The sequence below is a fragment of the Apium graveolens genome, chromosome 4 (genome assembly GCF_009905375.1).
Source record: "Apium graveolens cultivar Ventura chromosome 4, ASM990537v1, whole genome shotgun sequence".
Lineage (NCBI taxonomy): Eukaryota > Viridiplantae > Streptophyta > Magnoliopsida > Apiales > Apiaceae > Apium > Apium graveolens.
Genome location: NC_133650.1, coordinates 300,463,111 through 300,607,289, shown reverse-complemented (window position 1 = coordinate 300,607,289; position 144,179 = coordinate 300,463,111). Strand labels below are relative to the sequence as shown.

Below are 144,179 nucleotides of genomic sequence, written 5' to 3'. Positions count from 1 at the left end.
TTCTTTGGAAAAATCTTTGAAAAATTATTTTGGAAGAAGAGAAAGACAAGCATCATGTACATTTTTTTTCCAGAAGAGACATTTAAAAGGGGACAGTGGGAGTAATTTTTAAATTACATCAATTTAAAGCAGGTCTAGTTCTTTAACTCGGGTCAATTTCACCTCAAACCATCCAAATCTTAGAACCCAACCAAACAAAACCAAACATAGGCAGTATGTATGACCCACTTGGAAGAGGGTCCTGAGAGGGTAAGATGTAAGCATACGTTACCCTTACCCTTAGTCTTATTAAATAGGCTGCTTCTGTGAAAACCCATGCACAGTTGTTAATAGATGTTTACATAAAGAAATAAGAAGTGAGACATTGGTAGGATATTTAAAATGGCGCCAGGTAAGAGATTTGAGTGGAAATAGATTGAGATGGCTCGAACACATTAGCTGTGCATCATCTGTGATGAAAAGTAACTGTCTCAATTCAATACGGTAAACAGAAGGAATAGTGAGACTTGCACTCTCTTTGGTTGATGTGGGTAAAGATGATGTATCCAGAACAGATACCAGGAGATGTGACTAGTATGGTATAGTTGCAAATCTTATTTTCGTGCAAGGTAATTATATGTGAGTGATTTAAATTTCGTCACCTCTACTGTCCGTGTAAGGGTAGAAGGCTCAACAACAACAGCCTCTCTGGGGTGATTCCAATGTCATTGACGAATATCGGGACCCTTCAAGTTTTGTAAGTTCCTGGATATGATCCGTACATGCAAAAATTCTCATTACTTTTTTTTTTATTCCAGAATACCAGTTCAATATTTTTAACTAAAATAATTTGTTATCAGGGATCTATCAAACAATCATTTATCAGGACTAGTACCAGACAATGGCTCGTTTTCCTTGTTCACTCCCATCAGGTATACTATAGGTCTGTTGCATTCACTAAGTTGGACTTGATGAGAAACACAATAAATAAAGTGCTAATTTGTATATCTACTTTTTGACTTCTCCCTGCAGTTTTGCTAATAATCTAAATTTATGTGGACCGGTTACTGGGAAACCCTGCCCTGGAACTCCACCATTTTCTCCACCACGTTCCTTCGTTCCAACTTCGATAGTACCTTCTCCAGGTGATTTATATGTTTATGAATGTTATTTAAATTTGTATCAATATTTACATGGTACCTTGACTTGGTTGACTGTGGTCTTAACTTGCACCACAATCCAATATAAGCTCTAGAATGAGTCTCATAAATTATAAAGTTGCATGGAGAATGTGTTGTTTGTGTATTTCAAATTATGTAATATCAGTTCTCTACTTTTCTTTGTATATCACTTTGCAGGCAGAAAAGATGCTACTGGATCAATTGCAGGAGTAGCTGCTGGTGCTGCTTTACTCTTTGCAGCCCCTGCAATGGCATTTGCATGGTGGCAAAGAAGAAAACCGCGTGAACATTTCTCTGATGTACCACTACCAGGTTATTCTCGAAACTCGAATATGTTTTAAAATTAGTGGAACACTAATAGTGTTGCATGGGTAACTTTTTAACTGTTCACCTCAGCTGAGGAGGATCCAGAAGTGCACCTAGGTCTACTGAAAAGGTATTCATTGCGAGAATTACAAGTTGCCACAGATAGTTTTAGCAACAAAAACATATTAGGTAGAGGTGGATTCGGTAAGGTATACAAAGGGCGACTTGTTGATGGAACACTTGTGGCAGTCAAAAGGCTAAAAGAAGAACGAACACCTGGCGGAGAGATGCAGTTTCAAACAGAAGTAGAGATGATCAGTATGGCTGTGCATAGAAATCTTTTGCGGCTACTTGGATTTTGCATGACGCCAACTGAACGCCTACTTGTCTATCCATACATGGCTAATGGAAGTGTTGCATCATGTTTAAGAGGTATGCTTGTGTAGTAACAAATAATAAAAATATGCAATGGTCCCCATAATTAAAACCTGGATATAATGAACCTCAGTTTTTGGGGTCAGACGTTAGTTTTTTGTTTTCAAGTTATGGTAGAAGAATCGGTTTTTAGAATTTTATATCATGTACACTCGATATATCACACTTTTTAATACATGGTGAGAGCCGCACTTATACTGCTATCTATAGTCTATACATATACTCTTCTTTGCTACTGTGATTATTTTTTCCGAATGGAGTATTACTGTAATTTTGGTTGCTCTATTAATGGCGCCTTTAAGCGGTCAAGTTTTTTCATTCTGGGATTTACTCGATGTAATATTTGCTGTGCAAACTAATGACAAATAATCCTGGAATTTTTTTTTTTGTAGAGCGTCTACCATCAGAACCACCTCTTGATTGGCCTACTAGAAAGAGGATTGCATTGGGTTCTGCCAGAGCGCTTTCTTATTTGCATGATAATTGTGATCCCAGGATTATCCATCGTGATGTGAAAGCAGCCAATATATTGTTGGATGAAGAGTTTGAGCCTGTTGTCGGTGACTTTGGGTTGGCGAAGTTTATGGATTACAAGGATACCCATGTTACAACTGTTGTGAGGGGTACCATTGGGCACATAGCTCCAGAGTATCTCTCCACAGGAAAGACATCAGAGAAAACTGATGTCTTTGGTTATGGGATTATGCTCTTAGAGCTGATAACTGGCCAGAGAGCATCTGACCTTGCTCGGCTTCCAAATGATGATGATGTTATATTGTTGGATTGGGTATGCATCATTATTCTTTTATACTCTTGCACCTCAAATGCTTTTGGAAATTAGCACATCTTTTTGCATAATACTATAATAGAATCCGTTCTCAAGATTCTTGTTTTCAAGCAATGTGCAGACTCTGTTGTGACCTCTATTTCTTTTTGCCTTGGACTTTGTCACATACAGTTGGAAGTTATTGTGTACAAAATTTAGTCATTATTTGGTTATGTCTATTAGGTCAAAAGCCTTGTGAAAGAGAAGAAGTTGGAGATGCTAGTTGATCCTGATATGCGAAACAATTACATTGAACCTGAGGCAGAGCAACATACTCAAGTTGCATTACTCTGTACCCAAGGCTGGCCTATGGATCGTCCTAAGATGTCAGAGGTAATCAGAATGCTTGAAGGTGATGGCCTTGCAGAAAAGTGGGAGGAGTTGCAAAAGGTAGAGGTCACTAATCAAGAGGTTGAATTAGCCCCGTACCGAACTTCTCAATGGATCCTCAACTCCACAGATAACCTACATGCTTGTGAATTGTCTGGTCCAAGATAAAGCTGTAATATTCTGATTGAAAAAATTATGGGTTTTTGGTTGTTTAGAATTTTGTGTTCATGAACAAATTCAATAATTTGATTTATAAATACATTTAGTTGTATATAATATTCCTTCTGCTTACTAGTTTTACTACATTTTGCAGAAATATATTAGATGTTATAATTCGTCATGTAACTATATATTATATAGTTTTAGCGGTAAGTTCTGTTACTAAATAATATAAATATGTATATAAAAAGTCATAATAATAGACTTCGGCATTGTAATTAACTTAATTAGTAATTTTTGATTTATTCGTGAGCACCAATACATTAAGAAGCTTGTAATTTTAGGTTAATAATTTGTTAGCAAGTACAAACTCATAGAAAAAAAAATTGAATTATATTTCCGAGTTAGATAATCGTTGATAAACAACATTATTTTAACAATATATTTTTCTTGCAAGGAGTTCAAACATTTTGGCTGAACTTAAGTTCGAACTCGAATAATTCGAGCTCGATACTCTTTTCAGCAAAACGATACATCATCATTTTAGAGGACAACTTAATTGAATTTAAACGGCCGTAATCCAAATGTTCCTAATTTTACATTTTACATTTTACATTTTAGATACTTATTTATGTATACTGAAGCTGCCCCTGTATTTTTTTAACTATTTAGTTGCATATTGTGCTTAAATATGCATGTTAAAAAAAACAGTAATAATGATATAGCGTTTTATTGATGGTGTTTAGCTTTATAAAAGAGGCAAGCCAAATAGCCTCACGCCCCGGGCAATGATTCATTCCACTCTCTAATGATGTATGAACAAACTTTTATTCTTCATAACTTTTTTATGGTTTGACTATGAAGAATAACTTTTATTGTTAATAACTTTTTTCATTTCAACATTTGACGCTTCACAAAATGATAAATTGAAACTTCGTTGAACATACATTTGGCTTTGTTCATTTGATAACTAGTTTTAGCCTTCGATGAGAATTGACAAGTCTTGTAAACTCCATTTTAAAATAATAAATCCATCAATCTTTTTAGTTATAATTAAAGTGGACTCGCTATTGTGCTGCTTAATATCGGCTGACTCATACTGTATTGAGGGCATATTTACTTGTCAGAAAAAAAATTCACATTTCTATTTTCTGTTTTTTTTTAAAATTTCTAAAAATTTTATTTCTTAGAAAATAGTTAAAATTTAAAAAAATGTATTTCAAATATCAAAATTATATATGGTCAGTTTTCTGTTTTCTTAAAAATATTAAATAAATGACGATATAATTTGAGTAAATATAAAAAAGCAACTAGTAAAATAATTTTAACGTTTCACAATTCTTTTGTATCTACGTGTTTTTTTAACATTTTTAAAATAATTTTTTTAGATAAAATATAGTTAAAGATTACAAACAAAATATAAAAATCGTCGGGTAGGATAAGTTGAATAATGAAATTTTCTAATTAGATGACTCTAAATATATATACGATTTTGTAGTTTTTATGAAATAATTCAATTAATAATTATATATAAACATGTTGAATAATTTTCTATGAAATAACTAATAACTAAATTCTAGTTAGCAGTCTCTTCTTTATTCATCTTACATATTAATTATTATATTATTAAGTTCTCTCTTATAATGTAAATATTAATATTGGAAAAATATTATATAATTATTATTTTAATCAAAAAATTATTTTTCACTTTTTTAGGTTTAGAAAATATCAAAAAATTATTGTTCACACTTTTCATGATTGTAGTTATAATTTGGAAAATACAAAAAACCGTATTTTTCATTTTTCCAGTTATTTTTTTCAAAACATGTTTTTAATTTTTCCAATTTTCTTTAAAAAAAAAATTGAAAAACAGTTGAAGTAATTCGGTGCCAAGTTTTCTTATATTTTCGTTTTTCCTGTCAGGATCTTGTGCTCTTGTTTTAGCTTTTTTTTTCAAAACCCGTTCATTTGTTTATGCCAAAATGGTTAATAAATATACCTCCGCTCAGAGCTGCAAACGAACAGAAACGAGCCGAGTTTTGTCTGAGTCGAGCATATTTTTTTTTAAAACGAGCAGAGCCGAGTCTAAAAACCGAGCCAAAATAAAATGTTCACGATAGACTCGTTTATAAATGAGTCGAGCCGAGTCGAACACGAGTTTGCTCACGAACAACCGAGCCGAACTCGAGCCGAGTCGAGTTGTTCACTGATAGTTCGCATATATTTTTAATCGACCAAGCTTAAGGTATAATTTATAATTTTATAAGTTATATAAATATCAAATACTAATTTTATCTTACAATTATATACGCATACTCACACTCTACACTTGTCTCTTAATCTATATAATTTTATCATTTATTTCACAAGTCGAGTTTTAAGAACAAAATCATTTTTATTTTAAATTATTAAAACATTCATAACTTTAGAAATCGTACATTACTTTTAAATTGTTGATGTCGATTGTCAAAGATTTAGTAGTTTTTGATATTTCAGTTAAATTTGTTTAGATTAGAAAAGACATATAAAATAAAATAAAGGAAGCAAGCCCCTTTAAGTGGTTGAAAAATATAATTATTAAAATTATTTTATGTTTTTTAAAAATATTATAATGTTATAATTTATTTTAACAACTCACTATTTTAATTTATTCAAAATCGTAATTTTTGTCGATTTTATCATATACATCTCTAATAAAAGTGTGAGGTGAAATTTAGGCTTAAGTTTAATTAGAAATTGTTTGTTAAAGTAATCAAGCTCTAGTGATATGTATGAAATTAATTAAATTATTTATTGTTAAAATATGTAATAAATTTTTATTAAATTAATCATTTTACTTTAAAATTAGTATTAAAATTTAATTAAAAAAATTAAAATTTTAATACAAGTGATTAGTAAATATTTATTATATGTTATATATAAAAAATTTATCCGAGCCGAGCCGACTTACTGAGTTTGAGCCGAGTCTGAGCCGAGTCCGAATTAGTCGAGGGAATTAGCTCAAACACAATAGGATGTTTTGCAGAGTTACAATATGTGCACGATGCAGTTTCACGTGGTTCTGGAAATTAAGGAAATTAATTGTTAAGTGCTTGTTTGGTTATACTCTACAACTTATTTATCTATGAAGTTATACTTCCCTTCTATATAAATTTACCGAGAAATGTTATAAACTTGTTTGGTTAACATTACTTAGTAACTTCCTGGCCATTCATTTGATTTACTAGTTTCAGTTTTTTTCATAACAAATTTTATATTTTAATAATTATTATATCTTATTATAATTATCTTGTTGTTTATCATTGTTATGCAAGACATGTCTGTACAATAACAAGACTAAGTCAAATTGACAATCATATGATTAATTTTTATGATAATCTAAATCTCTATTATGTATTATATTTCTTAAGTCTGTAAAAATGGTTAGAAGATTAGACTGGGGATTTTTCTGTGCACAGATTCAAGCTAAGAAATAAACTTTGGAAGAAGATCAATCCATGATCATGCCTTTGAGAAAATATGTAGAAGTTTAGAATTAAATAAAATTGTTCTATGAAAAATGTTCTAAGCTAAGATATCGACAAATCACATATCAAGTTATATCGAGAAGTCATTCGAGAGGTTCCGAATGACTTGTAGAGAAGTCCAAAATGGCTTATAGAGAAGTAGCAGAGATATCGACAAGTCAAATGAAGATGTAGAGAACTGAAGATATCGACAAGTCATTTCTACACGTAGAGAACTCGGAGATATCAACAAGTCAAATGAAGATGTGAAGAATTGGAGAAATCGACAAGTCAATTTCTCGTATAGAGATCTCAAAAATATTGATAAGTCAAAATGTGTATATAGAGATCTCAGAGATATCGACAAGTCATTTCTACATGTAGAGATCTCAAACATATCGACAAGTCATTTCACGTGCAAGGATCTAGAGACCTCGACAAGTCAAGTATACCTATTGGAAAACTCATAAATCTCGAAAAGTCATTTCTTTATAGAGCAAACTGAAGATCTCGACTTACTTCTCAAATTCAGAATGCAGACAAGTTCAAGATTCAAGATTATCAGTCAACAAATGATCTATTCACTGGATTGAAAAGTCTATAAAGTAGCTGGAAGAATAGAAGATCAAGGGTCAAGATTAACTGGACAAAGGGTGGTCACAAACCTGCAAGATTCTGCACACATTTGCTAAGCTAGAAATGGATATAGAAAAAGGTTGTTGAGAAAAATTATCTTTTATTTTTAATGTTGTAATTATAGAAATTAACTTATTGTGTAAATGCGTGTTTCAGTTATGCTATATGTTAGAATAAGTTTAGAATCTAAACTAGCATGTAGCCCCTGCAAAGCACGGGACACATTTGATTTCGTGAATTTATATTTCATATTACGATCATCGGTTCATTTTTTGAAATAATCTCCGCATGTCGATTAATTTAAATTTTAGTAGTTGGTAATAAATTATTTTTTTGGAAAAAGTAGTTGGTAATAGTTCCTTTTGACTTCAGAGTATGAATTAGAGTTTAGCAAAATGTTACATATTTGAAATTCTAAAACATCAAATGGTTTTTATTATAATAATTATATTGTCATTTCTTTATTTTCTTTATAGAAGATTATAATAAAAATGAAAAAGTCTTGCAAAGCACAATGTGCTATGCATTCTATTTTCTATCATTCATCATTCATATATATTATAAGAACTTATCGATATTGTCAGCACACGGTAAAAATGCAAAACACAAGGTACTGTTTATTTCAGTCGCACCGCATAATAAATGAAAACTTATAATGTCAACATATTTTTTATATGTTTATTAAAAGTAAAATTAAGTCTAATTGTTTACTTACATGTAAGATTTGCAAACTAAATACTTTTTTATGTCCGGTTTACCGCAAAAGTTGTGATTATAAATTTTAATTAAATATATTAATGACAATCTTGTGCACTCAAGGAGAATCAATCTAAAACCCACATTTTCAATTTAAATTTTCGTCACAACATTTTTAATGCACTGATTATCACTTTTACGCATATTCATACTTCATACTATTCCTATAACTTATTTCAAAGAATTCCTACCTACTCATTTATGTCACCCTCCGACTACACTCTGTCCACCTTCCTTACTCCCGGGTTTTAAAAAAGAAGGAAACAAGTGTAAGGTAAGTAAAGTAGTTTCACTTTCCTTCGTAATTGTGCTCCCGAGTTTTAAAAAGGAACGAAAGTAAGTGGTGATAAATGCAAATTTAACACACTTCCATTTTAAAAGTTTTCACTCAAAAAATGAGATGAAAGTACTTTACCTCTCAATCACTTGCTTCCTTCCCATTAAAAAACTCGGAGCAAGGACTTAATCTTTCAAATCAACTTCTTCATAGATCATATTGTATATGTACATTTATCTTTCTCTTGACCACCTATCTTTCATCTTTAACGGCTTCAAATTCGTTCGATCAATCCTCACTCCGACCATATCTCATTTATCTATGATAATCTTTGATCAGGTTATATTATTTTCAAAGTATTGTGATTATGAAGACGATGGTGGATATAATAATCACATGTTGATAATTAATGAGAAGTGATGATTTATGAGAAGATTCACATTTAAATTCGTGATATTCCCACCTATTTTAATTTTGTCTGAATCGTGTGATCAAAAAATTTTGCATTTGAGCTAAAATTTAATAATTTGTATAAAAAATTTGTTATTGGTTTGGGATGAAAATTAGTGGCTTAAAAACGTTGTTCATATAAATGATTTTTTGTACAAATGAATTTTAATCATTACACATATTTTTATTATTTGTATAATACATATTTTTTATTCTAAAAAAATAAATATTTGAATATTTATAACTCCCATCTATTAAATGATTATAATAGACGTGAATAATAATTTCATGGTGTAGTGGTATGAAAATATAAAAGGGTTGTAAGAGTTTAAAAGATGTCCATGTTTTATAAAAAGCGAACAGTGGAGCCCCGAGGTTAAAATAACTATTCTAAAAATATATTGATAAAAAAATGTTATTTCAGAGTAAATATTTTATTTTCAAGTGAAGTATAAAAAGACAAAATGTCCTTGCATATCCAATAAAAACAACAAAATATAAAAAAGAATTTGAGAATAATTTTGGCTTTCATACTTTTTTTACTCTGAAAATAAAATACTTGCTTTAAAATAACATTTTTCTATTAATATTAAGTGAACCAATTTACATGCTTTTTCACGTAAATAATTACACTTCTGACAAATTATTTTGTTTAAAATATATTTAAAATAAAATTATATATATAATGCACATCTTTATTTGCGTGATTAGTGTATTTGCATATTATGTTACAGTTGAAATCACGTGCGATGCACGAGTTGCCGTTAATATATATATTTTTTATTTATCCGGTTATATTATAATTTTAAAATTATTTATATAAATATATAATGATAATAAATTTATAAAAAAATAATAGGATAACATATGGCCGTAGTTTAGTATAATAAATATACTATATCTAGAAGTTTAACAATTTAGTAGTTTAGCGGATATATAACACTATTTTTTTATTTTTTTAATAATAGGATAAGCTCTGGTTGTAGTTTAGTAGATAAGTAGACTGTGTGCGTAGTAGTTTAATAATTTAGTTTAGTGAATATATATCACTATTTATTTATTTTTTTAATAACCAAAATTAGGAATAATTCTTGAATCAAATTATATCACAAGCCAGTTATTAAAGTATAGTATAGATTACATAGAGGAGAGGAATAATTTTGATCTATAACAGCCATTTGCAAATATGTATTTACCTATTCAAAGTCAGTTTTTCTAAAATTAATAAAAATATTGTGATTGGGCAAAATAAACAATAAAATTACACAAATTTATTTTTACCTAGTAAAGTGTTTTTTTTAAATGATAATTTTTTTTATCAATCTGGAAAATTTTAAACTAAATGTAATAAAAGGAAAATTAATGAAAATTAAAGAATAATATAAGAGTATTGAAATAAATAAAATGGTCGAGAGCACCTTCAAATTATTATATTTTGTTTCTTTATCTATAATTTAGGTGAAAATAGTCAAGGTATTTCAAGAGACTCTCACTCAATATTTTATATTATTTTTACGAAACTTAAAATACTCCGAAAATATTAAAGAACAAATATTTTGAGAAAAATAAGATTAACTATTAATGATGTAACGGTCAAAAGGCCGATCAAGCTCAGTCCGGACAGTCCAGGCCAGACTTAAGGCCTTGAACATGCCATATAGTTTTAGCCAAAACTCGGCCTGACTCGACCCAGTCTCTTCAAAAGCCCGGATTTCAACCCGGTCTCGTTAAAAGTCTAATTTAAACATGATATTTTTTTTTAATATATGAATATATATATAGACATATATATATATATAAGTTTATCATTTAAATATTAACTTATATATTTGAATTTATCGTACATGAATAAAATGTAGACGAAACACAAAATAGGCTACTAATTTATTGTTAAATTAATAAACAAATGAACCACTGTTGGCATTTAATTTGGTAGATCGTAAAACATGTAAAATATATATTTTCTATTTGATTTATAATAATAATAATAATAACAAACAAAAAATTATCGAATTTAAATAAATCGGGTCGCGATAGTTCAGGCTTTGGAAGAAGCCCGACTTAGGAATGAGTGTCGGGTCATTTCGGGACCGAATAGTGTCGTGCCCCGGTCGCCGACTTCAAACCTAATTCCCGTCCCCGACCCATTTCCCATCCCTGGTCCAAAGGGGGAACGAGGATCACAGTGGGGAATCAGGGACATTTTATTTAAACTAAAATTTTTATTAAACTTTTTTTTTTCATGTAAGATGTTGAAAAAAAAAGTAACAAAAATTAAATATTACACTCCTAATTAAATTTTTTTATCTCTTGACCACATGAAATCTTTATGTAAAATCAAAGTAAATTTGAAATACTCTACTCATGCTCTATACTTAGAGAGGAATAATATTTAAAAAAAATATCTCTAATAACATATAAAATGCAAATTGTCCCCTCACACTTACATATCTTTTGAACATAAATAAGAATATATAAGTATTTTGTAAAACGGAGAAAATTTTGGTCGGGAACGGAGATTGGAACGGAGATCGGTCGGGTGAACATAAAAAAACCGTCTCTGTCCGTTTCCGAATTTTTTTTTTGAAATTTTCCCCGTTTCCTGACCCGTACCAGAAATAATTTCGGAATTCCCATCATTTTCGGTGCGAGGATACGCGGCCCGCATCGGGAACCTAAAATGCTTAAATGTTTTATAAAAAGTACGGTCCGGTCAAAGTCAAAATAAAGTTCATTTTTTGGCTGAAAAGCCCGTATATTTCAGGCCCCGGCCGAAACTCGCCCGTCGGGCCTTGTGCGCGTATAAGAACAAGTCTCTTGCATAGTCATATTTAGTCTTATACCTATAATATAGTAATAAAATCATAAAACTCAACTCCAATACATATATATACATTGATGGATAAATGCATAAATGAATATTTGGTCTTAGAGTAAGTCCAATCTTAGATGTAAAATGACTATATTATAGTAATGAATATAACAATTTTTTGGTATTATATTATAGCAATGAATATAACAATTTCACTTATAGTATCCCAATATCGGACAACATGGAGTTGAAATATGAAAAGGACTTAACATGTGACCCAAAAGGTCTAGAAAAGAAGAAAAAAAGGGAACAAAATGTAACTGAGCATGCCAATGTCACATGAGATCTTTAACATTTTTATAAAGCCGTTTTTTATTCCTGGAAAAAGCTATTTTCCTTTGTTGATTTGGGACGACATGCTCATTGTGTTCTTTTTTATCATCTCCAATTGTGTCATTATATTATCCATTCAAACTATTTACCTTTAACTCTACAGTTAAGAACATGTTCAGTGGTATTGTAAAATAAATGTACTTATTACTATAATTAATAACAAAAAATAGTTCTTATGAAATGATAGCATTACAGCCTTCAATTATTGATTTTATATTTTATTTCAAATTTTATCAACTCTATAAGTACTCCATTATTTATAAAATTATATTAAGTACTCCATTATTTTCAATTTCTGTTGAATACCAACAAATTTTATTTTATTTTAAAAATCCAAACCGAATAACTCTTAATTTCAAGAATTCAAAAATATAATATGAAATCTTGGCTGAGTACACACCTCTTAACTTTACAGTAATTTTCCTTTTTAGTCTTTTTTCAATGTAATATCTTATTTAAATTTGAGTGATACCTGAGATTTATTCGTTAACTTTTATAGTTTGTTATAGAAATTGACATGATGAATTCGAATTTAGACGCTCTTATTTTAAATGTCAGAAGTTTTTTTTTTCAAATACTTGAAAATGGCAAATATATATATCATTTATATGAAAAAATGATTTTTTAGGGCCACTTTTCGAGATAAAAAACATATTTTTAAATATATTTTCCCCGTAAATCGTGATAAAGTCATAAAATTAAAAAGTAAAATCAAATTAAGAAAAGTACATTCATAAAAATAAGTGTTTAAACCAGCTCATATCTAATATAAAAGTATCCAAATTCGATTGTGTCATCTAAATTTAACAAAAAAATTATAAGAAGTTAACGAATAAATCTTATGTATTACAAAAATGATATTGAATTAAAAAATGGACTGAAATGACAAATCATGAAAAAGTTAAATATAAAATATAATATATTTACCAGTTTGGGTACTACCAAATACTAGCATATAACCCGTGCCATGCACGAGCTAATTATAATATTTGCAATTTTATATTTTTTTTATTTTATATAAATTATAAAAAATAATAAGCGCATAGGTGCACTATTACGCGACAGATGTATTTCCACTTATTCGAGATTGAGATTAATGAAGTTCAAATATTTACATATTATTTTCTATACATCATATTATTGAAGGATTCAAATTTTAGATAATTAAAATCTTAAAATGTCCTCTTACTACGATCTATAGGTCGCTTTCGTGTCGGTGCAGAGCCTATAGTAAATTGGGAGTCTTGAATAGAAGTGGTATATGTGGATGACTTGGTATTATAATTTTTAAATATTATTTTTCAAATTTTTCAAATTTTTCTTGAATTATTAATTATTTTGTTATATTATAATTTGAATTACTAAAATTAATTTTGAAAGTATTTGATTTCCTACAAAAGTGGTAAGAAAGAAGTAGAGCGCAATTAGAAATTAAGTTGGATAATATTCATAGAGTTTGTAGTTATATTATATACATGATATAATATTTTTAATAAAATTATATTTGTCTAAACTTTATTTTGGAAGGTGTTAACATAATTTCCAGGAATGTGTTAGCCAACCGACCAAACGAATGCATGTTTCGCGTACAGTATAGATAAGTGGCTTATTGACTTATAAATGAGTGTTTGTCGACCCAATTTATAAGTTGGATTTACAATTTATAAGCTGATAAGTTGAATGTTAGTAACGACGTACTTTTTTTTTAACATTTTTTGATTTTTTGATTTTTTTATTAATTTTAATTTTAAAATATATATTTATAAATGTTATTTAAATTTAAAATTCACAAATTAAGATAGTTGCATTTAAAAATTATTTATTTTAGTGAAAAGAAATCCGACATATAAATCAATTATTTAAACACTTATAAAATTTATAAATTTTCATTTATTTATCACTTATAAATCAGTTGTTAATTATTTTAAGATTTCTCAAATGGTCCGGTAAAAGCAAGAAAATTTTCAAAACTAATCACGCTATCCCCTGCCACAAAACAGCAGAAAACGACGTCGCACCATTGACCAAAACGGTCCAAATGTAAGACGTAATAACTCAAACACACTCTCTCCTCAATCTCTCTCTGCACAAACAGAAAGTGTAGAGATAGAAACTAAACAAAAAAGCAAAACACACACTTAAACACTTTAAGTTCTAGAGAGAGAAACTACACTACACCACCTCCAATCACCCCCATTTTCAGTTATGTTCTAGAGAGAGAAACAAAACAAAACAAACTAAAGTACTTAACCCTAGTACCTTAATTATTACAGTACATGTCTTAATACTCTCCTCTAATCTTACACAGATCTTCCTTCACATCGAACCCTCTAGATTTGTACATATGTAAAACTATTGCACACAAAATCATTGCTTATATTAACTGCATTCTAGGGTTTTGTATGAGAGTAAAGTTTAGATATGGCGCAACAGATCGCTGTTTCGCTTTTCGTGTTTTTAATTTTAATGTTTGGTTATGTTCTCATGATCTCTGCAAATATGGAAGGTACTTTTGTCTGAACTTATGTTTGTTTTTGTTGTTTTGGTTGGTGTTGGTTGTGAATGATGTAATGAATTGTTTGTTTTTGTTGTGTTTAATTGATGGATTTAGTTTGGTTATGTCTTGTTTGGATGTTAATTAATGTGTTTTATTGGAATGTAATTAAGTTTTTAATGAGTTAGTTGAATGGAATGTCTGAGGTGGTTGTTGATTATATTTGTGTTTGATGATGGTGACCTTAGTGAAAATGACTAATGAATTAATTGTTCGTTTTTCTGGAAATTTATATGACTAAATTATTTGGGATTTTTGTTTTATTTCTTTAGGGGAACGGAATCTGGTTGATAGTAGAAGAAGCTTATTTCCTAAATCATATGATAGTGACATGCTTAATAGGTGTATATGAACTTTGGTATTGTTAGAGAAGAGTTAGAATTAGGTAAAACCAGTGTTTTCTCAAAGTAGCAGCTAGTGTGCCGAGAATCTTCTTTGACCGAGTTGGAGTTTGTTTTTTAGGGAAATTTGATGTATTACTTGTTGCTTCACCTGAGCACCAATTTTTAAACTGCTTCAATAAAGGATATTGATTACTTGTTGAAATACCATATGTGTCCCGAGTAAAAGCTTTAGGAGGTATGCACAGAATCTTCAATATGGTGCATGTAATTAAATTAGAGCATTTCACCCAAGTACGTAGTGTGTTTAATTATGCACGTGCAAGTGCGAGGCATGTTATGCTCCACATGGGATGCCATACTTGCAAATATATGGGGAAAGGGAAACTAATCTGTTATGTAGGATGTTATATTACGCACACATGATGGCATATCTTTAACGATATGTAGGAAAACAATTCCTCGTGTCTCTCATATTTGTCGTGACTATAATCAACACCTTTTTGTCGCTTGTGGCCTATATATCTGGATATCTGTTGTTGCGTAAGTGTATTTTCGGGATTAACTCTTCTGTTACTATTTATCTGTTAAGAATAGAAAGTTGCCTTTCTCTCTCTCACTTTGTATTGTTTTACCTGCTAGAAGGCGCGTGAAGTTCACCTATACATTAATAAGTTATACATTCTCTCTTATAAATTAATAAATTACAAATTTAATCCCTGGACCGGCCGCCAGCCTGACCCTAGTTAGAGGGAGAAAGCAATCATAGTAACTGTTTAAATCACTTCATTATTATAAAATTTCTCATTGATGCTTCGTGGAACTAGTTTTTACTGATAATGTCCCAACTCTCATATGTAGATAATCATACTGTTCCCTGATAGTGGCTACCCCTTATATAATAAGCCATCATAGGTACCTATTAAATGCACTATCCTTGACAAGTGACGTCTTCAATCTGTCGTGATCTGCAAAAAAAAACTGTGTTAAATTTATTTATTTTTATTATGACATGCGATTAACGGAAGCACTATCTCGACAGGTGATGCATTACACAGCTTACGGACTAGTTTACAAGACCCTAACAATGTCCTGCAGAGCTGGGATCCGACGCTTGTAAACCCTTGCACATGGTTTCATGTCACATGTAACAATGAAAACAGTGTTATAAGAGTGTAGGTCACTTACTCTATTAACTTATGAGCACATGATAATGAGTAAATTGTAAAGGAGAATATATTGTGTTTAAGGTGTTCTATTCAAATACGAAGTACAGACTACAGAGAATCCTTATCCAAAAGGGGCAGTTACCATGTCTCCAGTTTTCTTCTCAATTTAGTTTTTTTGAAAAGATCATTTATTTCGGATGGTTAAATGAAAATCTGTTACTATATAAATATTTATTTATAGAAATCCTCATCTTTATGCTGTTAGAAAGGTTTCTGGTGATCTCTTGTGAAAATTACACGTGTGGTTAACTGGATTATGTTTGCATATATATATATATATATATTGTAGTTGTATAGATTTTAGAAATATATAATTGTGTTGAACTGGTGCTGATAATTATGGTTGTCTTCATGCAGCGATCTTGGGAATGCAGCATTGTCTGGTCAGTTGGTTCCTCTCGGTCAGTTGAAAAATTTACAGTACCTGTAAGTTGAACCTTAAAATGCTCTGCTTACTGCTATTTTGTGAAGAATTATTGTCTCTATACCTGTCATTTGGGTGGCAACTTGGCTATCTTGTAACAAACGTTATTCTGACAATAACTATGGGGCACATTAAACTGTGGAGCAAGTTAGTTTCTGTTAATGACCTAAATCCTTCGGTGTTTATATGCTTTATTTTGTTAATTTTTAAATTTTAGTTGATACATGGTATGAGAAACCGATAACACTTTTCTTGTTATTGTCTGCAGTTACTGTACACTCATTTAGTCCTAAAATATAGTTTTATGATGACTTATATAAGCCAACTAACTGTTTTTTCGGTCCCAAAACAGCTATATATCACCTTATTTAAGACAACTTCCTGGTGTTTCAGTTCACTGGGTGTGCATAAATTGGTGCAGGCATTGATGCCTTAAAAGCGAGACTCGTTACAGAGCATCTCAGTCTCGTTTAATCTGTTTCTTTCAGCATCTAAATAGTGTGGTCTGTCCCAGAATTTTCTATCAGTCTCGTGCTACATAATAGATAAATTTTTTGGGCAAGGTCAATTACAAGAAATTTATATACTCATGCACACATTGCCTCCACGGAGGCTCAATTGCTTGAACCCTCGACCTTCAGTAATTATGGACGAGGGATATATAGACCAGGAGTGGAAGTGATTGCTTTATCTTTCTTGGGCTAATAGGTTAAAAGCTTTTTCATTTTCTGTTTTTAGAAGTATAAATGCTTGGCTTCTCTCTATGTACGTTCTTTCTGATTATATTTTAAGTTCTATTTTTTCTCTCGTATCAAACAAGTCATGAAATTGAACATGAAATGGTTCAGCTTGGCCAATATGAGGTCGTAAGTCAATCCATGAATACGAACCGCAAATATAAAAGTGTGTACTAGGTTTGGAGAGTCCGTGCTTTGGTTGTACAAAATAGTAACCAGTAGCAGTTTTTCTCTCTTTTTGTCCTTTTTTACAGTAAGTGGTAGCAATTTTTCGCTCTCTTTGTCCGATAAAGGCGCTTCATTTTGCATGTAACCCCCAAGGAGGTTTTGTGTATTGATGTGCCTTATGCAATATATAGTTTTAATGGTCATGGCTGAGCTACATCTGGGATTCTGGTTTCATACACTATTTGATATGAATTGACATGCAGCTTATAGTTGATAGGTGTGCGCTTGACACAATTGTCTACCAGATTCCAGTCTTACTTTCTTGAATAAAGGAAGGATACTGTAGACTTAAAATTGAATGGTTATTTCTATATATGGTGGTGTTACATTATAGGTGGTATCACCGGATTCCTAGATTGCTAACCAAACTGTTTTATTTTATTATTGATTAAATACTTCTATATAATACTAAACTGATTTTTTGTCTTTTTGTTGATTTATGATTTCTTTTTTGATATATGCTGTAGCAATTTTTAAACTCCAGTTTAATCATGACAGGGAGCTTTATAGTAATAATATAAGTGGACCGATCCCTAATGATCTTGGGAATTTGACAAATTTGGTGAGCTTGGACCTCTACATGAATAGCTTCACTGGACCCATACCAGATACACTAGGAAAGCTTACAAGGCTAAGATTCTTGTATACAATTTCTTCACTTCCTGAATCATTTTTTATTTACTTTTCACATTTCTATTATTTTTTTAAGTAATGTTGATTCTATCACCTGTGTGTGTGGATAGGCGTCTCAATAACAACAGCCTCTCTGGTCCAATTCCAATGTCACTGACTAATGTCACAACTCTTCAAGTTCTGTAAGTTCTTATTGTGATTTTTTTCTTGCAAAATTGTGTCTCCAATTTACCAAGTACAGTTATTCCAAAAAAATTCATTGTTGTGTGTGTTTGAGTTGTACCTCTAACTATGGTCATCAGGGATTTATCAAACAATCGGTTATCAGGACCAGTACCGGACAATGGCTCATTTTCTCTGTTCACTCCCATCAGGTTTCGTGCTAGTAGATATTTTTATGTTCAGGTTCTTATTTCTGTAATGTAATCTAAGCTAATATTTTCCTCTACGTCCTATATTTGGATTATAACTTGCAGTTTTGCCAATAATCTGAATTTATGTGGACCCGTTACTGGGAGACCCTGCCCTGGATCTCCACCATTTTCTCCACCTCCTCCGTTTATCCCACCGTCAACCGTACCGCCTCCAGGTGATTTGGTTCTTAACTTTTTGCTTATGTTACCATATTATTTAATATAACTTGTTCTATTGCACTACATATATATATGTGTGTGTGTGTGTGTGTGTGTGTGTGTGTGTGTGTCACCAGATGCTAAACACGTAGAATTTTTTCTTTAAATGTTAATGACATGGAAAAACTTGCTGTTTCTGGATCTGCAATCTAGTTGTAATTTTTTTGTCTGTATGTACTACTGCAGGAGAAAATGGTCCAACTGGAGCTATTGCTGGAGGAGTGGCTGCAGGTGCTGCTTTACTGTTTGCTGCACCTGCAATGGCATTCGCTTGGTGGCGACGAAGGAAACCTCGAGAACATTTCTTTGATGTCCCAGGTCAGTCATGCAACTTACAATTTATTCAAGCGCATTTTGTATTTAGAATCTGTCTTTACCTCTATCATTTTGCCTCAGCTGAAGAGGACCCAGAAGTGCACCTGGGTCAGCTGAAGAGGTTTTCTTTGCGAGAATTACAAGTTGCAACCGATACTTTCAGTAACATCCTTGGAAGAGGTGGATTTGGTAAGGTATACAAGGGACGCCTTGCAGATGGCTCACTTGTGGCAGTTAAAAGGCTAAAAGAAGAACGAACGCCAGGTGGTGAGCTGCAGTTTCAAACAGAGGTGGAAATGATTAGCATGGCTGTGCATCGAAATCTTCTGCGGCTACGTGGTTTTTGCATGACACCTACAGAGCGGCTGCTTGTATATCCATACATGGCCAATGGAAGTGTTGCATCATGTTTAAGAGGTATCTCAGTTATGACATGCCAGAACTAACAAAGTGTTTGTCTTATTAAAAACACAAATTTAAAAGTTACTCTATACGGTGATGTGGATCTGTGTTATTAGCCTAAGCAGAATATCCTTGTTTCCAGAATGGATGCCCGTCTAGTTTCACTCTTGTATATTTCTCTCTGCTTTTTTGACATATTTTCTTGCTTTATGTGCTACAGCTAGTTAAAAATAACTATAATAGATGGGTCCGGGTCCCTAGCAATTGATTGCTGAAACCATCTATCCGTTATAAATTTCCGTGGATAGGTTTAACACTGAAAAATGATGTAAATGCAGTGGGCCATGTCACTCTATCTAGCCTTAATTTTTTTTAGGGTTTCACCTAGCCGCTGAAAATTTCCGCGGGCAGATATTTTGCAACCATCGCATGTTATGGACCGGCGGCCATAATAGATATGATAGAATTAGCATCCATGTAATCAATGTTTCAAATTGTCTAGATTAGTTGTAGTGACATCTGGTACAATCTTTCTTCACCATCTTTTAATGAATTGGTTGAGCTATGTTAGTCGTTGATTTTTATATGAATCTCTTGACTGGTAAGTTACAAATTTACATACATTATTTTTGGCAAATGTAGAGCGTCCACCATCGGAACCACCCCTTGATTGGCCAACTAGGAAGAGGATTGCATTAGGATCTGCAAGAGGACTTTCTTATCTGCATGATCATTGTGATCCCAAAATTATACATCGCGATGTGAAGGCAGCAAATATATTATTGGATGAAGAATTTGAGGCTGTTGTTGGTGACTTTGGGTTAGCTAAGCTTATGGATTACAAGGATACCCATGTTACGACTGCTGTAAGAGGCACCATTGGGCACATAGCTCCAGAGTACCTCTCCACAGGAAAGTCATCAGAGAAGACTGATGTCTTCGGTTACGGGATTATGCTCTTAGAGCTGATAACCGGACAGAGGGCATTTGATCTCGCTCGACTTGCCAACGATGATGATGTTATGCTTTTGGATTGGGTATGTTTGGTTTACTTTATATTTCACCCTTTGCATTTATGATGATGATTCTAGTAACTGACGCTCCTTTCCAGTAAATTGCTCCTAAAGAAGTGCTCAGTGTTATTTGGAGTTTCTTTTTTCCTTGAACTTTGTTCTATCTATTTGGTATTTGCGGTCATTTTCTTTATTATTTAGCTTTTGCTTGGCAATCTCTTCCAGGTTAAAAGCCTTTTAAAAGAGAAGAAGTTGGAAATGCTGGTTGATCCTGACCTGAAAAACAATTACGTTGACACTGAGGTGGAACAGCTTATTCAAGTAGCATTGCTGTGTACCCAAGGCTCACCAATGGAAAGGCCCAAGATGTCAGAGGTAGTCAGAATGCTTGAAGGTGACGGCCTTGCAGAGAAGTGGGAGGAGTGGCAAAAGGTGGAGGTCATCCATCAAGACGTCGAATTAGCTCCTCATCGGACCTCTGAATGGATTCTAGACTCAACCGACAACCTACATGCTTTTGAATTATCTGGTCCAAGATAATAAGCCGGGGCATACATTTTGAATTATTTTTTATATAATTTTCTATAACCCTCTTTGTCTCTTTGTTACTTCTTTTCCTACATCCATGTAATCTCATTATGTATTATTGTTTTTAGAAGGTTTATCATCCTATCTATTGTAATTTAGTTGCCTCAGGGCTCTGTCTAGGCGGTCTTTTTGTTTGTTGTATAAGAACATTGGATGTTAGATTTTAGGGTTGCTGAAGAATGAAATTTGCGTACTAGAATAAGTTCTTTCCTTTTATTGTTGCTGCTAGAATCTATGGAAGATGTGATATGAGAGAATGTCTTTACTTCCATAATTTTGGGGCAAAAGTTGAAAAAATCACTACTAAAAAAAGGCACTTTTAAGCACAGTTTTATTATATGACGTTTGAATTTTGTGCACATATTTATATTTTTAAGTGCTTTGACCGCATCGTTAGAATAATATTTTTCAATTTTTTCTTTTTGTCAATAAAAATATATAATTAAAACTTTAGTTTAGAAAAAGAAAATTTTTAAAAATATTATTTTATATATGCGGTCAAAAAACTTAAAATTATGTGCAAAAAACTCAAACGACATATAAAAGAAAACATATGGAGTATATTTTATTGTGGTAATTATCGTGATATTCATGAAGAACATACTATCACGATAATTTACTACGACCGGACCATTTTAGTAATAGTGGACCAGAAATCTAATTGATTTATGGGTATTTCATGACCAGATAATAAACATTCCACTTCATTGAAAAATGTGAAATTTAGTGCCGTTTATCAGGGGCTTATAAGAGCATGCCCAGTGGTGGGGTCACTTTCCCCCTTTCCACTTACACATTTTTGTCATCTCACACCCAAATGATTTTATAAAAAAAGTGACCCCGTTCATATAATGCTAGAAGCCCACTTCCCATATTTTGTAGGACCCATTATATTATTATTATAATATATATTTTATATAATGAATTTATTAGTATATACATCTTTTTTTTTTAATTTTATATCAATATGATTTTTCTTATTTCATTATTTACATAATAGATTGAATTCAATCTACTGCCTCAGTGATATTAAGTTGCATTATTTACACGGTAGATTGAACTCAATCTACCGCATTGTTGATACTCCCTCCGTCCCTCCCAAATGTTTACATTTGGGTGGGGCGCGGAGTTTAAGAAAAATGATAAAATAGTGGAGGAAAGTTAAAAAAGTGAGTAAGTAGTGGGACCGATTAATATTATATGTATAAAGTGGGTATAGTGGAGAGAAGTAGTGGATGTAGTTATTTTAAAAATTATAAAAACCTTACTATTTTTGGAAAGTTTTGAAATGTAAACAATTGGATGGGACATCCAAAAAAAGAAAGTGTAAACAAATGGGAGGGACAGAGGGAGTATTAATTAGTTTGAATTCTGTGAAAATGGAAATTGGTATTGAGAATTCGGATTTTGAGAATTAAAATTAAAATTTTGTGGGTTTGAGAAATAGGAATTTGGATATGGGTATGAAAATTGGGGGTTTGAATTTTGAGAATTTGAAGATGGAGGATTGTTGGAATTGTTTGGATTCATATTTTTTCAAAGAATTGTTTGAATTGAGAGTATTTATCGAAAAAAATATTACCGTTTTTTAAGTTTACGTTAGAAATATATACGTTATATTCAGAAAAGTAGTGTGTAGAAATCTGTAAACTGAAAAAGTAAAGTAATGTATTAATGGGTGATGGTTTGCTGCTACAAGAAGGAAGTTGATTTTGAATATACAGTAAAATAATCAAATGGGACAGTTCCGGTAAGGAGGGACTGTCCATTTTTATCTCCATTCATCCAATGCAAATACAGTCCCATTTTCCACAACCCAGCCATTTCACGTGGCCCAATGCGGCAAGTGACCCCCCACTGGAGGTGCTCTAAATGTGCGTGTGACTTGTAAGAACTTACTCCCTCTGTCCCATTTGAATTCTTTACATCACTTTTTGGCACGCTTTTCAATACTCATTTAAAGTATAACTCCAATATATTTTTTTAAATTTTTTTTTCTGTATAAAAGTTTTATGTTTAAACTTTAATGCGTGCAAATAGTAACCGTAGTGAAATTAATGGGACGGAGGAAGTAATAGTTTATCGGTGATTAATTGTCGATCCAAATTATAAGTTGAATTTATAAATTGATATATTGAATGTTAGAGCATATGCACCCGTTGATAGCATCAATTCATCAATTCAATCAATGGAGTTGGTTACTATTCACGCTAAATCCACTTTTTTCCTTAGTTTTTATACATCCATGTAGCTCCATCAATTCATCAATTACTATTCATTGAATAAATAATTATATTATATGTCATAAATTTAATTTCATCTCTATTATTTAATAGTCCTACAAATAGTATCCAATTGTATATTGTTGGATAATTTTAGATTTTGGATAAGATTGTGGATAAATTTATATTTTTGCTAAGATTTTCGTTGAATCACGTTATGACACGTGTCTTGATCTAGATTGAAAATTGAAAATTGTCTATAAATAATATCATGATCTTCATGTTATAGTCATCTCAAATACTACAAATCTTTGCATAATGAATTCATTAAAAAAATTACCGAGTCAGAGACAAAAACACAGTTAAGAAGAGACTGAAATTATGAATACCATGGTGAATGAAGCAGCGATGATGATGGAGTTCATCGATACTCTAGATGAAGCACAAGGACGGGCTCACGACCTGAAAAATCTTCTAATCATCCTAGAGAAAGGCTATCGAGAGGGAAAAATCTCATGAAAGATTATTTCGTTGATCGTCAAATATTCAATGAAAATGATTTTCGACGGAGGTATAGAATGCGGCATCATGTTTTCAATCGCATCATGACAGCTCTTTGCACTCAAAATTCCTATTGGCATCAAAAAACAAATGCAATTGAATTAATGGGGTTGTTACCACAACAAAAAATGACTGTCGCACTACGAATGCTAGCTTACGGTGCAGCTGCTGATCAGTGTGCTGAAATATGTCGAATGGGAGAATTAACCACACTTGAGTGTATGAAAAATTTTTGTCAACAAGTGGAAGGGCTCTTTGGGGATTTCCAGGTATGATTGGAAGTATTGATTGTATGCATTGGAAGTGGAAGAATTGTCCAAGCGGGTGGGGAGGGGCTTATTGTGGTCGAAAAGGACGACATACTATTATTCTAGAGACAACCTCTTCCTATGACACTTGGATCTGACACACTTTTTTTGGTGTGCCTGGAGCTCAAAATGATATTAATGTTCCAGGCCGGTCTCCTGTATTTGATAAAGTCATCGCAGGAAATAGTCCAACGGTAGTGTTTCACGTTAGTGGGAAAAGATACAATAATGTGTATTATCTCGTATTATCTTGCTGATGGAATTTATCCGAGGTATTCAGCATTTGGAAAGACACTTAATTGATGTGTGTTTTACGTGACCTGATAGTAAACTTTCACTTTCCCCAGTCAATCTGGTATCAGAGCTAGAAAATAGGCCGAGAAGATGAACAATAAATCACTGTAGCAAATAGTAGTAAAATTCAAAATTTCGGAATGAATAGTAACCAATGAATAATAACCGATGAATAGTGAAAATTGAATAGTAATTATAAATATGAATAGTAAAAAATGAAATATCAATATTAAAATATAAAAATTAAATGAGACCTCCAGCAAAAATACTAAGAGATAATAATAAAAGTTATGAGTCTAAAATAATAGCAAATCTATTAATTTATTTTATAGTAGAAAATAAAGAAACAAAACAAATGTGTAAGAAAAATCTATATAGACAGTTAATATATTTATATAAATAAAATAAATAAATATTTGATTTATGGAAGATTATAAGTTAGAAAGTATTAAAATGATAGCAAATAAAAACTTTGCTTTCAATAAAGATATAAATCAACATATTGAAAGTTGTAAAATAAGTATGCAAATAATAAATGAAAAATTAGATATTATAGCTAGGTTACGAACAATGTTGGAAGAGAGAGATGAAAAAATTAGAAGACTGGAAAAAGAATTTTTTTTAATAAAACGAGAAAAAATTATTAAAGAAATTAATTTAGAAATTCAAATAAAAGACTTAAAAGAAGTATTAACTGAACAATATAAATTAATAAATGATTTAAGGCAAAAAATTAAAAAATGAATTGGATAGATCCAAATGCAATAACTAGAAATAATAGAAAAATAAAAGAATTAATAAAAAATCAAGAAAAACTAAAAATAGAACTAGATAAATTGCAAGAAAGAAAAAATGAAATTGAATGGACAAGAGAAAATAGGGATGAAATAATAAGATGTTATCAACAACTTGGAAATATGATAATAACATTTAGAAATAATAAACTAAGAATACAAGGACTTAAAAGAATAATTTTATCATGTAATATAACTGGATAATAATACAGTTTGAAAAAATGTCATTAGAAAAATCAAGTGAAAAACAAGATGTATATTATCAAATGGATGAATACGAAGAAGGAACATCACAAACTCTAAGTTTTAAACTGGATATATATAATCAAATCCAAAGTGAAACAGAAGAACTAACAATAAAAAAAGATATTCAAAACATCATATTTTGAAAGAAATAAAGAAGTTAGATATATAGCTCAAAAACATGAAAATGTAATAGACATAGATACGATAAATGGAAAAACAAAAATAAATTTAATAACAGATGGTTTGATAAAAAGAGAACTATCTAAATTAAAACAAAAAGAAGCAAATAAACTAAAAAATATTTATTTTGGAGCAATAGAATTTACAATAAAAGCATATTTTCAGAAAAATATTGATACTCCTATACAGATATATGTACTAGACGATAGAATAAGAGGAAATATACAAGATTCATTAATAGCAGTAGTAAAAGGAAACTTAATATATCAGAAATTAAAATTTATAATACAACCTGATTTTAGCATATTATTAAGAGATGAAAATAAAGAAAGATCTTTAACATTATATTATAAATTAGATGGAATAAAAATGCAAAAGGGAAGTAAAGTAATTAGTATAGAAACTAAAATAGTATATGCTATGACTGGAAACCATCATTTAAAGAAACAAACGGAATTAGAAATAATAGTACCAAAATTATATAATAATATTTTGGAAAAAATTGAACATAAAGAAGAATCTCAAATAACAATCCCAGAAGAATTTACAATAGACTTTAGTAATAGACAAATAATTCCAACACAAAGAATTAAACCAATATTGGAAGGATCTAGATTAAGTTTTAGAAGAGAACAAAACCCTATAAAATTAGTTAGATCAATGAGTATGACCAGTAGAAAATTAGATTTAATAAAATTAACGTGTTATGAATCAGATAAATTAAGAATAAAAACAATAATATTTAATGGAATATTTGTCAAAGAAGTCATAACAGAAATAAACACTGGAGCAACAAAAAGTCAAATAGATATAACTGAAGTTGACTCAAACAAATGTGAGAAAATAGAATCTCAAATAATAACTGAACCAAATAGTTCGAGAGAAACAATAATAACAAAAGGTGTAAAATTAAGATTAAAAATTTTAGACTTAGAATATAATATAAGTCTAGGAGTGATAGAAAATGACGTTAGTTATCAACTATTATTAGGAATGGATTTCTTAAATGAAATAAAATATAATATAACGAATGAAGGAATAGAAATAAATGATCAGAATAAATTAAGATTTATAGACAGAATATAAACCCTGAAAAAGAGATAAACGAGAAGAAAGATGAAATAGAAACTATTAATAAGATAATAAAAGAAACATTAATTATGTCTCAAGAAAAATAACTACAATACTTAAAAGAACAAGAAAAACTAGAGGAAGAAGTAAAAGAATTAGAGAAAATAAAAGGTAAGAAAAGAAAAACATGGATAATTGGAGAATGGAGAAAACGAGTTTATAAATATGAATAATACTGAAAACCAAATAAAAGATATTTGGAACGAAATATTTATAAAAGAAAGTTTAAACGCTATATTAAAAAAGATGGAAGAAAATCAAGAAATTAATAGAAAAATAATTAAGGAAGAAATAACAGCGTTATGGAATATGTCAGAAATCTTAATCTTTAAACAAATATTAGATAAGTTAACCATTATACAAAATAGTTTAGAACAAAATAAAGAAAAGAAAATAATTAAAGACGAAACAGAAGAACCAGAAATAGTACCTATAACAGTAATAGGAAGAACTAAAGAGCCTATATTAATGGATATAAGCAAATCGAAACCGAAAATGACTATAGGGGTTAAAAGAGCAATAAATGGTTTAGCAGAACTTCATAAATCAGGAAAATTCTAGAAAAATGTCTATAATAGAACATAGTGCTATAACATTTCTTAAAAACATGGAAAATAGTTAATGGAAAAAGAAAGACAAAAATATGAACCTATAAAACAAGAAATAAGAAAAGATTAATTCGAAGAATTAAGAAAATAAAATGCTAAATTAAAAACTAAAACCAATATAGAATGGTTAAATAAATATAAATTATATAAAAAAAATATAAAACCCAAAAGAAAGAATTAAAAGAAACAAAGTTAGAAGTAATAAATGTATTAAAAGAAATAGATAATTTAAAAAATGAGATTAATCAATTAAAGATAGAATTACAAGGAAAGGAAATTATTAAGTCTGACGATAGTGATCCAGAAACGAATAAAGAACAAGGTGAGAGTAGTAATACAAGTGAATCAGATAGTAATCTAGGAGAAGAATGATTAAATTACTTAGAAGAATCAGATAATGAGGAAAAGGAAATAATAATAAAAGAAAATAAAGAAATATTAGAAGCCCTTGGAAGAATCGTAAATGCAATTATAACAAATGAAGAAAAAAGCGATGAAAGTGATATAGAAGAAAGAGAAATTTCGCATAAACAAACAAATTATGAAATCGAATCAGATAATATAATGGATGAAGATGCATACCCAGAAGAAGAAATAGAAGATTATATAATAACTAAAAATAATATTAAAATGCCAGGAAATATACCTATAGGACAACAAAATGAAGTACAAGATTTCATAGGATCAATAAACCAAGGAATAAATATAAATGGATATTTTCTAGATTTAGATAATGTCTACGACGATCAAGAAATAAGTAGAAGAATAAAAGATGGGAATTTAGGGATGTATATAGCTTTAATGAATTCAAAAAATATAGAAGATCTGGATTATGTTTTTGAACTAATATAAAAAACAATTGTAGGAAAAGCAACATTTTGGTTAGAAAATATTATTTATGAATTAAAAGGACAAGTAAGAACGTATGCTAGAAGCTGGAAAGATACGTTAAACGCATTTGATATATTATTAAAAAGAGAATTTCTAGGAGAAAGATGGTTTGTAGCTCAAGAAAATATAATAGTAGAAAGAAAATTAGAGATAACAATGTATCTAAATAATATGAAATGTTGTAGGATTAGTAAATTACCAGAATATACTATAAGTTTTACTAAATTCTTTTATGAAGCTAAGTTTTTACCTAATGAAAGTTTAGTATATCAACAACTGTATTATGATCATTTACCTTCACCTTATAATACCGAAATAACTAAAGAATATAATAATCTAGAATCTAAGGAAAATACATTAGGAGAAAGAATTAGATTATTAAGAGCATATTTAACTCGAAAATGTGAGGAATATAGAATTCAACAGAGAATTAAAAAGGATAAAAAACAAGGATTAAGAGAAATCTGTAATTTCACAGAGAAAAATTAATATTTGGATGTGATAATAAAAATTATAAAACTAGAAAGAAATATAGGAAATATAGAAAAACAGATTATAATAATTAAAATGAATATTATAAAAAACAAAATAAAACCTATAGACCTTATAAACCATTTAATCGAAGATTTAAAAGAAGAAAATTTAAAAAATATAGAAATACTCCTGAAAATAGAAAGAGATTTAGATATAAGAGAAAGTTTAGAAAAAGAAATAAAACAAAAATAGCAGATTGTAAATGTTGGAATTGTAATGAAAAAAGAAATTATGCAAATAAGTGTCCTAAATTACAACAAAAAGGAGTAAAATACATAGATACTACCGAATTAATAATGAAATTAGAATAAATAAGAGAAGATAATAATAACTGGTATGATGAAGAATTATTCTATATAAGTGAAACAGAACCAGAAGAAATAAATTATATAAATGAAAATGATAGTAATGATGAAAGTTTAACTACTGAATAGAATAAAATGGTAGCTATATATATTGAAGCACAGGTAGAATATAAACCTACTAAATATATAAAACAAAATATATTTATAGATAGCGGAGCAAATATTTGTTTAGCTAAAGAAGAAGTATTTACTCAACACAAATGGAAACATACTAAAAATAGAATAATAGTAACATGATTCAATAACCATAAAAAAAGATAGATATAATAGCAGAAAATGTAAGATTTATATTAGGAAAAACAAGGTTTAGGTTACCTATAATATACCAAGAAAATAATATGAAACAACAAATGTTACTAGGAAATAACTTTTTAGATTCTTTTAAAACTCAAATAATAAAACAAGATAGGATAAGTTTGTTAATACCTTGCGAAAAATGGATAGTATTAAAAAGAATGGTACCTGTAAAATCAATAGAAATAAGTAATATTAAAGCAGAAAGAAAAACTAATTTAGAACTATTAAAACAAAAATATTTAAAAGCCTTAGAAATAAATTTTGGAGAACATCCAATGAAGCTATGGGAAAAAGAAAAAATACACGCCGAAATAAAACTGATAAATCCTAATGATATAATTAGAAACAGACCAATAAGATATAGTCCAACAGATCAAAATGAGTTGGAAGTTCAAATAAAAGAACTATTAAACTTAGGACTAATACAAGAAAGTAAAAGTCCGCATAGTAGCCCAACGTTTTTAGTAAGAAATCATAATGAAGTAAAAAGAGGAAAAGCTAGAATGGTAATAGATTATCGAGAACTAAATAAAAAGACTATATTTGATGGATATTTTTTACCATATAAAAGAAATTTAATAAACCAAACAAGTAATAAAAAATGGTTTAGTAAATTTGATTGTAAAAGCGGATACTGGCAAATAAAATTAACAAAGAAATCTAGATGTTTAACAGCATTTAGCGTTCCACAATGACATTATGAATGGATAGTACTACCATTTGGATTAAGAACAGCCCCACAAATATTCCAAAGAAGAATGGATAAAATATTTAGAGAAATGAATGATTTTATTCTAGTATATATAGATGATATATTAATATTTAGTGACAATTTAATAGATCATTCAAAACATCTAGATATATTTATTCAGACTATTAGAAATCATGGAATCCTATTATCAGAAAAGTGATCAGAAATATTTAAACACAAAATAGAATATTTAGGATATATTATAGATTCTGAAGGAATTCAGTTACAAGAACATATATCAACAAAAATAAAGAATTTTAAAGAAACTTTAGAAAATAAAAAAGAAGTACAACAATTCTTAGGAATAGTAAATTACGCTTCAGATTATATAAAAGACTTACCAAAATTAAGAAAACCTTTACAAGACTTAATAAAGAAAAATAAAACTTTTGAGTGGAAAGAAGATCATACAAATGCAATAAGAGTACTAAAAATAAAGGTAGAAAATTTACCTAAACTACGATTACCCAAAGATACTGATCAATTAGAATTATTTACAGATGCTAGTGATATAGGATGGGGAGCAGTATTAGTAGCTTTTGAAAAAGATGATATTGATAAAGAAAACCCTTTAATATGTGGATATGCAGCTGGAACTTGGAAACCCAATGAAAAGAATTATCATATTAATGAAAAGAAATTATTAGCGGTAAAATTATGAATTAAAAGATTTCATTATCATTTACTACCTGCAAAATTTGTTGTAAGAACAGATAACACTCAAGTAAGATCATTTATATTCAATAAAATTGACCCTTTACCAGAATTAAATAAGAGAAGAAATTGGCAAGCATTCTTTACTTGTTATGATTTTATTATTAAAAATATATCAGGTATCAAAAATATTCTTGCAGAAATATCCAAACCAGAACAACCAAAACCTCAAGTTTCTATATCAGACAGAATTAAATATCCGAAAGAGTATATAGAAGCCTTTGAAAAGATAACAAAATTTTATGACTACAAGTCCAATAATACCATCCTCAGAACTGGAAAGTTTAGTAAATATCCAAGGTATATCTGCAAAGAAGACGCTGATCCTAAAATGGTAGAAAGCTTATTAATGTTGGGATTTATTGATAAAATCATGGTTGATGAAACGTTAAGAAGTATATCAAAACTTCCACCACTAATAGTTGAAAGCGTTAGTGCAATGATGCAATCATACGGACCAGGAGGAATATATGGAGTGCAGGTATTCGATGCTTGTACCGACTTTATAGGAAAACCAATAATAATATGTCAGATATTCAAGTATGGAAGGAATACCACTATAGAAGGCGATAATACTAGTCTCAAGTCCCCTATGCCATGCACAATAGAAGGATTTCAAGAATGGATGTCAAATAAAAGAGCAATTGGATTATCAGTTCTAAAATCCAAACTTCAAGATCTTATAAAAGGAAGGAAGGCATGCGTATTAGGAACAAGCACGAAGGGAGACGTAGAAGAAATACTAACATTATATTATAATAATGATGTTTTGAAAACAGATACAAGTGATTTAGCAGGTATGCATAACAGGATAACAGGTGGAAGTTACAATCATGCACCAAAAACCAAGGAGTTTTTCAAGGATATTATTACAGGACAAAGAAAGAAGATTGTAGTAGTTTTAAAACCCTTAGTAAAGGAAGAAGCATGTTCTAATCCTTTCGAGTAAGATTGTAATAACTCCTGTTATTTCAACATGTAATATTATAGTAATCTTATGGCCCAAACGAAGTTTGGTGACCATAACATATTAGAAAATGTTTTTACGGCCCAATGAAAATTGGTGACTGTAATATATGATTCTACGGCCCAATGAAAATTAGTGACTGTAATATATGATTCTACGGCCCAATGAAAATTGGTGACTGTAATATATGATTCTACAGCCCAATAAAAATTGGTGACTGTTATAAAACTAGCCAAAAAATTATGGAATCCTAGACAAAGACAAAAGAAAGCTGATATCAAAAGGAGTGGACGAAATAAAAAGAGAAAGCAGAAAGAAAAAGAAGACGGAAGAAAAAGTGGCAAACGTTGAAAAAGAAGGCAGAAGAAGACAGAAGAAAAAGTGGCAAACGTTGAAAAAGAAGGCAGAAGAAAAGAAAAAGAAGACAGAAGACAAAAGAAGACAGAAAAAAAGAAAAAGAAGACAAAAGAAAATGTGGCAAACGTCGAAAAAAAGGGCAAACGTTGAAAAAGAAGGTAGAAGAAAAGAAAAAGAAGGGATGAAAAGAAAGAAAAAGGAATATTATGTCGGGAAAGCATATGATGTAAGAGAAATCTTTCCCTCTATAAAAGAGGAGAATTATAACAAAAAGATCATCAATATTTTTATGAGTTTAAAAAATCCATCACTTGCTTAAGTTGTTTCCTCTCTGAGTTTTCTTATACAAATTTATTTTCTATATACATTAATGGCAAGCTAAAAACCTCACCTCTGCAATCTATAACAAGATAATATACAATTTATATATATATATATATTTAAGCTGAAATTCATATAGATCAAGTACCTAATAAACATCTACTATTATAATAATTATAAAGATGAAGAAACAAGGAACAGTAGATAGTCCGTTGTGACGCCAGGAGTTGCAGAGCCCAAGATGACGGGGAAGTCGAAATAGGGCATAACATTCACCAGGGACTCCGGTGAGCTATTCTTGATTCATCAACTTTATAATCGTTTAAATGATTTGATTATTTGGTATGCGATTAATATGATAGGATACTTAAATATATATAAATAACTGTTATGTGTAAATTGTTATGGATCGTAAAGAAATTATAAAATCATGTTTTATGATTGATATATCTGTATACATTCCCTCTTTAGACCTTCCCTCTTTAGGGTTATGAGATATAGAAAACGATCACCAATCAATCTGTCTTCGTTGAAAAATGTGCTTCTTTGCTTACTGGTAATTGGTAAACCACTAAATTCAAAAATTTCAGGTGAATATTTAAAAAAGAGAAAGGGTTTTAAAATTGACCCAAATTGTGTGTCCTGGCGCCCATGTAAAAATGTCCTAATCCCATTCAATTAAATTCTCTGTTCTCTTAAGCCCTACCCCTCTTCTCCCATTCCAATCCGATCTCAATAATATTTCGAAAAGCTCACTTTGATTACACTACATTTTAATACTACTTGAAAAATGAAGAAGAATGGTACAAAGAGAAAGGCGATTGAGAAACAACAACCACAAGAAGAAGAAGAAGAAGAAGAAGAAGAAGCAGCCAAGAAAGTTGTGACTAAACCTAAAGCAGCTAAGCCAGTTCGCGTTCCCAAGCCTGTTGTTCAGCCCGATTATTTCCCCGATAAGCGCAATTTGGTATTCTCCCATCCCTCAACTTTTACATTTCATGTTGTATTTGCCTGCAATTTATTCGCATTATTGTGTAATTCTGCAATTGAGCTGTATTGTATTGTTGTATGATAAGTTGGTTATGGACTTGTTTACGTTTATGACCAAGTCGGAATTTTCTCGAGCATTGTTAGGAATATACAACCCTCAAATGCTTCCTATTCCCCCAATTTGTGTGTGGACTACTGACACTGTGTTTCTTAGAACGAAAGCTAGACATATTTGGGGCTATTATATCCTTTGGCTTTTGTTTGTTTTGCGATGGTTTTGTGAGACAATGTGTTTAATCTTCTTTCCTGCATATCCTGCGCCGAGTAAATATCACATTATTTACTAGATTTTTTATTTTTAATAATGAAACAAATTTTGCGTCATTTTTTTTTCTAATTGTCAACTGTACAATGTTTTGTAGGAGGACTTGTGGCAACAAGTTTTCCCTGTTGGAACTGAGGTTTGTCTTTCCATTTCAACTGTTCATGTTATTGACGGTGTTGCTATAAATGTTTATTTACCGGATTTTACATCCTCTTATTTATCAGTGGGATCAACTGGACCTTGTTTATCAGTACAAGTGGAATTTTTCAAATCTTGAGGTGAGTTGTATGTCACTTGTAACCTAACATTATTGGAACCTTTTCTAGCCCTTTTCCTTACTAGCAAGATTCTAAGAATGTTTTCTTTTTGACTGTGTCCAGAGTGCATTCGAACAAGGTGGAGAATTATACGGGAAAAAAGTCTACCTCTTTGGATGTACAGAACGTGAGTTAGTAATACATGTATTACATTTTCGTGGCATGTAGAACACGTTACACCCCACGCTTCAGTCAGGGTGGACCTGGATTGCTTCACTTTCCTACCTACCGACGTAAGTAGAAATTTAGCTAGTTTTCTCTTGTTGTTGCAGCTCAATTGGTCTTTCTAAATGGTCAAGGAAAAGTGACAGTCATACCTGTAGTGGTTGCTGTAAGTTACCTATCTTTTGCTTGTTTTTAATCAATTTTTCCCAGGATCATATGATACTTGTATAACACAATTCTGGGATAGGAAATTATAGTTATTCTGTTTGATTTCTTTCATGTTTTGCTCAATTTTTTGGTGAGAAAAGAAGAAGAAAATAAATGAACATAAAACTTGCAAGATAAGTGTAGATTTACAACACTTACTCAAAAACTAAATGTTTGGGAACCAATGTAGATTAGTTGTGCCGATGTTAAAGTGTAATTCATTTTTAAACCAACTACATTATGGGACTGGGATTCTGCCAACAGCGATACCGCTCTCACTTAGGTTTCACTGGATTTACAACAGTTGTCTCCAGTCTGCCGCACAAACATAAATATCTTTCTCTAGATTATGTAGAATAAGAACTTCTTTACTGTAGCTAATGCCTCTGAACAAATTATTTAAAAATTTATTTGCTGCAGCAGACATATTTCCTCTTTTGTCACACTGGCATGTTTCAAAACCAGTGTTTTCCTCTATTGTCACTGTCACTTATCCTGTTATCAAACTCGAATTGTATATCACTACCTATCATCAAATTCATTTTTCGATAATATATTATATTGTTGAGTGTAGCACTGATTCTTTTCTCTTTTTTCTTTTAACTAAGAAATCTTTAACATTCAGTCACCCACCTTTTCATCTCAAGCTTCAGGCCTTTAGGATTTTTGAGTAAATAGTGTTAGTTGGTTTTCATTAATCCATAATCCCCGGTTGCTTTTTTTGTTATCCTACAGGTTGAATCACCGTTTCCTCCTTCTGATAAGATAGGTGTCAACTCGGTACAGAGGGAGGTTGAAGAAATTTTGCCAATGAAGCAAATGAAAATGGATTGGGTTCCATACATACCATTGGAAAATAGGTCTTGAACACTGTACCGTTATTACTTTGTACTTCTGTACATGTTATATCGATCATTCTTTCACTATACTTCTGTGGTTAATGGTTACCTCCTTTTCTGCTCTTATTGTTTAATAAAAACCTTTCACGCAGAGACTCCCGAGTCGAACGACTGAAGTCCCAAATATTCATTTTGAGCTGTACACAGAGAAGGTATTATTCCTTTTAAGTTCTGCTGTGAGTGTCTTACTAATTTGTGGAGTTAAACTTGGCTAGTTTCGGTGATAATTTTAAATAGCTTTTATAGTCAGATAAAAAGCAGATAGCCAGACCAAAGAGAAGCATATCTCCATTTTTCTGCCTCTGATTTCTGAACAGATATATTAGGAGTGTACAGTCCTATAAGTTTTGTATGTATACTACTGTTCCCATTTAAAAATCTGACTGATTGATACACTGATGAACAAGGAAAATAAACCTTATCTTTAGCCAATTTTCTTCTACTCGTTGTGTGTTTGAGTTGATTTTTGCTAGTGTTTAGCCACATAAAAGAATGACAGTTTTGTTTTGTGCATCTAAGAACTTGAGATATTACAGTTTAGCATGTTTTAACTTTCTTTGTTCAGGTTTTGTTTCGGGGTCTGCCTAAGAATTTTATCTAAACTACGTATTCATATTGAAATGTTGTTTTTTTATCATTAATGATCTTCTCCCCTTAGTTTGTATTAGTGATCAATTTTTATATACCTTTTGATTACTAATGAAATTTGCTTTTGTGATTTATTGTTAATCACTTTGCACTGGATACGCAGGGCTGGCTTAAAGCAGATGAAGTTAGATCGTTTGAAGAAATTTGAGTACTGCTTACCGTGTAAGTCCATTTATACGTTCCAGTGTTAAGATTCAAGAACAGAGTCATTGAAAGTTCATTATAAGTCCTATTGTTTTCTGATACAGAGTCGCTGAACTGTGATAATAGTATTTCGCATCAACTTTGTGATGCTACAATATCATTATTTCTTTGCAGACTTACTGAACTCGATTGTATTAAATGTACCTGAACTTCAAGGTGCAGGTGGATTGATTTTCTGCACAAGTTTACTATGGTTCAAGATCAGTATTTAGGCTATGTTAATTGAGTGATTTGGAGCCTTTTGTTGATACAAAATCACTATTATTTCATAGCATCTGGAAGTTGCTGCTAAGTAATGATATTATGATTTTGAGCGGAAAGTGTTTTCCCAGTTACAGTTACTAATCATTATTTTGGAAATATTTAATCCTGAAACTTTCTATAACATTAATTTGGTACCATCAAGTCCTTGTTTAAAGAGTAAGAGTGTAGTTCCTTTTAAAAATAAAAATACTAAGGTTGTTTAGTTTTTATAGATCTCAAATTAGTAAGAGTCAAGACATATACTGCGATAAAATCTTCATTATTCCGTGAAGTTTCGTTTAAGAATATGTAAGTATTGATTAAAGTGAGGTGAATGGTAACTTGGTGATAATAAGTAGAGGCAACTGGGACATTACCGTGTTCCTTGTTTGTAGCTACTTTTCTCTTTTCCCCATTACTTTGCTAACTACAAACCCTATACTTGTTATCTATTTTCAATTTCTCATATCACTATAGTCTAGGTGTCTCTTTATCCTAAATCAATATTTTGGTCTCCTTTTGTAAAACGCAACTTCCGAAAACATTGTTTTCTTTATGTGCAGATTTCTATCAGCCATTCAAGGAAGATGAGCTTGATCAGAGTACCATTGTATCAATCATATTTCCTGCAGAACCAAAGCCGGTACCTTTTCTTTTCCTTTGTGAAATGCTTCAATTCAACCTTTAGAAAAATTGCATATCCTCGAAACAGTGTACACATGCACACTAGGTTTTTAAGTAAATTTTATTTGATTGATAATAGTAATATCTATCTCAAAGATAATCAAGCATATATTCCATATTTCTAGTTAGAAATCCTCGACATGTATCTTAATGGGCGTAATATTAGGCTGTTCATTGGCATTGCTTAAATTACAACTATCTGACTTCTCCATTTCCTTTAGGTTTTCACCGAGTTTGATTGGGAATTTGATGAAGTTGAGGTGGGTAAATACATTTGTTTCTTTTTCTTATTTATTTTGCCATGCAGCTTAAATGTGAAGGCTAATTGTTGAGTTGTCACTCATGCATGAGCCATGTTCAAAAGATCTGTTCGTAAAAGATGGGATTTTTGTTCCTTGAAATTCTAGTATATATTACACTACAATTTAATTCTCCAGGAATTTACTGATAAACTTATTGAAGAGGAAGAGTTATCTACTGATCAGAAGGAGGCCTTCAAGGTAAGCCTGTTTGATAAAAATATAACCAGCCTTTTTCCTCAAGACGTGACAAGTAGCCCTTGATTTAAATTATTTGCTTGCTTTCCTAGAATTTTCTTAAGGAGAAGGTACGAGAAGCGAGAAAGGCAAACCGAGAGGTACAAATTATATTTTTCATGTTAATTTTGTCATTTTTGCTTTACTATTGTGATCACTGTTGTGGAATATTTGTTGTCTTAGGCAAGGGAAGCCCGGAAAAAAGCTATAGAAGAAATGAGCGAGGAGACAAAGGCCGCTTTTGAGAATATGAAGTTTTACAAATTCTACCCTGTGCCTTCACCTGACACTCCTGATGTATCCGATGTAAAAGTAAGATGCTAATCACCATTTCAATATTTTACATGAACCAATCGCCCTAATTTGCAGTGTTGATATTTGCTAATAGAATATTTTGTATTAAATGCTTCCACATTGTTACTGGTCCCTGTTTTAATAGTTACTGATAGGTGTTTGCTTAGATTTTGTACCCAAGCGGCTACATAATGCAAAATTATCTTTTGTGTTAGGAGTAGTAATTTACACGAGTAAGTGAGGCAGGAGCTTGTGATATTGACAATCTTTAATTTACTATGTTTGATCTTGCAGTCTCCATTCATAAACAGATATTACGGCAAGGCCCACAAAGTTCTGTGACTCACAGCCGAGGATAAACGTTCCTCTGCTCAGGGACATTCTCAATTTTACTTGTTAGAAACAAAATACAGAGTTGCTGACTATGCTTGCACCGAGATTTCTACCAGTTACTAAGTTCTGGTCTTGACCAAAAAACTAAACAGCAGGCTTCACAGCTATTTCTGAAACATGTAAAACTAGGTGAAGTAGGATCCCTAGGCAGGAGGAGAGCAATATGCTTTGTCCTCTAGACAAATTGGATGTATAAACAACAAACTTTGAGTTTATTATATTTAAAGATGCTCAATAGGCTTTTGTAGTTCTTATAATCTCATATGCACTCATGAATCAGGATACCCAAAATTTGCATTAAATTTTTTTGTTAACCGGATTCTGTAACATATTCCTTCAAATTCTTCAACACCGCTGGTGCAGTCATTACCTGATTTGAATAATTGTTCGAATATTAGACACGCTTCTGTTTCTGAAACTTGGTTGCGTTACGGGGAAGCCTTCTTCCGTCAAGCCTTGTCCTATATAGTACATGGAGGTGCGGATTTTTTCATTTTCCTGCTAAATAACTATTATAATACAATGTAAGGGAAGTGTCAATTTTATATATAATAAAACTGTTCTAAAGTGATATCCTTTGGAGCGGAAAATATTACTCTCTATTCCTCTGTCCCAACCCTTTATCCCAACCGTTTCTTTACATTTTCTTTTTTGGATGTCCAAAAATAGTCAATGTGTCCAACCACTTCCCCACTTTTCATCCCTTTTCACACTACTTTTACTCCATTATCTCCCTTTTATACATTAAAAATCAATGGGTTCCAACACTTCATCCACTTTTCTTTCACTTTTTCACTACTTTATACATATTTTTATAGAGCATCTCCAATTATTGGAGGTTGCTAATAAAGTTGCCATGACAAATCATTACATATATTATTTTTTAATTGTCTCTCACATTCATGTCACTCTTGGCAACATTTATTAAAATTTTGCTACAATAGTTAAGCAACTTTAACCCCTTGCTCCCGAGTTTTAAAAGGGAACGAAAGCAAGTGAAAGGTAAATAAATTAGTTTCACTTCCTTCATAATCATGCTCCCGAGTTTTTAAAAGGAGCGAAAACAAGTATTTATAAATGTAAATTTAACAATCTTTCACTCCAAAAATGGGATGAAAGTACTTTACCTCCTAAACACTTCCTTCCTTCCTATTAAAAAACTCGGGAGCAAGACTTAAAAGTTGCCCGTGTGGTCCCTCTATATTAATTTTATATTTAGTTCAATATAAAAGTGGGTTGAGTAATTTACACTTTAGATGTTTTTTTATGACTTTTTGCTAATTTAGGAAGTTGCCAAGGAATTGCCAAGTTTTTGCAACTTTGGTAGGCAATCTTGTGACAAACTCCCAACTCCAATAGGTAGGCAACCAAGGGTGTCAAGTCACGTGAACAACCTCCTTGGCAACCCCTATTGAAGATGCTCTTAACCTCCGTGCCCAAACCAAACGTAAAAAATTGGCTGGGACGGAGGGAGTATTAATTTTGAAAGGTTATCACATTAAAAATATTAATAAAAAAATACTTATTATTGATAGTTTTAATATAAAGAGATTTTGATGTATCGTTGTTTTAAAAATCTCCGATTTTTTAAAAAATTCCCGATTAATTCTTAAAAAAGATTTGGCCGATCTATTTTTTAAAATTAGATTAATTTTATAATTTATTTTATAATAAATAAGGTAAATATATTAAATATTAAACCATGTGCCGTATACATAATTCTCAGTGTAGGCAATTATTGTGCTATTATAAAAAATATCGGTGAAAAATATTTTAAAAATTAGCTAACTATTTGATTATATTTTTTCTTTGGACGTTTTGATATTAAAATAAAAAAAATAATTTTTTTTGCTGAAATTTTATGGTAAAATAAACAATTGAGTCCGCATAAGATTAAAAGGGGCTTTCAGAAGTATTTTTCATAAAAACAGGTTTCAAATTTTACCGAACGTATGCCAAGTGCGAGTTTGATAATATAGTGGTTTCAGGACCGTAAAATACGACGTCTCTAGTTCTCGTGCTCCGGGAAAAGACCGTGGCCCGTCTTGAGTCCAGTGTTCCATCGATCCTACATCTTATCCATGTTCCTACCATTTCTCATCCACGCATTTCAACTCTTTATCTTTTTACCCCCTTCCGATTTTCAACATTAATAACCTTTATTAATAAGCGAAAACTTTAATTATATTATTATTATTCTATTCTTTTTATTCCTATATGACACATAATTATATATATATATATATATTATTTTTACCCGTTTTCTTTATTAATAATTTTTTTAAATGATACTTTATTTTCACTTATTTTTTGGTTCTATCACCTTTTGTTTTTTTGTTTTTATGATTCATGGTGTAACTAGGTGTAATATTTTTATCATTTTTGATTCTTATATGACTTATAATTCTATATGTATTATTTTTACCCATTTTTCTTTATTAATAAACGAAATATATTCACTTATTTTTTAGTTCCACCACCTTTTGGTTTCACCTTTTATAACTCCAAGTATATTATTTTTATTCCCTTTTATTCCTATATGACTTATAATTGTATATGTATTATTTTTACTCATTTTTAGATTTTTTATAAGCCATAACTTTTTATTATTTTTATAGGTTTGAATCCTATTTTTAATTATATTTTAAAATAAATAAGTTCATAAATTGGCTCAACTAAATAGGTTCCGAGAAATATAAACCACGACCAAGTAAATAGGCCATGTGTTTAAATTGAAATTTTTTAATTTAGAATTTTTTAATTTGTTGGTAGAATTCCATTTTAATAAAATGGTATGAATATTATAAAAAATTGTATTTTGGTTTCACCACTATAAAATAATAAAATAGTTCAAACCGTAATATGATTACAATTCTATTTTCGTAAAACTCCAAATTATTTTTTGATAGGGTACTTGGTTTCATCTTAGTACGGTTACGCCATATTTTGGTTTCACCTATATAGTTCTCTTTCATGTAGAGTTCTATGTTGTTTTTTAACAAAATATAGATTTAATTCATATTATAATTACGATATTTCTATTTTTCGTAGAATTCTTTTTTTATTTTTTATTAAAATAATAAAATGGAATCCTTTAAACAGTGTTATTATTAATTAAAAAGGAAATCATCTTTTAAGAGATACTTTGGTTTCACCTTTTTTCGGTTTTATGAACTTTTGGTTTCACCCTTTTTTAAATTTTGCTATAGCTCTAAATATACCATTTTTATTCTTTTTTATTCATATATGACTTATAATTCTATATGTAATATTTTACCCGTTTTTTGATTCTTATATACCACATATTTATATTATTTTTATATAAACAAAATCGTATATACATTGTAATTTATAGATTCATACCTACAGAATGCTATTTTAGCACAAATTGCATATTTATACATATATAATGAATATTTTATCAAAAAAAATTATGCAATCACAAACTATATAAAAACATGTAATATATAATAGATGATGTCAAAGATTACTGATGCTGATAAATCTAAATGCAACTCAACAAAAGAAGACCTGATGGGAAAATTGGTTTTGGTTTCTGCATTTAGTTAAAGTTTTGACATCATCAATCAGAACTTGTTCATAATTTCATAATGAACAAGTTGGGGAAGATTGTAATATATAATAGATGATGTCAAAGATTACTGATGCTGACAATGTCATTAGCAATCAGTTAAGCTTGGGGCCAACCCTAATATTAATTATATTGTAACCTTAATCTGTAATTCATACTTGTAACACTTAATGTCTGTAAAATATAAATGGAGCAGACTGGAGCATTTTTTCCTAAATAGTGTCAAACCTAATAATTCTATCTGGAAGAAGATCAAGAAGGTCATGCCTCAGAAGAATTATGAAGAAGCTTGGAGTTGAATAATTCTGTTTGGTGAAAAACATTCTAAGTCAAGATCTTTACAAGTCACAGAATTAGTGTTATAGAGAAGTCATTCGAGAACTCAGAAAGACCTATCGAGAACTCAGGAATTGCCTATCGAGAACTCAGGAATTGTCTATCGAGAACTCAGGAAATGCTATTGGAGATATCGATAAGTCAGATACCCATTCGAGAACTCAGAGATATCGACAAGTATACATTCATTAGAGAACTCTGAGTTATCGATAAGCCAAAGTCCATTAGAGAACTATGAGTTATCGATAAACCAAAATTCACTAGAGAACTCAGAGTTGTCGATAAGTCAAGTCAACAATGAAGTTTCAGAGATATCGACAAGCCAACATGCCTATCGAAATGTCGAGTTCTCTAAAGCTTAATTGGAGATCTCGAAGTGAAGAAATTTCTCTAAGTACAGAATTGCAGAACAATTCAATATTCAAGGTTACAAATCAACAAACAATTCACACAGCTGGATTGACAAGTCTACAAAAAACAGCTTGAGAGATGTGCAAGATCAATGACAAAGATTAACTAATAGAGGAGATTAAAGTAAACACGGGATGCTAAAGATATGCTAAGCCAGAAATGGAAGATTTGCTTTTCTATAAATAGAAATGACAAGTGACAGTTTAGAAAAGCTAATAGCATGTTTATTATCCTCTGTGTAAACCAGCAGTTAACTGAGTTATAAAGTTAACTGAGTTATAAGCTGATAAATGACTTGCAGTTTCATGATAAATTTTATGATGTTGAAGAAGTGAATTTGAAGTTCTTGCTTACTCTCCCTGATCATTTGGAACAAAAGATCTCTGCAATTAGAGAAGGAAGGGATTTGAGTAGAATCACACTGGAAGTGCTCTATGGGGTTCTGAAAACTTATGAACTTGAAATGATTCAAAAGAAATCATTAAGGGCTGGTCAAGGATATGTACTGGACGGCTCAAGTGCACTGATTGTGAATGATGGCCAGACCTCTAATGATGAGTAAAGATCCCAAACTCCAGAAATTTGTACAAGTGAGAAAAGAGTCAATGACACTAAAGAGCAAGTCATACTGGAATTGGATGAAGAAGATGAGTTCTACACTCTTGATGAGCTTGATGAGCTAGACAAATCAATGGCTTACTTGGCTAGAAAATTCTCTAACATTAGAGTGAAGAAACCAAGATTTTTCAAGAGCAAAGGACAGTCCTTCAACAAAGACAACAGCTGGAAAGGAAAAGGGAAGTACACTCCTGATAGCAAAACTGGCTACAAAACTGGATCTGTTGATAGATTAAACATAAGGTACTTTAACTGTGATGAGTTGGACCATTTTGCTACAGAATGTAGGAAACCCAAGAAGGAAAAGAAAGACAAAGCCTATCTTGAATTGGAAGCAAAGTATGATGCTCTTCTAAAGAAGCAACAAGGGAAAGCTTATATTGCTGAGGGCAAGAGCTGGGATGATTCAGATAATGATGAGGATGAAGAAGTTGGAAACTATGCACTCATGGCCTTGGAGCAAGGAGACTCTTCATCATCTAAATCACAGGTACCAACTCTTACCACAATTGATTTAAATGTGAGTCAATATAAGAAACCTGTTGAAAAGATGAGCACATAAATGTTCCACATTCATACAAGCATGGTTGCTGCAAATGAGGAAGTTAGCAGATTGAAAAAGATCAATGAAAAACTTGAGAGCGAAAAACAAGAGACTGAATTGTTCCTGGTTGAGCTTGATACTGCTAAGCAAGAAAATGCATACTTAAAGAACAAATTAAAGTGTGCAACTGAAATTGAAGCAGTACTGAGAGAAAGGCTGGAGAAGAATGAAGTGAAACTGAAATCCTTCAAAAATGCTTCTGAGTTGATTGGACAATATCATGAAAAAAACAAGCCATGTGCAAACATTGCCATTGGTCTTGATTATGAGGGTTTGAACAACAAAAAGAAGTCTGTCAGTGACAAAGGAAAATCAACTGAAACTGAGAATGTTCCAATTATTTTGAAGAAAGTTGAATCACCTTTGTTCAAGGCATGTGAGGTGAACTTTAGTGAAGAAGAGTTGATCATCAAACAGGAGATAGCTGATGAGGACAAGGAAAAGAAAAATGATGAGACAACTCAGTCTTCCATCTCTGTTGAAACACCAAAAGCCAATCAATAAACTAAGGAGCCTGTGAAGGAGATTAAAGCTGAACAGGTCAAAAAAAGAAGAAGAATAGAAATGGAAAGATTGGGATAAACAAAAGCAATAATTTTGCTTATGTTGCAGATGCTCCTAGAAAGAGGTGTGAGAATTGTGGATCAAAGAATCACCTAACTCATCTTTGTAAAAAGATTGTTAGAAATCCACCTGAAGGAGTCTGCAAGTACAATGAAGCTAAGGCTAATGATCCCTATTCATTCCGTGACAAGTTTGATTGCATTCCCTGCAACATGAAAGTGATGAAGAGTTGCCACAAATTGAGAATTGATCTCATAGAATCAAAAATTGGTTCTATATCTGAAAGGGAAAATGCTCAACAGTCTATGAATTCCATTTTATCTCAAAATTCTCATTCTACTTCTGCTAAATCAGTTAACAAGAAGAAAGTGCCCAACACAGCTTGGGTAGCTAAACACACTTAATCCTCATTGTGTGCAGGACAAAGGAAAGAAAGTCATATGTATCATTGATAGTGGATGTTCCAGGCATATGACAGGTGATAAGGCCATGCTATCACAATTTGAGGAGATGGCTGGCCCCTTGGTGACCTTTGGAGACAACATCAAAGGATTCACAATGGGATATGGCAAGATTGTTTCTGGAAATATTGTCATTGAAGATGTAGCACTAGTTGCTGGATTAGAAGTAAATCTTCTAAGTGTTAGTCAATTTCCAGACAGAGGTTTTCAAGTTGTTTTCAACAAAGAAGATTGTGTTTTTATTAGCAAAAAGACTGGTGAAATTGCTCTTAAAGGAGTAAGAAAGGGAAACGTGTTTGTTGTAGACTTAGACTCAACAAATAAGGATGAAGTGTGTTGTTTCTACACCAAGGCATCAGAAGAGCAAATCAAATTATGGCATAAGAAGCTATCTCACTTGAATTTCAAAGCAATCAACACCTTAGTCAAGAAGGAGCTAGTGAGAGACATGCCCAATCTGGAATTTGCTCAACTGGAAGTTTGTGAAGCTTGTCAGAAAGGAAAAATGAAAAGATCAAGTCACAAGTCAAAATCTGTGAATTCTATAAGTGCACCTCTGCAACTTTTCACATGGACTTGTTTGGGCCAGTAAATATCTTGTCCATTTCAAGAAACAAATATGCCCTTGTCATGGTTGATGATTTTTCAAGATACACTTGGGTTGAGTTCATGTACTCTAAAGATGAAACTCCAACCATTATAATTGAGCATATCAAGAAAATTGAGAAGCAAGCTGAAGGAAAAGTTAGTGTGAAAAGATTGAGGAGTGATAATGGAACAGAATTCAGAAACTCAACATTAAGTGAATTCTGCAAAAGCAAAGGCATTGTTCAAGAATTTTCAGCAGCTAGAATACCTCAACATAATGGAGTAGTTGAAAGGAAAAATAGAACATTGGTTGAAGCTGCTAGAACTTGCTACAAGATGCTCAGTTGCTAACTAGTTTTTGGGAAGAGGCTGTTAATACTCCATGCTACACTTAAAACATATATCTCATCAACAAAGCTCATGGCAAATCACCTTACTCAATCATGTCTAACATGAAGCCTACAGTGAAGCATCTACATGTGTTTGGAAGCAAGTGTTATATTCTAAAAGACAACTCTGAATATGTGAGAAAATTTGACTCTAAAGTTTTTGAAGTAATTTTTCTGGGATATTCATTGGAAAGAACAACCTACAAAGTTTATGTGATTGATCAAAAGAAAATTATGGAAAACACAAATGTGACTTTTGATGATGACAAATGTCCATGCTTGGAATGCCTTGATGTAAATGATGCTGAAGCCTTTGCATTTGAGAATCTAACCATTGATAGTGATTCTGATGAGGAAGATGAAGTTGTGGCACAACAAGTGACAAATGAAGAGACCTCTGAACAAAATCATGGGAATGAAAGCTGTGGCGCCCTCCAAACCCGGGTCAGAAGTTTGGGGTCCACAACACATATTCAATATATAAACCTGTATATAAAATATTATTTGCAATGACCCTGCTTTACATAACCACGGATCGCAATAGGTTAAAGTATGAAAACAAGCCACAACCTTAACTTTTATTACAATGTACCAAATCCCACTAATTTAATTTACAACTGAAATGAAATTATTCTTACAACCTTACTATCTCACTTAAGCAATAAGCTCCTGCTAGCTCGATCAATCATAATCTGGAATCCTAGCTCGAACATTGAACTGGGAAACCTCGCTATCAACCGTATCTTTCTTAACTTTAGAATACATAGAAAGATTTGCAAGAGTGAGCTAACTAGCTCAGCAAGTCATATTATCAATATCTGAGGTTAAACAATAATAAACGGGGTGATTCAAAGGAATCAAGTTTCGTATTAAACAACCAATAGAATTGGATATTCATTTTAAGTTTTTAAAACCAAGGTTTGGCTGCTGATCAGTCACGCACTAACCCCGAGCAAAGCACTCAGCATTGCTCTAACTACTGGATCCAAGGCACACATTGGCCTAACTTGACCATCGATATGGTCTGACCACGAATCTGGTCCACACAAAGAAAACTATCCAATTCTAAAGCAGTTCATATGATAAACAATAGAATTCAATAAAACCAGATCATAATCAATAACAATAAAACATTTGTATAAAAGTATGGTAAAAATTCATGGTTATGGAAAGGGTATGTCAAAGTACATAAAAGAAGTGGCCTCCAGCCGGTAGGATAATCGGGTATTAGATGAATAGTGTTTTTACAAGGTTTTGGTACTTTGATATCACAAGGTATGGATGAGTATAAAAGTTTCTGTATGTTTAAATAATTTTGTTCCAGTGTTTGGTATATGATGGTTATATATTTGTGGAATAATATCGTATTTGTGTGGTTTAATATCTAGTAAATCAAATGGTTCACAAAGAATAAGGCTTACGGCTCAAAGATCAAATGATATGGCTCAGGTTCAAGGCTGAAGGATTTAAATTATTTACAGTATAAAACAGAACTATTTTGGGTATTAACAGTATATCACAAAAGAATATTTGCATTATATTTCGAGAAAGGTTTAGAAATACCTGCCTTATCATAATCGATTTCAACTTCACTCGTACTTGTCTAATGACTCCATTCAACAATCACTCGTCTGCTTTTCTTATGGCTCGCTTCTATCCTCTGATTACTTGCTGTATTTTCTACATGTCAATTCTATTTTCTGATCACCTGTTTCCCTTTCTTACGCCTTGCTTACTCTGCTAGGCATTATAAATATCTATCAATATTTTTAACTTATACGATTCTATTCGATATACACTTCCATCTACCCTTCGTTTCACCCAAATCCGATTAACGGATCGAAAGTTATGCTATAAACAAGTAATCACCGAATATATAGACCGACAGTCAACCAACAAATCACATATAACACATAGCATGTCACATAATCAATGATATATCATTTATAAAGAAGTCTCGGGTCATAAACAGGCTTTCAGGTAATTAAAATGATTTTTAAAACATTTTTCAGAATTAAAACGGGTCGTTGGATCAATTTCAGAGTAATAAACAGGGTTCAGTTGGCCAATTCTGGCTTCGAAACAATTTTATAATAATTATCGAGCCTTGGAAATAATTTAGAATAATATTTTAAAGCTCGAAACTATTTTTCGGAATTTTTAAATTATTTTTAAATAATTAAATCCAATTAAATAATCAATTAAAATCAACTAATAAATAATTAAACTAATTAATCAATTAATATTTAAATTAATTGATCAATAGAATAATAATTATTAATTAAAGTTAATTAATTAAGTAATTTAGATTTATTATTATTTTTTTAAACTAAAAATAATTTTCAGAATTAAAATATTGATTTTAAAATATTTAAAATAATTTTTTAAAAATAAACTATAATCAGAAATATCATTTTTATAAATTTTGAAAACAGAAATCAGGTTTTTGTAGGTTTTTAAAACAGAAGTGCATAATTTGCAAATTTTCCAAACTAGGGTGGGTCGAAATGCAATTCGACCACCCTCCTTCCTCAACCTCGCCGGCGGACGGCCGGGAAGCCATTAACGGCGACCCGCCGCCGCGCAAGCTCGCCGGAAACACACCATATAGCTCAGAATGATTCAAAAACTCAGGGAAATGTGTGCGTAATTGCCAGGAACTTATTCCAGCAAACAAATCAAGCAAACAAACTCTTATTTAGCCGGATTTGTGCCTAGAAACGAAGAACTCCGACGAACTTTCAAATCACAACCACGGGCACTACAAGCAACGTCGATTAGCAAGGTATATATGAATAGATTTCAAATTTCAAGGGGAACAAAACCCACTATCTCTCAACATCTGTTAATCCCTATTTAAGAAACCCCCAATTTTAATCAAGAACATTCAAACGAATATAAACCCTGATTATACAATTCGAGAATCAAATCCTAATTTGAACATGTTATTGAACTCCAAATCGATCATATGACATACCAAAATCATCAGGAAAACAAGCTCTACAACATACAATCATCAAATCATTCAAACAACCATCCGTACAAAAATTCATAATTTAAATACCAAGAAATTCGAATATAAATAATTAAATAGAAAATCACCTGATGTTTCTGGGTTGAAATTGATGGAAGATTTGGATTCTAGATTTCAGTAGCTTCGTTTTGAGTATATGTGCGCCAAAATCGGATATCGATAACGCCTCCGAATTTGTGTTTGATTATGAAGAACATAATATAATTATAGTATTTTCTCTGTAGAAATTCTGTAAATACTGTTTACAAATGATTTCCGGTACAAAATAAAATACGGTAGAGGCTATTTATAATTACGGAAAATTAGTATCCCGTTGGATCATTCCGGATATAAAATGGTACGTTTATTTATAAAAACTGATCCAGACGGTACCGGTTTTCGAGATAATTATCCAAATCAGTATAATTTGTACTGCGGTCTTGGTCTCAGCGCCTGGTTACACGTATTACGAAGTGATAATTGTGATAGTTTAATAAAAAGCTCCCGTTTATCGAAAATACGAGTTTTATTGATTTACCGAAACGAATAATGTATCGAAAATGTTGCGCCGAGACCCGCGCAGGACAAACCGTACGCCGGATCGAAAAAGTCGAAACATGGAAAATGCTCGGAATATTGCAATTAGGTTAGGAAGGAGTTCTCAGAAGAGTTTCGGGTTATAAAAACGTAAAAACGGATAACGGTGGTTGGTTCCCGTTTTTATAAAATAGATTTTAAATACCCGGAAAAAGATTTTATAAAATCCATATGATCCCTATAAATTCATAAATCAACATAAAAATAATTAGGAAGATATGAAAATTATCTATATTTTATTTGGAACATATAAAAATTGAAATACTTAATTAATAACATTTTTAAACATTCAAACACATTTAACACTTAATAATTAATTCACAGAATAGATACCGAATACATATTATAATTATCTATTAGCAAAAATAATTGCACGATATATCCCGGATATTACATCCTTCCCCCCTTAAAAGGATTCTGTCCTCAGAATCTCCTAAAAAAACAAATGAGGGTACTTTTCTCTTATATTACTTTCTAACTCCCAGGTTGACTCCTCAACCTTTGGGTTTCTCCATAATACTCTTACTAACTTTACCACTTTATTTCTCAATACTTTCTCTCTTTCCTCTAGAATCTCTATCGGACTCTCTACATATGACAAATCTGTCTGAAGCTCTATCGGCTCATATTCTATTACATACCTGAAGTCTGGATTATACTTCTTAAGTATCGATACATGAAAAATATTATGAATGTGCTCCATAAGCGGAGGTAACGCTAACTCGAAAGCTATTTTACCAACGTGCTTTAAAATTTCAAAAGGTCCAACATATCTTGGGCTCGGTTTTCCTTTCTTTCCAAACCTCGTTAATCCCTTCCATGGTGATACTTTTAACAATACCAAATTCCCTTCTTCGAATTCCATATATTCCTTGATTGATCTGCATACTTCCTTTGACGATCTTGTGCTGCTATCCATCTCTTCTGGATAACTTCAACAACTTCCTTTATCTGCTGTACTAATTCAGGTCCAAGTATTTTGCGCTCTACTGCTCCGTCTTAATACACTGGAGATCTGTATTTGCGTCCATAAAGGGCTTCTTAGGGTGACATCCCGATACTAGCGTGATAACTGTTGTTGCATGCAAATTCTATCAGAGGTAAATGCTCGCCCCAATTTCCTTTGAAATTAATAGCACAAACACGTAATAAATCTTCTGTTGTCTGGATTATTCTTTCACTTTGGCCATCCTTCTGTGGGTGATAATCTGTACTCATATTCAATCTTGTTCCTAAACATTCTTGAAAACTCTTCCAAAATCTCGAATTAAATCTTGGATCTCGATCAGATATGATAGACACATGAATTTCATGTCGAACTACAATTTCCTTCAGGCATCTATGGATCAACTTATCGAGCGAAAATCTTTCGTTTATAGACAGAAAATGAGCTGACTTGGTAAATCTATTCACTATAAGCCAAATGGTATCATGATTAGTTTTTGTGCTTGGTAACCCCAACTATGAAATCCATGGTGATATGCTCCCACTTCCACTCGGGAACCTCCAATGGCTGTAGCAATCCACTTGGTCTCTAATGCTCTACTTTAACTCTTTGACATATATAACATCTGCTAATCCATTCTGCAATTTCCCTCTTCATATCTGGCCACCAATAATTTTCCTTTAAATCTCTATACATCTTGGTACTCCCTGAATGGATTGAATACCTTGAATTATGAGCTTTCTGAAAAATTTCATCCTTCAGTTCCATCACTGGTGGAATCCAAGTTCTAGAAGAAAACCTAAGAATACCTTGATCGTCCTTTTTGCGTGCACTATTCTTCACATACTAAATGATTTATATCCTGATCTACTACCTCTTCCTGACACTTCTTTATCTTCTCTAACAATCCCGACTGAAAAGTTTTACTTATACATTCTTACTCCTTTTTGGATCATGCACTCTGACTTCCAATTCCAACTTCTAGAATTCCATAGACAATTCTTCTGGTACAGTCTCTATGTTCATTCTCCCTCCTTCTTGCTCATCTCTTGCCACTACATTTGCTTTTCCTCGAGAGTTCATACTTCAACTCTTGTGGTCCGTATATATCTCACATCTTTCTCTATACTTATAATATTTCCCAATCTTTCAAAACGAATATTATTATTGCTTTTAATTCCCAGTTATGAGTAGGGTACTTCTGCTCATAAGGTTTCGGTTGCCTGGATGCATATGCAATAACTTTATTGCTTTGCGTCAACACACATCCTACTCCCTTACGAGACTATAAACTACCAAATCTCTCTGATACTTTCAAAGTGATAAAATAGGTGTTATAACCATTCTTTCATTTAACTTCACAAAACTTTCTTCACCCTTCTCCATTTCATATAACCTTCTTGCTTTTCCTGGTTAGCTTCATCCAAAATATTGCAACTTTCAAGAAATCTTGCATAAATTTCTGATAGTAACTGGCCCATGATAAAACTTCTTATTTTTGTTGGTGCTTCTGGTCTTTCTTCATTCATACTACCTTTAAATTTTTCTGCTGAATCCCCCTTTGTCTCCTCCTTACTGACTGTCTATACTAAGAATTATACTTTCTGCCATTACAGTTTTCACCTGGTAAACTTTTTATACCGCTTCCTTCTTCTTTGACTCCTCAGCTATCAGTGTATAGGTTGCATGATTCTTCATAAGTAACACAAGTATATCTTATTTAGATTCCTCTTTCAAGATTCTACTCATCAAATTTAAATATCACTGGTATATCAGTTCATCCAACTTACATTTCTAGAATTTTATAACAATAGTACTAAGTTCTGAGAATTATTTTTTTGACATGTCCATAAGTTCAATCTTCACTCGGTAATATACCCAGTCTCAATCAATCTTATAAAAATACCTTGCTTCGTTCATTTAGTTAAACAAATCATTGGTTCGAGATAACATATATCTGCTCTTGAGAGTAATCTTGTTGAGCTTTCGCTAACATATAATCTTACACTTTCATCTTTCTTATTAACACATCGTGCCAGGGCACTTTAGGGGGTACGCTAGGTCCAATTTCTTTCTCTTCTAATGATCTCCTACGTTTGCTCTGGTAACTCCTTTATTTTATCTGGTGCCATTATGTGCGGGGCTTTGGATATTGGCTTCATTTCAGGTGCTAACTCAATCATAAATTCATCTTCTTTATCTAAAGGAAATATTAGTAACTCGTCTGGAAACATATCTTGAAACTGTAAAATCTTCAAGTTCGGTTTGCTCCTAACTCTTATTTATAATCGTCATAGCACTTATATTTTGGTCACTGTAATCTTTAAATCGTTCTTAACAAGTTCTTTACTTTCCTTTGTCCTTTAAACTTGTTCACGTTCTCATTTGGCGTCTTCAGAACTATCTTCCATCACGACGATCTACCTGGGCATCACACTTGAATAGTTAATCCATTCCTTAAAATAGTATCAAATCCTCTTATCTCAAATGATATCAATTCTTCGCAACTTATTGCCAGAAATATCGATTCCGCCATTGGTACTTACTTATTCAATAACTGCACGCTCTTAACTTGCTAGTCCTTTAGTCATAAACTTATTGATTCAACATAATAATTCATCTTACCTTGAGAGATATATGATCAAATTGCTCCCACATCTTTCAACACTTTAACGCATTAAGTATCCGCAATAATCTCCCACGTCATCACATCCATATTTTAAATAACATATCGCAAATTTTCGTTCTCGGAGACGTATTCCTTATTGAAGTAGATTCCCTTGACTGTTAATGCATCCCTGGCTAGGGCCAGTGATTTGCAATTTTTCACCGTATGCCCTTGTTTCTTTTCCATGCATAAGAGGTAGATGAGACTTTGCCCGCTGAGTGTATAAGATGTTGACTCTTGTTTGAAAAGCTCTCGCAAAGAACAACGGTACAACGAAACAAATAGAAGGATTCACAATTTTAATAAACTTAGAGTTGAAAAGAAAGAAAAAGTAATGATTTGAATATGAATGAGACAACCATATTGGTACTTAAGATGGCCAGTCTTTCCTACCGTATGGCATACAACACATGATTAGGTGGCGTCCCACCCAACTTTTCGTCACTCCGACAAAGTGTCTAATCATAACACTGTTTGTCCCAATCAGAAAGCAAAACTTGAGGGGAATAATTAAATTTGAAAGGAAGGCAAGGTCTTCCATTTTGATATCATCAGAAAGAATTTATTAAGAAAAGGAGTTCATACGCTTTTAGGAATTAAAAAGGAATATACGCTGTAATGTTGAGGACAAGAATGATACCATTGATCACCATCCACATTTCACTTGTATTCATCTTTCGAGTTTGATCGATCATATCCCAATTGAATCATATAATAACTTTAGAAGTATGCTAAAATGCCTTCGTAACTAAGCATTGTAGTAGATTCTTACTTGTTAAGTCTCGCGTCTGTAACGTCGCACCTACACGTATAATACTTTAACAATTCAATCATAATGGCGTTCTTATCAGATAACCTAGAGTTTCCTCCATTTTAATTTGGAATAGCCATGAATCATTCAACATAGCGATCTAATAATATTCTTCTTTTAGAAGTCTAGAAATCTTCCCAATCTTCTTCGATCATGCTCAGGCTTCCGTTAAATCAATGAATTCTCTGAACTCTGATAATCCCAGTAATTGGATGAATAGTTACTCCGTACGATAGTTCTGTTGTTAATCTTATCAGACAATACTTGCACCTTGCTGTTAGGAATAATAACTTCTTCATAATCGCAGATTACCTCGTTTTTCCGAATTAACAATATTGAGTCTGAAACAACATCCTTCCAGGTAATCCGGGTCTTTTAACAAACAAGAAACTTAAGTAGTAACTTGACAACCAAGATTTAAAACTTATTTTATTCAAAAAGGCTTTTAGAAATTTTGTAAGGAAAATATTTTTCGAAAACTTGTTAAAAATTTTGAAAATTTTGAAAATCACACCTCTGGTTGTCCTTACTGTATGAGTTGGTTGTTGTCCTTCTTATGACCAAATACCAAGTTATAGAAACAATCACTCAAGGGTCCATTCACTTCCATTTATCTCCTCTCCTTCATTGGGTCTTTTACTTTCCTTCGTCAATAAAACTTCCATTGTCGTTGCACGTTATCTTATTCATAGCTTCACATTAAGGCTCCCATACTGGTAGTACTCCCGTTAACCACTTTACAATCATTAAGTGGAACAGACTATCCAATAGTCAATAAGTCAGCTAATGTCACATCATCTTGTTAGAATATATATCACATCATTACAACACCATTTCCTAATTTCAAGAAATCTTCAGATCCCTAATCTCCTCTAACTTTCTCTCTTCAACACTTATCTACTCCATTCCACAAGCTAGTCATGAGTGGCCTAATTACTAATAGCTTCTTGTAACCTGATAACAGCCATCCTCCAGAACACTTGAATCTTCTTTCTAAACTCCTTTCTCACCTTGATTTGTATCTCAATACTCACCATTTACTACAGCTATCGTGTCCCTTCTCGCAGATGCTGTTATTTCATTGGAAAGGTTTTTTTTGTTTTTTTAAACCGAGGATGTAGAATATGGTGTATAGTAAACAGAAAAGATACATTCATAGTTGAATGTTCAAAAGAACAAGAATAAGCAAATGAAGGTTCTTGAATAGGTAGTCTCATATCGAGAGATGATAGAATAGCGCTGAATAACTTGGAGAGGCGCAACTGTCATAACAGAAGGTAATACTGCTAATACTGATAGAAGAACAAGGCACAAATCGAATCTGGGAGAAGATGATGATCCTTAAACGGAAGGCTCCAAACGATCAGTTGATGCAGGGAAATCAGGATCTGCCATTGCCGTTACCTGGATATCACGTCGCTAGTCAAGAATCCCGAATTGCAACACGAACCGTGCCGGAGGCCTACTATACAGTCGCACTCAACCTCACGATGAACTATCTTTTTATTTCCTATTCCTAGTCCTAACCCTCTACCCAATCCCGAAAATCTAGGCTTGTTTCAGTGACTTATAACCTGTAGCTCTGATACCAACCTGTGGCGCCCTCCAAACCCGGGTCAGAAGTTTGGGGTCCACAACACATATTCAATATATAAACCTGTATATAAAATATTATTTGCAATGACCCTGCTTTACATAACCACGGATCGCAACAGGTTAAAGTATGAAAATAAGCCACAACCTTAACTTTTATTACAACGTACCAAATCCCACAAATTTAATTTACAACTGAAATGAAATTATTCTTACAACCTTACTATCTCACTTATGCAATAAGCTCCTGCTAGCTCGATCAATCATAATCTGGAATCCTAGCTCGAACATTAAACTGGGAAACCTCGCTATCAACCGTATCCTTCTTAACTGTAGAATACATAGAAAGATTTGCAAGAGTGAGCTAACTAGCTCAGCAAGTCATATTATCAATATCTGAGGTTAAACAATAATAAACGGGGTGATTCAAAGGAATGAAGTTTCTTGTTAAACAACCAATAGAATTGGATATTCATTTTAAGTTTTTAAAACCAAGGTTAGGCTGCTGATCAGTCACGCACTAACCCCGAGCAAAGCACACAACATTGCTCTAACTACTGGATCCAAGACACACATTGGCCTAACTTGACCATCGATATGGTCTGACCACGAATCTGATCCACACAAAGAAAACTATCCAATTCTAAAGCAGTTCATATGATAAACAATAGAATTCAATAAAACCAGATCATAATCAATAACAATAAAACATTTGTATAAAAGCATGGTAAAAATTCATGGTTACGGAAAGGGTATGTCAAAGTACATAAAAGAAGTGGCCTCCAGCCGGTAGGATAATCGGGTATTAGATGAATAGTGTTTTTACAAGGTTTTGGTACTTTGATATCACAAGGTACGGATGAGTATAAAAGTTTCTGTATGTTTAAATAATTTTGTTCCAGTGTTTGGTATATAATGGTTATATATTTATGGAATAATATCGTATTTGTGTGGTTTAATATCTGGTAAATTAAATGGTTCACAAAGAATAAGGCTTACGGCTCAAAGATCAAATGATATGGCTCAGGTTCAAGGCTGAAGGATTCAAAGTATTTACAGTATAAAACAGAACTATTTTGGATATTAACAGTATATCACAAGAGAATATTTGCATTATATTTCGAGAAAGGTTTAGAAATACTTGCCTTATCATAATCGATTTCAACTTCACTTGTACTTGTCTAATGACTCCATTCAACAATCACTCGTCTGCTTTTCTTATGGCTCGCTTCTATCCTCTGATTACTTGCTGTATTTTCTACATGTCAATTTTATTTTCTGATCACCTGCTTCCCTTTCTTACGCCTTGCTTACTCTGCTAGGCATTATAAATATCTATCAATATTTTTAACTTATACGATTCTATTCGATATACACTTCCATCTACCCTTCGTTTCACCCAAATCCGATTAACGGATCGAAAGTTATGCTATAATCAAGTAATCACCGAATATATAGACCGACAGTCAACCAACAAGTCACATATAACACATAGCACGTCACATAATCAATGATATATCATTTATAAAGAAGTCTCGGGTCATAAACAGGCTTTCAGGTAATTAAAATAATTTTTAAAACATTTTTCGGAATTAAAACGGGTCGTTGGATCAATTTCAGAGTAATAAACAGGGTTCGGTTGGCCAATTCTGGCTTTGAAATAATTTTATAATAATTATCGAGCCTTGGAAATAATTTAGATATTTTAAAGCTCGAAACTATTTTTCGGAATTTTTAAATTATTTTTAAATAATTAAATCCAATTAAATAATCAATTAAAATCAATTAATAAATAATTAAACTAATTAATCAATTAATATTTAAATTAATTGATCAATAGAATAATTATTAATTAAAGTTAATTAATTAAGTAATTTAGATTTATTATTTTTTTTAAACTAAAAATAATTTTCAGAATTAAAATATTGATTTTAAAATATTTAAAATATTTTTTTGAAAATAAACTATAATCAGAAATATCATTTTTATAAATTTTGAAAACAGAAATCAGGTTTTTGTAGGTTTTTAAAACAGAAGTGCATAATTTGCAAATTTTCCAAACTAGGGGGGGTCGAAATGCAATTCGACCACCCTCCTTCCTCAACCTGGCCGGCGGACGGCCGGGAAGCCATTAACGGCGACCCGCCGCCGCGCAAGCTCGCCGGAAACACACCATATAGCTCAAAATGATTCAAAAACTCAGGGAAATGTGTGCGTAATTGCCAGGAACTTATTCCAGCAAACAAATCAAGCAAACAAACTCTTATTTAGCCGGATTTGTGCCTAGAAACGAAGAACTCCGGCGAACTTTCAAATCACAACCACGGGCACTACAAGCAACGTCGATTAGCAAGGTATATATGAATAGATTGCAAATTTCAAGGGGAACAAAACCCACTATCTCTCAACATCTGTTAATCCCTATTTAAGAAACCCCCAATTTTAATCAAGAACATTCAAACGAATATAAACCCTAATTATACAATTCGAGAATCAAACCCTAATTTGAACATGTTATTGAACTCCAAATCGATCACATGACATACCAAAATCATCAGGAAAACAAGCTCTACAACATACAATCATCAAATCATTCAAACAACCATCCGTACAAAAATTCATAATTTAAATACCAAGAAATTCGAATATAAATAATTAAATAGAAAATCACCTGATGTTTCTGGGTTGAAATTGATGGAAGATTTGGATTCTAGATTTCAGTAGCTTCGTTTTGAGTATATGTGCGCCAAAATCGGATATCGATAACGCCTCCGAATTTGTGTTTGATTACGAAGAACATAATATAATTATAGTATTTTCTCTGTAGAAATTCTGTAAATACTGTTTACAAATGATTTCCGGTACAAAATAAAATACGGCAGAGGCTATTTATAATTACGGAAAATTAGTATCCCGTTGGATCATTCCGGATATAAAACGGTACGTTTATTTATAAAAACTGATCCAGACGGTACCGGTTTTTGAGATAATTATCCAAATCAGTACAATTTGTACTGCGGTCTTGGTCTCAGCGCCTGGTTACACGTATTATGAAGTGATAATTGTGATAGTTTAATAAAAAGCTCCCGTTTATCAAAAATACGAGTTTTATTGATTTACCGAAACGAATAATGTATCGAAAATGTTGCGCCGGGACCCGCGCAGGACAAACCGTACGCCGGATCGAAAAAGTCGAAACATGGAAAATGCTCGGAATATTGCAATTAGGTTAGGAAGGAATTCTCAGAAGAGTTTCGGGTTATAAAAACGTAAAAACGGATAACGGTGGTTGGTTCCCGTTTTTATAAAATAGATTTTAAATACCCGGAAAAATATTTTATAAAATCCATATGATCCCTATAAATTTATAAATCAACATAAAAATAATTAGGAAGATATGAAAAATATCTATATTTTATTTGGAACATATAAAAATTGAAATACTTAATTAATAACATTTTTAAACATTCAAACACATTTAACACTTAATAATTAATTCACAGAATAGATACTGAATACATATTATAATTATCTATTAGCAAAAATAATTGCACGATATATCCCGGATATTACAAAAGCTCTCTTTAGACACCAGAATTTGATGGCACAAACTCAGGGGGAGAAGAAGAGAATGGAAATGACAGTCATGGTAATACTGAAGAAAATGATGAAGCCACTGGTCAACAGACACACACTAGAAAGTGGGATATGAGTCATACAGTAGAAGCTATTATTGGTGATCCCTCAGCTGGTGTGAGAACTAGAAGTGCAACTGCTAATGAATGCCTACATGCATGTTTTCTATCTCAAGTAGAGCCCAAGAAAACTGAAGAAGCCCTATTGGATCCTAATTAGATATGTGCTATGCAGGAGGAGCTGAATCAGTTTGAGAGAAACAAAGTTTGGAAATTAGTCCCTGCACCAAAGAACAGAAGCATAATTGGAACTAAGTGGGAGTACAGGAACAAAATGGATGAAAATGGAATTGTTACTAGAAACAAAGCAAGGCTGGTTGCTAAAGGCTACTCACAAGAAGAGGGAATTGACTATGATGAGACTTTTGCTCCTGTTGCAAGACTAGAAGCAATAAGACTTTTTCTAGCATTTGTTGCACACTCAAATTTCAAGGTGTATCAAATGGATGTCAAGAGTGCTTTTCTTAATGGTGAACTAGAAGAAGAAGTTTATGTGCAACAGCCACCTGGCTTTGAAGATCCAGAATTTCCTAACTTTGTTTACAAATTATTCAAGGCTCTATATGGATTAAAATAGGCACCTAGAGCCTTGTATGACACGCTGTCTGAATTCCTACTTAAACATGGTTTTACCAGAGGTACTATTGATAAGACTCTCTTCTACAAGAAGCATGGTGAAGATATGATCCTAGTTCAATTCTATGTGGATGATATCATCTTTGGATCTACAAATGAAAAGGTTTGTCAAAGATTCTCTAGGCTAATGCAGAGTGAGTATGAAATGAGCATAATGGGAGAATTGAGTTACTTCCTTGGCCTTCAAGTTAGTCAAAGAAAATATAGTATTTTCATCAGCCAAACCAAATATGTGAATAACTTATTGAAGAAATTTTGTATGGTGGATAGCTCACCTGCATCTACACCAATGTCTACTGCAACCAAGTTGGATGAAGACAAGAAAGGCAAGAGTGTGGATATTTCAAGCTACAGAGGGATGATTGGATCATTGCTTTATTTGATTGCTGGGAGACCAGACATCATGTTTGCTACTTGTCTATGTGCCAGATTTCAAGCCAATCCAAAGGAATCACATTTGATGGCTGTAAAAAGGATTTTCAGATACTTAAAGGGAACTCTAAACTTGAGATTATAGTATCCTAAGGGAACTGGTTTTGAAGCTGTTGGGTACACAGATGCATATTTTGCTGGATGGAGGGTTGATAGGAAAAGTACTATTGGAAGCTGTCAATTTCTTGGTTAAAGACTTGTATCCTGGTATAGTAAGAAACAACAATCTGTGTCAACTTCCACATCTGAAGCAGAATATATAGCTGCTGGAAGTTGTTGTGCTCAGGTGCTTTGGATTATAAATCAGCTAATGGACTATAGTCTAGTGTTACACAAAATTTCTATTATGTGTGACAATACTAGTGCCATATCTATAGTAGCTAATCCAGTTAATCATTCTAGAACAAAGCACATTGATATTAGGTACCATTTTATCAGGGAACATGCTGCAAATGGTATCATTGAGCTCATTTTTGTTCCAACAGAGAAACAATTAACTGACATTTTTACTAAACCTTTGGATGAAGCAACCTTCCCTAGACTTGTGAGTGAAATTGGAATGCTCAATTATTCATCCTAAGGCAAGAACTCAGCTAATATGTTGTAGCAAATTAATTTTTAATAAATCAACCTAGTTTCATTTAATTGGAAATTAACTGAAATATGAATTATAAATATTTCAGAATCTCTATATAGTTATTTATCTTAAAAAAACTCAAAAATTAACTTAGAATATTTCAAATTCTAAGTAAACTGCTCAGTTGTTAATTTACATCTTAAATGTATAAAATTAACACAAGGCAGAATAACAGTACTCAAAGGTATAGAGAACTGAGTTCTCGATAAGTCAAAATGACTTATCGACAAGTCATTTTAGAGTTCTCGAGTGAGTCCTCGATAAGTCTGTTTACAGACTTCTCGAATGACTTCTCGATAAGCTTTATTATGACTTATCGATAAGACCATGCATAGTTCTCTAATAGTGTTAATTCACAGAGTTCTCGACAAGGATATTTTAAGACTTATCAATAACTCAGAACTAAAATAATTTAATTCAATGAATTATTTTAGACAAATACTTTTGGAAAATTTATTCTGATTTTAATTTGATTCAATTCAAATAAATTAGAATTATTTCAGTTCTTTTTGGACAAACTGGGCATTTATCAGAGTTCTCGATAAATCATTTCTTAGTTCTCAAAAAGAATTAATAATATGACTTATCGAATGTACCTTTTTCAAATTCAAAATTACTTCTCAATAAGTTTAATATCAAACGTTTATTTGACTTCTCGATAAGTATTTTAATTTTTCTATAAATACCCAGACTTTTCGATTTATTTGAACTTGGAATTTTTCAAAATTCTAAGTAAACTGAATATTTATTACTTCATATCTTCAGTATATGAACTTAATAAATAACAGATCAAAAGAAGCAAAAAGTATAAAAAACTGAACAAATTTAATTCATAAATTCTGTTCATAAAAATACTTTTGACATACTTTGTCTCTAATTTCTATGACTTATTGACACATTTACATGCTTATATGATTTCTTGTTTACATGAAAATAAGTTAGTCCAATGTTAGTAGACTAGTACATTATCTGTGTTGTTTTGAGTATGCAGATAATGGTAAATTTATTTGACTGATTGCTGATAGGATGAGTTACTTTTTGTGTAGGGAGTACGTGCTTATTTGCATGGGGAATATTCACTCTTTAAAGTAAACTAATATTCTTGAGTACTTGCATGGGGAATAGTAACTAGTCTTTTCTAGCTGTCAAGTATGCTTATGTGATTATTACTCTTATTATCCGGGCAACTCAAGAGTCACTTGGTTTCTATCGTTACTCCCTCTATAAATTAAAATGCCTCACTCTTTATCACTACTCTTATTCTCAACAAACATCTACTTTCAAACTCACCTCCTGTTCATCTCTCTCTCTCTCTCTCTCACTCAAATGGATGCCCCAGTCTTTTACAGACTTGTTCATGGAGTTTACCAACCGGTCCATCATTTGGATGATGACCTAGTTTATTTTGATCCTATCGGACTTCGTGTCCGTCTCAAGGGGGTTGTTTACAGCCCCTTTGATATTCCACTTGAGGTCTTTTATGAACTCTCGTGGAATGATCAACTCAGCATTCTTTTCTTTGAAGAGGAAGTCTCTCTGGAGATGGAGAGACGTGCAAGGGTAGCTGAGCAGCAACGCCTTGCTGCTTTGGAGTTGCAGGAGAGGATCATCTCTCTTGCACACTACATGTCCAGAGCTTACCAGAGCAGGGCAAAGAGGTTGGAGGCCGAGAAGAAGGAGTCTAAAGTAGAGTAGTTAGGATTAGGATTTACTTGATGTATCTGAATCTTAATGTACTCTGTGTTTAATATTAATGAAATTATCTTCTTCTTTATCAATTTGTTTTTATTGCTTGATTGTTTATGTCATGGTTGCCTTGTGTTTACAAATTAATTGATTATTAGTTTTCCTGTCATAATGCTTGCAACTGTATGTCTCAATGGTTATGCCTAATCAAAACAGATAAATATGTTCAATGCATTATAGGTTCAACATAATCCACTCAGACAATAACATGAGACTCAAAGTTTCAATCAACAGGTTTTTGTGTTAAAATGCAGCTAAAACATCTCTAAACCAAGCTGCAGTAATCCCAAATGCAGCAACACAAACACAAACTCAAACACAATCCCACTCAGGTGACTCTCAAAAGCCACCTGTTTTACAAAAGGACAACAATTTCATGATGTTCTTCAGATTGTTCTGTTGTTTGAGAAATGAATCCACCAAACATGAAAATTTATCAGTTTACTGAATATTTCATGAGTATTCCTTATGCACCTTCGTGTGCAAAACAGTCTTCACAGACTGAAAGGTTTGAGGGTAGTACTCCTGAGGGGGAGCTATCTAAATCCTCTCCAATTCAATTGGAGGTTCCTCAAGAAGGAACAACTCCCCTCATAACTCTAGCAGAAGCTGTCTTAGCAGTCAAAGCTAGAAGAACAATTGGCTATGAAAATGTCATAAGAAGGGCAATCTTAGCACATTCAAGTGCCAGTGTGTTGCAAGACACACAAGGGTTTGAGGCTGGTGCACATGGCAATAACCCAATCAAATCCCCTCCAATTCAATTGGAGGTTCTCACTACAAGTGGAGGACAACACACTGTCATAACCACAGAGCAATCTGTGAGTCAAACTGTGACCCCAGTCATAGATGCTTATGCACTCATTTTTCTGGTGAAATGAATATGATTAGCCCTATATGGTCTTCCTTAATCACATGATCACAGGTTAACTCTTCTCAGCCACCTCTTATTACTGTAGGTCAAACAATATTTAAGCCTTTCATGTGAGGATAAGAGAAAAGATTGAGTGACAAAACAAAGAATAAGAGAGGCAGGATCCTTCCTGGAAAAAGGAGAGGTAGATGAGTGTATGGATTTAGTAATCCTTGTGAGGGAACTCTGACTCTCAATAGTCATGAGACTAGTGCAGTGAGTATTGGTGAGACTACTTATTCAAAAGAACAGAGAGCTTAGGACTCTTATCATTAATAGACTTTTTATGCAGATCTAAGTGAAACTTCTATTTTTTTTGATAAACTCATCACCATGAATCTCAATGAAGCTTGAAGCTGCAGACAGTGTTCCCAATGGACAATGACAGCAGCTTGAACAATGTGCATTTAGCTGGATCTTTCTTCCTGGAGATAATGTCAAAAAGGGGGAGAATATATATCTAAATGCCAAAACAACTAATGGATGTTGAATAAATCTAAATGCAACTCAACAAAAGAAGACCTGATGGGAAGATTGGTTTTGGTTTCTGTATTTAGTTAAAGTTTTGACATCATCAATCAGAACTTGTGCATAATTTCATAATGAACAAGTTGGGGGAGATTATAATATATAATAGATGATGTCAAAGATTACTGATGCTGATAAATCTAAATGCAACTCAACAAAAGAAGACTTCATGGGAAGATTGGTTTTGGTTTCTGCATTTAGTTAAAGTTTTGACATCATCAATCAGAACTTGTGCATAATTTCATAATAATCAAGTTGGGGAAGATTGTAATATATAATATATGATGTCAAAGATTACTGATGCTGACAATGTCATTAGCAATCAGTTAAGCTTGGGGCCAACCCTAAGATTAGTTGTATTGTAACCTTAATCTGTAATTCATACTTGTAACACTTAATGTCTGTAAAATGTAAATGGAGCAGACTGGAGCATTTTTCCCTAAACAGTGTCAAGCCTAAGAATTCTATCTGGAAGAAGATCAAGAAGGTCATGCCTCAGAAGAATTATGAAGAAGCTTGGAGTTGAATAATTCTATTTGGTGAAAAACATTCTAAGTCAAGATCTCTACAAGTCATCGAATTAGTGTTATAGAGAAGTCATTCGAGAACTCAGAAAGACCTATCGAGAACTCAGGAATTGCCTATCGAGAACTCAGGAATTGTCTATCGAGAACTCAAGAAATGCTATTGAAGATATCGCTAAGTCAGATACCCATTCGAGAACTCAGAGATATCGACAAGTATACATTCATTAGAGAACTCTGAGTTATCGATAAGCCAAAGTCCATTAGAGAACTCTGAGTTATCGATAAACCAAAATTCACTACAGAACTTAGAGTTGTCGATAAGTCAAGTCAACAATGAAGTTTCAGAGATATCGACAAGCCAACATGCCTATCGAAATGTCGAGTTCTCTGCAGCTTAATTGGAGATCTCGAAGTGAAGAAATTTCTCTAAATACGGAATTGCAGAACATTTCAATATCCAAGGTTACAAATCAACAAACAATTCACACAGCTGGATTGACAAGTCTACAAAAAGCAGCTTGAGAGATGTGCAAGATCAATGGCAAAGATTAACTGGCAGAGGAGATTAAAGTAAACACAGAATGCTAAAGATATGCTAAGCCAGAAATGGAAGATTTGCTTTTCTATAAATAGAAATGACAAGTGACAGTTTAGAAAAGCTAATTAGCATGTTTATTATCCTCTGTGTAAACCAGCAGTTAACTGAGTTATAAAGTTAACACTGGTCCTCTAGTCAGTAGTAACAATCAAGATAGAAAATCTTGTATGCTCTCTCAAGAAAGGAACTAAGTTCTAAAACAAGAACTTAGAGATTTTGTAGCAAAACACTGCTTGATTTTTAATATAAAATTAAGTGAGTTTTGATGATCTTTGTTTTACATATTTGCATTGTTATTTATGTTTAACATCTATTCTACTAAATCATTGATTACAACCAACTGCTAAAGCCAAAGTTGATCAAAAGGTAAACATTTAAGCCAAGACACATTCACCCCCCCTCTGTGTTGTATTCATACCTAACAAAACACAAATCCAGTTAACAATAAGAAATTTAATATGCAATTACTTAGTGCTGTTGATTTAATTTTTTGTTAAATTATCCATCAATCGTGTCGCGACTAAAGTTTTGATGTAAAATATTAGTTATGTCTTTTTGAACAATAGATACATAATAACGTTGAGTTTATTGTTATAATAAGATTTGAATTAATGAAAGCTACATATAATTTTACAATAAAATTGGAATAATCGTACAATTTTATTTATTATATATTTTAATAAAAAAAATAAAAAAAATTCTATAATAATTATTAAATATTGATATTTTGATCTCAGCCCGTGCTTCGCACGACTTATCTACTAGTCTCAAGTAACATGAAAATTTAAGGTACCATTATTTTCTATAATTTCATAATTTATTAAAGCGAATAAATTACTCATATATTTGGTGTGTAACGTAGAAATGAAAAAAGTAAAGAAAAGATTGATCATGCGTTACATTTTGGTGAATTGAATATAAACTGTTGGAAAATGTTGGTTATAGTCCCACATTATCAAGTCAATTTGAGTGGGCGAATGTTGCGTGCGCGCGCGCAATAAGTGGCACTTGGAATGCGTTCTCCTTCGAGAGAACTTTCCGATGCACTTTGAATCATTCAAAACGACTAAAAGATGAATGAGATATGATCATCTAAAGTCGGTCTCTCAGTAGTGGAAATTTGTGAAAGAAAAGAAAGTCCCACATTAATTTTGCAAAGGAGCATACATAGCTTTATATAACAAAACATTCATGTAGTGTTAAAATGTGTTACTTATGTATTTCTCCAACACCTACATGCGCGCAGGGTGCAAATCATGGGTTTTCGAGGGACAATCCGAGGTTTGCGAAGCCTTCGAACTTTCCCGCGTGTGCGACATGCGGACACGAATGTAGCAGAAAATTGACCCGAACAATCATATCATTTTGTTTGTTTTTCACAGTTTACTACTATGTTATTCACACACACGCACTTATATTATTTGTATTAATCGCAGATTGTGGTAACATAAACTAGCTCTATATCTCGTGTAATGCACAAATATACTCTAAATTGTGTTAATTGAAACTGTTTTCGCTGTCATTGTTGATGATATATTTATGTTGTTACCTAATGGATGAATTATTTATTTGTTTATGCATATGTGCACAAATGATTGAGGTATGTTTGCGATGGTGCATTCGCAGGAAGTAATAAATTATGTTAATATACATTTTTTGTCACTTCATAATTAACTGATATTTGTAATATGTTAATTCTTAGAAAGTAAAATAATACAAGTGCTTATGTGTGGATGATGTATATATATCAATTACTCTAAGTATAAAATAATTATTAATATTTTTTTAATTATTTAATGTGTTTATGTGTTAGCAATGTGATTGATGAGTCATGTTATATAGGCAATTGATGTCAGTACTGTAAGTTTACTCACTGAATCATATGATACTCTCAGTCCCAATAACATTCTACTTTCGGATGTTCCAACTGATTGTTAACATTTCCTAAAATAGCATATTATCTTTGTAATGACTTCAAATTTTACCCCCACTTTCTTAATTTTTCTTCAACTTAATTCATTTTTCTAATCTCTTTGTCTAACAACGATATTAACAACTTATGAGACGATGGGGGTATATAATATATGTCATAAAATAATTATTAATGAAGTATAAATCGTATATATCTGTATAAATAGTTTATTTTTATAATTCATTAAATTTAATATAATATTTCTCCATTTCATTATGTTGGATGATGAGGCTAGATTGATGATAAAAAAGAATGTACGGGTATGTATGTGTGTGTCTGTGTGTCCCTGTATTAATATATATATATATACATATTTATTGCATGTATGTATATATTTATTGTATGTATGTATATATGTATGTATGTATATATGTATGTATGTATGTATATATATTTGTATCTATGTATGTATGTAAGTACACATTAATTATACAAATATTGATAATTTATAATAAATGAATGAGGAGGTGAATTAAAATATTACATAGATATTAATGTAGGAGTATAATTGTCATATGAATTAATTTGCTCAACAAACTCCCTAATGATGTTAACAACCTATAAAACGATGGGGGTATATGATATATATCACATAATTATTAATAGTGAAGTATAAATCATACATATATGTATAAATAGTTTATTTTATTTTTTATTTTATGTAATTTAATATAATATTTGGTCATTTCATTGTGTTGGAGGACAATGTTAAATTGATGATAGATAAGAAATATGAGTATAAATCTATGTATGTATGTGTGTATGCATGTCTGCATGTATATATGTATGTATGTATACATGTATGTATGTATGGACTATGGATATATGTATGCGTGTATATATGTATATATGTATGTATGTATGTATGCATGTATTAATTTATATATATATATTGTATGTATACATGTATATATGTATGTATGTATGCATGTATTAATTTATATATATATATATATATATTGTATGTATACATGTATATATGTATTACTGTATGTATGCACATATTAATTATACAACAATTAATAATTTGTAATAAATGAATGATGAGGTGAAATAAATATTGTATAGATATTAATATAGGGGTATAATCGTCATATTAATTAAATTGCTCATCAAACCCCTATATTGTTGAATTATATATAACAGATAATAGATGAAGTGTTAGATGAGCCTAATATCCTCAATACTCTAATTAATATTCACAAAATATTAATTTTAACCATTAATACTCATTTATTATTAAACACATTTAATACTGATATTTATATCTAACTCATTAATATATAACAAAATTTAATCATTTATATTTCAAAAAAATATATTAAAAATTTTCAACCATTATTGTTGATCATTTATACCCCTGTATTAATATATTTCTTTTTATCGTATGGAACCCGCAGCCGCTACCCTTTGGGTGCGCACTGGGTAAACCCCAGTCCCCACGGGCTCACGCAACAAAGAATGCCCAGAATACCCCATTTTCCAGTCCCAACTGCCCAAAATACCCAGATGTGCGTGGACTACTCAAAATATCAACGAATGACGCATTATAGCAGTGCATATACAACCTTCAGTTTTATTGTAAAGAATACGCATGTGTGCTATGCGTATTCAGTTTTAAAAAAACAAGGAATACGCATATCGGACATGCGTATTCGCTAAAAACAAAAAACTGAATACGCATGACAGACATGCGTATTCTTTATAAATTTTTAAAAAATGAAATTCACATGTTGGACATGCGTATTCAACAGGTAATTTGGGCACTCCGTCTCGCCAAATGATATTTTGGGCACTAAGCCCCCAAATGGTGGGTATTTTGGTTTTTCACCCCTCACGCAATAGCATGCAAACCACATGAACCAAGATAAACCGCACTTAAGCGACAAACTCTGGTTCATGAGTCATAATCATAAATTCTCCTCCCGTGCGATTCGAACCTGTGATCAAGACGATAATTATCCCATATTTAACCAATTGAGCCAACACTTGTGGGCCCCTATATTAATACTTATTTTACATTTATTCTAAATTAATATCTATATATAACCGAACATTAATACTTATATAATATTTATTACTTTAATTACCTCAACTAACACATCTTTCATATGCATATATACATATTTAACTCATTATTATATATTTGATCTTTATTATTTTATTTTGTTTTGTATTAATATTATTGTCTCATTGTTCATTTATTACAATTTATTAGTTGTTACACAATTAATATGTAAATTTTGTAGTGATTATGATTACATGCACGCATACATACGTTAATACATATACATACATATTTACATAAATATGTGCATATATAATAATATTTTAGTTGTTGATTAATTTTTTGGTATAAAATAAAATTGTACTTAACTAAGTTAAATTTTGAAAACGAGAATTCATACATTATTAATTATCATTTTTTAAATAAATAGTAAAAATCTATATTATTATTTATAATTTTAAATTATAATAAAACCTCAAAAAATACTTATCTGAATTACATTTATGTTTAAATAGTAAGTTTATATTATAATAATAATAATAATAATAATAATAATAATATACAATAATTATACGTGAGAAACTTGATTATAAAATCATGTTATTTTATGAGTGACAGTCATATGTAACTAAAATAGGAAAATAAATGGGGCCCAAATTGCTCGGGATGGAGGTGATCAAAATGTCGAGCAAATACAGAAAAATAAGTGTTTTTTTTATTAAATACGTCATACCAATTAGCTAGCAGACCATAAATTATTTATTATTTTTCATCTGGCGTCATTGCAAGAAAATGATATCTGCGAAATTTCATGTAAAAACATACAAATAAAACTAATACTGAAAAAAGATACATGTACATTATAATTTCGATAAATTAGAGGCAACGGGGTCACGTGAATGCAGAGTGCTTACTACTTGAGAGGGTAACCGTACATAAGATATAATAGTGAAGATCACATACGTTTCAATACATTTGCATTTATTTTTTATCTGAATCTTCAAATTATCCAACAAAGCTATGAGTACAAGATAAAGAAAAAATGAATAACACGACGGTGGAGAATTATTGATGCTAATTGAAATAGTATGCACAACTTAGTGCCTTCGAATCTTTTTGAATAATTCTAAGTTGTGACCTAGAGGATACACAAAGCACTTTTGCTCTAACTTCTTCTCAGATGCTCCTACTAAATCAAGACCAATTCTTGTACTTAGTTTTTGAGCTGTTCTTCAATGTTCTTGCTCCTACTAAGCAATGGAATGGTCTTAGTGACTCCTACTAAAAGGTAGTGTTGGGAAATGAATAACACACAGAAAGGGGGGGGGTGAATATGTTTTACTGTTTTTTAGCTTTTCTTGAATCTTTTATGGTTGAACAAGATTCTGGAAGAGTTTTCAAGAATGTTTGGGAACAAGACTGAATACGAGTACAACTTATCACCCCCAAACGGATGGCCAAAGTGAAAGAACGATCCAGACAATCGAGGATATGTTACGTTTTTGTGCGATTGATTTCAAAGGAAGTTGGGACGAACATTTACCTCTGGTAGAGTTTGCTTACAACAACAGTTATCACGCCAGTATTGGGATACCACCTTATGAAGCCCTTTATGGACGCAAATGTAGATCTCCAGTATATTGGGACGAAGTAGGAGAACGCAAAATACTCGGACCTGAATTGGTGCAACAGACAAAGGAAGTTGTTGAAATTATCCAGAAAAGATTAATAGCCGCTCAAGATCATCAGAGGAAATATGCAGACCAGTCAAGGAAAAACATGGAATTTGAAGAAGGAAGCTTGGTATTACTGAAAGTATCACCATGGAAAGGACTAACGAGGTTTGGGAAGAAAGGGAAGCTAAACCCAAGATATGTCGGACCTTTTGAAATCCTAAAGCGTATTGGCAAGGTAGCTTACGAGTTGGCGTTACCTCCGCACATGGACCACATTCACAATGTTTTTCACATATCAATGCTTAAGAAATATAATCCAGACTCCAGGCATGTAATAGAATATGAGCCAATAGAACTTCAAGCAGATTTATCATATGTAGAGAGTCCGATAGAGATTCTAGAGGAAAGAAAGAAAGTATTGAGAAATAAAGTGATAAAGTTAGTAAGAGTATTGTGGAGAAACCCAAAGGTTGAAGAGTCAACCTGGGAGTTAGAAAGTGATATGAGAGAAAAGTACCCTCATTTGTTTTCTCAGAGATTCTGAGGACAGAATCCTTTTAATGGGGGAAAGATGTAATATCCGGGATATATCGTGTAATTATTTTGCTATTATATAATTGTTATGTGTGTTGAGTATCTATTCTGTGAGCTAATTGTTAAGTGTTATCTGTACTTGAATATTCAAAAATAATATTAATTGAGTATTTTAATTTTTATATGTCCAAAATAAAATATAGATAATTGTCATATCTTCCTAATTATTTTTATGTTGGTTTATGGATTTATAAGAATCATATGAAATTTCTGAAATCTTTTTCCGGGTAATTAAAATCTATTTTATAAAAACGGGAACCAACCGACGTCAACCGTTGTTACGTTTTTGGAACCCGAAACTCTTTCGAGAACTCCTTCCTAACCTAATTGTAATATTCCGAGCATATTCCATGTTTCGACTTTTTTGATCCGGCTTACGGTTTGTCCTGCGCGGGTCCCGGCGCAACATTTTCGATACAATATTCGTTTCAGTAAATCAATAAAACCCGTATTTTCGATAAACGGGAGCTTTTTATTAAATTATCCCAATTATCACTTTGTAATACGTGTAACCAGGCGCTGAGACCAAGACCGCAGTACAAATTGTACTGATTTGGATAATTATCCCGAAAATCGATACCGTTTGGATCAGTTTTTACAAATAAACGTACCATTTTATATCCGGAATGATCCAACGGGATACAAATTTTCCGTATTTATAAATAGCCTTTCACCGTATTTTATTTCGTATCAAAATCATTTGCAGATAGTTAATTATATAATTTTCAGAGAAAAGCCCTAATTTCCTAAAACTGTTCTAAGAATCAAACAGCAAAACGAAGGCGTTACCGATCTCTGTTTTCAAAGCTTGAGTAACCAAAACGAAGGATTTGAAGTGTTCTATCAGATTCTGAGCTTTGTTTCACTGCAGAAATCAAGGTTATTTTTCTAAAAATTTATTTATTTTCGAATTTATTTTATTAAAAATATGAATTTTTGTTCGGATGATTGTTTGTATGATTTGATGATTGCATGTTGTAGAGCTTGTTTTCCTGATGATTTTCATATGTCATACGTCTGATTTGGAGTTCAATAACATGTTCAAATTTGAGTTTGATTTTCGAATTTTAAAATTAGGGTTTATAACCCGTATGAATGTTCTTAATTGAAATTTGGGGGTTTCTTATTCTGTGATAGATTGATGTTGTGTTATAGTGGGTTGTGTTCTCTGTGAAATTTACAATCTAGTCATATAAGTTTCATGAACCAACGAGGTCTGTTGAGAAGGGAGTTGTATTTTGAAGTTTTCCGATGTTCGCCGGAAACTGGAAAATTTCACGGCCAAATTCCGGCCAACTCAGGGATTGTTAGGTTGTTTGATTGCATGGTTGTGTTCCTGGTAACCTGTAGATGTGATCTGGAGCTTGTGGCAAGGTGAGGAGGCCGGAATCGTGTTCTCCGGCCACCCCTGTGTTTTCCAGCGACGGGATGTAAAAATTGCAGTTTGGTCCCTGGACTTTTGGGGACGATACAGTTAGGTCCCTGAAGTTTCCAGACTTTGCAAATTTAGGATTCCTGTTTATAAAATGTTTAAAAATCATATTTCCTATTTATTTTTATTATAAAAATTCGTTTTTAATTTCTGAAAATTCTAAAAATTATTATTTTAATTCTGAAAATTATTTTTAATTCACAAATAAATCTGAATTAATTAGATAATTAATTTCAGTTAATTTTTAATTGATTAATTAGTCAATTAATTCAAAAATTAATTGATTAATTGATTTAATTAATTATTAATTGATTTTTAATTAATTATTTAATAAGATTTAATTATTTAAAAATGATTTAAAAATTTTGAAAAATAGTTTCGAGCTTTTAAATATTATTCTAAATTATTTTCAAGGCTCGATAATTATTCTAAAATTGTTTCGGAGCCAGAATTGGCCAACCGAACCCTGTTTATTATTCCGAAATTGATCCAACGACCCGTTTTAATTCCGAAAAATGTTTTAAAAATTATTTTAAATACCCGAAAGCACATTTATGACCCGAGACTTCTTTATAAATGATATGTCATTGATTACGTGATGTATTATGTGTTATACGTGACCTGTTGTTTGACTATCGGTCTATATATTCGGTGTTTACTTCGTTATTGCATAAATTTCAATCCGTTAATCGGATTTGGGTAAAACGAAGGGTAGATAGAAGTATGTGTTGAATAGAATCTTGTGAGTTGATGATTGATAGATGCTTATGATATGTGAGCAGAAGAGGCAAGACGTAGGAAAGGAAAACAGATAGTTGAAGAGTAAGACGGTTGTGATTGGAAGCGAGTGCAGAGTAGTAAGCTAATACCAGGCAAGTGTTCTGAACTTTCTCGAGATATTGTAATTCTTGATAGTCTTGTTGACAGTGCAAGTGCTTTGAAGCACGAAAACCTAAATCCTGATTTCAGTTATTGTTCTTGAGCCATGAACCATATTCTTTCTAAGCCATTGATTATTGTATACCCAAACACGAACCACAAATCTACGATACTACTCCACAAATACATACAAACTAAATACCAGACACTGAACTGGATTACTATATACTCAATCCATGATATCTTATGCTTTGAAAGACCAAATCCTTGAAACCCTGAAACGTTGTTTCCTTTGTTATCCAATTCTTTCATTACCCAGCATTCAAGCTTTGAAAGTACCTGATTGATCCTTACAAGGATTGAAACCCTTTCATTGTTAAACATTTATTGTTGTAAATGATTTCGGTTATTGTTTATTATTGCATATTTTGTTATTATGTTAGAATTGGATTGTTTTTTTTATAAAATTGTGGACCAGATTCGTGGTCAGACCATATAATGGTCAAGTTAGGCCAATGTGTGCCTTGGATCCAGTAGTTAGAGCAATGCTGTGTGCCTTGCTCGGGGTTAGTGCGTGACTGATCAGCAGCCTAACCTTGGTTTTTAAATTAAAAGTATAATATCCAATTCTAAATCATAATCCATTGTTCACTTGATATCATAAACATATTCACCTGATGATCATTATTCTCAGTTTTGTCATTGTGACTTGCTGAGCTAGTTAGCTCATTCGTGCGATGTTGTTTATATTCTTTCCAGTTAAAAAGGAACCAGTTGGTAAAGAGGATCCCCAGTCCAGCGCGAGAGCTAGGGGTTCAGGTTGAGAAAGCTGAGCTAGTAGGCTTCTTTTGGGATAAGTTAAATTTGTAAAAGTTTGTAATAATGTTTAATACTCAGTTTGAATTTGAAATAGTTGGGATTTGAACGGTTTGTAATATATTAGTGTGTTTGGCTTGTGTGCATACTTTAACCTGTTGTGGTCCGTGGTGGTTGGTAAGTAGGGTCACTACATATATTATTATTATCTTTATTATTGTTATAAGCAGGTTATAATTAAGGTGTTTGTGTGGACCCCAAACTTCTGACCCGGGTTTGGAGGGCGCCACAGGTTTGGTATCAGAGCTACAGGTTATAAGTCACTGACACAAGCCTACGTTGACGGGAATGGGTAGAGGGATAGGATTAGAAGTAAGGTATAGGATGATAGAATGTCGAGAGGTTGAGTGTTATGGTATAACCGGTATTAGTATAGTTTGCGTCGTGGTACGAGATTCTTATATTACGATATGATTTCAGATAGTAGAGATGGCCTACTCTTTTATTCCCGTATCAGCTGATCACTCAGAGCCTTCAGTTGGAGCACCAACATCGGATCCACGTCCTGTGATTCCACCAACATTGGCTATTCTACCTCCACCGGTGTTGCAGCCCGTACCATTGCAGGCTATTCCACCTCCAGGCATGAGGCCACCTGTCAGAGGACCCCCACCAGCTGATTCAGATTCCACTGGGCATTCAGTAGCGAGTGCCCCATTCCAGTCTAAATTGCCCCCAGTTCCTTATTACCGGTATGAGGCTCTTCTATTGGAGCGTGATTCCTTGTTGGCTCAGATTAGAGAGTTACAGCATATCATTAGGACTACAGATGTTGATCGTGGTGTGAGGGAGCTTCGAGAGGAGATTCATGTGACACGGAAGGTTCTTGAGGCTAGGCTACATGGAGCTACACTACCTGGCAGAGGCCCTGATGCACTGCTGGGCTGGGCTACTGAGGTGATGGAGGACCTTGAGGCTGGCAGGACCAGAGTTTCCTTGGAGCTGAGTTAGAGATTTTGAGATGGAGATGCTGAGCAGTGTTGTTATGGTTATGTAGTATGGACAGTAGTGTGTAGTGTGTATCAGAAGACTTTTGAGTTGTATTTATAGACTAGCGATGCTGACTAGTGAGTAGGTTGTTGTACCCTTTTTGCTTTTACTTTCGAAGCTTCTTTACGCTTGTATTACCTAAAACTTTTGATCTATATATCAGTACCTTTTCCTTTCCAGCACTGTCATTTATTTTATTGCACCTGTTTTACCTTACCTTATTTATTGCACCAGTTATACCCTGTGATACCATGTACCCTATTTTCCATAACTGTTTATATGCTGTAAAGAAGCATGCAATTTACTTAGTTACAACTGTTTAAAAAAAAAGAGATATTCCTGTTTTACAAAACTTTTCTTTTATGCAAATATTTGATTCAAAAGCTAAATTAATTGATTGATTCTTTACAGAAAATGCCTCCCAAAAGAAATACCCGCACCAACACCCAGAATGAAGAAACCAACAACAACAACAATCAAGATGATACAAACCCGAATGTGAACCCATGACCCATGGACCCAGCAATAGCCCAGATGCTTCAAATCTTGGCCCAACAAACAGTTCACCTGGCACAACAACAACAAAGACAGACCAATCCCCAGGTAACCTTCAAAACTTTTCAGGCAGTAAACCCACCAGAAGTCAAGGGTTCCTTAGAGCCAATTGAAGCAAATGTTTGGTTAAAGGAAATAGAGAAGACATTTACCTTAGTGAAAGTAAAGGAAGAACAGAAGGTTGAGTTTGCAAGTTACTATTTGAAAAATGAGGCCACCTATTGGTGGGAAATGGTGAAGACATTGGAAGGCACAGATGTTATTAGTTGGGAAAGGTTCAAGGAATTGTTTTTAGAAAAGTATTTTCCTCAGTTTGTTCAGGATCAAATGGAGCTGAAGTTTTTAGAGTTAAAGCAAGGGAATATATCGGTAACAGATTATGAGGGGAAGTTTGAGGAATTGTCAAGGTATGTGCCGTCGTATGTTGATACTGATAGAAAGAAAGCTAAGAGATTCCAGCAAGGCTTGAAGCCATGGATCAGAGGGAAGGTAGCTATTTTTGAATTGGATACCTATGCCGGGGTTGTACAGAAGGCTATGATCGCAGAGACAGAGAGTGAGATGTTCCAGAAAGATAAGGAAAGCAAGAAAAGGAAAATTGAAGGAAGTGAGGGTCAGTCACAAGCAGGGAAGTTTCCAAATTTTAAGAAGGGCAAGTTCCAGCCAGGGAGAAATTTTAATTTCAGAAGACAAAATGCAGGAGACGGAGGCCAGGGCAACCGTCCAGCTAATGTGAATCAGCCGAATCAGTTGAGATTAACTTTTCCAGATTGTCAAGTTTGTGGAAAGAAGCATGGAGGAGTTTGTAACAAGTTGAATGTTGTATGTTTTAAATGCAACCAGAAAGGGCACTATTCAAGGGAGTGCCGAAATCAGCCAGCAAGAGAGCCAGCAAATAAGGATCAGCATATCCGGAATCGAGCAGTGAAGGTTCCAGTCATTGGATTTACATGCTTTAAATGTGGGAAGCCAGGACATATGGCCAGGGATTGCAAGACACCAGCCCCAGTTAGTAATGCATTGAGAATTATGGGATCTACCCCAACAGTAAATGAGACTCCGAGGGCTAGAGTTTTTGACATGTCGGTGAAGGATGCGATCCAGGATACGGATGTCATGGCAGGTATGCTTAATGTGAATTCTTTATGTGCCAAAGTGTTAATAGACTCGGGAGTAACTCGATCGTTTGTTTCACAAGATTTTGTTAGTAAGTTAAATTGTCCAGTTGGGTATTTAAATGAAATAATGACTGTGAAATTAGCAAATCAAGAACGTGTAACTGTTAACCAAGTTTGTGGGAATTGTGAGATTGAGATTTCTGATAGTAAGTTTTGTGTAGATTTGATACCATTTAAGTTAGGAGAATTTGATGTGATATTAGGGATGGATTGGTTATCTAAGCATGATGCTCAGATAGATTGTCGAAATAAGAAAGTAATGGTGAAAATGCCAGACGAAAGAATAGTAACGTTCAAGGGACAGAAGCAGGTAAAGAAGTTCTTAATGATGATTCAAACCAAGAAGTTACTACGACAAGGATGTGAGCATTTCATAGCATATGTGATCGACAGAAGTCAGTAGCCAGCAAAACTTGAAGATATTCTAGTTGTAAATGAATTTCCAGACGTATTTCCCGATGAGTTACCAGGACTTCCTCCAGATAGAGAAATTGAATTTGCAATTGACTTAGCACCTGAAACAGAACCAGTATCCAAGGCCCCGTATAGAATGGCGCCTATTGAGATGAAAGAGTTAGCAAAGCAATTGCAAGAGCTATTAGAGAAAGGAGTAATTAGACCCAGCGTATCCCTGTGGGGTGCACCGGTATTATTTGTCAAGAAGAAGGATGGAAGCATGAGACTGTGCATCGACTATAGGGAGCTCAACAAGTTGACGATCAAGAATAAGTATCCGTTACCCAGAATTGATGATTTGTTTGACCAATTGAAGGGAGCCAAGTATTTCTCCAAAATTGATTTAAGATCGGGATATCATCAACTAAAGATCAAACCAGAAGATATACCAAAGACAGCTTTCAGAACAAGGTACGGGCATTACGAGTTTTTAGTGATGTCTTTTGGATTGACCAACGGCCCAGCAGCGTTTATGGACCTGATGAACAGAATTTTCAAAGAGTATTTGGATAAGTTTGTTATTGTGTTTATAGACGATATTTTAATCTATTCCAAGACGGAAGAGGATCATGCGAAACATGTGAGAACGGCTTTGGAGATTTTAAGGAAAAAGAAGTTATATGCTAAATTCTCGAAGTGTGAGTTTTGGCTACAAGAAGTTCAGTTCTTAGGACACATAGTCAGTAACGAAGGGATCAAAGTGGACCCGACAAAGATCGAAGCAATTACGAATTAGGAGAGACCGAGAACACCCACTGAGGTAAGAAGTTTCTTGGGATTGGCAGGATATTATCGATGATTCGTTCAGAATTTCTCAAGGATTGCCACACCATTAACAAAGCTTACACGAAAGAATGAAAAGTTTATATGGAACGACAAGTGCGAAGAAAGTTTTTAGGAGTTGAAGCGGAGATTAATCACGACACCTGTTTTGTCACTTCCAGACAATCAAGGGAATTTCGTAATTTATAGCGATGCTTCTCATAAAGGATTAGGATGTGTTCTTATGCAGCACGATAAGGTGATTGCTTATGCGTCAAGGCAATTGAAAACCACACGAACAAAAGTATCCTACTCATGACTTGGAGCTAGCAACTATAGTTTTTGCTTTGAAGATTTGGAGATATTATTTGTATGGAGAAAAGTGTGAGATTTTCACGGATCACAAAAGTTTGAAATATATATTTACCCAGAAGGAACTTAATATGAGGCAAAGGAGATGGTTAGAATTGATCAAGGATTATGATTGCTCGATTAATTATCATCCCGGTAAGGTGAACGTTGTAGCAGATGCGTTAAGTCGGAAAGAAAAGTTAAATGAGTTATCAGTACCTGAAGATATATATAAGGAATTTCAGAAATTGGAATTGGAAATTAAAGTTTGCAAACCTGAGGAAGCGAAAATGTACAGTATGACTTTCCAGCCGGAATTGTTGGAGAAGATAAAGAAATGTCAGGAAAATGTAATGGATCAAGATATAAATCGTTTAGTAGGTGAAGAATTATGCACGCAGAAGGATGATCAAGGCATTTTGAGATTTTCATCTACAATTTGGATTCCACCGATGACGGAGTTAAAGAATGAAATTTTACAAGAAGCACATAGTTCAAGATATTCCATCCATCCAGGGAGTACCAAAATGTACAGAGATTTAAAGAAGAATTATTGGTGGCCAAATATGAAGAGGGAAATTGCGGAATGGGTTAGCAAATGCTATACCTGTCAGAAAGTTAAAGCAGAGCATCAGAGACCAAGCGGATTGCTACAGCCATTGGAAATTCCAGATTGGAAATGGGAACATATTACCATGGATTTCATAGTTGGATTACCAAGGACAAGGGCTAATCATGATGCCATTTGGGTTATAGTGGATAGACTTACCAAGTCAGCTCATTTTCTGCCTATAAATGAAAGATTTTCGCTCGACAAGTTGGTCTATATGTACCTAAAAGAAATTGTAGTTCGTCATGGAGTTCCAGTGTCTATCGTATCTGATCGAGATCCAAGGTTTAATTCAAGATTCTGGAAGAGTTTTCAAGAATGTTTGGGAACAAGACTGAATATGAGTACAACTTATCACCCCCAAACGGATGGCCAAAGTGAAAGAACGATCCAGACAATCGAGGATATGTTACGTTTTTGTGCGATTGATTTCAAAGGAAGTTGGGACGAACATTTACCTTTGGTAGAGTTTGCTTACAACAACAGTTATCACACCAGTATTGGGATGCCACCTTATGAAGCCCTTTATGGATGCAAATGTAGATCTCCAGTATATTGGGACAAAGTAGGAGAACGCAAAATACTCGGACCTGAATTGGTGCAACAGACAAAGGAAGTTGTTAAAATTATCCAGAAAAGATTAACAGCCGCTCAAGATCGTCAGAGAAAATATGCAGACCAGTCAAGGAAAAACATGGAATTTGAAGAAGGAAGCTTGGTATTACTGAAAGTATCACCATGGAAAGGACTAACGAGGTTTGGGAAGAAAGGGAAGCTAAACCCAAGATATGTCGGACCTTTTGAAATCCTAAAGCGTATTGGCAAGGTAGCTTACGAGTTGGCGTTACCTCCGCACATGGACCACATTCACAATGTTTTTCACATATCAATGCTTAAGAAATATAATCCAGACTCCAGGCATGTAATAGAATATGAGCCAATAGAACTTCAAGCAGATTTATCATATGTAGAGAGTCCGATAGAGATTCTAGAGGAAAGAGAGAAAGTATTGAGAAATAAAGTGATAAAGTTAGTAAGAGTATTGTGGAGAAACCCAAAGGTTGAAGAGTCAACCTGGGAGTTAGAAAGTGATATGAGAGAAAAGTACCCTCATTTGTTTTCTCAGAGATTCTGAGGACAGAATCCTTTTAAGGGGGAAAGATGTAATATCCGGAATATATCGTGTAATTATTTTGCTATTATATAATTGTTATGTGTGTTGAGTATCTATTCTGTGAGCTAATTGTTAAGTGTTATCTGTACTTGAATATTCAAAAATAATATTAATTGAGTATTTTAATTTTTATATGTCCAAAATAAAATATAGATAATTGTCATATCTTCCTAATTATTTTTATGTTGGTTTATGGATTTATAAGAATCATATGAAATTTCTGAAATCTTTTTCCGGGTAATTAAAATCTATTTTATAAAAACGGGAACCAACCGACGTCAACCGTTGTTACGTTTTTGGAACCCGAAACTCTTTCGAGAACTCCTTCCTAACCTAATTGTAATATTCCGAGCATATTCCATGTTTCGACTTTTTCGATCCGGCTTACGGTTTGTCCTGCGCGGGTCCCGGCGCAACATTTTCGATACAATATTCGTTTCAGTAAATCAATAAAACCCGTATTTTCGATAAACGGGAACTTTTTATTAAACTATCCCAATTATCACTTTGTAATACGTGTAACCAGGCACTGAGACCAAGACCGCAGTACAAATTGTACTGATTTGGATAATTATCCCGAAAATCGATACCGTTTGGATCAGTTTTTACAAATAAACGTACCATTTTATATCCGGAATGATCCAACGGGATACAAATTTTCCGTATTTATAAATAGCCTTTCACCGTATTTTATTTCGTATCAAAATCATTTACAGATAGTTAATTATATAATTTTCAGAGAAAAGCCCTAATTTCCTAAAACTGTTCTAAGAATCAAACAGCAAAACGAAGGCGTTACCGATCTCTGTTTTCAAAGCTTGAGTAACCAAAACGAAGGATTTGAAGTGTTCTATCAGATTCTGAGCTTTGTTTCACTGCAGAAATCAAGGTTATTTTTCTAAAAATTTATTTATTTTCGAATTTATTTTATTAAAAATATGAATTTTTGTTCGGATGATTGTTTGTATGATTTGATGATTGCATGTTGTAGAGCTTGTTTTCCTGATGATTTTCATATGTCATACGTCTGATTTGGAGTTCAATAACATGTTCAAATTTGAGTTTGATTTTCGAATTTTAAAATTAGGGTTTATAACCCGTATGAATGTTCTTAATTGAAATTTGGGGGTTTCTTATTCTGTGATAGATTGATGTTGTGTTATAGTGGGTTGTGTTCTCTGTGAAATTTGCAATCTAGTCGTATAAGTTTCATGAACCAACGAGGTCTGTAGAGAAGGGAGTTGTATTTTGAAGTTTTCCGATGTTCGCCGGAAACTGGAAAATTTTACGGCCAAATTCCGGCCAACTCAGGGATTGTTAGGTTGTTTTGATTGCATGGTTGTGTTCCTGGTAACCTGTAGATGTGATCTGGAGCTTGTGGCAAGGTGAGGAGGCCGGAATCGTGTTCTCCGGCCACCCCTGTGTTTTCCGGCGACGGGATGTAAAAATTGCAGTTTGGTCCCTGGACTTTTGGGGACGATACAGTTAGGTCCCTGAAGTTTCCAGACTTTGCAAATTTAGGATTCCTGTTTATAAAATGTTTAAAAATCATATTTCCTATTTATTTTTATTATAAAAATTCGTTTTTAATTTCTGAAAATTCTAAAAATTATTATTTTAATTCCAAAAATTATTTTTAATTCACAAATAAATCTGAATTAATTAGTTAATTAATTTCAGTTAATTTTTAATTGATTAATTAGTCAATTAATTTGAAAATTAATTGATTAATTGATTTAATTAATTATTAATTGATTTTTAATTAATTATTTAATTAGATTTAATTATTTAAAAATGATTTAAAAATTTTGAAAAATAGTTTCGAGCTTTAAAATATTATTCTAAATTATTTTCAAGGCTCGATAATTATTCTAAAATTGTTTCGGAGCCAGAATTGGCCAACCGAACCCTGTTTATTATTCCGAAATTGATCCAACGACCCGTTTTAATTCCGAAAAATGTTTTAAAAATTATTTTAAATACCCGAAAGCACATTTATGACCCGAGACTTCTTTATAAATGATATGTCATTGATTACGTGATGTATTATGTGTTATACGTGACCTGTTGTTTGACTATCGGTCTATATATTCGGTGTTTACTTCGTTATTGCATAAATTTCAATCCGTTAATCGGATTTGGGTAAAACGAAGGGTAGATAGAAGTATGTGTTGAATAGAATCTTGTGAGTTGATGATTGATAGATGCTTATGATATGTGAGCAGAAGAGGCAAAACGTAGGAAAGGAAAACAGATAGTTGAAGAGTAAGACATTTGTGATTGGAAGCGAGTGCAGAGTAGTAAGCTAATACCAGGCAAGTGTTCTGAACTTTCTCGAGATATTGTAATTCTTGATAGTCTTGTTGACATTGCAAGTGCTTTGAAGCACGGAAACCTAAATCCTGATTTCAGTTATTGTTCTTGAGCCTTGAACCATATTCTTTCTAAGCCATTGATTATTGTATACCCAAACACGAACCACAAATCTACGATACTACTCCACAAATACATACAAACTAAATACCAGACACTGAACTGGATTACTATATACTCAATCCATGATATCTTATGCTTTGAAAGACCAAATCCTTGAAACCCTGAAACGTTGTTTCCTTTGTTATCCAATTCTTTCATTACCCAGCATTCAAGCTTTGAAAGTACCTGATTGATCCTTACAAGGATTGAAACCCTTTCATTGTTAAACATTTATTGTTGTTAATGATTTCGGTTATTGTTTATTATTGCATATTCTGTTATTATGTTAGAATTGGATTGTTTTTTTTATAAAATTGTGGACCAGATTCGTGGTCAGACCATATAATGGTCAAGTTAGGCCAATGTGTGCCTTGGATCCAGTAGTTAGAGCAATGCTGTGTGCCTTGCTCGGGGTTAGTGCGTGACTGGTTTTTAAATTAAAAGTATAATATCCAATTCTAAATCATAATCCATTGTTCACTTGATATCATAAACATATTCACTTGATGATCATTATTCTCAGTTTTGTCATTGTGACTTGCTGAGCTAGTTAGCTCATTCGTGCGATGTTGTTTATATTCTTTCCAGTTAAAAAGGAACCAGTTGGTAAAGAGGATCCCCAGTCCAGCGCGAGAGCTAGGGGTTCAGGTTGAGAAAGCTGAGCTAGTAGGCTTCTTTTGGGATAAGTTAAATTTGTAAAAGTTTGTAATAATGTTTAATACTCAGTTTGAATTTGAAATAGTTGGGATTTGAACGGTTTGTAATATATTAGTGTGTTTGGCTTGTGTGCATACTTTAACCTGTTGCGGTCCGTGGTGGTTGGTAAGTAGGGTCACTGCATATATTATTATTATCTTTATTATTGTTATAAGCAGGTTATAATTAAGGTGTTGTGTGGACCCCAAACTTCTGACCCGGGTTTGGAGGGCGCCACAATCATTCATACCTCTTACTGAATAAAAATATATATACCCCTATCATAATTTAATTAGTATACTTATATGGTACAAAAAAGTTCAGGTTCATACAAATATAATAAAATAAGGAGTTTTCATGTATAAAAGTATAATACAAACTTGTAGTGATATTAAGTGTTCATCAATTACATTTTTAACACACAGTCACATAAAATAATTATAAAAAAACATTATACATATTTAGAGTATACTCATGCATCGCACTTCACTGACTAAATATTACATTATGTTCAAGTAGTAGATCTACAAGTATATTCTTATTTTACTCCATCGCATAGACCAATTAATGTACCATTCTCTTTCTAATAGTTGCTTACTTGCTTATAACTTCTTTGAAATGTATGGTATGAATATATATATATATAGGGGAATGATCAAATACAAACTAAAATTAAAATAGAAACTAATAACAAATCTAAGCCATTAGATCTACATAATCTAATGCCCCCCCTAAATCACCCCACCCAATTACTCTGCATCCTCCCGCACCCAATTCCAGCTCTTCTCCTCCGTTTTTAATTTGATTTTTCCCGTCAAACCGTAAGTTTTTTTCAAAATTCGATTTCACTATATTTTTCTACATCTCTCAACGATCGATTTGCATACCATATGTGTTATATTTCGAATTAGGATTTTTAAAAAAATTATTTGGTTTCTAGTTTCTATTCTAAATTGGTTTTTATTGGAGTAGCCCCCTATATATATTAGCTTATAGTATTTGTAGAACATATTATCATGTTGAATTATATTATTGTTTGGCCACGTTTTTACACACCATAACATGAAAGAATGATATCGACTAAAAAGATAATCCTGGTAAGGTTTCTGTATAAAATTCAAAAAAAATGCACCTAACATGTCCCAAGATTTATATTTGTAATATGAACTACTATATTTTACAGTAGTTTAAACAACCACAAACATTTTTGTAGAAACGTCCATGAATCTTCCTTAGCAGTGGAAAAGAATGTCACTACATATGTTATTTCAGTTTAACGTGAAATATCGAAGAACATGTAATGAACCAATGCTAGCACATTCCAAAAGCTACTCCTCATATACACAAACAAATACATGAATACATGACGGATGATAACATAAATATACAGCTAACAACGGTATCTAAAACAACATCATTTCGAACAATTTAGAGTATGCTCGTGCACTGTTTACAGAGCTAGTTTAAGACTTAACAACCAAAGTCATCTTTGGTGCGTTAATATATTGTTTAACAAGTAACCTTAATTAAATCTAATGTAAACTCTGAAGTGCAAGAGAACAATTTCATATTATTATTCAGAAAAATTATAGAAACGGTAAATTTGATTGCAAAAAGTAATTTTCAAATATTTTCAGAAAAAGACAAATTCGTAAAAAAAACCTTAAAAACGGCATTTTTATTATTTACCAATAATTTATAAAGGGAACTTATCTCGGCCAACGTTGGCAGCTGACGCAATGAAATATTGCTGCAGAAGTCAGCCAAGTTGGATGTGGATAATTTGCTATTTATAAATAAACAAAAAGATAACGTATATAGGTGTATGTGATAGAGAAACAAGTGGTTACTGTTGCAGAGGCGATGACAGAGACACTCTAGTTGAATACTTGAATAAGATTTAATTGGTTGGTTTGCAGATGGAGGGGGAAGATTTCGTTGGATTCCAAGTGGAGGTAGATAATTTACTCAGACAACTTGCGTCTTTCACTAAGAAGAAGCTTGAAGTTATCTCTATTGTAGGGATGCCCGGAGTTGGTAAGACTACTTTAGCCCGAAAACTATTTAATGATGCTTATGTTGTTTCTTACTTTTATGTTCGTGCATGGATCACTTGTTCTCGGGTTCATCATAAGAGGGAGTTATTGCTTTCCATTTTAAGGTCTGTCGCTGAAATTACTGATGAAGTTTGTAGGATGAACGATTGTATGTTGGCCCATGAACTTTATCGTGCTCTAAAGGGTCGGAGATACCTTATTGTTATCGATAATATATGGAGTACCGAGGCATGGGATGATTTTAAGAGCTGTTTTCCAGATGACAATAACGGGAGCAGAATCATGTTGACGACACGCCTGAAAGACGTGGCTTTGCATGCACACCCTGATGGGAATCCGCTTTGTTTGCGTTTCCTAACTGAAGAGGAAAGTTTCGATCTGTTTAGGAGGAAGGTGTTGGTAACTGGAAATGATTCCGACAATCTCAGTTCGATTGGACAGGATATTACAAGAAAATGCCGTGGTTTGCCTCTTGCGATTGTTGTGATTGCTGGACTACTTAAGAACGAGTTTGAGGTAGATTCATGGCGGCAGGTTGAAATGGATTGGTGGCTTCAGGTTTCGGGAAGTATAAATTCGTTGGTTCTAGGCGATGAGAACCATTACATGGATACTCTATCATTGAGTTATAATCACCTGCCTCAGCACCTGAGGCCTTGTTTTCTCTCTTTTGGAGCATTTCGCGAAAATTCTGACATCCCAGTAAATAAGTTGATTTGGTCATGGATTGCCGAAGGATTCATAGTTCAGGATGGCACAAAAAAGAGCTTAGAGCGTGTTGCAGAGAACTACTTAATGGATCTTGTAAGAAGAAGTCTAGTTGTTGTAGGTAAGAAAGGGTGTAATGGTGAAATCAAAACATGCAGTATTCATAACCTCTTGCGCAGTTTGTGCTTGCGAATAGCCAAGGAAGAGAACTTTGCGGTGGATATATACAAATATGATAAACATTCACGTTTATGTCGGAATAAACGCCTTATTATTCCGTACGAATGTTCATGCTATTCTTCTGAAATCTCCCAGTCATTTTTTATGGATGTATCTATCCATCAGGATTCTTCTAAACTTATTCGGGCTCTGGATATCTCATCCATAGAATTGTTCGTATTTCCTTGTGAATTGTTGCAACTTGTACAGTTGAGGTACTTGGAACTCCGTTTTAAGGCTGGTTACCTTCCAGAATCTATATCACAACTTAGAGAACTCCAAACACTTATCATGCATTCAAAAAAGAAGATGGTTGTCCCGAAGAATATGTGGAAGATGAAAAACTTGAGGCATCTTCGTATCAAGTCCGGGGGTGTTCTTGTGAATTTTCCTAATCTGGAAGAAGAACCTAATGTACTGGAAAACTTGCAGACCATATCACTAATAACCGTGAGTAAGCCATGTCAAAATATCTTAGCTAAAACTCGAAATTTGAAGAAGCTAGGTCTTTGTGGACCATTGGAAATTACACAGAGCGGGGACATGAAATGTCTTGATTTAGGCCTCTTAAAGCACCTCGAAACGTTGAAGTTGTTATATACGATTCCTTTGTGTAAAGCAGGAAGATTAGGTGATTCAATTAAATTCCCTGAAAGCCTAAAAAGTCTCTTAATGTCAATTACTTTCTTGGATTGGAAGGAAGACTGGATCTTTAAAATGATACCTAACCTTGAAGTTCTCAAGTTAAAAGTTCATGCCTTTTCGGGTAAGGATTGGGAAACAAGACCTGAGGCATTCCCTCGTCTCAAATTTCTAAAACTTGAAGAATTGGATATTATGACTTGGACAGCTACTCGTAATCACTTTCCGGTGCTTAGGCACTTACAGGTCTACAGATGCTCCAATCTGATGGAGATTCCGGAAGATTTTGGTAATATAATCATGCTTGAGGTCATTGAGTTGGGTGGGTGTAGTGATGCTGCAGCAAATTCTGCGAGACATATACAGAAAGAGCAAGAGATCTGTGGAAATGATTGCCTTAAGATAGTTATCAAGCCTGGATTAACATCTAGCCAAACAAACCAACAAAATGCCAGGTCAGGTTGATTCACTTCGGTTGGAAATAATTCGCTGGAATTGAAGTTTTTTCCATCAAGTAAATGATTGTGTTCCATACTGTGGAACTTGTGAGAGTGTTTTAGCTAATTTCTGATAAATTAATTTTTTTTGTTATGGGGGTAATTTTTGGGTACATGTCATTTTTCTTCTCGTTTTCGTAATCTTATTGCCCTCTTATATAAAAGAGGTCAACAGACCGTTCTTATACGAGGGATACCAAATGAAAGTTTTTAGCTGATTTAACAATAAAGGATTTTTTAGTATAAAAATATCAAAACCATAAACATTTGCTTCATAGAAATTAATAAATTTTCAGCTTCTGGCAAAAAAGATTTCTTAACTCTCAAGAACAAGAGGAATTTTTTGGATTTTAAAAAAGATGCAATTAACTTATCCCAATTTTGGAGGCCCCTCTAGATGAACAGTTTACTTCATGGGCAAAAATCAATAGATGTTAACCTGAAATATGTCTAAATTGAAAACCCAGTCCCAAGGAAACCCAAAAAGCTACATAATCAATTCAAGGCAATCCGAACCGAAAATAACGGACTGATATGCCATGTCTCCCTCAACTTCCTTGTTCACTTAAGTGGTCATTAAGAGTGGACAATACCTTAATTTTAGAATGCTGTTCAAAATTGCTGTTCTGTGAAAAAAATGCTGGTGGAAAAAGTGCTGTCAGAAAAATTAGATGACTGTTTGGTAATTTTTTTTAATTTATGCATATTTTGAGATATAATATATAAAAATAATATTTTTGAGAAGGTTTGACAGTGAAACTGATAGCTAATTCCTGCAAAAGCTGAAAACAACCTTTTCCAAAAGTATGAGGGACATACTTTTGCTAACAGCAGCTTTTAGACCAAAAGCGCTTTTTCAGACCGCAGATTTTAGAACTTACCAAACACATTTCTCACAGCTTTTCAGCAAAAAGCTACTGTAGCTGTCTACAACAGCAATACCAAACGGACCCCTACTATGGCTCAGCAAAAAATCGAATTAAAATTGAAACCGAATCAAAATTGGAGAAAATCAAACCAAATAAAATCGATCTGAAACCGAAAAACAAAAAAATTGAACCAATTTTAAATAGTTTGGTTCCAATTATACATTCTAACTCAACCAATAAGAACCGAACCGAACCGAACCGATTACTAATATTAATAAATAAATATTATATTTTTATATATAATTTTTATATTATTTATATATCATTTTACAAAATTATTTTTTTATATTATTCGGTTCTAATGGAACCGAATCCGAATCAGAACTGGGGGTTGCGTTTTTCGATTTTAGAAACCGAATATATTTGGTTGCGATTCTGATTTTATCCTGAAATCGAGCTGAACCGACCCACACTCTCCCCTAATACCTAGTATGAAGATTGATCCAGGTTTGCTATTTTGATACACAATCATATATACAATTACATCTTCAACAATCACTTGTACATTCATATCTTACCTACGAAGACTAATTACTGATTCTCACACCGGAGGCGAATCGGGGGTCAAACCCTCACATTTTCTCCTTGCAGATCCGACTGAAAAGCGTCCGAGCAGAAAACTGGCTACATCATTTGGCGGTGTTTGTGAAAACGTTCGAGCGAGTTTAAGCCAAAATTTAAACGATGGATATGGATCACGCGAAGGATACTACAAGGTTGGCTGGCGAATGTTTTTGGCTGTAAATCGCAGAGCCACAAAAAAAGCTTTAATCCCAGTCGATCTGTATCTCCAGGGAAGTTGTATATTTAATAAATCGTATTATATTTATTAATGGTATATCTCCGTCATTCAATTTCCTTGATCTCATACAAAGATATGATTTTTATCTCCTTGACTCAATATGATTACAAAGTTTTCATATGTCAAAGCAATATTCATGAATATTCAAAGTTTTGCCAAATCGATGCTTTATCGCGATTACATGATAGCTCTTGTTGGTTGTAGGCCCAATAAGGCCCTCTGGACGAAGGCCCGTCGGACGATTGAGCTTTTGGGTCGAAGGCCCCCAGGCCCATAAGCCGAAGGCCCACGGAAAATCCCAGGCCAAAGCCCATTCTTCTTTTAGACCGTTGGAAAGGAGAAGAGGCATAACGCCCCCTTTTCACTCCCTCTTTAATGATGAGTAACGTAAGGTGCAATCATGGTGAGATGGGGTATAAAACCCCTTGGGAAGTAAGACAAAACACACACAGATTCTCACAAACACTCGACTTTTCTTGTATTATTTACCTCAACTTTACAACCAGATTCTTATTCTTATGCCGGAGGTGAATCGGGGATACAAACCCTCGCATTCTCTTCGCTTTCAGGTATCAGCCGAAGCCACCTTCAAGGCAGCCGAAGTCTGTTACATCTCCCGAAGGAATCTGGGTGTAATATTTGGCGCCGTCTGTGGGAAATACGAGAGTTACAAGCCGAGATAACGAGAACATGACAGAAATAATTCATGAGTATTCACTGCCACCTGGTTTTTCCGACAAGGGACAACCATCCACCCTAGTGGACGAAGATGGGGTCATCACATTGACTTTTGAGGAAGAGGCTTTACTCCTAAAGATCCGGGCAGAAAAGGCCGCGGAGAAGGGCAAGGCCAAAACTGATCAAGCTGACAAGGAAGCAGAAGCCCGAGCGAAGCGAAGAGAGGCTAACGCGCTCCGGCTGAAGGCCCTGCAGCTGCAAAGAGAGGAGATTGAATTACAAGAACGAACTTTGCGTGAAGCGATGCGGGACGACGAGCCCGACAGAATGAATAAGGATAGAAGGGAACATAGGGTGCATGACGAAGAAGATGAGTCTGACTCTGATTCGCATCCCCGAAGAAAAAGGACCAAACAACCCTTTTCTTCCGATTCGGATGAAGAGCCCGATGGATCCTACCTCAGGCTCAATCGCCTAGAGAAGGCCATGTTCGGTGATAGGAGGGCCGATAGAGAACCGGTAGTGACACAGGAAATTGAGCAATATCGACCCCCCAGGAGAAGAAAGGCAATTCCCTAAGATGAGCGAGTTTAGTGGGAAAGGAGACCCTGAGGACCACTGCGAAAAGTACGAACTCCTAATGATTGGGATGGGTCGCAATGATATCATGTTATGCAAAATGTTCAAGACCTATCTGAAGGGGTCGACTTCGATGTGGTACAAATACCTCAAGCCCAGGTCCATCGGAACCTACGAGCAGCTGGAGAGGAAGTTTTTGAAGTACTACTAGCACCTATGCCGAAAAGAGAAAGATACTGAATCCCTGGTCAACTGCAGACAAAGGACGAACGAAGAGTTAGGGGACTATCTCGCTCGGTTTAAGGAGGAAGCCGGAATGGTTATTAATGTGGATAAGGTCAAAGCAATGGGCTTCTTAATGGCGGGGCTGGACCCCTATAAGAGTAAGAAGCTTCGCTCATCTCTTTACGATTTTCCCCCGAAATCCCCGAATGATATATATGTGAGGGGCAAGAACATTCACCGGAAAATGGAAAGTATTGAGGGGTATAAGGACTCCCGTAGGGATGACCGATCAAAGTGAACCGACTGATACGAGGGCTCAAGATCAGGCGCTGACCGAAGGGATGATAGGAAAGAAGGAAGAAAAGAAGCGGATCGCAGGGCCGAACGACGACGAGATAGAGATTCGACCGTATTCACCCCTTTGAATGCGCCGATCTCCAAGATTCTCCATGAGATTAAGGGCAAACCTGGATTCGTCCGTCCAGCTAAAATGAAGGTCCCAAACCACAAGAAGAACCCCGATAAATACTGCGACCATCACAGGGACAAGGGGCATAACACCGATGAGTGCTATCACCTCAAAAAGCTCATTGAACGTATGATCAAAGACGGAGAACTTAATCAGTTCGTCCGAGATCTGAGAGACAGGCTTGGGCCGAAGGAGAATCAGAAGGAGGAGATAGAGGCCGATGAGCCAGAGCGAAGGGATAGGATAAGGGGCGAAGTAAAAAATATATCTGGGGGCAGCATCCTAGATAAGGATAGTATGACAACCAAGAAGAAATACGCCCGATAAGTGTACAATCTATATCAGTTCGGTCAGGTGAAACCCCATATGCCCATGACCTTCAGCACTGAAGACTATGAGGATGTAGAATTGTACGCAGCGGAAATCGAAGAGGTAGAATTGTACGCAGGCCATTCGGGAAAGATGGTTCGGATTGGGAAAAACATGGGGGCAGATCTGAAGGCAAAGGTAATAGCTGTCATTCGGAAATACCATGATGTGTTCACCTGGGGACCGGAAGACATGCCCGGCTTGGATCCCAAGACGGCAAAGCAATGCTTGAATGTGCAGCCCGAGGCCAAACCGGTGAAGCAGAAGAAGAGGGCATTTGCAGTCGAACGACAGAAAGTTATAGAAGCCGAAGTAGAAAAACTATTGGAAGCCAAATTCATCGAAGAAATTGAATACCCCGACTGGCTAGCCAATGTGGTGTTTGTCAAGAAGTCAAATGGGATGTGGAGGATGTGCGTGGACTATACGGACCTCAATAAAGCATGTCCAAAGGATCACTACCCTTTGCCCAATATCGACCAACTGATAGACGCTACGGCATGATATGAGGTACTTAGTTTTTTGGATGCTTTTTCTGGTTATCATCAAATTGCTATGAATGACAAGGATGTGCCCAAGACAGCGTTCATAACTCCGAAGGGGACTTTTGATTATATCAAAATACCCTTCGGACTGAAGAACGCTGGAGCCACATTCCAACGAATGGTAAACAAGGTCTTTAAAGAGCAGATCGGTCGGATAATGGAGGCATATGTGGATGACATGATTGTAAAATCAATATTCCAAGATCATGCCGAAGACTTGAAAGAGTGCTTCGAGACACTCCGGAGGAACAACATGAGGATCAATCCGAACAAATGCACCTTCGGAGTCTCCAGTGGCAAGTTCCTTGGATACATGGTCAGTGCCCGGGGGATAGAGGCGAACCCCGAGAAGATCGAAGCAGTCATTAATATGGAAGCCCCTAAATGCATCAGAGAAATCCAGAAGCTGACAGGTCGGCTCACCGCCCTTTGGCATTTCATCTCCCGATCAGCGGAAAAGGCACTCCCCTTCTTCGCCGTGCTCAAAGGGTCAAAGAATTTTGAGTGGGGGCCCGAGTGCCAAAGGGCATTCAAGGAAGTAAAAGAATACCTTATTAAGGCACCACTCTTAATGAGGCCCGATCAGAAGGAAACTCTCCAGCTTTATCTGGCCGTGTCCGACAAAACCCTAGGGGCAGTGCTTATGAAAAACTAAGAAGGCAATCAACACCCCGTGTTCTACGTGTCCCATGTCCTCAAGGATAAAGAGACGAGGTACCCCAATGCCGAAAAATTTGCATATGGGTTGGTTATGGACTCTCGAAAATTGCGACATTACTTCCAATGCCGAACGATTCAATTTATCACCAGTCAACCTCTGAAGAAGATTTTAACAAGGCTTGAAGCCTCGGGAAGAGTAGTGGCCTGGTCAATCGAACCTGGGGAATTTGATCTCGAGTATATACCCAGAACGGCGATCAAGACTCAAGCCCTGACCGACTTTATGGTCGAGTGCACCTTCTTGGGGCCGAAGGATCTTACACCGACGAACAGCTAATCCGGATCCCTCGGAAGTGGAAACTTTTTATAGATGGGTCGGTAGCTGGGTGAAAGTGTGGGGCCGGCTTAATTCTCTCCAGCCCCGAAGGATTCGAGATATGCCAGGCTATAAGATTCGATTTTCCTTTGACAAACAATGAAGCAGAGTACGAGGCACTCCTCGCAGGGATGAAGCTGGCCCGAAGCCTTGAGGCGAAGCATTTAAGGGCCTTCAATGACTCCATGCTGGTTGTGAAACACTTCACGGGGGAATATGAGCAAAGAAACCCCAGAATGAAAGCCTATGCTAGCAAGGTAAAAGATGTTTCTTTGTCATTTGAAACCTTTGAGCTAAGTCAAATTGGCAGGGAGAATAATGTACGGGCAGACGCCCTTTCCAGGCTAGCTTCGGCCGAGACACAGAACCTAACTGGTTCTATTTACCTCACCGAAATCAAGATGCCTTCGATCGAGAAGAAAGAATGTCTGGAGATTCACTAGGAGAGCGATTGGATGAGTCCCCTAAGGAGCTTTCTGGAAAAAGGTATCTTACCTCCGGACCGAAGGGAGGCCCTAAAGATCAAGTACAGGGCGTCGAGCTACACCCTCATCAACGGAAGGATGTATCGCCGATCGGTCAGTCAGCCCCTCCTGAGGTGCCTAAACACCGAAGAACAGCGACAAGCACTTGAGGCAGTGCACGAAGGAATCTGCAGCGAGCATCTGGCTGGCCGGTCCCTCGCCTTTAAAATCCTTCTTCAGGGTTTCTTCTGGCAAACCCTGAAGGCCAATGCAAGCGAATATGCCAAGAAGTGTGTACAGTGCCAATTATTTGCCACTGTCCCGAGACAGCCCCCAGAAGAAATGACCTTCGTGCTAAGTCCCATTCCATTCACCGTGTGGACCGTGGATATAGTGGGCATTCTCCCAATAAGCACGAGGCAAGCAAAGTACTGCATAATTTCCATTGGTTACATGACCAAGTGGGTCGAAGCTCGACCTCTGTCGGCCATTACCGAAGAAGCAGCAAAGAAGTTCTTCTTGAAACAGATTATTCTTCGATTCGGAATTCCGAAGATTTGCATCTCTGACAATGGAACTCAGTTTATTGGAAATAAGTTTCGTAAGTTTCTGCACCACTTCGGAATTGAACAGAGGTTTATTTCAGCCGCCCATCCGCAAGGGAATGGAGCAATCGAAGCGGCAAACAAAGTAATCTTTCAAGGAGTAAAAAAGAGGCTGGGCGAAGCTAAAGGAAAATGGGCAGAAGAACTCCCTTGGATCTTATGGGCCTACCGGACGACCCCCAGGGCTTCAACGGGGGAAACCCCTTTCAGAATGGCCTATGGAACCGAAGCCTTGAGGCGAAGCATTTAAGGGCCTTCAGCGACTCCATGTTGGTTGTGAAACACTTCACGGGGGAATATGAGCAGAGAGACCCCCGAACGAAAGCCTATGCTAGCAAGGTAAAAGATGTTGCTTTGTCATTTGAAACCTTTGAGCTAAGTCAAATTGGCAGGGAGAATAATGTACGGGTAGACGCCCTTTCCAGGCTAGCTTCGGCCGAGACACAGAACTTAACTGGTTCTATTTACCTCACTGAAGCCAAGATGCCTTCGATCGAGAAGAAAGAATGTCTGGAGATTCACCAGGGGAGCGATTGGATGAGTCCCCTAAGGAGCTTTCTGGAAAAAGGTATCTTACCTCCGGACCGAAGCGAGGCCCTAAAGATCAAGTACAGGGCGTCGAGCTACACCATCATCAACGGAAGGATGTATCGCCGATCGGTCAGTCAACCCCTCCTGAGGTGCCTAAATACCGAAGAACAGCGACAAGCACTTGAGGCAGTGCACGAAGGAATCTGTAGCGAGCATCTGGCTGGCCAATCCCTCGCCTTTAAAATCCTTCGCCAGGGTTTCTTCTGGCAAACCCTGAAGGCCAATGCAAGCGAATACGCCAAGAAGTGTGTACAGTGCCAATTATTTGCCACTGTCCCGAGACAGCCCCCAGAAGAAATGACCTTCGTGCTAAGTCCCATTCCATTCGCCGTGTGGGCCGTGGATATAGTGGGCATTCTCCCAACAAGCACGAGGCAAGCAAAGTACTGCATAATTTCCATTGATTACATGACCAAGTGGGTCGAAACTCGACCTCTGTCGGCCATTACCGAAGAAGCAGCAAAGAAGTTCTTCTTGGAACAGATTATTCTTCGATTCAGAATTCCGAAGATTTGCATCTCTGACAATGAAACTCAGTTTATTGGAAACAAGTTTCGTAAGTTTCTACACCACTTCGGAATTGAACAGAGGTTTATTTTAATCGCCCATCCGTAAGGGAATGGAGCAATCGAAGCGGCAAACAAAGTAATCTTTCAAGGAGTAAAAAAGAGGTTGGGCGAAGCTAAAGGAAAATGGGCATAAGAACTCCCTTGGATCTTATGGGCCTACCGGACGACCCCCAGGGCTTCAACGGGGGAAACCCCTTTCAGAATGGCCTATGGAACCGAAGCCCTGATCCTAGTCGAAGTAGGCTTGAAATCATACCGAACTGAGGCCTACAATATAGAAGCCAATAGCTTTGGTCTAAGGGCGAACGTAGATTTATTGGAGGAAGAAAGAGAAGCTTCCCCCCAAAGGAACATGAAATACTTGCTACAAGCGGCACTACATTATGACTCCAACATCAAGAAGAGGTCTTTCGGAGTCGGAGACCTAGTCCTAAGGGAGCTGGCTGCATCTATGCCAACCAAACAAGGAAAGCTTCAGCCTAACTGGGAAGGGCCCTATAAGGTGATCGAGGTCGTTCATCCCGGAACATACAAGCTTGAAACACTATTAGGCGAAGCAATCAAAAACACCTGGCATACAATCATCTTCGAAAGTTTTATCAGTAGGAAATTTATTAAAAAGTTAAGTTTGCACTTGAATTTTATATGAGGAATGTAAGCAGTTCAATCATAAATAAAGACGCACTTTCTGTCACATTTTTTTTATTAAGTACCAAAGCCGCAGCCGCATGAGTATTATCTAGGGGCGATCCCGAAGATGATAAACTCTCCGGCCGCTGCCTTTGTCCAGTTTATTAATGAAGCATGTATCATAGGGGCAATCCCACGAAAATCAAACATCCTTCACTGCAACACTATTATTTAATTTGCACATATATTGAGGACGAATGAAGGATCTTAAGGGGAAATCCTGAGATAAGACCTTATCCTTCGTCCTTCCCTAAATTTATGCGATATTAAAGAGGTCCGAAGGAAACCCTATCCAGGGACAATCCAAGAGAAGGACATGATCCTTCAGCCTCAATCACGCATATATTTAAAAACATATACAGAACGAAGACGGCCTGGTCCAGGGGCAATCCCGAAGAAGACCAGCCGAACATTCTTATTGACCGTATGAACAATGACATGTTGGTCAAGGGGCAATCAAAGAACGATCAGCATCCCTATTCCTTCGCCCACCAGCAGCCTCTTAAAACATTAATAGCCCGAAGTCACCTTCGACCTTTAACCCTTGGGGCCATAAGGGGTAGTAAGGAATTAAAATTGTTAAGGCAAATGAAGCCGAAGATACAATCCGTTTTATAAAAATTGCTAAGGCAAATGGATAAGGCCGAAGATGCGATTTGTTTTATAAATTGTTAAGGCAAATAAAGCCGAAGATACAATTCATTTTATAAAAATTGCTAAGGAAAATGGATAAGGCCGAAGATGCAATTTGTTTTATAAATTCTTAAGGCAAATAAAGCCGAAGATATAATTCGTTTTATTAAAATCGATTAGACGAATAAATAAAGTCGAATAAACGGTTGAAATAAAAGAAAACAATGCTGACAAAAGATGAAAGATGCATTAAAATATAAAAGCCCGAAGGCTAGTTAAATTACAAAATCTCGAAGGCAGGAGTATCGATTATAAAAAATAAAATTACAAGTTAAGAAGATGAACGAAAAAAGCCGTTGCAAGAGTTGGGTATGACCATGGAAACACCAACGGCAAACTTTGCCACAAGATCATCTTCAGTCATGTCAAGCACCTCGGTGCTGAAAACTTAGGCCTGGGGGTCTTCATTCGAGAGCTCTTCGTCTTCGCCGGAGGAGACGGGAGGGGCTTCAACTGCCGGCCGGCCGATAGGATCCTCTAGGCTGTCGTCCAGCAGCTGCTTATAATCTGTTAGATATATTTGATAATGTCATGGCTAATATAATTTATGTTTAGATTTCAGACTTAACAGGACAAATCAGTACTTAACCGTTGATCAGTACTTATACTGGAAGTCAGGACTTAAGAATATCAGTACTTATATTATCAGGAGATAATCATCAGAAGTTAGATATCAGAACTTAAGTGCTGAAGGACGATCAGATAAGGACAGTAGCTGATTAAAGGAAAGAAGATCAAGATAAACATAAGAAGAGATATGCATGAAGAAGGAGTTCCGTGAAGAATGGAATACTTGGAAGAAAAGATATCTGATTAATATATTTTAGGAAGCAGAATTATATTCCATATCAATTAGCGATTATCTTGTAACTGTGTAGTATATAAACACAGACATAGGGTTTACACTATAAGTGTTATCATATTCGAGAAGATTATTTATTGTAACCCTAGCAGCTTGTTAGGGCGAAAACACGCGCTAATATTCACGCAAGTATACGCGTTCGCAAGTAATATAGAATATTTTCTAGTTCGTTCCCTCAAAGACTCAGACTAAATTATTGTCTAATTAAACTCACTCACCAATGTATGATTACTTCTCAGTGTTAAGATAATAACACTTAAAATTATTGATTAAATATTAACTATAATTAACTACTTAATTAACCACTTAACTAACACTTCAATTTATCAATAATAAAACACTCATGAGATCACAACTTCATTATTACTTCCTTCTATAGCCATTGTTATTACCTTTAGCATGTGACAGTGATGATATTAATCGAATAACACGAAACTGATAAAAGCCAACTTTCATTGTACTAATACCATTCCACCAAGCATCCACAATTAAGATAGAAGTTGAATAGTCATCAATTATGTTGAGTTCCTATATGTCTACAGAAATTGACAACACAACGATTTAAGCACAAGTTATTCCTTTTTGATTACATAGGGCAAATAAAACTGTTAGAGTTACCCACTAATCATGCACAACGTACATGAACCTATGCTAGCATGGCAAGTTCTAAATCTCAAGATCCACCGTCGCTTCACAAGAGATTAACACCCTATCTTATATGTTCGCGACGCACATAAGACGAATACGCACAACCAATACTAGATATCAAGCAATCATCACACACTAAAGTATTAAACAATTAACTAAAGAATTCCATAATAAATCCGTTGCAACCCCATGATCACGATTAGCCCATTATAGAACTTATCGCCATCATGGGTTCATATGAAATCATGATAAACAAACACAAGAAAATAATAACTAAACTAATTATATTAAAACAGAGTACGTCACAAGAGTAAATAAGTCAAAGCAAGAAAACTAGCATCCAACGTTACAACGAAACAAGAATCACAAGAAAATATGCTTCCTCTTCGTTGCGGTGTGCTAAATCGGTCTTCTTCCTTATCTCCTTCGCTTCTTGCGTAAAACACAATCTAAAACATAATCCCCTTAATACTCTCCGTGAAAACGTCTCAAATCTACCTATATAATAGTCCCATAAAACTCAGATTACATAGAAGTTGGAAGCCAAACAGAAGTAGAAGTCTAAAATAATTTATCTTTTTCCCCGACCCTGCGCGGCCGCTCAGCATAGCTGCGCGGGCGCGCAGGTTGCTGCGCGGCCGCTCAGCATTGCTGCGCGGTCGCGCAGGCCTCTACTGGAAAAAATCCAGGTTTGCTCCGTTTCTTCGCCGTAATCTGCCCATTCCTTTCCTCTCGCAATGGTGAACACATGCCAAGGCTTATTCTTGATGATTCCTCCCCCGAAATGCAACTAATACCCTGAAATGCATAAACACTAGAAAAACGCATCAAATACACAAAATACTTGATTTCAAGACACCAATTTAAGCCATTTTAAGACGTTCTAAGTGGTATAAAATGCCACTTATCACACCCCCAAACTTAAATCGATGCTTGTCCTCAAGCGTCACAGACTCAAAAACAAATAAAAATATGCATGAATGCAATCTATATGAAAATGCAACGATCCCCCTTACTACAATTAACCAACCAAATTGTCACATCTCAACGAATGCAGTTAGACAACTAAAGATCAATAAACTCATGCAAACGGACATACAGCCAGAAACGTGGTGTGTGCAAATGCTTAACAGATATGCTTCGGAACTAGACCAATTACTATGACTAGACTATCCTCAAGGCAATCCTACGATTATACAAAGAATAAAAATTCTAGGCACAAAGTGATATACAACACTACAAGAACTCTGGAGCTTACTACGGAATCGTGCTTTTTATTTACAACTCAAATGCTTATTTGACCGTGCAATGAGTGAGGTCCACAAAAGACTTATACAATGGTATCCATGTAACGAGCGTTAGGTTAGCGGATCCCAGACTCTAAAAGCCTTAGGTCACTAGGCACAAAGTCCCCTAAGAACTTAATAACTCGAATACCAAAGAGCCCACTCTTGATCAATTATACAATTTTTTTTTTTTTGCAAGTGCGTTTCGCTCCATCTTGCTCAACCCTAGACTACTCGCAACATATGCGAGCCGGCTACTAGCCATTTGATGCCTAGCCACAACTAGCAACAACTTCCATATTTTTTTCTCCATATTTTTTTCTTTTTTCATGTCTTTATCACTAAGAACCTATAATCGAATTCTAAGCATAATAAGTAGATTGACCTTGAAAACAACCAAATCATAACAACAATCTAGCCCTTACGCATTCTTTAAGACTTAGTGGACTTACAATTGTTTCTAGCATGCATATCAACCTACACAACTTAATATCACTTTAATGCTATCACTACACTCGCATCAATATCACAATTCAGTCGATAACTTATTGCAAAAGGGATCATGGTAAATGCATGAGCTACATGACATTCATAAAAAAAAACTAAATGGCATAAATTATGCAACTATATGAACTAAACTATCATGAATATGCAACTAAATGACACACACACAATATTCCTTAACTACCACCCCCAAACTAAAAATCTTCACTGTCCTCAGTGAAAGTAGTAGAAAGGAACACAGGGTATACCTACTCGGAGTCATCATCATCATCACCCTCAGTGGGTGGAGTATCAGGCGGTGGGTATGCAGAGTCCTCACCAAAAACTGGCCACTGGATATCAGCTCCAAGGCCTCGAAAAGCAGTCCCTAACGCAAGGGTGAGCTCCTGAGCAAACCTGCTCTGCGTCTCATACATGGCATTCATCCGCCGTGAAAGCCTCCTATACTGGGCATCACCCATCCCAGCACCCTCCTGAGCTCTCGAAGAACCAGCCTTCATCACGCCCTGGCCTAGCCATAGTAGCACCTCATGCTGGACGCCCTCCTGGAAGACGATAACGCAGCCCATACTCCTCAGGCTCACCACCAGTCCACTCCTGCATCCCATTCAGAGTGCCAGAATCAATCGAAGCTGCTGGCAACTGCAACTGCTCATGAGCCGGCCAGTTCACTCCCACTGCTCGGCATAGCTTCGTAACCGTGGATGCATAAGGGATGTTCATATGCTTTGCTCCCCTCAAAAACTTCAGAATTCCTTGGTAGATAAACTCACCAAGGTCCACATAGTACTCCTCATTCAGAATTCCCCACAACAGCTGTGCTCTCTCAACTGTGACCTCATGTGCATGCGAAGAAGGCAAAATATTAGCACAAATAAATGCATTCCATGCACGGGCATACCTGTTCATGGCGATCACCGGAAAGTGACGATACTCATTATTGCCTGTACTGCGGGTCCAAACTATGCCCGGTCGACAGAGAGTCGCACAAATCAAATCCAAGTCAAAATCCTCAGTAGTCTTTTCATTCCAGTTCTCCTCCTCGGGCTTCCTCTCTCGCTGTCCAATCACACGGCGAATCGCCGCAGGATGATAATCAACCGTCAGCCCACGGACTACAGAAAACCCATTCTTTTCAGCCTTCGCGTTCGCGTAGAACTCGCGAACAACGCTCATCGGTACTGCTTCGGGTGACTCACAAAAAGCTATCCAACCCTTCTCTGCAATCATGGGCAACAACTCACCATCCCTCCCTGATGGTAAAAACCCCCTCTCCTTCAGAATCGGCTTCCCCAACAGCCTAGTGTACTCCTCCTCCGCAGCTCTGTCAGTTAACCGAGGCCTTGCAGCAGTACCCCTCGATGAATCAGCAGTAGGAACTGTGCTGCTGCTGTCAATAGTGCATGCTCTCTTGGGTGCCATTGATTCGTGAATAAAAGTGTAGGAAGTTTTGTGGGAGATATGTAGGATAGGTGTATGTATATATAGGGTGTGGATTAGATTAGGGTTTGGGAATTAAGGGATAAAATGATGGGGTAGTGGGAACAAATCGTGGGTTTATGGGCTAAACTGTTTTTGTGTTTGTTTTTGTTTGGTTTTTTTTTTTCTGAACTGTAAAAAATTTTCTGGAACTCGACCCCTGCGCGGCCGCTCAGCATAGCTGCGCGGGCGCGCAGAGGGTCTCTGGAATTTTTTTTTTCAGCACCTGTTTTCTGATTTTTTTGTGTTTTTGGATAGGTTATTAACTTCTAAGGGTTCCTGTAACAACAATTCATGGGTTGCCTCCCACGCATCGCTTCTTTTTCGTCATTAGCTTGACGTTCCGTACCTTTCTCAAGTAGTCAACAAAATGGCACTAACCACCTCTCGGTTTGCCATGTCCCCATAGTAGTGCTTCAACCGCTGACCGTTAACCTTGAATGCTTGGTCCGAATCATTCTCAAAAATTTCCACCGCTCCATGTGGAAACACAGTTTTGACAATAAAAGGTCCAGACCACCTTGATTTCAACTTCCCAGGAAAAAGTCGGAGCCGAGAGTTGAATAAAAGAACTTGTTGCCTTGGCACAAATAACTTAGGATGTAGCTTCCTATCGTGCCACCTCTTCACCTTTTCCTTATACATTTTGTTATTCTCGTACGCTTGAAGTCGAAATTCATCAAGTTCATTAAGCTGAAGCATTCTTTTCTTACCAGCTGCATCTAAATCCAGGTTCAATTTCTTCAATGCCCAGTAGGCCTTATGCTCAAGCTCCGCCGGTAGATGACATCCCTTACCGTACACCAACTGAAACGGTGACATCCCAAGTGGAGTTTTGTATGCTGTTCTGTAAGCCCAAACAGCTTCATCGAGCTTTAAAGACCAATCCTTCCTTAACGGACAAACAACCTTCTCTAGAATGCGCTTTATCTCTCTGTTAGACACTTCCGCTTGACCATTTGTTTGCGGATGATAGGCAGTAGCTACTCGATGATTCATATTATAACGCTGCATCATAGAAGTGAACTTACGGTTGCAAAAATGCGATCCTTCATCACTTATGATTACCCGAGGTGTTCCAAACCTTGTAAAAATTTGCTTATGAAGAAAATTTAGTACTGCCTTTACATCATTTGTCGGTAAAGCTTTAACTTCGACCCATTTTGAGACATAATCGACTGCCAGCAAGATGTACTGATTATTGCAAGACGAGATAAAAGGCCCCATGAAATCGATTCCCCATACATCAAAGACCTCGACTTCAAGCATCACATTTAATGGCATTTCATCCTTCCTTGACAAATTTCCCACTCTTTGGCAACGATCACACCTTAAAACAAACTGATGAGCATCCTTGAACAAAGTAGGCCAGAAAAAACCTGCTTGTAGAATACGAGCTGCCGTCTTCTCACCTCCATAGTGTCCCCCATAAATCATGGAATGGCAGTCTCGTAATATCCCCCCCGTCTCACAGAACGGGATACATCTCCTGATGATCTGGTCAGCTCCCTGTCTAAATAAATATGGTTCATCCCACATATACCACTTCACCTCATACAGAAACTTCTTCTTTTGAGCGGATGTCAAATTAAGAGGCATTATATTGCTGACGAGATAGTTTACAATATCTGCAAACCATGGTTCTTCCTCCTGAATTGCAAACAACTGCTCATCCGGAAAAGATTCATTGATTAACGTCCTATCTTGTGAAGTAGAATCGGGATTCTCCAACCTAGAGAGATGGTCAGCTACTTGATTCTCAGTACCTTTTCTATCTTTGATCTCTAACTCAAATTCCTGAAGTAAAAGCACCCAACGAATGAGTCTCGGCTTCGAATCCTTCTTAGAAACCAGATAGCGAATAGCTGCATGATCAGTGAATACTGTTACTTTCGTACCAAGCAGATAAGATCGAAATTTCTCAAAGCCAAAGACTATAGCCAAAAGCTCCTTCTCAGTAGTGGTGTAGTTCAATTGGGCACCATTTAAAGTCTTACTCGCATAGTAGACCACATGGAAGAGATTTTTCTTGCGCTGTCCCAGAACTGCACCTACCGCATAATCACTCACATCACACATCATCTCAAATGGTTCTGTCCAATCTGGTGCTGTAATGACTGGTGCCGTGATCAAACTCTCCTTGAGAGTCTCGAATGCTGCCAAACATTCATCATCAAATTTGAAAGGCACATCTTTCTCAAGCAAATTGCACAACGGCTTAGATATCTTTGAAAAGTCCTTGATGAATCACCGATAAAAACCCGCATGACCAAGAAAACTACGGATTCCTTTCACAGAATTAGGTGGGGGAAGATTTTCAATGACTCCCACCTTGGCTTTGTCCACCTCCAGACCCTTGCTAGAGACCTTATGCCCAAGGATAATGCCTTCACGCACCATAAAATGACATTTCTCCCAATTAAGCACCAAATTAGTTTCCACGCATCTTTTGAGTACGGCGCGCAGATTATTCAAACATTCATCATATGAGTGTCCAAAGACGGAGAAGTCATCCATGAACACTTCGACGTTATTTCCAATCATGTCAGAGAATATAGCCATCATACATCTCTGAAAGGTGGCCGGTGCGCCACATAACCCAAACGAAACTCTGCGAAAAGCAAATGTGCCAAATGGACAAGTGAAGGTAGTCTTTTCCTGATCCTCTGGTGCAATACAAATCTGATTATACCCGGAATAACCATCCAGAAGACAAAAATACTCATGACCCGCCAATCTGTCAAGCATCTGATCAATAAATGGAAGGGGGAAGTGATCCTTCCTTGTGGCTTTGTTCAATTTTCTATAATCCATGCATACTCTCCATCCTGTAACTGTTCGAGTAGGGATGAGCTCATTCTTTTCATTTGCGACCATAGTGATACCTCCCTTCTTAGGTACACATTGTACGGGGCTCACCCACGAGCTGTCAGAAATAGGATAAATGATGCCTGCATCTAGCCATTTCAGAATTTCTTTCTTCACCACCTCCTTCATGATGGGATTCAGTCTTCGCTGCTGTTCCACAGTTGGCTTACTACCTTCCTCTAGCAGAATTTTATGCATACAATATGAAGGACTTATCCCCTTGATGTCTGCTATGGTCCATCCAATAGCCGATTTGAATTCTCTCAAAATCCTTAAGAGCTTGTCTTCCTCACTACCTGAAAGGTCAGATGAAATAATAACAGGTAACGTAGATGAATCACCTAAAAAAACATACCTCAAGTGTTCAGGTAATGGCTTGAGCTCCAAGGTAGGTGCTTCCTCTATTGATGGTTTGAGCTTCCCATCAGCGTTCTTGAGGTCAGAAGTACCAAGAGATTCAAATGGTATGTCCAGCTTTCGCTTCCAGGGAGAAGCGTTCAGATATTGTAATTGCTCGTTGCTATCTTCATCATCGCTGTCAAAATCCCCCACTAAGGCCTTTTCCAATGCATCAGACATTAGCATGTGATCGAGTTCTGAAGTAACCGCAGAATCAATCACATCCACTTTTAAGCACTCCTCATCTTCTGTAGGGAATTTCATTGCCTTGAATACGTTGAAGGTCACATCCTGATCTTGGACCCGCATAGTAAGTTCCCCTTTTTGCACATCTATCAAGGTACGGCCAGTAGCCAAGAAAGGCCTCCCCAAGATTATGGGAATCTTCTTATCTTCCTCAAAATCCAGAATAACAAAATCTGCAGGAAAGAAGAGCTTATCCACCTTGACGAGCACATCCTCAACTATGCCCCTTGGGTAAGTAATGGAACGGTCAGCCAATTGTAGTGACATGTACGTGGGTTTTGGATCAGGCAGATCCAGTTTTTTAAAGATTGACAACGGCATCAGATTAATGCTTGCTCCCAAATCACAAAGGCACTTGTCAAACGTCAGATTGCCAATTGTGCAAGGAATGGTGAAGCTCCCTGGATCTTTCAGTTTTGGTGGTAACTTTTGTTGCAGAACAGCGCTGCATTCTTCCGTGAGAGCAACGGTTTCAAGGTCATCCAGTTTCACCTTCCTTGAAAGAATAGTCTTCATAAACTTCGCATAACTAGGCATTTGTTCCAGAGCCTCAGCGAAAGGTATATTGATGTGAAGTTTCTTGAACACCTCCAGAAACTTCCCGAACTGTCTATCCAGCTTTTGTTGCTGCAATCTCTTAGGAAAAGATGGTGGAGGATAGAGCTGTTTCTCCCCTGTATTAGCCTCAGGCAGAGTGTGTTCAACAGTAGTCTTCCTTGGTTCCGCCGCTTTCTCCTTTTGCTTAGATTCTTCACCTCTAATTTCAGCTTCTACTTCTTTTGCCTTTTCAGCCTCAGCTACTTTTCCAGACCTTAAGGTAATAGCCTTGACTTGCTCTTTAGCTTCCTTCCTGCCTGGTACTTCCGTGTCACTGGGAAGAGTGCCAGGTTGACGATTGAGCACTGCATTGGCTAATTGACCAATTTGATTTTCCAAGGTCTTGATAGAAACCGCCTGACTCTTGCACAACAGCTTAAGTTCCTCAAAATCAGCACTAGTAGGTGCAGCTGCACTTCCCTGTTGCGGATATGATTGCCTTGTAGCATACTGCTGTGGTTGCTGGAATCCAGGTGGGTTAAACTGTTTATTCACTCCTTGCTGATATGGTGGCTGAATAGCATTCTGATTATTCCCCCAGCTGAAATTTGGATGATTTCTGTTGTTAGGATGATAGGTCGCTGGCACAGGCTGCTGTTGTCGCTGATAATTATTCACATACTGAACAGATTCGTTTACAAGAGAACACTGATCCGTAGCATCTGCACAAAGCTCACAAACCATAGCTATTTGATTAACTCCATACGTAGCCAAAGAATCAACCTTCATTGATAGCGCTTGGAGCTGGGCTGCAATAGCGGTGGCTGCATCAACTTCCAGAATACCTGCTACCTTGCCTGACGTCATCCTCTGAGTTGGGTTTTGATGCTCATTTGCAGCCATCGTCTCGATAAGATTATACGCCTCAGTATAGCTTTTAGCCCATAAGGCGCCTCCAGCTGCTGCATCGAGCATGGGCCGAGATTGGGCCCCCAAACCATTATAGAAACCAGTGATCACCATCCAATCCGGCATTCCATGATGTGGACATTTTCTCAATATTTCCTTGTAGCGTTCCCAAGCCTCGCACATAGATTCTGTAGGTTGCTGCGCAAACTGAGTAAGAGCACTCCTCATAGCAGCAGTCTTTGCCATCGGATAAAACTTCACCAGAAACTTTTGCGCAAGATCTTGCCACGTAGTGATGGACCCAGCTGGTTCAGAATGTAACCAGTCTTTAGCCTTGTCCCTTAGTGAGAATGGGAAAAGCCTCAACTTGATAGCCTCATCAGTCACGCCATTATACTTAAAAGTGCTGCAGATCTCGACAAAATTCCTTATGTGCATGTTGGGGTCTTCAGTTGCCGCTCCTCCAAAAGAAACAGAATTCTGCACCATCTGAATAGTGCCCAGCTTGATTTCAAAGGTGTTAGCTTGAATAGCCGGATGAAGGATGCTTGACTGAATGTCAACAATTTTAGGCCGAGAAAAATCCATAAGAGCTGGATCAGCTTGAACAATACGATCTCCCATGTTTACTGGTTCTTTCTGCTCAGTTCCTGAATCCGAATCCTCAAAATCTAACTTCTCCGGAATATCAAGAACTTCGTCTGTCTCCTCAGCTGTATCTAAAGTCCTCTTGCGAGCACGAGAACGAGTTTGCATAAACGCTTGCTAAAGTACCTGAAATACAACCAGAAAAAATAAGTAACTACTACGTCCTAATCACTGAGTCCTAATGACCAATGATGGTAAGTACATAAACTAAACAAATACGCCGAGTCCCCGGCAGCAGCGCCAAAAACTTGTTAGGGCGAAAACACGCGCTAATATTCACGCAAGTATACGCGTTCGCAAGTAATATAGAATATTTTCTAGTTCGTTCCCTCAGAGACTCAGACTAAATTATTGTCTAATTAAACTCACTCACCAATGTATGATTACTTCTCAATGTTAAGATAATAACACTTAAAATTGTTGATTAAATATTAACTATAATTAACTACTTAATTAACCACTTAACTAACACTTCAATTTATCAATAATAAAACACTCATGAGATCACAACTTCATTATTACTTCCTTCTATAGCCATTGTTATTACCTTTAGCATGTGACGGTGATGATATTAATCGAATAACACGAAACTGATAAAAGCCAACTTTCATTGTACTAATACCATTCCACCAAGCATCCACAATTAAGATAGAAGTTGAATAATCATCAATTATGTTGAGTTCCTATATGTCTACAGAAATTGACAACACAACGATTTAAGCACAAGTTATTCCTTTTTGATTACATAGGGCAAATAAAATTGTTAGAGTTACCCACTAATCATGCACAACGTACATGAACCTATGCTAGCATGGCAAGTTCTAAATCTCAAGATCCACCGTCGCTTCACAAGAGATTAACACCCTATCTTATATGTTCGCGACGCACATAAGACGAATACGCACAACCAATACTAGATATCAAGCAATCATCACACACTAAAGTATTAAACAATTAACTAAAGAATTCCATAATAAATCCGTTGCAACCCCATGATCACGATTAGCCCATAATAGAACTTATCGCCATCATGGGTTCATATGAAATCATGATAAACAAACACAAGAAAATAATAACTAAACTAATTATATTAAAACAGAGTACGTCACAAGAGTAAATAAGTCAAAGCAAGAAAACTAGCATCCAACGTTACAACGAAACAAGAATCACAAGAAAATATGCTTCCTCTTCGTTGTGGTGTGCTAAATCGGTCTTCTTCCTTATCTCCTTCGCTTCTTGCATAAAACACAATCTAAAACATAATCCCCTTAATACTCTCCGTGAAAACGTCTCAAATCTACCTATATAATAGTCCCATAAAACTCAGATTACATAGAAGTTGGAAGCCAAACAGAAGTAGAAGTCTAAAATAATTTATCTTTTTCCCCGACCCTGCGCGGCCGCTCAGCATAGCTGCGCGGGCGCGCAGGTTGCTGCGCGGCCGCTCAGCATTGCTGCGCGGGCGCGCAGGCCTCTACTGGAAAAAATCCAGGTTTGCTCCATTTCTTCGCCGTAATCTGCCCATTCCTTTCCTCTCGCAATGGTGAACACATGCCAAGGCTTATTCTTGATGATTCCTCCCCCGAAATGCAACTAATACCCTGAAATGCATAAACACTAGAAAAATGCATCAAATACACAAAATACTTGATTTCAAGACACCAATTTAAGCCATTTTAAGACGTTCTAAGTGGTATAAAATGCCACTTATCACAGCTCTCGTGATATTTGTTCATCACTGAGAGGTAACAGTTCCATACTGTAACAGAGTTTATTATTTCAATAAAGTTTGTTTTCTGTTACTTAAGATTTTAAAGTTCGATTTGATTGTATTATACACTGTATTCACCCCCTCTACAGTGCGTGTGACCTAACAAGTGGTATCAGAGCCTATCTGTTAACACACATACAGTTAAAGATCCAAACACAATCATGTCTGACACAGAAACTCCAACTAAGCCTACCAAAACTGAGGAACCACCAAAGACACAAATTCAGAGTCGGTATGAGACCATCAGAGTTCCCATACTGAGACCATCTGAATATCCCATATGGAAGGTAAGGATGACCATGTTCCTGGAAGCAACAAATCCAGAATACCTTGATAGAATCAAGGAAGGGCCTCACAAACCAACCAAGCTTGCTGTTGCAGTTGCAGGTGAAGCAGCAAAGACTGTACCAAAGGAAAAGAGTGATTATACTGCTGAAGATATAGCATCAATTGCTAAGGATGCTAAGGTATGACACTTACTGCATAGTGCCATTGATAATGTAATGTCAAACAGGGTAATCAACTGCAAGACTGCTAAGGAGATATGGGATGCTCTGAAACAAGGTGTCAGGGAACTGACACAATTAAGAAGAACAGGAAGACAATACTCACTCAAGAGTATGAACACTTTGACTCAAAGACTAATGAGTCATTGAATGATTTATATGATAGATTTGTCAAACTTTTGAATGATTTGTCATTGGTTGATAAAGAGTATGATCTTGAAGATTCAAACCTTAAATTCATGTTAGCTCTTCCTGAATGCTGGGATTTGAAGGCAACAATAATAAGAGACAACTACAATCTTGATGAAACAACTCTTGATGAAATCTATGGAATGCTCAAGACTCATGAACTTGAGATGGAACAAAGAAGCAAGATGAAAGGAGGAAAGTCAAGGACAGTTGCTCTTAAGGCTGAAGAAGAATCCCCCAAAGCAGCTTCCTCAAGGAAAGACAAGGGTAAAGCTCTTGTTATAAAGTCTGATACTAAGTCATCAAGTTCTGAAAGTGATGATGACTCAGATTCTGAAAGCTTGCCTGAGACTGATGCTGATGAGGAGATGATGAAGCTGTGTGCTCTTATGGTGAAAGGAATCACAAAGATTGCATACAGGAAGTTCAGGAAGGGAAAAAAGTTTTCCAGGAAAGGCATAAGTTCTGATAAGAAGAATTTCAGAAGATCTGAAGGCAGAGGAGGAAAGTCTGACAGAGGAGATTATACCAATGTTAAATGCTATAACTGTGGTGAGAAATGCCACATATCTCCTGATTGCAAAAATGTAAAGGGTGACAAAGGCAAGGCTCTTGTCACAAAGCAGAAAAGCTGGACAGACACCTCAGACTCTGAAAGTGAGGAGAACTATGCATTAATGGCAAATGCTGATAAAGAAAGTGCTGAGAGCAGTTCTGAAGCTGCTGAAACAAAGGTACCTCAGACTACTTATGCTTTTCATACTGATGATATTAATGAGTTGAGAAGATATCTTAAAACCATGTTTGTTAGTTATAGAGATCAAACTTTAATATGTGAAAGATTAACTTCTGAAAATCTTGCTTTTAAGAAAAGAAATGATTTCTTAGAAAAAGAGTTAGTCATGTTTCATCAAACTCAGAAGGATAGAGATGATGCTTTCTATGTTAGGGATGAAGTGCTAAAAATGAATGAATCTCTAAAAACTGAGTTAGAAAAGGAAAGAGAGATTATCAGGACTTGGACTAATTCTGGTAAAACAACTCAAAATTTGCTAAGTAGTGGAAACTGGAAAGAGGGCTTAGGTTATGGAGAGGATAAGAATGATAAAGGAACTGAAGAAATTAAGCCTGTTGTTAAGCAAAAGCCAAAGTTAAAACCTGTTAAGTTTGTAACTGTAAAGTCTGAAAATGAGAAATCAGAAGTTAAAGAGGAATTAACTTCTGACAAACTAAAACATGAAAAGACAGCTGAAGTAAACATAGGCTTAATGACAAAGAAGCAGCTTAAGCATAAGCTGAAAGATGTTAAGAATGCAAACAAGGTAAAATCACCTAGGAAAAATAGGAATGGAAAGGAAGGTGTGAATAAAAGCAATGATTATAAACCTGTTCCCGATGCTCCTAGGAAAACATGTCATAACTGTGGAAGTTCTAATCATCTGGCTTCTTTTTGCAGGAAGAATAAGAATATTAACTCCTTACCTTCAAAATCAGGAGTTAAGAGTCAGTCTGTTAGATACAAACCACAAAATCCTTGTTTTCATTGTGGCAGTTTATGGCATTCCATTTATACTAGTAAGGAATATCATAGTTTGTACTATGATTATTATCAAATAAAACCTTCTTTGAAGAAAGTTTCCATTGTTCCTTCTAGTGTAAATTCTGATTCAAAGTCTGATAATGTAAGTTCTGAAAAGAAAAATGTTAACATAAACTCTGATGCTAAATCCGCTGCAAATGTTTACAAACTTAATAAGACCAAAGGATCCAAGCAAGTCTGGGTCCTTAAAACTAATAATTAGTGGTCTTTATGATTGCAGGGCAACAGGAAAAATATTCTAGTTCTGGACAGTGGATGTTCAGGACATATGACTGGAAATAAGGCCCTGCTATCAGACTTTGTGGAGAAAGCTGGCCCAAGTGTTTCCTATGGAGATGGCAACATTGGAAAAACATTGGGATATGGCAATATCAATCTTGGGAATGTCATAATTAAAGAAGTAGCTCTGGTCTCAGGACTTAAACACAATCTGCTGAGTATAAGTCAAATCTGTGACAGAGGTTATCATGTTAATTTCTTTGAAGAACACTGTGAAATTGTGAGTAAATCTAAAGGCAAAGTTGTTCTGAAAGGATACAGGTGTGGTAACATTTATGAAGCTAAGCTTTCAACAAGTACTGATGGTTCTGCAATCTGTCTGATGAGTAGAGCATCAATTGAAGAAAGCTGGAATTGGCACAAGAAACTCTCTCATTTAAATTTCAATAATATAAATGAACTGGTCAAGAAAGATCTTGTGAGAGGATTGCCAAAGTCAGTATTTGCTCCTGATGGTCTTTGTGATTCATATCAGAAGGCCAAACAAAGAAAATCTTCATTCAAGAGCAAGACTGAATCATCAATTCTTGAGCCTTATCATCTACTACATGTTGATCTATTTGGTCCAGTGAATGTCATGTCTATTGCAAAGAAGAAGTATGCGTTGGTCATAGTGGATGAGTTTACCAGATACACATGGGTGTATTTCTTGCACATAAAAAATGAAACTGCATCTATCTTGATTGATCATGTCAAACATCTGGATAAATTGGTCAAAGATTCTGTGAAAATCTTAAGGAGTGATAGTGGCACTGAGTTCAAGAATTTGATGATGGAAGAGTTCTGTAAAAACCATGGAATAAAGCAGGAATTTTCTGCTCCTGGAACTCCACAGCAAAATGAAGTTGTTGAAAGGAAGAATAGAACTCTCATTGAAGCTGCACGTACAATGCTTGAAGAAGCAAAGCTTCCAACCTATTTCTGGGCTGAAGCTGTACAGACTGCTTGTTTTACTCAAAATGCAACACTTATTAACAAGCATGGAAAAACACCATATGAGATGGTGAAGAAAAAGAATCCAAATCTGAAGTAATTTCATGTATTTGGATGCAAGTGTTTTGTTCTCAAGACTCATCCTGAACAACTATCCAAGTTTGATCTAAAAGCTGATGAAGGAATCTTTGTTGGATATCCACTTTCCACAAAAGCCTTCAGAGTCTATAATTTGAGAACAAAAGTGGTCATGGAATCTATAAATGTCTCTTTTGATGATAAGAAGATTACTGGTCTTGAAGATTTCATTGACCATGATCAGCTGAGATTTGAAAATGAAGACTCAAATTCTGATACTGAAAATCCTGACAGTCTAAGTCCTGATACTGTAAACTCTGATGGATTAGACTCTGACGTTATTGAAATTGTGGTGACTACGTCAAAGAAAGATGCACCTATGCAGGTTGAGCATACTCAAGATCCTACCACATCTCAAGAAACATCAGAACATACATCTGGCTCTTCAAGTTCTGATTCATCAAGTTCTGACAAGTGGTATCATAGTGCTGAAAATCTAAATTCTGAAGAATCCAACTCAGAGAGCATAGTTTCAGGGGGAGCATCAGAAAATGAAAATGAAGACAACATGGATCATGGGGGAGCATCCAGTTCTAGAGAAAACCTTCCATCTGCAAGGAAGTGGACAAAGTCACATACACCTGATTTGATAATTGGAAATCCTGATGCAGGTGTCAGAACTAGAACAGGTACTTCAAATGAATGTCTTTACAATTCTTTTCTTTCTTAGACTGAGCCAAAGAAAGTGGAAGAAGCTCTTCAAGATGCTGATTGGGTGCAAGCAATGCAGGAAGAGTTAAATGAATTTGAAAGAAACAAAGTCTGGACCCTAGTGCCAAGACCAAAGAATAGATCTGTTGTTGGTACAAAGTGGGTGTTCAGAAACAAAACTGACAGTGATGGCATAATTACAAGGAATAAGGCAAGGCTAGTTGCAAAAGGATATTCTCAACAGGAGGGAATTGATTATGATGAAATATTTGCACCAGTTGCTAGGTTAGAAGCCATAAGGATATTTTTGGCTTATGCTGCTCATAAAAAGTTTACCGTCTTTCAAATGGATGTGAAAAGTGCTTTTCTCAATGGAGAATTGGAGGAGGAAGTATATGTTGAACAACCTCCAGGCTTTGTAGATTCCAAACATCCAGATTATGTCTACAGGCTTGATAAAGTACTTTATGGACTTAAGCAAGCTCCTAGAGCATGGTATGAGACTTTAGCTCAGTTTCTTCTGGAAAGTGGATTCAATAGAGGAACAATAGACAAAACACTGTTCTACCTCAACCACGGAAAGGACTTACTTCTCGTCCAGATTTATGTTGATGATATCATTTTTGGGTCTACAAATGACAGACTTTGCAAGAAGTTTGCCAAACTGATGCAGTCAAAATATCAGATGAGTATGATGGGGGAACTTAGCTATTTTCTGGGCCTTCAAGTCAAGCAGAATGAAGAAGGCACTTTTATTTGTCAAACTAAGTACACCAGAAACTTGCTAAAGAAATTCGGAATGCAAGATTGTTCAAGTGCATCCACTCCCATGGCCACTGCAACAAAACTGGATAAGGATACTGGTAAATCAGTAGATATTACTGATTACAGAGGTATGATTGGATCTCTACTCTATCTAACTGCTAGTAGACCTGATATCATGTATGCTACCTGTCTTTGTGTAAGATTTCAAGCAGATCCAAGAGAACCTCACTTAACAGCTGTGAAGAGAATCTTTAAGTATCTTAAAGGAACAGCTGATCTGGGATTGTGGTATCCTAGAGAATCAGATTTTAAACTAATAGGTTACTCAGATGCAGATTTTGCAGGTTGCAAAATTGACAGGAAAAGCACAAGTGGAAGCTACCAATTTCTTGGAGGCAGATTGGTTTCTTGGTTTAGCAAGAAACAAAAGTCAATTTCCACATCAACTGCAGAAGCAGAGTATATTGCTGCAGGAAGCTGTTGTGCACAGATTCTTTGGATGAAGAATCAGTTACTGGATTATGGGTTAACATATTTCAAAATCCCTATTTACTGTGATAATCAAAGTGCTATTGCTATGACAGGTAATCCAGTTCAACACTCTATGACAAAGCACATCAGCATCAGGTACCACTTCATAAGGGAACATGTAGATGAAGGTAAAGTGGAATTGCACTTTGTTCCAACAGATCAACAACTAGCAGATATCTTCACAAAACCACTGTGTGAAGCCACTTTTACAAGATTGGTAAATGAACTTGAAATGATTTCAGGTTCTTTTTCTAAATCTGTCTAGTTTTGTTCTGTTTCATTAGACTTTATGATCAGTATTTACAGAATGTAATCTCTTTGTATATTCTGTGATTAATTGAAATATGCGTTCAAGTACTGATTGTTGTCTGATATATGTTTCTAAACTCTGATAAGTGATATGTCTGTTTAAGTAACTATTCAATCCTATGAGGATAACTGTGCTAGATACTGACCTAGTAGTCTTTAATAAACAAATGATCCCATGTAAGAAGTAATTATTTCTGTGGAAATCTTATGACACAAGCAAATTCTGATAATTGAGCTTAGTTGAGTTTACTTTGTTTATCTTATTACTAAGTCACAAATTAAAATAATGCTACTCATCTGTTAAGTTCTGATACTAGTAAATCTGCTGAATGTACTAAGTGCTGATAAACCTAAATTATCAAAAGAAAAAGCAAAAAGATCAAAGAATAAAATCAGGTACTCCTTTGAGATCTAGAGTAAAAATGTGGAAGGGACGACCCAAGTGCATTGCTGGTATTAAGTAAATATGCATTAGAAAAGCAAAATATTTTCTTGGTGACTTTTCACACTCTATGATTACTGGAGAAATACTCTGATAATAGTATAAATTCTGATAAGCAGTCGTGACTCACTTACACTGAGAAGCCACTGTAAAATAGAATTTAAAAAGATGCATAAAATTAGCACAAAACAGTTGAGGTGGACTCAAGCATGAACTCATTCATCAGTAGGTTTCAGGATAATGACAGCTCTTTAGCAAAATTTTAGTTATGCCTTATTTCTAAGATGTACTGAAGTGAATCAAACTTTACTCCTTGTCTGAAATTTAGCTTAATGCACACACTAATCACTCCCTCTGAATGATGAACATTACTGTGGTGGTCTATGTTGTTTTAGATAAACAGTCATTGTGTCATTTTGCACTAACTCTGAGGACAAGTTCTGGTTGCATATTCTGACGATTAAGTTCTGAAGAGTATAACTCAGAACTTGTATGAGGATTTACTCAGATAGGCATTCCCTTTTCGAGTTAAGAAATTATGTTCTGATGACTGTTAAGTTCTGATATAAGTCTAAGTTCTGATATTACAGTCTAATTCTTTACTTGACTTATCTGTGGATAAAAATTGATAACAGTCTCGGTTCAAACTAGAATATGTTGAAGTGGAAGATTAATAGTCACTATGGTTAGGGTTAATGGTATTCATACTTGAACAGTCCACTTTTACTTGTTTCTTGTGCGCATTCAACCATGTTTTCTTCTTCCAATGAATGTTATTCTTTTTCCAAGTCTGGGGAGATGAGGTAGAATTAATTCTACCTGTCAGCATTAAATACTTTTACGTCTCCTGGCATTCTCTTACCTATATAAGCAGCCACTTCACATCAGCCTTCCCATCAAATCCTTTCTCACAAACTTACCTTCATACTTTTTTCAAAAACACAATGGTCAGATACAACATGTTTTTGAACTACCAAAACTTCAATATGGAGCTAAGCTGTGCCGACTGGCAGCAGGAATGGCACGTCACGGCCATTCCTGAGGAGATATGGGACTCTGTCCCACAGGAGGTACCGACCCACCTCCTGTTCTTCTATATGGACTACCATCGCCATCTGGAGCGATTGGAGGAGGAAAGGCTGGAAGCTCTCCGCCAGCAAGAGCGAATCATCCGACTCGCCATTCTGTTTGTTGAGAGTAGGAAGAAGAAATGATTTAATCTCGTCTTCATCCTGTTTTTCTTCATCATCAGCTTTGTCAGGCTTCTTAGCTAGGACTAAGGCTGTTGATGTTAGGTTTAGCAGCTTAGGGAAATCTTGTATAAATTCTGATGTAATCTCAATTTCATGAATGTATTCACTTGATATATTAATGAAATTTGTTTTTGTTTCAAGATTTTGTCTCTAAGATATTTTGTAATGCATTGATAAATCCTGATTGATATTCTGATGACCATATAAATTCTGTTTTAATTTAAGTTCTGACTTTCCTTTATCAGTACTTACTCATATGATTTATCTTGGTCATTTTCACTTGACTTATTTTCAGAATATTAATGTTGCAGTGAAAAATAATTCAATAAGTGGGAACGACTTCACTTTTGAATTAAAACTGTTTCACCTTAATTCATGGAATATCTGGGTAAGTGGAACGGTTTTTTTTTCCTTGAAAACAGGCGAGTGGGTAAGTAATAATTACTGTTTTCTCGAGCCCAGTAACTATCCGTTATTACTGCATGTCTGACAGGTGTCCAACGGTAACAGTTTTTTCAGAGTATAAGTATGACAGAGAGAGGATTTCTTTAATCTTTTATTTCCTTCATATTTTTTTTCTCTCTACTTACTTTTACTCTCACTTTCTCTCTTCTTCTCTCGTTGGTTTTTCATACAGACATTTTATCAAACACCTAATAGACACTTTTTCATCTAAATTTTTCACATGGCACCTAAGGATTTAATCATTGATGGAGCTAAGTTTGTTCCAAACAACTATGCTGCAATTCTTGATCATACTGAAGCTCCATCTGAATTGCATTTTGTGCAAGATCTTCTTGCACACAGTGAGATTGGGTATGCATTAACCCAGCCTTCAGTCTTTTCGAGCCAACAAGTTCTGACGTTTTGGCGGACTGGGTACTTTGATGATGGTGGTAAACATGGCACTCCCAGTATTGTTTTCGAAGTGGGTGATTCATCTTATGCAGTTACTCCTGGTACAATACGCAGGGCTCTACATCTCCCAGAAGAGTGTACTTTTTCAATTCCAGAGGAATCAGCTCTTCAGAAGTTAATGGCTAATTTGGGATATGAAAAGAGTTTGGCAAAACTTGGGCAGTTGAAACGGGCTCATATCAGAAGAGAATAGAGCTTCTTCTTCGACTGCATCACCAAAGCTTTTGGGAACAAATGTTCGAATTTTGATGCTATCCCAATTCTGAGTCAGCACATCGGGTATGCTATTATCAATCAAACTCATTTTGATTTTGCAACTGGTATAATTGGTTTTATTGGGGATAGGATGACAGAGGATAGGAATGTTGTCTATTTTGCTATATTCTGTCAACTTATTTATACTTTTTGTACTGATGAACCTCAATTAGTCAGTTCCTCAACCCCACCTTTTAAAGTTGCAAAACGCTACTTTAATGACCTGGTAAATGCTGACACTAAGAAATCAGTGGTTAGACCATTACAGATTCCTCAGTCTGTAAAACATATCCTAGTAAATGCTGATCCTGACACTTATAGATCTGTTTACTCTGATGTCCAACCAACACCAAACACCCAAAAACCATCATCCTCAGCACCTACCACTCATTCTACTCAACCTACCCTCAGGACATATCTCAAATCCTATCTCTCCACTTCACAGACTGTTCAACCCTCATCCTCAGTATAACACCCCCAAATCCGGGGTCGGGAATCCGGGTTGTCACGAGTTCCATTTCCCTTAATAACACCCAATCTTAATACACAATCAACTACTCTGTACTGTGACCCCACAATAACACACACACCACAAGTTATAGTCTCAGAGATGAATATCCAAAAATAATCACAAGTCGTTTTATTCCACAATTATATGTCAATACACCTTAAAAGGTTTTCTGGATAAATTTACATTTCTTTGCCATTATTATAATTCATAATATACATAAGTCTGGTACATTATTAGTTGAAAACTTAGCCTATTGGTAATTTCTACCTCAGCTACAGCGGCCTCAACGCTTCCAGAAAGCTGCGGAACGTTTCCTATCCGCTTGCGAATTGAGAGCTTGGTCCTGTTCATCTTATCTATCTGATGTTGTGTGATGAAAGAAGAAAGCAAGGGTGAGCAGCAAGCCCACCAAAATAATATGTATAATGATTAACAATATATGAGCCTACTCATAATACTCATGAAAGTCTTGGTCAAAAGAAATGAACCAAGTTTGATATCTTAATGCGATGAAGTCGCAAAATATTCAGTATATATATATATACATATATACTTTTCAAAATATTGGAAGTCCTCTTCCATGCATAATACATACAGAGTTCCAGTGTATAACTGTATAAAAATACCGTTGCAAGGTGATCTCATATATCTAACCTTGTCTCAATATTTTTCTGAAAATCTTTGTCATGCATAAGATAATCATTTACTAGATATAAGTTTAAAAGATGAAGTTATAAGATACTCCAATATACTTATATCTTTTCCAAATACTACTTGAACTACCACCGTTCAAGTTATAATTAGTTTCAAAGTTCATCACACTGATGAGACTACAAGATAAGACTTGAATAGATTCAATCTTTGAAATATTTTGAAGGAAATGAAGTTATGATATACTCCATTAAGTCCCGATATATATATACACCTATATATACATACGTTTCCTGAAAACCTCTGTCATGTAAAGTATGAACAAAATTGCAATATCCAATAAATTTGGGAAGGAAAGAATTTTGGCATAAACCTGATATCTTGCTGATCAGGCAAAGATACCAATAAGTAACCTTTTCTACTAGTAGATGGACGAATTCCCCACTAGTCATCACCCTGGTCGCAATAGGACCTTATGCTGGACTGCCACTCAGCCACTTATGCATTTGATGGACTCCCACTGAGCCACTTACACTATCATGGACGCCCACTGAGCCCATGTTGCTTATGCCGACTCAATAGATGGACTTACTTCCCGAACGTTGGGTAAGTAATCAATTCATTTACCAAAACTGCAACCTTGTTGCGAATATAAAATACACCACAGAGCCGGATCCCTTAGATTTTTTTGAGCGAGTATTCAAGTCCCCTTAAAATGGAAGATCTTGAATTTGAAAACAAGTTTTGGGATCCGCTCTACCTTTTAAATTCATTTTGAAGACTCGAAAACATTTTTAAGAATGTTTGGAGTAATGCTGATTTAATGAAGTAAATCAGTCCCAATATATTTAGAAAATGTCTGAATATTATTATTTAAATAATATTCCCATAAAGAATAATCTTTATACAAATAATTGAAGTAGAAGTTGTAAGACTTATACTTGAAATGAGTATTAAATAACCAAAGATATACTTATACGAAAGTAATATCTTTATTTGAATATCAAAAGTAAGTTTGATTATCGAAACATCATTCTTTAATAGAATAAAGAATATTATTAAATAATAAGCGGAGTCATAATACCTCGAATGAATATTATAAATAATATTCATTAAATAAAATAACGGAGTCATACATCCTCAAATGAATATTCAATTAATAATCATTAATACTATAACTGAGTCATAAGCCCTCGAATGAATATTCGAAATAATATTCAATAATAAAATAAAGGAGTCATAAGTCCTCGGATGAATATTCGAAATAATATTCAATAATAAAATAAAGCTATCGAATAAACCTTATTCGATTAATAGTTTTGAAAACTATAACCATATATATATATATATATAAATATAAGTATATATATATATATATAAATCTACTCGGGATCCTCGACTCCCGGTTTTAGAAAATGTTTTCACCTTTGGGTCCTTATAATAAGGGTATATGCAAAATACTGCTATCCTCTAGCATAGGTATTATCAACTGAACCAACAGATCTATATGGCAAGAATACGAAACAGGCATGCATATATATATATACCATATCAGCATGCTTCAGTATATCGCAACATTTGCTAATTAACCAACATGCATCTATCGCAAGATAATGCATATACATATATACATCACAACAACAGTATAACGGATAGAAAACTTGCCTGAGCGACTTGGGGTGATAAAAGGCTCGGGACGAGTCTGGTAACCTATAATCAACAAGTAAGTTGGAATTAAACCAAAGTCACTTGTAAATCTATACTTTAACTAACTTAGACTCTAACGCTTCTTTTGCGCTTATTGATTCTCTTAAGTCACTCGGGTACCCTCGGCTCCACCATTTTTAATAATTTATCCTTTACGAGTTTTAAGGCGATTCCTTCGCGAGTGTCTTACCAACTGCCTAACACACTTACCATAAATGTTTCATACATTAATTAACCCTTTTTGGTTTTTAACCTATGTTTCAAAGTAAGGCGAGGGGAAAAGTTTCGTTCGCGAAACGCCGTTACTTGAAACGGTCGTTTCTCCTAAACCGTGCATCGGAATCGAACGAACTACATATCAAAACGAAGCTCGTAACATGAGCTATCTAAAAATGGCAATGGTAATAATCTAGCAGGGGGTTCTCGGGTCCTAATGTTATGCACAAAAACAGTCTAAAGAAAATCGGACGTTACGACGGCTATGTTTACGCGATTTCCCAATTTTAACCCATTCAAAAACCATCACAATTCAACCTCAACCCATTCATACAACCAAAGTCCATCCTCATCACATCATAACAGCCCCAAATCAACTCAATTTTAACATTCATACTTATGCCTAAGCTTGAATTTAACTATACTACATTCTTTTAACCAAAACAACAAGATTTACCAATCCATTTCAATACCACTTCAACCCAAACTCTAAACCACAAACATTAAGCTACAATATCACCATAATAATCAAAATCATCTTATTAAACATAGGAATCTAGGGTTTGGAGATGATATACCTTCCTTGAAGTGGTGGGAGGAGCTAGGAAGCCTTAAGAAGCTTTGAGAAGTCTTAGGAATGCTTGGATCTTAAAGGAAAACAAGAAAAATTTCAAGTTAAAAACTTGAAAACACTATTCATTGTCTTCTTCATTGATTTAATGAAGAAGATTGAGAAAGAATTGATGGCTTAAACTTATGATATAACCCTAACTATGCATAAGGATGATTAGGGAATTAACTCACCAATTTAGGAAGCTTGGATCTTGGATTTTTGAAATTCTTCTCTTTGAAAACAAGAAAAGCCGAGAGCAAAGGCTTGAAGAAGATGAAATGATTTTTGTGTTTTGCTTTGGTTGGTTGTTTTTGTTTAGATTTTGGTTAATTACTTTATTAACCTTGCAATTGTGTGGTTAATAGCCAACCACACCTCCTTCCCTCCTATGTCATGCTTATGTCATCATGTGGTGTCATTCCTTCCCTCTTTGTCCTCTTCCCATTGGTTGGTGACATCATCCCCTCTAATCTCTTTGATTAACTTCCTAATTGATTGCCTAATGACCGCTGATCTGTTATACGGTTCGCTTAACTTTCGTTTTCGTTTATCGTTTTGAGGGATCATACCCGGGATCTTATTACTTAGGTTCCCTTAACCTTTCTCAATACATTATATTCCTTTTTATGATCCTCTATTATAATCCTTAATTTAAATGCACTACGTGAAGCCTTCTCATCCACGCCAAAGGAGGAACAAAGAGTTCCTAAACCACCTCAAAAGGCAGAAGGGAGGATTGCCTTGAGAGATGAATCTGATACTGAGGAACAGGTTCCTTATTCAGAACCTGTTGTAAGTAAAGTTGAGGAAAGAGATCTCAAGGGATTCTGGAAATTGGGGGAAGCTAGGCTTCCAAGAGACTTAGAAGAATGATAGTTCCGACACTCCAAAGGAATCCAAATCAACAAAGAGATACAAGAAACAGAGGGCACACAGGCCAGTTTCAGATGATGAAGAGGAAGCAGCTAAGGAAGGGGATCAGGAATCTCTGATCTCACAAGACAAGAAATTTGCTCCAGTCACTTCTTCTCCATCAACTCCATCTCAGGAAGCTGTTTCTGAAAAGGCTAACACACCATCTGTGTCTCCTGTTGATCCAGGCACAAGTGCTGATATTGATGTTCAAAACTTGGTTGTGCCTGAAGTAATTCTCTTAGAAGCTCCACCTGCAACTAATCCTTCAACAACACCTGTTACTGATGCTGTTCAAACTCCAGAGTTATCAATAACACCTTCTCTGCATCATGATGCTGATGATCAGACTTTAGGTGAGCATCAGGATTTGGCTGTTGATCAGAACTTAGACCCAGATCAGCAATTAGAGGATGCTGAAACATCCATTGCTACTCACACTATTGTCTTATCAGAAGATACTGATTCTTTAAGTTCTGATGCTGCAAATGCTGGAGATACTAGTGATGCTGCTCCAACTGCAGATGCTAATGCAGCAGGTCCTTCAGGACATGCTCCTCAACAGACTATTCTAAAGTCTGAACTGGTTAAGAAGTTTGTTACCGGAGAAGCACCAGTACCTTGAAGTGAAACTCCTGCAGGACAGGAGTGGACTAAGGAATGGAACTCAGTTTCACGTGTTGCAACTGAAAAGCATCTTCCTGAGCACTTGACTAAAGCTGATGAAATGTTAAATTCTGATGATTTCAAAACCCAGCTTAGAGTCACTGCATTGAGTACTAAACATCTACAAGGTCTTCATTCAACTACTCATGCAGAGCAACAGAAGATTCAGGAAGAATTTATCAAACAGGAACAAGTTTGGAAAATTGATAAGAAAAAGTTCTTCCAACCTACCTTTGACAAGATTGCTTATATTGAGAAGACTCAAGATCATCAACAAGCTCAGATTGATGATATTCTGAAAAATCAAGCTTCTCAGCAATCACAACTGACTGAAATCCAATCCTCAGTGGAATTGCTTATCTCTCTTCTACTACCTGCTGATGCCAAAAAGGGGGAGAAAGTAATTAAGTCCAAATGCAAGACTGACAAGACATTGACAGGAAAGGATGATGAAAAAGATGATCAAGGAAACCCTGGAATGGGTAGAGGTCATAGTCAAGGTAAAAGATTCACATCAAGAAAAGCTGAAATCACAAGTCACATGACAAGTTCTGATACTGGGAAAAGAATAAGTTCTGCTGCTGGTAAAAGGATAAGTTCTGATGAACTTTTAGATCTTGATGAGGAAATGTCAAGACAGTTATTTCTTCAGGAAAATCCAGGAATGGACTTGGAAAGTTTAATGGAAGAAGAAGCCAGACTTAAATCAGAGAAAGTCACATCTAAATCTGAAGCTTCTGGTAAAAAGCCACTTCCAAAACTCAAAGGCATTGTGATCAAAGAAAGGACATATACTGAAGCAATATTTGCTAGATCACAACCGCAGATAGATCCAAGATCCAAGGGTAAAGAAAAGGTTGGTGAACCTATCAAGGTTTATGTGCCTCCAGAGGATGAAGAAATTACTGATGAAAAGGATAATCTTGCTCTGACTTCAAGAAAAATTCTTAAAACAACCTCTGACATGGCTCAAGTTGTTCAGAGTCAAGAAATTGTAAGTTCTGATATTCAGAAGAAGCAAGTAACCTCTGACATAGCTCAAGTTAACTTGATATCGGAAGATAGACTAAAGACACTCCTACCAGGATTCACTGAAGCAAAACAGACTCAACCTTTGAAGACTACTGCAAGTGGTTTTGAAGCTAGAGTAGTTACTGGAAAGGAAGCAAGAGATAAAACTGGATTGGGAAGTGCTGATGAAAGAAGAATACATAACACTACCAATGATCCAACTTCCTTGAGTGAACCAGGTATTGGAGCAACTCCTGAGAGATTGAATCAACTGGAATCTGTACAGATGGTTTACCATACCTACTTGAAAGAATACATCTTGTTGTATTTCATAACAGATGGTAGGGTTTATCATATAAGACAAAATGCCATTCCATTGAAGTATTTTGAAGAATTGGAGCATGTACTATTCTTACTTCAAGTGGATGACAGAATAACCGGAACTGCTGCAAACTATTTGAAAGAACAGATTCAGAGACAGAAAAGGCTTTATTCTGTTAAGTCTGACAGCACATACGTTCCAAAGTACAGAGATCACAATGGTGATATAGTTGAAATGAAGCCCAACACTGCTAAGATTATAACTACCTTTCTGGGGTACAGGGCTGTTGAATTCAATCTTGAGTCTGATAAAGCTTATTTGATCAGACTGGATCAGGATATAAGAAAAGCAAAGATCAATGATCTCAGAGCTGCAATCTTTCAAATTGGTGAAGATACTGCAGAGCTTAAAGATGCCAAAAGGAGAATGATTGATGAACTCAGATATGCTGAGAAATGTTTGTTGAAGAACTATCTCAGAACAACTCCTGACATCAGAGAGATCAGATGATGAAGCCAAGTCGAAGATCTACAACTGCTTAAATTCTAATATTTGTACAGACTGAAGTTGTTATCAGAAGTTGAATATTGGTAAAGCTTTAAGGACTGTAAGTTGTAGTTATCTAGTCTAATTCTCATGCATTTGTTAAGATGAAACCTTAAGTTCTAACATAAATCAACTTTCTTCCTTAACTGTAAGTCCTCCCGCACTTAAGTTCTAACATAACCTTAAGTTCTGATATGACCTTAAGTTCTGACTTCCAGTAAGTACTGATTCCAGTAAGTACTGATATTTCCTGTTTGTTAAGATCTGAAAACTAAACATGAAACATATTAGACATGACATCTCAAATATATCTAACAATCTCCCCCAACTTGTAAATTATGCAAAAATATACAAGTTAATAGATTTGATTATGTCAAAAATATTTAAGTTCAAATGCAATGAGAGTTTAATAAGACTATTAACTACAACTTACAGAACATGCAGCTTTACCATCATCACTGGATCAATCTGAATCCATAATGATTCTTAACAAAATCTTTTACCAGCTTATCTTCAGCTTTTCTCAAAACTTCAACTAACTGTGCTTTAACCTGCATCAGTTCTTCATCTTTATTGTCACCAATTTGATAAATGGCTGTTCTGGGAGCTTGAATTGATGTTCTTTCAAGTCCATCACCAAGTCTGATAACTCTAGGATGTGAAGAGTCTTTATTATAACATAAGCATCTTCCTTTCAGAATAACTTCCACCTTAGCAGAGTTCTTCAGCATAGGAATTTCTCTTCCATCATCTTCAGTAATCATTGGAATGTATTGAGAAGCCTTTGTACCAGAGATTTTGAGAAGATCTCTTATAGCCTTCAAAATGTATTCTGACCATCTTCTTATAATATCATATTTTACTTCCAGAAGATAGTGAATATGTTGAAGCCCTCTGACAGACTTCTTTAGCACATCAGTATCAGCTAGTCTGTAAGTTCTTCCATCATTGAGAAATAAGATCAATTTCTCTTTTAGATCATCTTTATCATGAGCATCTATCACAATTTGAGCAGACAACACTTTGTCAAGGTGCTTTTGTTTGATTTGTTCATATGGTTTGTCTGTCAACATGAAAGGATCTCTTAGAGTAACTTCTACTCATGTTTGTATCTTTTCTTCATCAGAACCTAATCCAACTCTATCTCTAGGTTGCTTGGCTTTCAACCCAAATGCTGTGAGTTGATTAATCATAAGATTGGATTTTAGTTCAACTGGAGTAGCTTTCTTCCATAACAGCTTCTTCTTATCAGCAATTGTCATCTTTTTCAAATCAACTTGATCATTGTCAGTGGTTGATGTCTTGATAGCTTGATCAAAATTTGTTGTTTCTTCTATAGCTTACTGTTCTTCATTCTGAACAACTTGAGCAGTGTCAGAGGTTGTTTTAGATTCTTCAATTAACTTTCTTCTTTTCAGAATTTGAACAGTTTCATCTTCTATCAAATCATATCATGCATTGTAGCTTGATAGACAGGAATAGAATAACTTATCTTTTTCTGAATCTTTAAAGGTTCACCAACCTTTTCTTTTCCTTTTGACTTAGGATCAATCTCAGTTTGTGATCTAGTCATGGACTTTGAAGCCTCAGAATTTGACTTTTCCCTGATCACAATGCCTTTTTCCTTAGGCCTTGGAGGTTTTTTTGCATCAGAAGCTTTAGACTTTAGATTTGTCTTCTCAGCTGCAAATCTAGCTTCTTCCTTCTTGAGAGTTTTGAAATCCATTCCTGGATTTTGTTTCAGAAATAATCTTCTTGCTATCTCCTCATCAAGCGTCTGGATTTTAGGATCTTTGTAATAAACAGTAGTCTGCTTCCCCTTTAGCTTCAGAGTTTGTAAAAACTTCTGAGAGTCTTAGATCCTGACTGAATCAGGATATCAGAACTTGACATCAGACTTTGCTTATCAGAACTTGACTTCAGACTCATAACATTCACAGCATCAGAACTTGACTTGTTCTGTGTAGAAGATTTGCTAACATCAGAAATTACTTTCTATGAAGATTTTCTTTGAACTTTTCCTTGACCTCTGTTCTTATCAGAGTTTCTCTGGTCATCACCTTTGTCATCCTTCTTCTTCAGTATTTGAGTAGGTGAGCATTTGGACTTAACTACCTTCTCCCCTTTTTTGGCATCATCAGGAAGTAAGAGAGAGAGAAGAAGTTCAACTGAAGATTGGATCTCATCCAATTGAGCTTTCTGAGAAGCTTAATTTTGTATGACCTCAGTAATTTGGGCCTGTTGCTTCTCTTGAATCTTCTCAGTGGCTTCAACTTTCTCAAGAGTAGGTCTGATATATCTATTCTTGTCAAGCTTGATCTGTAGATCTAGCTTTTCAGCATTTTCCTTTAGTGTATCAACCTTACCATGAGTAATAGAATGTAGACCATGAAGACTTCTTGTACTCATAGCTGTAACCTTGAGTTGAGTCTTGAAATCAGAATTTGACAATAACTCATCAGCTTTTGACACATGCTCTGTCAGAATTTTGGTGCTTGGAATAAAATCTGATTCATTCCACTTCTTGGTCCACTCCATACCTCTGTGAGTATCCTCCCAAGGAATAGGTGCATCCTGTTCAACAAATTTCTTTACCAATGCTTCCTTGCCCAGAATGGGAGCTGAAGTCTCAACAGAAATACTGTCTTCAGAACTTGAGGAAGACTCATTATGTTCTGACAATACTATAGTGTGTGAAGCAACGGGAGATTCAGGAATAACATCATCTAAATTCTGAGCATCAGAATTTATCTCCAGAACTGGTGTAGATGGTATCTCAGCATCTAAGATTGAAGAGTTGACTGTAGATGGCTGAGCTGCTGTAGGAGCTTCCAAATAAAGAACAGTTGGAATGTGAAGCTCATTGATATCAATTTCAGGACTTAATCCCGAACCTTCAACTGTTGTCTCTCTTACCGGAGAAACAGTAGGAGTGATCACTGTATTAGGAACAGTGTCTTGAGCTTTAGCTGGAAGTGCTTCAATGATAATTGGCTCTTTTGAGATCAGAGATTCCTGATCCCCTTCCTTAGCTTCTGCAGAATCTTTAGATGGAGATTTAACATTATACCTTTTTGCCCTCATTTTGTTTAGTCTCCTTGCCAATGAAGGAGTTGCCTTTTCAGCAGAGTTTACAGTTCTTTTCCTCTTCAAAGTATCAGAACTTTGAGCTTCAGCATTTACCTGAGGGATTGACCCTTCAACTTCTGTTTCTTTCTGAAAATTGACATTTTCAGAACTATCACAGGTTCTGAAGCATGAACCTGTGCTGCAATTGTGTCTCAAATCATCACAATTTATTATTGACCATAATTTTAATCAAAACATTCATCAAGAGATATAGTTCAAATAGATGAAGTAAAGATTAACAGACTACAATAAGAACATTCACATTTACATAATATGAGAGAAACAGAGACGAAATCTTGCAATCAAAGGAAATTTCATTAAAATATCCAAAGAGTACATCTTATGAAATTTATAGATTTCATGCAAAAGATTACAAGATAAACCTAGTCTAAGATCATAAACATCAACAGCCTTAGTCCTAGAAGAAAACCTATCGACTAGTTCCTCCTGCTGCTGACAAAGAGCACTGCAAGACGGATGATCCGTTCTTGCTGAAGAAGAGCCTCTCTTCGTTCTTCTTCCAAATGATCAAGATGGAGCTGATAGTCCATCAAAAAGAACAAGAGGTTTGTGTGAACCTTTTGTGGAACCAAATTCCAGATCTCTTCAGGAATGGCGGTGACATGCCATTCCTGTTGCCAGTCATCACAACTAAACTCAACATTGAAATTTTCATAGTTCATAAACATGTTGAAAATAACCATTTTTGTTTATGAAGGAGAAAAATGATGAGAATTAAAAGAGAGAGAATGAGTTTGTGTGAGAATGGAAGATGATTTGGCTGAGATGAAATGTCGGTTTAAATAGCCAATGGAATACCAAGGGACTCGAGGACTATTTAACGATTAAGAGTAGAAATAATGATGCCTCGTCTCCCTAGACCGATGTGTAAAAATAACAGTCAGTAGAAAATGAAAGCAGGGGTTAATGGGCACGGGAAATAAGTAACAATTACTGTGCACATGCAGTTGTTCAAGACAAACACGTTTACCACTAACCCTTAATGATTATGACTGTTTTTATATCACCTAATTATATTCTGATTAAATATGACCGTTCAGTAATTACCACAAATAAGTAAAGTAAATAAATAATGCCACGTAAGCATCAGAGTTTTCATCAGGATTTACATCAGAACTTAACTATTATCAGAACTTTATGGTCATCAGAATATGGCTTCTGTACTCAAAAAGTGAATGTTTGTTTCTGTAATTCTTCATACAAATACATACTTGTTTTCTTCAGAGTTTAATCATTAGAACTTCCATCAGAACTTGTCCTCAGAATTTATGCATATGACACTTAACTGTTTGTCAGAAACAACTTAATCACCACAATAATTTTCATTATTCATATGGAGTGAAAGTGTGTGCATTCAGCAGAATATCAGATAAAGATTAAAGTCTGATAAACTTCAGTACATCTTAGAAATAAGGAATAACTAAGAAAAGTGCTTAAAATCTGTCATCAATCATGAAGTCTACTATAGAACAAATTTATGCTGGAGTCCAGCTCAACTGTTTGTGCTCATTTTATGCATCTTTTGAAATTCCTTTTTATAGTGGCTTCTCAGTGTAAGTGAGTCACAACTGCTTATCAGAATTTATGCTATTATCAGAGTATTTCTCCAGTAATCAGAGAATGTAAAAAGTCACCAAGAAAAATTTATTTGCTTTTCTAATGCATATTACTTAATACCGGCAATGCACATGGGTCTTCCCTTTCATATATTTACTCTAGATCTCAAAGGAGTACCTGACTTTTCTTTTCTTTTCTTTTGATAAGTGAGGCTTATCAGCATTTAGTTCTTCCTTAAGATTTACTAACATCAGAATTTGACAGATAAGAAGCAAGAATATAGTTTGTGACTTAGTAATAAGATACACAAAGTAAACTTGACTAAGCTCAATATCAGAATTTGCTTGTGTTAATGAATTTCCACATAAATAACTAATTCAAACATGGGATTTCTAGTATGTTAAAGACTACTGGGCCATCATCTGGTACAGTTATCCTCATTAGATTGAATAGTCAAAGAACATTCAAAACACTTATCAGAGTATATAGATCCACATCAGATAACAATCAACATTTAATGAATTTCAATTTAAGCACATATTACATGAAGATAAGACAATCTGTAAACACTGATCATAAAGTCTGATGCATGAGAACAAAAACTAAGCAGATTTAGAGAAAGAACCTGAAACCATTCCAAGTATATTTACCAGTCTTGTAAAAGTAGCTTCACATAGTGGTTTTGTGAAGATATCTGCTAGTTGTTGATCTGTTGGAACAAAATGCAATTCCACTGTTCCTTCCATCACATGTTCCCTTATAAAATGGTACCTAATACTGATGTGCTTTGTCATTGAGTGTTGAACTGGATAACCTGTCATAACAATATCACTTTAATTATCACAGTAAATAGGTATTTTAGAAAATTCTAACCCATAATCCAGTAACTGATTCTTCATCCAAAAAATCCATGCACAACAGCTTCCTGCAGCAATATATTCTGCTTCTGCAGTTGATGTGGAAATTGACTTCTGTTTCTTGCTAAACCAAGAAACCAATCTGCCTCCAAGAAATTGGCAGCTTCCACTAGTGCTTTTCCTGTCTATTTTGTATCATGCAAAATCTGCATCTGAGTAACCTATTAGCTTAAAATCTGATTCTCTAGGATACCACAATCCTAGATCAGCTGTACCCTTGAGGTACTTGAGAATTCTTTTCACAGTTATTAAGTGAGGTTCTCTTGGATCAGCCTGAAATCTTGCACAAAGACAGGTAGCATACATGATATCAGGTCTACTTGCAGTTAAATAGAGTAAAGAGCCAATCATACCTCTGTAGTTAGTAATATTTACTGATGAACCAGTATCTTTATCTAACTTGGTTGCAGTGGCCATGAGAGTGGATGCAGTTGAACAATCTTGCATTCCAAATTTCTTCAATAAATTTCTGGTGTACTTGGATTGACAGATAAAAGTACCTTCTTCATTTTGCTTGACTTGAAGTCCCAAAAAATAGTTGAGTTCTCCCATCATACTCATTTGATATATTGACTGCATTAGTTTTGCAAACCTTTCACAGAGTTTGGCACTTGTAGAACCAAATATGATATCATCAACATATATCTGTACCAAAAGTAGGTCCTTTCCATGGTTGAGGTGGAACAATGTTTTATCAATTGTACCTCTGTGAAATCAACTTTCCATAAGGAATTGAGCTAAAGTCTCATACCATGCTCTAGGAGCTTGCTTAAGGCCATAAAGTGCTTTATCATGCCTGTACACATGATTTGGAAATTTTGAATCTACAAAGCCTGGAGGTTGTTCAACATAGACCTCTTCTTCCAATTCTCCATTAAGAAAAATACTTTTCACATCCATTTGAAAGACTTTAAACTTTTTGTGAGCATCATAAGCCAAAAAGATTCTTATGCCTTCCAATCTAGAAACTGGTACAAATATTTCATAATAATCAATACCCTCCTGTTGAGAGTAGTCTTTAACAACCAACCTTGCTTTATTCCTTGTAATTATGTCATCACTGTCAGTTTTATTTCTTAACCCCCATTTTGTGCCAACAATGGATCTGTTCTTTGGTCTTGGCACTAGGGTCCAGACTTTATTTCTTTCAAATTCATTTAACTCTTCCTGCATTGCTTGCACCCAATCAGCATCTTGAAGAGCTTATTCCACTTTCTTTGGTTCAGTCTGAGATAGAAAAGAATGATAGATACATTCATTTGATGTTGCAGTTCTAGTTCTGATACCTGCTTCAGGATCTCCAATTATTAAGTCAGGTGTATGTGATTTGGTCCACTTCCTTGTAGATTGAAGTTGACTTCTAGAACTGGATCCTCCCCCATGATCCATGATGTCTCTATCAGCATTTTCTGATGCTCCCCCTATAGTTATGCTCTCTGAGACTTCAGAATTTGACTTGGATCCTTCAGGATTTGAAGTATTAGAGTTTTCAGAATTATCAGAATTTGGCTCATCAGAACAAGATGAATCAGAACTTGAAGAGCCAGTGACAGGTTCTAATGCTTCTTGAGAGTCTTGAGATGTGGTAGGATTTCCAGCTTGCTCCCCCTGGAAAGGTGCATTTTCCTTTGGAGTTGTTACCACATTTTCAATGACATCAGAACTTAACCCGTCAGAACTTACATGATTAGATTTTAAGTCATCAGAATTTGCAGAATCAGAATTTAAGTCTTCATTTTCAAATCTCAGCTGATCATGATCATTGAAATCTTCAAGTCCAGTAATCTTCTTATCATCAAAAGATACATTGATAGATTCCATGACAACCCTTGTTCTTAAATTGTAGACTCTAAAGGCTTTTGTGGAAAGTGGATATCCAACAAAAATTCCTTCATCATCTTTTAGATCAAATTTTGATAGCTGTTCAGGATGAGTCTTAAGAATAAAACACTTGCAACCAAATACATGAAAGTATTTCAGATTTGGCTTCTTTTTCTTCACCATCTCATATGGTGTCTTTCCATGCTTGTTTATGAGTGTAGCATTCTGTGTAAAATAAGCAGTCGGCACAGTTTCAGCCCAAAAGTAGGTTGGCAGTTTTACTTCATTAAGAATAGTTCGTGCAGCTTCAATGAGAGTCCTGTTCTTTCTTTCTACAACTCCATTTTGCTGTGGAGTTCCAGGTGCAAACAATACCTGTTTGATTCCTTGCTCTTTGCAGAACTCTTCCATGATTGAATTCTTGAACTTAATGCCATTATCACTTCTTATAATTTTAACAGAATCTTTGAACAAATTATCCAGCTGTCTGACATGATCAGTTAGAGTAGATGCAGTTTCATTTTTCTTGTGCAAGAAGTACACCCAAGTGTACCTTATGAACTCATCCACTATAACCATATCATATTTCTTCTTTACAATAGACATGACATTGACTGGATCAAATAGATCAACATGCAGTAGGTGATATGGCTCAAGAACTGATGACTCAGTTTTGCTCTTGAAACAAGATTTTCTTTGTTTTGCCTTTTGACATGAATCACAAAGGCCATCAGGAGCAAATATTGATTTTGGCAGTCCTCTCACAAGATCTTTCTTTACTAGCTCATTTATGTTATTGAAATTTAAATGAGAGAGTCTTTTGTGCCAATTCCAGCTTTCTTCAATTGATGCTCTACTCAATAGACAGATTGCAGAACCATCATTACTTGTTGAAAGTATGGCTTCATAAATGTTACCAGCTTTCTTCAATTGATGCTAACATGTTGTTTATCAGAACTTATATCAGACTTTGCATCAGACTTTACACTAGAAAGAATTAAAGTAACTTTCTTCAAAGAAGGTTTTATTTGATAATAATCATAGTACAAACTATGATATTCCTTACAAGTGTAAATGAAATGCCATAAACTACCACAATGAAAACAAGGATTTTTTGGCTTAAACCTAACATACTGACTCTTAACTCCTGACTTAGGAGGTAAAGAGTTTATATTCTTATTCTTCCTGCAAAAAGAAGCAAGATGATTAGAGTTTTCACAGTTATAACATTTCTTTCTAGGAGCATTAGGAACAGGCATATAATTATTGCTTTTATTTACACATTCCTTTCCATTCCTATTCTTCCTAGCTGTCTTTACCTTGTTGACATTCCTTATTTCTTTCAGCTTATGCTTAAGCTGCTTCTTAGTCATTAAGCCTATGTTAACTTTAGCTGGTTTATCCTGTTCTAATTTGTCAGAAGTTGACTTTTCCTTAACTTCTGTCACAGACTCTTTCATCTTTTCAGAATCAGACTTTATAGTTTTAGCTACAAACTAAACAGGATTTACCTTTGGCTTAGCAGTCTGTTTAACAACCATTGGCTTAATTTGTTCAGTCCCTTTTTCACTTTTATCATCTCCATAACCTAAGCACTCTTTCCAGTTTCCACTACTTAATAAGTTCTGAGTTGTTCTGCCAGAGTTAGTCCAAGTCCTGCTAATCTCTCTTTCTTTTTCTAACTCAATTTTTAGAGATTGATTCAATTTTAGCAATTCATCTCTAACATAAAAAGCATCATCTCTTTCTTTCTGAGTTTGATGAAACATAACTAACTCTTTTTCCAAATAGTCATTCCTTTTCTTATAAGCAAGATTTTAAGAAGTTAATCTTTCACATGTTAAAGTTTGATCTCTGTAACTAATAAACATGGTTTTAAGATATAATCTCAACTCAGTAATATCAAAAATATGAAAAGCATAAGTTGTTTGAGGTACCTTCAATTCAGCAGTTTCAGGGCTACCATCAGCATTTACCATTAAAGCATAATTCACCTCAACTTTAGAATCTGAAGAGTCTGTCCAGCTTTTTTTCTTTGTGACAAGTGCCTTTCCTTTTTCACTCTTTCCTTTCTTACAGTCAGGAGATATGTGGCCTCTTTCACCGCAATTGTAGCATTTGACATTTGAGTTGTCTCCTCTGTCAGACTTTGCACTTTTGCCTTCATACTTTCTGAACCCTTTCTTATCAGAACTTCCACCTTTCTTGGAAAACTTCTTTCCCCTTATGAATTTCCTGTAGGCTATCTTTGTGATACCCTTCACCATAAGAGCATACAATTTCATCATCTCTTCATCAACATCTATTTCAGGTAAACTTTCAGTTTCTGAATCATCATAATCAGAACTTGATGATTCTGAATCAGACTTTATGATGCGAGCCTTTCCTTTGCCTTTCTTTGAGACAACCACCTTGGAGGATTCCTCCTCATCTTTAAGAGCAACTTTCCTTGACTTTCTCCCATGTCTCTTGCTCCTTCGATCCATCTCAAGTTCATAAGTCTTGAGCATGCCATAAATTTCATCAAGAGTAGTTTCATCAAGAGCATAATTGTCTCTTATAGTAGTAGACTTCAAATCCCAACTTTCAGGAAGAGCTAAGGGGAATTTTAGATTTGAATCTTCAAGATCATATTCCTTGTCCACCAGTGACAGATCATTCAAGAGTTTGACAAACCTGTCATATAAGTCAGTTAATGACTCATCAGCTTTTGAGTTAAAGTGCTCATACTCTTGAGTGAGTATAGTCCTCCTGTTCTTCTTGATTGCATCAGTACCCTGACATCTTGTCTCCAAAGCATCCCATATCTCCTTTGCAGTCTTGCAATGAATTACCCTGTTTGACATGACATTATCAATGACACTATGCAGCAAATGCTTGACCTTTACATCCTTGGCAATGGATGAGATATCTTCAGCTGTATACTCACTTTTCTCCTTTGGTATGGTCTTTGCTGGATGATCTGCAACTACAACAGAGAGCTTGGTTGGCTTATGTGATCCTTCATTAATTCTGTCAAGGTATTCTGGATTTGTAGCTTCCAGAAATATAGCCATCTTCACTTTCCATATGGGATACTCAGAAGGTCTCAGTATGGGAACACTAATAGTCTCATATCGACTGTGGGTTTGAGTCTTTTGAGTTTCTTCAGTTTTAGTGGGCTTGGTTGGAGTTTGTTCTTCTTCAGACATGATTGTTTGGATCTTTACTGTATGTGTGTTTACAAATAAGCTCTGATACCAATTGTTAGGTCACACAACACTGTAGAAGGGAGTTGAATACAGTGTTTAATACAATCAAATCAATTTCGAACATAAGTAATAGTAAATAGATATATTCAATATAATAAACTCTGTTATAACGGAACTGTTCTCTCTCAGTGATGAACAAATATCACTAAGAGCTGCTAGGTTACAATGTATGATCTTCTCGATAATGATAACACATATAGTGTAAACCTATGTCTGTGTTTATATAGTACACAGTTACAAGATAACTTCTAATTGATATGGAATATAATTCTGTCTCCTAAAATATATCAATCAGATATCTTATACAAGTCTTCTTATCTTCTAACTCTTTCCATGCATATCTTCTTTTGTTTTAGTCTCAATCTTCTATCCTGTAAATCAGCTTCCTTCCTTAACTGTAAGTCCTCCCGCACTTAAGTTCTGACATAACCTTAAGTTCTGATATGACCTTAAGTTCTGACTTCCAGTAAGTACTGATTCCAATAAGTAATGATATTTCCTGTTTGTTAAGATCTGAAAACTAATTATGAAACATATTAGACATGACATCTCAAATATATCTAACATGACATAGAACACACAACCCTTGATAACACATGAGCAACATTATTCGCAGATCGATAGGTAAAAATAACTAGCACCTCATCAAAGTGCTTAATCAACTCAATACAATCACTAACTACTGTATTAAAATAAGAATTTGCTTGGCTTCCATTCAACGCATCCACTAATTGTTTCGAATCAGATTCAAAAATGCACTTGGTTGTCCTCCATTGTTTAATCCATGACAAGGCTTCCCTCAAGATTAAGGCCTCTGCTATCCTGGGTTGCACACTTGGATACATGACAGTACCTCGAGCTCGCTGAAAATTACTGAACTCGTCCCTAGCCACACATCTCAGCCCCATGGTATTAGTACGAAAGTCACACGCTACATCAGTATTCATTTTAATCCAATCTTCAGGTGGTTTGAGCCACATCCGAGTTCCCAAACTCTGTTACTCTTTAGTTCTTCTGTTAACCTCCATAGCCCTCCTCCAGTCAGCCAACAAGTTCAATACAGATTCCTTGACACCATAAACTAATTTATTAGTCTGATCTCATACCCACTTATTACGCCTGGACCATAAACTCCAACTGAGAAGCCCTATAAGGACATATTGTTCCCTGCTGCAATACGTGAAAATATTTGTGAAAACTTCAAACACGGTTAAGCCCCCCAGTTCTGCAATTACCTCCAACAACCCAGCCGCTCTCCAAATATCCTTTGCAAAATTACACTGGAACAACACATGCATTGCATCCTCTATATGTACGTGACACCGAGGACACATAGGGCTAATGTGAATTCTTTTCTTCACCAACTCGACTGCTGTAGGTAAAAAAGATTTACAAGTCTGCTAAATAAAATTTAAAATTTTACCAGGCAACTTTAGCGTCCACAACTTCTTCTACAATAAAACATCCACACAATTTTTTTCCCCTTGCAAACTCCTATAACAGCTCTTAACCGTGAATTCTCCTTTCTCATCCATCAACCAGAACCAAGAATCCTCTCTACTATGAATATGAATAGGAATTTGTTTAATCAAACCCAGATCTTTATCATTACATATATCCCGGAGAATTTCATCATCCCACCCACTCCCATCCTCTATCATGAGACCTTGAACCAACTGACTTGAAAGCTGGTCAGGCATTGGAGTTTCAAGACAACCATTTTCTTTACACGGAAACCATGGTACCTTCCAAATCTTCGTACCCTTTGTTAGGGATTCAAGCAATAAAACGTAACGAAAAAATAAAAATTTCGAATCCCTACCGTAGGATCTATGTATAATTACTGGATAATTATGAAGAACAGATGTTTACCTTAATAAAGCTTTCCTTCTGATTGTGATCAACATTTTGATCTTGATAAACCAACACAACAACCCTCCTTTCGAAGATCTGCTCTCCAAGGTATCCACACGAACGTCCGATCGTCCAACGATCACCGGAGCCGGTACTAGCCGATTTGGTTGCCTCATTCTCTCTCTCTCTCTCTCTCTAGCCTCTCTAAGATGTAGAGCTGCTAGGGTTTTTTAAGAAAACATGATTAACTTCTTAACCCTAAAAAATATACATCTTAATGTATATATAGGGAGAGAGGGGATTCAGGCCTAACCCTAATCATAATGGGCTTCTAATAAGGACCCATTATGATTTTGGGTTTATATTATTATTAAATTTGAATTCTAATATATATACAATTAATCAAGTCTCACTTAATTAATTTAATAATTAAATTTGAATTAACAACAATAAAATATTTAAATTCATAATTTAAATAACACTCCATTTTGAACGTTCTTTGTAACACCCCCAGATCCGGGGTCGGGGATCCGGGTCGTCACGGTCTTTCTTTCCACAATATCACTTCACTTAATTAATAATAAATAATCTTATGCTGTGACCCCACACTAACACACACCACAACCCGTTATAGTCTCAGAGATGAAATTGAAATAAGTACAAGTCTTTGAATCCACAATTTAAAAGTTATTACAACCCAAAATGATTACTTGATAATTTACAGTTAATTGCCATTATCTGCCACAAGTTATAATTATACATAATTGATTCTCAAAAGTAGATGGTCTGATCTACAATAGATCTACCTCTGCAGCTATAGCAGCTACAACATCATCGGGAAGACGCGGGACGCTTCCCACGCGCTTGCGCTGGGTCTGCTGGAGTCTAGCCATCTTTCCTAACTGTTGTTGTGTGATGAAGAAATAAAGCAAGAGTGAGCCTTACAGCTCGCAAGATAATATATAGTGATAACAATAATATAAGTATCTAAATGGATACTTACTAGAATCTTTTATCATGTGTAAGATAATTACTTACTAGATATAAGTAAAAACAATGGATGAAGTTACCAGATACTTCACTACACTTATATCATTTATAAAGCTACTTGAACTACCACTGTTCAAAGTATAATGAGCTTTCAACAGTTCATCACATAGATGAGACTACAAGACAAGATTTGAATAGATTAAATCTTTGAAATATTATTAAAGGAAATAAAGTTATGATATACTTCATTAAGTTCTGATATATATATATATATCCACATATACATCTTCTTTATACATTTCCTGAAAACCTCTGTCATGTAAAGTATGAACAGAGTTTGAAACATCCAATAAATTTTGGAAAAGGAAAATAATTTTGGCATAAACCAGGTATCTTGCTGATCAGGCAAGGATACCAATAAGTAACCTTTTCTACTAGTAGATGGACGAATTCCCCACTGGTCATCACCCTGGTCTCAATAGGACCTTATGCTGGACTGCCACTCAGCCACTTATGCATTTGATGGACTCCCACTGAGCCACTTACACTATCATGGACGCCCACTGAGCCCATGTTGCTTATGCCGACTCAATAGATGGACTTACTTCCCGAACGTTGGGTAAGTAATCAATTCATTTACCAAAACTGCAACCTTGTTGCGAATATAAAATACACCACAGAGCCGGATCCCTCAGGTTTTTGAGCGAGTATTTAAATCCCCTTAAAAAGGAAGATCTTAAATATAAAAATGAGTTTTGGGATCCGCTCTAGCTTTTAAAAATCATTTTTGAAGACTCAAAAACACTTTAAAGAGTGTTTGGAGTACTGCTGATTTATTAAAATAAATCAGTCCTAATATATTTAGAAAATGTCTGAATATTATTATTTAAATAATATTCCCATAAAGAATAATCTTATAAAAATAATCGAAGTAGAAGTATTAAAACTTATACTTGAAATGGATATTAAATAACCAAAGATATACTTATATAAAAGTACTATCTTTATTTGAATAATCGAAAATAAGTTTGATTATTGACACCTTATTCTTTAATAAAATAAAGAATATATTTCAGTAATAAGCGGAGTCATAATACCTCAAATGAGTATTATAAATAATATTCATAAAATAAAGGAGTCATACATCCTCGAATGAATATCCAAGTAATATTCAATAAATATAATAAGCTGAGTCATAAGCCCTCGAATGGATATTCGAAATAATATTCAATAATCAAATAAAGGAGTCATATGTCCTCGGATGAATATTCGAAATAATATTCAATAATAAAATAAAGGAGTCATAAGTCCTCAGATGAATATTCGAAATAATATTCAATAATAAAATAAGGTTATCGAATAAACCTTATTCGATTAATAGTTTTGAAAACTATGACTATATATATATAAATATATATATATATAAATATATATATATATATACATATATACCAAAATCTACTCGGGATCCTCGACTCCCGGTTTTAGAAAATGTTTTCACCTTTGGGTCCCTATACTAAGGGTATATGCAAAATACTGCTAACCTCTAGCATAGGTATTATCAACTGAACCAACAGATATATATATGGCAAGAATACGAAACAGGCATGCATATGTACCATATAACATGCTACAATATATCGCAAGAACCTGCTATAACAAATATGCATTTAACGCAAGATCATGCATATACACAAATATATCACAACAACAGTATAACTGATAGAAAACTTGCCTGAGCGACTTGGAGTGATAAAAGGCTCGGGACGAGTTTGGTAACCTATAAACAACAAGTAAGTTGGAATTAAACCAAAGTCACTTGTAAATCTATACTTTAACTAACTTAGACTCTAACGCTTGTTTTGCGCTTATTGATTCTCTTAAGTCACTCGAGTACCCTCGGCTCCACCATTTTTAATAATTTAACCTTTACGAGTTTTAAGGCGATTCCTTCGCGAGTGTCTTACTAACTGCTTAACACACTTACCATAAATGTTTCATACATTAATTAACCCTTTTTGGTCTTTAACCTATGTTTCAAAGTAAGGCGAGGGGAAATGTTTCGTTCGCGAAACGCCGTTACTTGAAACGGTCGTTTCTCCTAAACCGTGCATCGGAATCGAACGAACTACATATCAAAACGAAGCTCGTAACACGAGCTATCTAGACATGGAAATGGTCAAAATCTAGCAGGGGGTTCTCGTGTCCTAATGTTATGTACAAAAGCAGTCCAAAGAAAATCGGACGTTACGACGGCTATGTTTACGCGATTTCCCAATTTAAAACCATTCAAAACCAACCCAATTCAACCTCAAATCAAACATACAACCAACATCCATCCTTATCACATCATATCAGCCCCAACCAATTCAATTTTAACATTCATACTTATGCCTAAGCTTGAATTTAACTATACTACAATCTTTTAACCAAAACAACAACATTTACCATTCCATTTCAATACCATTTCAATCCCAAACTCTAAATCACAAACATTAAGCTACAATATCACCCTACTAATCAAAATCATCTTATAATACATAGGAATCTAGGGTTTGGAGATGATATACCTTCCTCGAAGTGGTGGGAGGAGCTAGGAAGCCTTAAGAAGCTTTGAGAAGTCTTAGGAATGCTTGGATCTTCAAGGAAATCAAGAAAAAATTCAAGTTAAAAACTTGAAAACACTATTCATTGTCTTCTTCATTGATTAAATGAAGAAGATTGAGAAGGAATTGATGGCTTAAACTCATGATATAGCCCTAACTAAGCATAAAGATGATTAGGGAATTAACTCACCAATTTAGGAAGCTTGGATCTTGAGTTTTGAATTTCTCTCCCTTTGCAATAGTAAAAAGCCGAGAGCTATGAAGAACAATGCCTTGGTTTCTTTTTGATTTTTGATGAAAATGATTTGCTTGGCTTGGTTGGTGTGATTTTGTGTTTGTTTTAGTTAATTACCTATTTGCCCTTGATTTTGTGTGGTTAAAAAGCCACCACATCTCCTTCCTTCCCATGTCATGCCTATGTCATGCTGTGATGTCATCCTTCCCTCTTTGTCCTCTTCTCATTGGTTGGGTGACATCACTCTCTCTAATCCCTTTGATTAACTTCCTAATTGTTTGCCTAATGACCGCTGATCTGCTATACAGTTCGCTTAACTTTCATTTTCGTTTATCGTTTGAAGGATCATACCCGGGATCTTATTACTTAGGTTCCCTTAACCTTTCTCAATACATTATATTCCTTTTTATGATCCTCTATTATAATCCTTTAATTTAAATCCTTTTTATCCTGCTACCTTATACTCAATTCTTTCCGTATCTAGTGTATTTCCGGGAAAAACCAAAGTGTTCGGAAATTGGATTCTGACGATCTTTACATACACTCATATACCATATAGAGTATTAATAAAATCTCATAATATCCATAATAGAACCCCTACATAGTGTGACATAAAAAGTTTTCTCATTCAGCAAAAAAACACACTATTCACAAGGGTTACAAAAAGTTGAAAATTTTGGGGGTTATTACATTCTTTGTGTGTGACCCTTTAGGTTATTATTACGTTGGCCATAATTTTATTTTCTAATAATAAAATTATAAACAATGAGTGACATCTAGTAATACATCATTGCTCCCAAAGTAATAATTATAATTGGTGATTCAATTAAACCTTTCGTGAATAATATACAATGTAATATAATCCCTTTAGCCTTATATTATAGATCAAACTCAAGGCATGCATTGTGTCATCCTCTGTTAACGTTTAATCCTTCTTTCCTTGATAATGAGTAAACTATTAAACAAATTATTTGAGCACGACTATGCATTTTATAGTCTTACTCAATCAAGAGGCCAATAATATCATTCATTTAATAAAGGAGGGCTAAATCTCATCTAGATCATTCATATTTCTCATACGATTCATAATATACCCAATGTCTACTTTTATTATTACCCGGTCAAGGATAACTTTCAATGGTATCAAAGTATATTAATTCTCCTTTAGAAATATAATGATTTCAGGTCAAAGGACCAATACATCATTATCACCGTGAGATTAACTTATAACACTTTAAACATGTAGTATCTCACAACGGATCAATTCAGCACCATGTATTTATTACATGTGCCTGTGTTTTGACTTTTGGTATCACCATACCTATGATCAATAAGATGTGATCATCAGTCAACAAACACACTAGTCTCAACGTATTTATTATCATCCCTTAACAATAATACTTGACTAGAGACCTTTAGGAATATCAATACTATTCTCATAATCTAATTTCTAAGTCTAGTACTTAGAGATAAGATTTACATATCATATTCCAAGGACATTTATTAATCTAACATTTTATCGCAGAAAATAAAAATATAATAAATTACTAAAAAATAATCCATAGAATCATAATTAATATTCCAAATGTTTCATAATATAAACATAATATTGTTGTCTCTAGGGCACAAACACTAACACCCTTTCGATCCCCAATCCGTCTTCTACACCCCTGTTTAATCACTGGATGAGCTTCCATTATACTTCTTCAGACATAGCTCAGATTAGTCCCCATTGCAGCGTTAAGAAAATCAGAATGAGGAAAATATGTTGCTTGCATAAGACGAATGACCAACAAATTAACATTATTAACCAATCACCACCCCTGTCTTGCTAGCATTGAAACATTAAAGCTCCTTAAACTCTTAAACCCCAACCCTCCACCATTTTGACTCACACATAACTTATCACACTAAAACCACCTTATACCCCTACCCGTAGTTTTATTGCACCACCAATAGACATTCATTTGCTTCTCAATACCATCGTAAATCTCCATAGGAATTAAAAACAAGGACATCCAGAAATTAGGAATTGCTTGTACAGCCGTTTTAAGCACCGTTACCTTCCCGACTTTAGACAACACCTTATCCCCATACCCCTGCAGTCGTTGCTGAACTTTATCTTGCAAAAAACCAAATGTGCTAACTTTATCAGCCCCAATTCTCATTGGCATT

The 144,179-nt window shown here is 34.8% G+C and overlaps 7 protein-coding genes and 1 non-coding gene across 9 annotated transcripts in view; 6 read left to right on the top strand and 2 right to left on the bottom strand.

Moving 5' to 3' along the window:
• The window catches only part of LOC141721391 (somatic embryogenesis receptor kinase 2-like), a 16,976-nt gene extending 13,621 nt beyond the window's left edge, over nt 1-3,355 (top strand). For both annotated transcript variants that reach the window (XM_074524312.1, XM_074524311.1), the window contains exons 5-11: nt 665-736; nt 840-911; nt 1,012-1,124; nt 1,338-1,472; nt 1,557-1,898; nt 2,294-2,688; nt 2,911-3,355. In XM_074524312.1, coding sequence (XP_074380413.1) covers nt 665-736; nt 840-911; nt 1,012-1,124; nt 1,338-1,472; nt 1,557-1,898; nt 2,294-2,688; nt 2,911-3,225 — 1,444 coding nt within the window. In that variant the 3' untranslated portion in view covers nt 3,226-3,355. The remainder of the gene's footprint in view (nt 1-664; nt 737-839; nt 912-1,011; nt 1,125-1,337; nt 1,473-1,556; nt 1,899-2,293; nt 2,689-2,910) is intronic.
• A 10,764-nt stretch (nt 3,356-14,119) lies between these two features.
• On the top strand, nt 14,120-21,353 carry LOC141721390 (somatic embryogenesis receptor kinase 2). Its single transcript, XM_074524310.1, has 11 exons — nt 14,120-14,552; nt 15,984-16,116; nt 16,528-16,596; nt 18,058-18,201; nt 18,303-18,374; nt 18,495-18,566; nt 18,669-18,781; nt 19,011-19,142; nt 19,221-19,556; nt 20,184-20,578; nt 20,780-21,353. Exons 1-11 carry the CDS (start codon nt 14,468-14,470, stop codon nt 21,092-21,094), a joined length of 1,866 nt encoding a protein of 621 aa, XP_074380411.1. The 5' UTR covers nt 14,120-14,467; the 3' UTR covers nt 21,095-21,353.
• An 11,925-nt stretch (nt 21,354-33,278) lies between these two features.
• On the top strand, nt 33,279-38,838 carry LOC141721389 (protein HEAT INTOLERANT 4-like). Its single transcript, XM_074524309.1, has 14 exons — nt 33,279-33,650; nt 34,096-34,134; nt 34,223-34,276; nt 34,379-34,442; nt 34,588-34,646; nt 35,423-35,547; nt 35,679-35,738; nt 36,338-36,396; nt 37,245-37,324; nt 37,587-37,625; nt 37,803-37,865; nt 37,955-38,002; nt 38,085-38,213; nt 38,490-38,838. Exons 1-14 carry the CDS (start codon nt 33,474-33,476, stop codon nt 38,535-38,537), a joined length of 1,044 nt encoding a protein of 347 aa, XP_074380410.1. The 5' UTR covers nt 33,279-33,473; the 3' UTR covers nt 38,538-38,838.
• Nucleotides 38,839-86,017: 47,179 nt separating this feature from the next.
• On the top strand, nt 86,018-88,401 carry LOC141721388 (putative late blight resistance protein homolog R1A-10). The gene has a single exon (XM_074524308.1). It carries the CDS (start codon nt 86,095-86,097, stop codon nt 88,264-88,266), a length of 2,172 nt encoding a protein of 723 aa, XP_074380409.1. The 5' UTR covers nt 86,018-86,094; the 3' UTR covers nt 88,267-88,401.
• A 7,960-nt stretch (nt 88,402-96,361) lies between these two features.
• LOC141719936 (uncharacterized) lies at nt 96,362-96,808 on the top strand. Its single transcript, XM_074522297.1, has one exon. The coding sequence runs from the start codon at nt 96,362-96,364 to the stop codon at nt 96,806-96,808; it is 447 nt and encodes a 148-aa protein (XP_074378398.1).
• A 1,122-nt stretch (nt 96,809-97,930) lies between these two features.
• LOC141719935 (uncharacterized) lies at nt 97,931-137,299 on the bottom strand. Its single transcript, XM_074522296.1, has 2 exons — nt 136,885-137,299; nt 97,931-98,049 (listed from the first exon to the last, which is right to left on the bottom strand). The coding sequence occupies exons 1-2, from the start codon at nt 137,297-137,299 to the stop codon at nt 97,931-97,933; spliced, it is 534 nt and encodes a 177-aa protein (XP_074378397.1).
• LOC141722232 (small nucleolar RNA R71) lies at nt 107,405-107,511 on the top strand. The gene has a single exon (XR_012575253.1). It is a non-coding gene; the product is annotated as a small nucleolar RNA R71 (small nucleolar RNA).
• A 6,615-nt stretch (nt 137,300-143,914) lies between the features above and the next one.
• Nucleotides 143,915-144,179, bottom strand: part of LOC141719934 (uncharacterized) — a 540-nt gene continuing 275 nt past the window's right edge. Inside the window, exon 1 of the mRNA XM_074522295.1 lies at nt 143,915-144,179. This exon is cut by the window's right edge and continues 275 nt beyond it. Within this exon, the coding sequence (XP_074378396.1) occupies nt 143,915-144,179 (265 nt within the window).

What these genes read in the sequence shown, in the direction of transcription:
- LOC141721390 (XM_074524310.1), top strand. Translation starts at nt 14,468, where the DNA reads ATGGCGCAACAGATCGCTGTTTCGCTTTTCGTGTTTTTAATTTTAATG. An exon ending in GTCAACCGTACCGCCTCCAG is followed by an intron (nt 18,782 to 19,010) that starts GTGATTTGGTTC and finishes GTACTACTGCAG; the next exon opens with GAGAAAATGGTCCAACTGGA. An exon ending in ACATTTCTTTGATGTCCCAG is followed by an intron (nt 19,143 to 19,220) that starts GTCAGTCATGCA and finishes ATTTTGCCTCAG; the next exon opens with CTGAAGAGGACCCAGAAGTG.
- LOC141721389 (XM_074524309.1), top strand. Translation starts at nt 33,474, where the DNA reads ATGAAGAAGAATGGTACAAAGAGAAAGGCGATTGAGAAACAACAACCA. An exon ending in TACATACCATTGGAAAATAG is followed by an intron (nt 35,548 to 35,678) that starts GTCTTGAACACT and finishes CCTTTCACGCAG; the next exon opens with AGACTCCCGAGTCGAACGAC. An exon ending in CTGATGTATCCGATGTAAAA is followed by an intron (nt 38,214 to 38,489) that starts GTAAGATGCTAA and finishes TTGATCTTGCAG; the next exon opens with TCTCCATTCATAAACAGATA.
- LOC141721388 (XM_074524308.1), top strand. Translation starts at nt 86,095, where the DNA reads ATGGAGGGGGAAGATTTCGTTGGATTCCAAGTGGAGGTAGATAATTTA.
- LOC141719936 (XM_074522297.1), top strand. Translation starts at nt 96,362, where the DNA reads ATGGCCTATGGAACCGAAGCCCTGATCCTAGTCGAAGTAGGCTTGAAA.
- LOC141719935 (XM_074522296.1), bottom strand. Translation starts at nt 137,299, where the DNA reads ATGTGGCTCAAACCACCTGAAGATTGGATTAAAATGAATACTGATGTA. An exon ending in GGTTGTGTGTTCTATGTCAT is followed by an intron (nt 98,050 to 136,884) that starts GTTAGATATATT and finishes TATATCTAACAG; the next exon opens with ATTATAAGCAGCTGCTGGAC.